The 144,179-nt window shown below is 41.3% G+C and overlaps 3 protein-coding genes across 14 annotated transcripts; 1 reads left to right on the forward strand and 2 right to left on the reverse strand.

The window, feature by feature from the left end:
• Nucleotides 1–9,889: 9,889 nt before the first annotated feature.
• ZNF239 (zinc finger protein 239) lies at nt 9,890–23,450 on the reverse strand. Of its 5 annotated transcripts, none has more exons than XM_041743820.1 (4): nt 23,362–23,450; nt 22,468–22,508; nt 21,675–21,730; nt 9,890–11,740 (listed from the first exon to the last, which is right to left on the reverse strand). In XM_041743820.1, exon 4 carries the CDS (start codon nt 11,475–11,477, stop codon nt 10,257–10,259), a length of 1,221 nt encoding a protein of 406 aa, XP_041599754.1. In that variant the 5' UTR covers nt 11,478–11,740; nt 21,675–21,730; nt 22,468–22,508; nt 23,362–23,450; the 3' UTR covers nt 9,890–10,256. The 5 variants fall into 5 exon arrangements, with proteins under 5 accessions (XP_041599754.1, XP_041599757.1, XP_041599753.1 ...); XM_041743823.1 differs by lacking the exon at nt 23,362–23,450 and adding an exon at nt 22,773–22,968; XM_041743819.1 differs by lacking the exon at nt 21,675–21,730.
• A 43-nt stretch (nt 23,451–23,493) lies between these two features.
• ZNF485 (zinc finger protein 485) lies at nt 23,494–49,555 on the forward strand. Of its 6 annotated transcripts, XM_041743813.1 has the most exons (8): nt 23,499–23,576; nt 30,589–30,668; nt 34,218–34,523; nt 36,696–36,967; nt 37,538–37,624; nt 39,941–40,067; nt 40,429–40,524; nt 48,045–49,555. In XM_041743813.1, exons 3-8 carry the CDS (start codon nt 34,502–34,504, stop codon nt 49,124–49,126), a joined length of 1,686 nt encoding a protein of 561 aa, XP_041599747.1. In that variant the 5' UTR covers nt 23,499–23,576; nt 30,589–30,668; nt 34,218–34,501; the 3' UTR covers nt 49,127–49,555. The 6 variants fall into 6 exon arrangements, with proteins under 6 accessions (XP_041599748.1, XP_041599747.1, XP_041599750.1 ...); XM_041743814.1 differs by lacking the exon at nt 30,589–30,668 and having other exon boundaries at nt 23,494–23,576; XM_041743816.1 differs by lacking the exon at nt 36,696–36,967.
• A 13,658-nt stretch (nt 49,556–63,213) lies between these two features.
• ZNF32 (zinc finger protein 32) lies at nt 63,214–67,995 on the reverse strand. Of its 3 annotated transcripts, none has more exons than XM_041743825.1 (3): nt 67,870–67,995; nt 65,441–65,580; nt 63,214–64,151 (listed from the first exon to the last, which is right to left on the reverse strand). In XM_041743825.1, the coding sequence occupies exons 2-3, from the start codon at nt 65,508–65,510 to the stop codon at nt 63,400–63,402; spliced, it is 822 nt and encodes a 273-aa protein (XP_041599759.1). In that variant the 5' UTR covers nt 65,511–65,580; nt 67,870–67,995; the 3' UTR covers nt 63,214–63,399. The 3 variants fall into 3 exon arrangements, with proteins under 3 accessions (XP_041599759.1, XP_041599758.1, XP_041599760.1); XM_041743824.1 differs by having other exon boundaries at nt 63,214–64,193; XM_041743826.1 differs by lacking the exon at nt 67,870–67,995 and having other exon boundaries at nt 65,437–65,572.
• Between the last annotated feature and the right edge of the window lie 76,184 nt (nt 67,996–144,179).

Genomic DNA, 144,179 nt, shown 5'->3' on the forward strand with positions numbered 1-144,179 from the left:
AAATAAATAAAAATCTTAAAAAAAAAAAGAAAAAGACTAGACTCTCTAGATCATAGGAGATGAAGCCTCTGGTCACCCAACTGACTATAATAAGATGACAAATAGGTGCAAGGCAGTCAAGGGAAGATTGGGCGTGAACAGCCTGTGAACAGGCTTGATGGACACAGAAATGGGGAGACTGGTCTTTTAAAAAAGTAAATCTTTTGGGGCATCTGGGTGGCTCAGTTGGTTAAGCGTCTGCCTTTGGCTCAGGTTGTGATCTCAGGATCCTGGGGTCAAGCCCTGCATTGGGCACCCTGCTCAGGGCAAGTCTACTTTCCTCTCTTCCTCTCCCTCTGTGATCTCTCTCACTCTCACTCTCTCTCAAATAAATAAAACTTTAAAAAAAATTAAACTTTTTATTGAAAGTATTAGAGAAAAGTGCCCAGATTATAAGTATACAGCTCAAATCATATAAAATAAACAACCTGTTGGTTCAAGAAATTCAGTATTATCAACACTACAGTCCCTTACCCCTCTAGTGTTGACTAGTCTCCTGACTTCTAACTCCATGCGTTATTTTTTCCTGCTTTTGCTATACTTTTTAATGCCAACCAGGAGTACCAAGGGCAACAATTTAGTCCAAGTGTAGGCTTATTGGCTTGCTGCAACAAGGGAGGGCACCTCAGCAACTTAAGTGCATCTTGGTTAGAAGAGGGAGTAGGAAAAGCCTGGGCTTGGGTTGAATAATTCTGAGTGGGATCTAGGGGAAGTGGGGATCAGCTCTAAATTGGTAGCTGCCATAAGGCAGCTTAGCAATTAAATATCTCCGTAATGTTGGGTCAGAAGATGGGAACAGCGAGGCGGAACTGGTGCATCATTAGCAAAAGAGGCAGGAGTAACTTGAAGAAAGGAGTCATTATGGCACTTTACAGCTGTGACATGACCTTGGGAGAAATATTTTTTGTTAACTTTGCAGCTGGCTTGATGTCTGTTATCAGATAATAGCTATCTTAGGCAACAGCTGATTTCTTACTTTCCATCTTGGACTAATTCTACTCATTTGGTATAAATAAAATCACACAATATACCTATTTCATGTCTGGCTTCTTCCATTTGATAATGTGTTTGTGAGATTCATCCCTGTAGTTGTACGTAATTGTGGTCTGCTCATTGTTAGTGTGGTGTGATATTCCTCGGGTCAGCTCACACATGTTACCTGTTCTGTTACAAGCACTGGAGAATTTGTAGTTCTTGGCTCTGACGAAGACAGTGCATGCCTTTAGATGACATTAGGGCCCATTTCTGTTGAACATAGACCAAAAGTAAAATTGCTGGGTCATTTGGTACGCATAGAGTCTGCCATCGTTTTCCAAACCTGTTGCTTCAATTTAGACTCTCACCAGTAGTGTAGGAGAGTTGCAGTTTGCTCCACATCCTCATTAATGCAGATATTACTTGCCTTTTCATTTGTCATTAGGATGAATGCGGAGTTCTGCCTTGTGAGGCTTTTGTTTCGTTTTATTAAAGTCAGCTCTATGCCCAATGTGGACTTGATCTCACAACACTGGGATCAGGAGTTGCATGATCTACCCACTGAGCCAGCCAGCCAGCCAGCCAGGTGCCCCTGCCTTGTGATTTTAAGTGCATTTCCTTGATGGTTATTGAAACAGAGTATTTTACTACGTGTTTATTGGCTATTTGGTTAGGCTTTTTTTGTGAAGTGCTTAAGTCTTTTGTTCATTTTTCTGTTGTGTTGTCAGCCTTTGTCTTATTTATAGGTTATATATATATTTCGGTGAGGGGGTGGGCAGAGAGAGGGAGAGAGAGAGAATCATAAGCAGGCTCCATGCCCAGCTCGGAGCCCATTGCAGGGCTCCATCTCACGAACTTGACAGCATGACCTCAGCTGAAATCAAGGGTCAGACACTTAACTGATTGAGCTCCCCAAGGTGTTCCACTTTTATTTATATATTCTTGATATAAGGTCTTTGTCAGATATAAGTATTGCAGATTTCATCTACCGTGGCTTGCCTTTTTACTTTTTTTTTTCTGTGAGATTTTATTTTAAGTAATTTCTATACCCTATATGGGGCTGGGACTCAAAACCCCAAGATCAAAGTTACATGTCTACCAACTGAGCCAGCCAGGTGCCCTGCCTTTTTAATTTCTTAATAGTATTTGTTTGCACAGAAAAATCTTAATGTGTTCCAATTTTATTTATATGAGAGAGAGAGAGAGAGAGCACAAGGAGGGGGAGCAACAGGTAGAGGGACAAGAAGAAGCAGGCTCCCTACGGAGCAGGGAGCCTGATATGGGACTTGATCCCAGGACCCCAGGATCATGACCTGAGCTTAAGGCAGGCACTTAGCCAACTGAGTTACCCAGGTGCCCCTAATGTGTTCCAATTTACCAGGTTTTTTTCCTTTGTGGTTAGAGTTTATTTACTGATGTGTCCTCAACTTCTAAGCATAATATAGAGTGAATGGATGATTTAATGAAATAATGAAATTAAATATTAAAAATAGGGTGTTCAGGGAAGAATATGCTTAAGGAGGTGTCACTTGAACAAAGGCCAGAATAAAATGGGGGTGAAAAAAGACTAAAAGAAGATGAAGATAAATGAAACCTTATTGAGTAAAAGGAGGAGTATCTCATCAGATTCCCCCAAAAGAGGGTTGAGTGGTGGACATTTAAGAAGAAGCATCAAAGGACTTTTACAAATCAAGATACTGATTCTTGCAAAGTCCTGAGACTCATGCAGAACTCTGGGAAGAAAACTCCTATAAATGAGTGTCAGTGTTCACAGGAAAATAGGGAACAGTTGGTGGCTGTTCAGAGGAAAACTGAACAAAAATTATGTGGGGAAAGTGTTTCCCTAAGTTCAAAGAAACCCATGGTTAACATCAATTGGATAGCATAGTACTCAACCCCAGTTTTCAACAGTAAAGCAATTTGCCAAATGCTGCCAATTAAGAGATCCTGTGAAAACAAAGCAGTTTTAATATTCCAAAATGATGTGCATTAGTGCTTCATATAACAGACAAACTCATAAAACAAAAGGAGAATGTGTGTTGCTAGAGGCTTCAGGGAGGGGAAATAGCTGCATTTCAACATGTATAAAGCTTCAGTTATGCGAGATGAATAAGTTTTAGAGATCTACTGACATTGTGCCTAGAGTTAACAATACTATATTGTGCACTTACAAATTTGTTAAGAGGGCAGATCTCATGTGAAATGTTATCATCCCACAATACAAAAAATGATGTGCACTGGTGAACGTATATGCATGTGTATATTTCAACTAGTTTTACTGATTTAGATTTATATGCCATGTAAATTTTATATATGATAAAACCTACCCATTTTATATAAATAGTTCAATGCACTCATGTCATTGCCACCACAGCTGAGTGAACCTTTTCCATCCATTATGCTGCTTTGCAGTCAGTTAATTCTCTCCCATGTAGCGAACTACTTTCTTGCATAAATTTGTCTTTTCTAGAATTTTCTATACATTATATAGCTTTTTATGTCTGATTTCTTTCATACAGCATAATGCTCTGGAGATTCATTCTGTTGTATCAGGAGGCTTTTTTTAAATTTGTGTGTGTGTGTGTGTTTTTTTTTTTTTTTTTTTTTGGGCAGCCCGGTGGCGCGGCGGTTTAGCGCCGCCTGCAGCCCAGGGCTTGATCCTGGAGACCCTGGATCGAGTCCCACGTCAGGCTCCCTGCATGGAGCCTGCTTCTCCCTCTGTCTGTGTCTCTGCCTCTCTCTCTCTCTCTGCATCTCTATGAATAAATAAATAAAATCTTTAAAAAAAATATTTTTTTTTCATTGCTGAAAAAAACCTTCCATTGTGTGGGTATTCCAAAACTTGTTTACTCATTCATCTGTTGATTGTTAGGTTAACAACTAACAACTGCCTAACAACTGTTAGGTTGTTTCCATGATGAATAATATGCTTATTATGAGTAAACCTGCTATGAACATTCATATAAAGGCTTTGGATGAGAATGTTTTCACTACTCCATGTAAATATCTACGAGTGCCAGGCCCTGTGATAAGTGTATATCTCATTTTATAAGAATAGCAGAATTGTTTTCCAAATGGCTATTTTGTATTTCTGTCAGAAATCTGCTCCATGTTCTTGCCAATACTTGGTGTTTTTATACCTTTAAAATTTTAGCTATTCTAGGTGTGCAATGGTATTTCATTGTGGTTTGAATTTGCACTTCTCTGATTAGTGATGTTAAACATCCTTTCATGAGCTTACTGGCCGTTTGTATATCTTCTTTAATGAAATACCCATTCAAATCTTTTGTTCACTTTTTAAGCAGATTGTCTATTACTGGGTTGTAAGAGTTCTTTATAGATTTCGCATACAAGTCCTCCTTTATTAGATATATAATATTTCCTCCTTTCTACAAATATTTTCTCCTAGTCCATGTTATTTTCTTCCTTTGAAATTTTAAAATTGAAGTCCAATTTACGAATTTTTCCTGTTTATGGTTTGTGCTTTTTTTCTTCTAGGCACTTTATGGTTTTTGTGTTTGTTTACATTGTTCATTTCTCTTAGCTTCTGGTAGTGGCTGTCTATCCTCGTTGTCTTGGCTTGCAGCTGCATAACTCCAATGTCTCTGCTGTCACATGGCCTTCCCCCTTCACGTGCCTGGGTTTCTGTGTCTCTTCTATTTGCCCTTAATGGTGTGCTCTGTCCTAATCCTCAGGCCCAGCTCAGTTACCCCAAACCCAGTGCAGGCTGGTACATGGTGCTTGCTGAGACTTATGGTAGCCCTCCTCCTTTTTTATTTTTACTGCCTTGTTGCACTGGTTACATCTAGGACAATGCTGACTAGAAGAGGGAAGTAGACATCTTAGCCTTCTTCCCAGTTTTAGGGGGAAACTGCTTTTTATTTCACGATTAAGTATGTCAGGTGCAGGTTCTTCCACAGATGCCCTTTAGAAGATTGAGGGTGATCCCTTTAATTTCTTATCAAATCTGAGTGTCTAATTACAAATGAGTATCAATTTTTTTTTCAAATACTTTTCTACATTTTAAAAAAGGTAGGGTTTTCTTTTTTAGTATGTCAGTATGATTAAATACATTGATTCCAAATGTTAACACAAACTTGCATTTCTAGAATAAACTCTATGACGTATTACCACCTTTTATAGACAGCAGTTTCAATTTATTATTTTTTAGAAATACATTTTGCATCTGTTTATGAGAGATGTTGATGTATGATTTTTGCTTGTGAGGTCTTTTTTTGGCTTTGGTATGTGGGCAATGTTGGCTCATAAATGAGTTGCAAAGTGTTTCTTTCTAGAAGGGTTTATGTAGAATTGTTAATATGTCTCCCTTAAATGTTTGGTAGAATTCATTTGTGCCATCTAGGCCTGTACTTTTTTGTATGTGGAAAGGTTTGTCAGCTACAAATTCAACGTATTAGGGATATTCATGCTTTCTTTTGCTTAAAATTTTTTATTATTTATTTATGTATTTGTTTTATTTATTTATTTATCTATCTATCTATTTATTTATTTAAAAATATATTTAAAAGATTTTATTTATTCGTGAGAGACACACACACACACACACACACAGAGGCAGAGACACAGGCAGAGAGAGAAGCAGGCTCCATGCACGGAGCCTGACGTGGGCCTCGATCTCGGGTCTCCAGGATCATGCCCTGGGCCTGGGCCGAAGGTGGCACCAAACAGCTGAGCCACATGGGCTGCCCTATGTATTTGTTTTAAAGATTTTCTTTGAGGGAGAGAAAGAGAGAGAGAAAGCACGAGCAGCAGGTGGTGGTAGGGGGCGGGGCAGCAAGGAGATGGAGAAGACTCCCCACTGAGGACCCACAGGGACCTTGATCCCCCTGGATCCCAATGACCTGAGCTGAAGGCAGATGCTTAACAACTGAGCCACTTAGGTGCCTCTTCTTTTTCTTTTTTGAGGGAACTTTGGTAGTTTGTGCCTTTCAAGGACTTTTTACATTTCACTTAAGTTGCTGAATTTGACAAAAAGTTAAATTCACACTGCTTTAGCTAGGTCCAACAATTTCAATATATTCATTCAGTTCAAAATATTTTCACAAGATTTCAGACATGTTCAGGGTGGTATGAGTGTAGACTAGTTCAAAGTATTTTCAAATTTTCCTTTTTACCTCTTCAATTCAGGGCTCATTTGGGAAAGGTGTTTTAATTTCCAAGTATTTAGGGATTCTTCAGATATCTTTGTTAGTTGATTTCTAATTTAATTGTGTTATGTGTTATGGTCACAGAACAAACTTTACATAGTTTCCATTCTTTTAAGTAACTTGAAACTTGTTTTATAGCCCATAATATGTACACGTGAAAAGAATACATATACTGTTGTTGGGTGGTGGTATATAAATGTCATTTAATTTAGTTGATAGTCATATACTCTTAACTGATTTTCTCTTTGTGATATCACTTAAGTATTGAAATATCTATACTCGAAAATTTGCCTATATTTATTTCAATTTTATTGGTTTTTTTTTTTTTTTTTTTTTTTTTTTTTTTTTTTAGGTAGGCTCCGTGCCCAACATAGAGCTTGAACTCACAACCTCAAGATCAAGAGTTGCATGCTCACCAATTGAGCCCAGGTACCCCTTAATTTTCAGTTTTTATCTCATACATTTTGAAGCTTTAAGAGTATTGGAACTAGAAGACAACTGCTTTATTTTCGGATTCTCAAATGCTAGAAATACAGAGATCTCTCCCTTGGGGCTATTTGATTTCTGCAGAGAAGAAACGTCCCACCTCTTGCTGAGGGTAAATCTCTGGTTGGCAAGTGCACAGGAGTTGGGAAGGAAGGCATGTATGGGATTAGGTGAATGTTCCATATACAACTGACCATTAATTTCACTGCTTTCCTTTCATGTCTCACTCCTGTCTCCTACAGTATTAAGCATTTCTTAGCCTGGAGCTAAATTGGCTCTTCTAGTCCTTATCTTTATGTGCAAGCACTATAAATGGTGCTTGCTTCTGCTCTGATACACTAGCCATCCTTCTTCCATCTTTCGAATTTTTGATGAGATTTCTTGTTTGTTGTGGTCTTTCTCCTGACTCTCTTTATTGCTGTGGTTTTATAAATGCCATTTTTAAAAGCATTTTAATGCTGTCCAGAGAGATGTTTAACAAAAAGCACATTTTCTAGTCATTTTACTTAGCTGACCAAACACTGACATTTTTGTAGCCCTTGCTGATCAGTTGCCACATGCTCCTATGTATTAGCTTTTCCCAGAGCTACCTCTTGAATCTACTTGTTCTCACCTGCTCTCAGGTACCAATCCAGTGCCAATTTTACTCTCACAACTACTTAGAGCATGTTGCTTTGAACTTTGCTTTATCTAGAGTTCAGCCTTGCATCCTATGACCAATTATGATCCTTTCTTATCAATGGATGTACAATGAGGAAGGCATGGGAACTTCCATATTTCCTTCTATCCCCTAATTCTGGCTGTCGGGGTAGAGGGCGGGAGGAAACAAAGATTAGAGGTGCCTAGCTGGCTCAGTTGATAGAACATGCAACTCTTGATTCCAGGGTTGTGAGTTCAAGCCCCACATTGGGTGTACAGATTACTACAAATAAAATCTTAAAAGGATTAAAAAGCTTATAATTTAGAACTATGATTACAAGTACGGATCACATATCCACTAGTAAACAATTCATATACAAAGGAAATAGCACCCACTGAATAGCTATGAATTTTAAGAATTGTAAAGTATCGCAAGTAATAATCTGTAAACTGTATCTTTTGTTAAATTAGTGATAGAATTATCAGTTGAATACAATTGATGATTAGTGAGAATATCCAAAGCTTTTTGTTCAACTAAGTACTTATCAAGTATTAAGGGCAACCCTTGACCTCTGAAAAAATTTTTTTTCAACAACCTCAAAGCTCTTTCTTTCAGTGAAATAGTCCTAAGGACTCTGACCATATTTTAATTGTATTAAGCAAGGTGATGTTTAAAAGAAAACAGTAAAAGCTAAACATAGTTAAAAACATAGATACCAGGATCCCTGGGTGGCGCAGCGGTTTGGCGCCTGCCTTTGGCCCAGAGCGCGATCCTGAAGACCCAGGATCGAATCCCATGTCAGGCTCCCGGTGCATGGAGCCTTCTTCTCCCTCTGCCCGTGTCTCTGCCTCTCTCTCTCTCTCTGTGACTATCATAAAACAAAACAAAACAAAAAACAAACAAAAAAAAACATAGATACCGTAAGGGGCACCTGTGTGGCCCAGTGGTTGAGTGTCTGCCTTTGGTTCAGGTTGTATGTCAGGGTCCGGGGATGGAGTCTCACAAGAGGCTCCCTGTGGGGAGCCTGCTTCACCCTCTGCCTATGTCTCTGCCTCTGTGTGTCTCTCATAATAAATAAAATCTTTTAAAAAATTGATACTGTAAGTTATGTATAAAAGGAAATTTGGAAAAACGGTATTTTAAAATCATCTGAGATCGGAACTTCAGACTTTCCCCCAGCCTCATTACATGCGGGTTCTTGTGATCTTGGCTCCAAATCCGTTAGATTCTATACGTCAGGCAATTAGAAGACATAGGTGCCAAACAAGTGGAATCCAGAATAGATACTCAGGTATGATCCATGAGGGCAGGAGGAATTGAGAGGCGTTCATTACTCTAGAAATGGTGAAACAGAATCGCATTTGTGATGTTGCCTTAGGGTATCAAAACAACTGAAGGATATTATGGAATGCTAAAGGGTAGATGCTCAATCACCACCCTAACCATATATGGAATGTTTGCCTAAGGCAAATGTCTTAATCTCTCTCCTTCATTCCTTGAGATTAGCTGTTTCTCAAATAATGTATACTTTCCCTGTTATCTATGTCCAGGTAACTGCTTCAGGTTACCTTGGTCAAGATATATGTTATCACCCCACATCCCAACTAATAAAGGCATCCATATTTTCTCTATCACTTTTCATATACAGAAACTAGTTATTGGTGAAAAACTGGAATACTGAACACTAGGTAGTCTCCTAAGAAATGCTTGAGGAATCATTAACCGTTAGTTAGAAAATGAGGGTTGCTATCAGGAGCTCCTCATTGTAAATTCCAACTTAGTTACATATGCAATCACTTTTCTACTTGCTTGAGCTTCTTGTATTAACTTCTAGGGGATGAATGTCTAACTTGGTGAAGTGTCCTAAGCATCACACTCCAAGTGAATTGCATGTGACAGTTCGTATTTTAAGCCTGATCATCCCAAACATGATCTCCAAATATGGTTTAAAATGTTTTTATATAGCTATTATATAAATTATATTCAGCCAAGTATAAAAATAATTTTATAAATAAATACTATATCTACAGTGAAGCCTATAGAGGCTAGGGATGCTGTGAAAACAAATGGTTTTGGGGGTACATCAAATATTAAAACAAGAGATAAGCCCAAAGAGAAAAATATTAGAAACTTTCTCTCTTGACTTCGTTTTGTATCATATAGAACACGAATGCTGAAGAAAATTAAAGAAATGAGATAGTGAGGAATTATATACATTTAAATATATTTTAACTTCATTTGCTACATTTCAACATGGTGTATGTATCCTATTTGGCTTTAGTTTGGCAGGCGGTCATCTGAAGTGGTGAGATCTGGAAGAATTCCAATAGACCAGCTACATCCAGGGAAAAAAGAACTACTGATGTTCCTGAACAGCTGCCTTGGGGAGGGAGAGGGTTCAACATCCTATAATATATGGGGTTTACCACATAGGTAGCCCTTTACCTTCTTGTGTGCCACACACTGTTGTGTATTTTGCAAACACAACAGATTTCATATCCATAATATCTCTAACCACTCCCTTGACCTAGAGAGGGCTAATCAGGGCTGGAAGGAAATATGAAAAACACAAGGCACCAAATTTGAAGAGAAACCAGAGAGTTTCAATTTCTCAGAGAATACGAACAAAGGGAAACATGTTCCACTTACATAAATATAAAGTTTTTGTACTTAAAAAGGCTGGGTAGGGCATCTAGTTCTAGTAACATTGGCTGAACTGCAAAGTACAGACATTTCACTGTACCCATATGAGGAACCAGAACAATCAACTTGTTGTATAGTCTAACAAAGAGCTTAAATACTTTAAATGAATGAATGATTTTCAGTGAGGGAACATAAGTGAGTAACTCTTATTATCTCTCTCCTGAGAATATAAAGGGAAGCACAATGTTAAAAATATTTAAGTCAAAAAAATAAGTCCTTATCGTATAAGCATATGACTGAAGACCTTATTTAATGGGATCTTTCCTATGAACCCGCTGGTGGATGTGGAGGTTGGAGCTCTGGCTGAAACCCTTCCCACACTTGCTGCATTCGTAAGGCTTCTCTCCAGTATGCACTCTCTGGTGGATTAGGAGTTTTGAGCTCTGGCTAAATCCCTTTCCACACTTGCCACAGTGATAGGGCTTCTCTCCAGTGTGGACTCTGAGATGGATGCGGAGATCAGAGCTCTGGCTGAAGCCCTTCCCACACTCATAGCACTGGAAAGGCTTTTCACCTGTGTGTATGCAGCGGTGAATGTGAAGGTTCGAACTCTGACTGAAGCCCTTCCCACATTCCCCACACTTGTAGGGCCTCTCCCCAGTGTGAACTCGCTGGTGGATGTGCAGGTTGGAGCGCTGACTGAAACTCATACCACACTCCCCACACTCATAGGGCTTCTCACCAGTGTGCACTCGCTGGTGGATATGCAGTTTGGAGCTCTGACTAAAGCCCTTTCCACACTTGTCACATTTATAAGGCTTCTCGCCTGTATGAACTGCATGATGAATGAGCAGACTTGAACTCCTTGTGAAGCCTTTCCCACACTTGTCACACTTATAGGGTTTCTCATCTGTGTGGGCTGCTCTATGGATCAGAAGACTGGAGCTCCTTGTAAAGCCCTTCCCACACTGCTCACATTTGTAGGGCTTTTCTTCTGTGTGGTGTCTTTGATGAAGTAGTAGTTCTGAGTGCTCACTGAAGTCCTTACCACACTGACTACATCTGTGTAATTTCTCTGCAGTGTGGATTTTCTCACATGGATGACCATCTGAGCTGTTGTTACTTCTCTTTCCAAGGTTGTAATGGTTACAAGCTTTCTCTGTATGAGCTCCCCGATGACTACGACCGACCACTTGTGATTTCCAACCACAAATGTCTTTGTAGTTACAGTCAAAGAGATCCAAAGAGTCTTTCACTTGGCCATTCTGGCAATTTGTCTCACCACTGACCAATGGTGCGACCAGGTCTATTACGTCAGACATAAGTTTAATTTGAAGGTTCTCTGAACAGTGGTCCATGGAAGGACTTTCTCCCCGCAAGACTTTTTTCTCAGTGCTTTCTTCAGTTACAAACAGACTTTTGCTTTTCTGAGGATCCTGAGACTCATTTTCACAGAATGTCACTGAGGAGGCCTGTGTGGCCATTTGGCTTGGGACTTTCAAAGGCAAATATTCTTCACTTGCCATGTTTTTGTAATCATCACTTTGAAGAGTTACCACACTGCTCTTATTTCTGGAAATATAGAAGATGTTTCTCCCTACTTCTGATAAGGGGGAAAATCTAATTCAGGATTCCTGTACACTTCTCCTGGAAGAATTCACAATATAATTCCGACTCTGTTATTGTACTGGTCATATCTTCTAAAATTAGCTGGCAGAAAAGCCCCCATGTAATAGATCCCTAAGTCCTTTGTCTTGAAGATTCTCCATAGAATTTTCATTCAAGTCTCCTAGGGAACAAAGAGAATTCAGTGATAAGAACATACAAAGAGTAGATTTCAAGATTTTAGAACTGGATTGCCTAATGCCTAAAGATTTAATATCTAGGAAAAAGTTGAGTCTTGTCCTTATAGTTATGTCCATATTGGGTTCATATTAGAGAAAGCTCAGCTGTATGAGACAGAAATCTTGTCTTGGCTTTTAGGCATAGCCAATAAAAGTGTTTTTCCCCTATCCTGCAGAGGCTATGAATCCCATGTCCTTGTCACAAATATTTCATTTCACTTTACTCAATTAAATTTGCATTTAATTGGTAACCCACTTTAATAGGTGCTGAGGATACAAAAAGAAAACAGAAATTCTTTTGCTTAGCAAGCTAGAGCCTATTGGGGAAAAAAAATACAAAAAAATCAACAGTGATAACACTAAGTGCAACAACAGATGCATGCACAACCAGTCATGGGAGCACAAAGTAGGGGCATTCAACCTCAACCTGTGGGAAGATTTCTGGGAGTAAATGTAAGGGAGAAAAAAAAGTGAAAATGTAGAGAAAATATATGCTCAGAAAAACTATATGCAACTTCTTGTGGAGGATATAAAACAGGTGACAGTGGTAAAGAATATGCCCTGGAGAGGAAGGCAGGAATCAGAACGAAGGGCTCAGCATGTAGAACTAAGGAGTCAGGGCTACAACCCTCAGGCATTTAAAATTTAAGGACTTCAGTAGGGAGTAAAATGTCTGACTTTGTGCTTATAAACATCATCAGAAATAAGCAAGACTTCAGGCAGAGAAACAACTGCTGCAGCAAATCAGAAGCAAAATGATAAGGATGGTTATGAAGAAAAAGGGAGAGATTCATTCTATATCATGTGATGACTGACTGAACTTGGAAGGAGGCATCCAGCATGATCCTCAAGTTCCTTGCTTGAGTGATCAGGTATGAGGGTATAAATGGTAAGACAGGCTGGAGTTGTGAAGTAGGAACCAATAAAACAAACTTTGAGTTATTTCATTTGTGGTGCTAGTGGAACATTCTTGAACCGTTCAGTAATATGAGTCTGGAACTCTGAGAGAGAACTGTGCTAGGAATGCAGATTTTAAACTTACTAGTCTGTATGTCAGTCAAAACAATTAGAGTGAATATCTTAATATTATACTGAGATGACAAAAAAGAAGTCCACAATAATCTTGGAAAAATAGAAAGATCGCAATCAGCATAAAATGTTGAGGAACTAGATGATAAAGAGCAGATGGATGAGAAATGATGGAGAAACTAGGAAAAAAAACCCAAATGCATAGCTCAAATCATGTACAGAAAGCTTCTAAAAGACTAGGAGATCTTCTCAACAAATCCTAGAAATTCAAATTCCAAACTCAGAACCAACAATTATAAAAAGAGGTTGATCCTGGGAACAGGTTTATTAATTCACATTAGGCCTTTCTTTCTCTTTCCCTCCCTTCCTTTCCTTTCTTTCTTTCCCACTCATTCATTCATTCCAGTAATCTCTACACTCAATGTGGGGCTTGAACTCATGACCCCAAGATCAAGAGTTGCATGCTCTTCCAACTGAGCTAGCCAGGCACTCCTCAAGTTAGGCATTTCCAATGGCTGGACTTTTACTGGGCGATTATCAGTGATATAATTTCACTTTACACTTTTGTGTTTGAGATTTTTATATCTTACTTGCATAAAAAAATGGATAACCATGTTCAATTTTTATCAATTAAAAATGAAAACCTAGGACCAAGCTTAAAATTGGAAGCACATTCCCTATTCATTTTTTGCCCCTCTGCAAACCACTTTCTACACTGAGTTCCACCAACACTACGTAAATTGGATCATACCACCCTGTTGTACACTGGCTTCCCACTGAACTTAGCACGTATCCACACTTTTTACCAGTGCCTTCAAAGCCACAAATGAGCCAGGCCCGGCCCACCATGTCTTCCCTCTCTATTCTTCCCAGATGCTCCTTGTATTATTGCCACGCTGCTTCCAGGTATCAGATCTTCCCTTGTACTATTCTCTCTGCTTGGAATATTCTTATCCTAATCAGTCACCTGTTACATGTTTATTAAGCCTTTAGATCTTTCTTAGTTGAAAGATGTCAGAGGCTTTCCCTGAAACTTTCAGCAATACATATATTATCAGTCTTGACCCATCCCATGCCTTTATTCTCTCAGGGCACACTATTCTATCCTTCCCAGGATGTAGCAATTTATTAAAATATGTTGTGTTTATTTAATGCCTCTTTGACAAGACTGTTAAGAAATATATATATTTTAAAAGATTTTATTTATTCATGAGAGACAGAGAGAGAGAGAGAGAGAGAGAGAGAGAGGCAGAGACACAGGCAGAGGGTGAGGCAGGCTCCATGCAGGGAGCCCGACATGGAACTCGATCCGGGGTATCCAGGATCACGCCCTGGGCTGAAGGTGGTGCTAAACCGCTGAGCCACCTGGGCTGCCCGAAATATTTCTTCTTTGCTAAACTCCATAGTAGTCAATTTTATTTATTTATTTTTTAAAAATTATTTATTTATTTATTTATTCATTGAGACACAGAGAGAAAGAGAGAGAGAGAGGGGCAGAGACAGGCAGAGGGAGAAGCAGGCTCCATGCGGGGAGCCCAACGTGGGACTCAATCCAGGGTCTCCAGGATCATGCCCTGGGCTGCAGGCGGCGCTAAACCACTGCGCCACCGGGGCTGCCCCATAGTAGTCAATTTTAAAATCTTGACCATGTATACCCAGCACAAGAAATATTAAATACATTGCTTTACCTACGGGAAATTGACTGGAAACAAGGAAAATAAATCAGACTTGCAGACCTAATATAAAAGCACACACAAAAAATATCCAATCCAGTCTGATGAGACTGTGAGCTATAAATTGAAAGTTCTGAGAACGGAGTCAAGGCAGGGAGTAGTCAAAGGTTTCACACTGGACTTTGAATAAAATCTTAAAGGACAAAATTAATCAGGAACCAGAGCATGATACTCATCAAAGGTTCCAGAGAATGCCAGGAAGGGAGTTTTGAGGCTCTAAACCAGCAATTAAAGGTAATTCCAGGTTTTCCTGCAAAAAGTGACATGATAAATACGTTAGGGGAGACAGGTCTACTTGTCACATCTAATTTGAGCCTGATGAATGATGTCAACAATTTGGCTTATTGTTACCATTGTTAGCATTCAGTGGACTCATTTTAGAGCTATCTGTGGGACTGAGTGTTATTTACAAGAACTGAAAGTCAATGGGATACCTGGGTGACTCAGCAATTGAGCATCTGCCTTTGGCTCAGGGTGTGATCCTGGGGTCCTGGGATTGAGTCCTGCAGCAGGCTCCCTGCAGGGAACCTGCTTCTCCCTCAGCCTATGTCTCTACCTCTCTCTTTGTGTCTCTCATGAATAAATAAATAAAATCTTAAAAAAAAAAAAAAAGAACTGAAAGTCAAAAAAGAATTGGTGAGAGAGTTACAGATGCTGGGGATGGTGAGGGATAAACTTAATAATGGCTTATTTCTAATCTAGGCTGCGGGAAGAATGTGGATACTACAAAAGTGGGAATACAAGAACTTAAATAATTTAGGAAATCCTCAATATATTGAATGTGAAGTGACACTGGATATTCAAGTGTACATAGTCCACAGCCAAGAAAGTCATAAGAACAGAGTCTCATATGAGGATAGGAAATGAAGACACTACAGTTATTACAGTAGAAAGGATAGTTGAGGCCATTTATGTGTGCTAGCTCTTTTTTTTTTTTTTAATTTTTTTATTTATTTATGATAGAGAGAGAGAGAGAGAGAGAGGCGCAGAGACACAGGCAGAGGGAGAAGCAGGCTCCATGCACCGGGAGCCCGACGTGGGATTCGATCCCGGGTCTCCAGGATCGCGCCCTGGGCCAAAGGCAGGCGCTAAACCGCTGCGCCACCCAGGGATCCCTGTGCTAGCTCTTTGAGGGAGGCAGACGAGTGTACAGATACAGTGTGCATCCTCAACAGGGGCACCTTGACACCAAGGGATGAAAACAAAACAAAACAACACACACGAAAAAAGGTTGAGAAACACTGATAGATGGTGATCTGAAGGCAAAGAGCCTTTTAAGATTTCTAAAGTTAGAGGAAAGAAAGAGAAGCCAGTGAACATACAGAGAAAAGAAATAGGAGGAAGGCCAGAGGAAATAGGAAAACTATGACTTCATATATGTCAGGAAATTTGAAGATTAAGATGAACACTATCGAAGGCATTAGAAGAATTGGTAACAGTAAATTTGAAAGAAAAGTTTAAAAAGGAAAAGCTCTGAAAGGAACAAAAGTTTAATTTGCGACCTCCAGGTGAGCAATTCTGGTACACAAAAAGAGCACAGGCATTTGGTTTACAGAAAGAAAATGGAAACACAGGGCTCTTACTACTTATAGGGACCAATTTACTCTGTGGTGTTTTCCTTACTCCCCAGGTTTAGTTGAAAATAATAGTTTGAGAGCTACAGTTATAAGGGAAGAGAGTCGGGGATCCCTGGGTGGCTCAGTGGTTTGGCACCTGCCTTTGGCCAATGCATGATCCTGGGGTCCCAGGATGGAGTCCTACATTGGGGGACTCCTTGCATGGAGCCTGCTTCTCCCTCTGTCTGTGTCTCCGCCTCTCTTTCTCTCTGTGTCTCTCATGAATAAATAAAACCTTAAAAAAAAAAAAAAAAAGGAGAATCATGTGGACAGAGGCAGGAAAAAGCCCCGAAAGCCACCATGACAGGCTACTTTGTTTCAGTGGTTTTTGTGCAATGTCTGTTTTTACTACAAAATGGCAATTTCACAGGTTTTAACCTAGTAGGTATATATGTATCTTACATGTAATTAAAAATTCTTTATCATTAATCACTTATAAATCATTAATGTGGCAGCCCCACTCTTCCTCAGACAAGCCCGAGACTGTTATCCTGAAAACTTCAAGACACTCAAAAAAAAAAAAAAAAAGACTCAAGAGAACAATTTGCTGAATGCTCTAACCTCACATTTCTTAATGTCCTTAGAGTAGTGCTAATGATCTCCATCTCATTTCTTCACACTCAAAAACCATAACCAGGGCTATTTCACTATGTGGACCACTCTGCTTTTGAAATATTAATCTCTTAATATCTTAATCCTTAAAAACATTTTTTTAAAAAGATTTTATTTATTTATTCATGAGAGAGAGAGAGAGAGAGAGAGGCAGAGGGAGAAGCAGGCTCCATCGCAGGGAGCCCCATGTGGGACTCGATCCCAGGACTCCAGGATCACGCCCTAAGCCAAAGGAAGACCTTAACCGCTGAGCCACCCAGGCATCCCTCCTTAAAAACATCTTCATGATGTTTTTGCTCATCTTCCTCTATCACACGTGCTTTATCAATATCACCACACTCAACTCTTCCTCTTTTTTTCCTCCCAGCCAAAATATACTTCTGATCTCAAGTCTTTCCCAAGTCTCATTAATCATATGTTCTTTCTTGTTCTAAACTAAGCAGTTGAACATTCATGGAAAAAAAAATAGCACACATACACAAACTATAAAATACTCTCCTTAGGTATTCCAAAGTATTTACCTCCAGCCCTGTTTCCCCTCACCTCTAAGCTCCAAATCTATCATCTGCACTTGGATGTCTAGGGGGCACTTAATATTTAATAGACCCCAACGGAACTCTTGCTCCCAACGATCTCCATCAATATCTGCTCTTCCCTAGGGATCCCCTTTTTAGTAAATGGTCACACAATCCACTCAATTGCTGAAGCCGAAGTCCAGAAGTCATTTTGATTCTCTCTTTTCTTCCTCACATTTTATCCATCACCAAGTCCTACCTATAAAATGTATCAGAATCTATCCACGTCTCCCCACTTTGCCCAGTTATGGTTACAAGCCCCAGCTATCATGAAGTCCTAACTGTACCAACCTCCCAATTTGTCTATCTGCTTCCACACTTGCTCCCCAACACAATGATTTTCTATATAGTAGCCAGGGTGATCTTTTAAAACATACAGCACTCAGGTATGAAACCCTCCAAAGGCTTTGCAATGGGCATCAAGTAAGATCCAGACTCTTCATCTTGGTCTGCAAGGCTTTACAGACTGAGATCCTGTCACTTCTCCAAAGTCAGCCCGAATCACTTCTCCCTAGGTGTCACACTCAGCCCTAGTGACCTTGTAGGTCCTTGACAACACCAAACTTATCCCAACTTAGGGCCTTTGCATTGGCTGTCCCCTCTGCCCAGAATGTTTTTTTCCTACATCTTCACATGCCTGGTTCCTTATTATTCAGGGCGAGCCAAACTGCCACTCCTCAGAGAAGCATTTCCTTGATTGCTTAATCCACAGTGGCACCCAGAAACTGTCACTTCTTGTTTTAATTTCTTTGTACTACTTATGTCTTATCCCATTTTCTTGTTTACTCATTTGCTTTCTTATTTAATAAACTCTCCCCACTAAGATATTTATTCCTTAAGAACAGAGAGACAGTTGATCCTTGCATCCCCAAGGTCTCAAGGAATGCCTGGCATCTAATAGGAGTCCATAAGTTAATTTAGTTAACTTCACAGTGACTCTGGTTCCTTCCAGGGTTCTGCTGATGGAGCAACACTTCTCAAACTACCCCTGGTGAAGGACTAGTTTATTTTAAAATGTTTCTAATATGACAGACTTTTGTCATAGGTATTTTTGAAAAATACAATAAAAAAAGAGTTACTAGAAAATAAAAACCTAAATGTATAAAATACTAACACCATTTTTAAAATACATTTTTAAACACTCTTAGTTTCTCTCCTTATGTCTTTGCAGACTGGTAACAAGCAGTCTGTGGGCTGGCAAGAGGCCACGGGCAACACCCTGAAAAGCAGAATGACAGAATACACACAAAATGACTGGGAACCAAGTGAAGCCAAAGATGCAGTTCAACTCTGGGCCAGGGAAATGCCTCATAACCTTCAGAACTCCGACCCCGCAGGCCTGAGGCTGAAGCGGCACTACCTACTCGCTCCTCAGGGAACTGAAGACAACTAGGCTGCTTACAGGAGTGACACGACTACCCTACTTATTACCCGTGGAGAAGGTGATAATGAGGGAAGGTGGCAGTTCCCTTTTCAAGGCCATGGGTCTCCACTGTGTCTGAGGTGAAAGGGATGAGACTGGGCTCAAGAAGCCTGCAAATCCAGAGGTACCTGGGTGGCTTAGTCAGTTGAGTGTTTAACCCTACCTTGATTGGGATTGAGCCTCGTGTTGGGCTCCACACTCAGTGGGGAGTTTGCTTGAGGATCTCCCTTCCTTCCCCCTACACGTGCTCCTCCCAAATAAATAAATCTTAAAGAAAAAGAAGTCTGCAAGTCCCTGCGCAAGAGTGGGACAGAGAAGGGGTACAAGTGGAGCTTACACCTCAGGGAGCCATACATACACTCATTAGGACAACAGGGCCTAAAGTACATCAAGCAGTAGTAGTATTAGCCACTCATGACCAGATGTTCTTTTCTTTCTTTTTTTTTTTTTTAAATTTTTATTTATGATAGTCACACACACACACACACACACACACACACACACACAGAGGCAGAGACACAGGCAGAGGGAGAAGCAGGCTCCATGCACTGGGAGCCCGACGTGGGATTCGATCCCGGGTCTCCAGGATCGCGCCCTGGGCCAAAGGCAGGCGCCAAACCGCTGTGCCACCCAGGGATCCCCAGATGTTCTTTTCAACCTCAGAGAACAAGGTTTCTTTCCGTCCAAGGCTAACCCCTCCCAATGCATTCTAGATCCAATCCTTTTCTTCCTTCTGAAATTCAAGTCCATCAATTATCTTTTTTCCCTTTCATTTCTTATCCATCTTCTACTCAGTCATCTGGATGGTCTAAGACTCCTATCCTATCTCAATAATATTCAAACCACTTTAGATCTTGTCAACTCATCTCCCAAATCTCCCTCCAAACTGTTACCTCTTCTTTATTGTCACTGCCACTGTCCTCAGTAAGGCCATTGTTTCTTACCTCGATCACAATAACTCCTTATCAAGTCTTTAAAATACAAGTTTTGTCACCTTTCAATCCACAAACTGAAAGACAAAGTTACTAATTTTTTTGAGATCTCATAAATAGAGTGGTGAGGGCAATTCCATGCCAAGAATGGAAAGGGCATAGATATATATTACACATATTTATTTATTTATATAATATGTAATAACATATATTATATTATACATATATATTTATTTTTTAAAGGATATATTGATGGACTACTAACTGCAGTAGATCGAAGATTCCAGAAGAAGAAATGGTAGGACAGTGGGCTAAATACGGAAAGGAATCAGTATGACAAAGGAAAAGGGAAAGAAAATAGTGGTTCTGCTAAAGACAAAGTTGGGAATGAAGGAATTTGAGTAATGAAGTTTCCCCCACTATCATCTGGAGCTAATAAATTACATCCAAGGTGGACTCAATAACTTGAAAGCTAACCAAAGGGGTCCGGTCATGGGACTAGTAGTTTTCTGTTCCCACCCAACAAATGTCAAGCTCCTTAAAACTACTTATTTCATGTGGCTTTCCACTTCCTTCCCAGAGTCCATCCTTGCTGAATCCAACAACTTACTTAGATGCAGGAAATAGTAATGCAAGTCAGGAGGTGGACAAGAGCTATTGTCACACTGGATTACCCTCAGTCAACCAAATGTCATGTTGTAGTCTAGAATAGCCCTTTACATGCTGCTTCTGCCTTGACTTATATTTCTCCCATCCATCTTACAACTCCTTTCATTTTAGGACAATCAACAACTGCCTTTCTGAAGCATAGGATAAGTTAAATGCCTCCTCCTCCTCCAATTTCTCATAGTATTTTCACATAGCTCTATTAAAGCTATAAAATCTGTCTTCCATATTGGCTACAGGATTCTAAAGGATAATAGGGGCCATGTTCAGCTAATTTTTAAATCCCCAGCAATGAGCACAACTGACCAGGAATCTAAATGATATTTATAAATTCACATTCAATTTAAATGAATAATGAAAAGATACAACTAAAACTGAACTTTGAGATCATCAAAGAAAACACTCTTAATTTTAAAATGAGAAAGCCAAGGCTCATGACACTGAAGTGACTTACTCAAGTTCACAGAGGGAGGGGTTAAATTGGGACTCCTGACTTTCAGCAGACTCAAGGACAGTCTGGTACATAAGACAACACTCAGTAAGTATCCAAGGAAGGAAATCCTTTCTTTAAATTCAAGTTATTAACATATATCAGAATCTCAAAATTTCACTATATTAGCAATCCCTAACTTTGTGATAAATAGTCTTCATCAGGGACCAGGTAGAGGAAAAGGAAAATACAGAAAGCACAGGGGCTTATTCACATTAATTTCCATTCATGTCCTCTGGTCCTTTTCAAGCCACAGAGATGGCATGCTTTCAGGACCTTGAGGGAGCTTACTGCCTTCTAAACGAATTTTTATAAGAGTTCATGGTCTCTTCCTATGCACATAGGAACTGTGTTTGCCAACCAAAAAGATGGTCTTGCGGTGATAGTATTAAGAGCTAATTATTTCTTCCTTAAAATCCAGCCTGATATTTGATTCAAGTAACTTCTGGTGTAATTGACCTATTTAGTTATGGAGAGGGAATAGCATGGAGTTAGAAGACATGCGGTTTCCTTCTGATTCTACTACTCTGCAACAAAGAACAGTGCTTCCCGTTAGCTCTCTCAGAATTAGAGCTCTCCTCTGCAAAACGCCAGCACCAAGGCTGATCCTTCCCATTTCAAACATTCTATGACCATAAGTGACCATCTTGAGGCATGGTTTTATAGAGATAAGTAAGAAATCAGATTCCTAAAAAGTGCTACTTGGTAATTTAACAATTTATTGTACCAATTAAACATGCAGATATGTTGGTAAAGGGACAAAGCAACCAGAGCACAAAAGATGAATAACCCATCTTACCTACCTTAACGATGCTTATATCAGTATGTAGAGAAATATCTCACAATAAATCCAACAAATCTTTGGATGTACAAAGGCCAATGGGATTTAAGAAAAAAAGTGAAATTCTCCTGTTAGTAGGTTGAATGGAGAGAGTGTCTAGGACTCTTAATTCTTAAAAAACACCACATATAGCTAATGAACAGCCTGGCTAAAAAGCTATTCTGGGAATGATGTGATAACTACTATGCCAGCATTTAACAAATTTTTAAATGTCTAATAAATGGTTATTGTTAATATGCAGAATCTGCTCATGGAGAGAAGCACCAAAATTTATACTTCTATTTGTTTTCCTGAGACCACTTAACACTGGCTGGAGCATGTGATAATTCTGAGTAACTTTCAATGTGTGTGAAATGTCTTGGCAGGAAAAGGGAGACTTTGAGAGAGGACCAAGCAAAGATGCTGTGTCAAGTCTTTCAAAGAATAGTTGTGTGCTCTGGGGAATGGGCCAAGTTCATGGAGGGAGGGTGGTTCAATGGAAAATGGTGTGGAATTTAAACCAAGCAGCCACCTGTGCAGACTCTGGAGGCATCATTCGATAGCTACATGTTCTCAGTGTATTAATGTTCTTACACCCATATTTATAAAATGTATGCCTCACATACATGGCAATAAAAAGAACGTAAAGAACAAAGACAGGACCTGACAACAGACAGGCACTCGATTAATGCTGACGTTCTTCCTTTGTTCAAGCAAAGGAAGGTTATGTTCATTCTCAGACATGGCATTTTCCGAGAGAAGAAACCCCAACTCACCTGGAACCTGGTCATTTCCTCCTCTCAGGAGGGACAGAGTCCTGGAAAGGCAGTTAAGGAAAGAGAAATGCCATGAAAATCAAGTTCACCTTGTAGGATACACACTAGTCGGTCCAGCAAGACTGTAGGAAAAAAGTTACTCTGCTCTTGCGGATCACCCCTTTCGGTCAGCCCCTCACACACTCTCCGGAGATGCCTTCCGAGCCTCCCCAGGCTGCACCCCCCTCCCCGGTCTCCACCCAGGCCGAGCCTCCCCGCCAAACCCCCGAGGGTGAATAAATTCCGCTACCCCCCGCAACACTGACTGAGATGTGTCCATTTCTTCAGGGTTTCTGATTTCTGCCCTAAAGTTCGAGAAAGAGGAGGAGCTCTTGGCTTAGACGCGGTGCCTCAGAAGGGATTTTGCCTCCCTGAGGTGCTTTCCCCGACCTGCCACATCTCTGGGATGTGAGGACAGTGCTATGGGGACAGAGACCTCGGTCCCTCCAAGGGGCCCCTCGTGGTCGTCTAACGTCCGCCGGAAACCTTGGAATAAGGCCAGTCGCCACACAGAAATGGCCGGGGCGGCCAACTACGAAGCCTCCAGGCCGGCCAAAGCCAGAGCTCAGGCGAGCGGAAGATGGGCCCCTCCGCGCCGTGCCGCAGCCGCTTCTGCGCCGGAGGCCGCTCAGTCTCAGGGATCAAAGTCAGGTCCGGCGGACGCAGCGGCTGTCGCGACGCCCGGGCGCACGTGCGGCCCCTGCCGCACCTCCTCCAGGTCGCGTGCCCTCCCACAGCTGCCCAGCCAGGGTTCCGGGTTTCAGCGGCCCTGCGCCTCCCCCGAGGCACTCCCACATCCCAGCCACCAGACGCCTCTCTGCCGGGGCGCTGGCTGTCCAGTCCAGAGCGTCTCACCTCCCACGTGGAATCCGACACCTGGAAGAGCAGGACTCCAGACACTGACCCGCGCCCTCGCCTAATGGCTCTGAACTACAAGTCCCAGAAAGCCGCGGGATGGCCACGCCCGCTTCCGGCGCACGCTTCCAGCGCGGGTCCGGGAGACACCGACCGCGACGCCGAGGGCGCGTTCTCGGCTCTGGGTTCTGCGGGTTTGTTGGCTGTTCTTTGAGGTTAGAGTCTAATTTGTTCAAGATACTTACTTATTTAAAAATTTTTTTAGTTACAGACGCGTAAGGGTTATTTAGGAATACCCATTAAAGGATGTTTTATTTTGCCAAAGTGTTACTGGCGTGAAAAGAACGCAAATATCACCTGTAATTTTTGTCTTTGTTTTTAAAAATATTCTGAAACGAATATATGCTACTCAGCAGCAGCATCTAGAGTTCATTCATTTGGCAAACATGAGGGCCTACCACGTTCCAGGAATTTAAAAATCACTGTGGATGTTAGACTTTAGTGGGACAAAAAAGCAATTAATTATAAATGGTATGGAATTTATTATAAAGTGATATGTGTAATGGAAAAAATAGAGCTGAGTTGGAGGATTAAGGGGTACTGGTGTGTGGGTGTGTGGGTCAGGATGTGCTTTGCAATCCTGCTGTTACTGTATATGGTTATTGGAGCAAAGATACGGAGATGAGGCAATCAGTCCTGCAACATTCAGAACTCTTTGCTATGTGTATATGCATATACATATACGTTTTAAACAACATGGGGTCGTGCCACATATATGGGCCTATAGTTTGCTTTTAAAAATTCTATAGTATGGGCAGCCGGGTGGCTCAGCGGTTTGGCGCCGCCTTCAGCCCAGGGCCTGATCCTGGGGACCCGCGGTCGGTCCCGCGTTGGGCTCCGTGCAGGGAGCCTGCAACTCCTGCTTGTGTCTCTGCCCCCACACCCCCCGCCTCTGTCTCTCATGAATAAATAAAATATTTAAAAAAATAAAAAATAAAAATTCTATAGTATTTACTGTGTATCATAAATTTACCAGGGACACAAACCCTGCCCTCTTGAGATGCTTTTAATTGTTATAGCCTTCAAGGGGAGGGCGCCAAAATTCTTCCATGCAGCACCACTCCAGTTCTCCCCAGTACCTTCCCTTCAGGTTTATTCTGGGAGTCAAATGTTGCCTGGACTTCTCTGTATCTTCCCCCTTCATTTGTGTATTAGCTTCCAATTGTTGCTGTAATATATTACCACAAACCTAGGGACATACAACAAACACAAATTTATTTATTTTATTTTTATTTTTACCCCACATTAATTTTTATTTTTATTTTTTTTAAAAGGGCAAATTTACATTTATTTTTTTAAATAATAAATTTATTTTTTATTGGTGTTCAATTTGCCAACATACAGAATAACACCCAGTGCTCATCCCGTCATGTGCCCTCCACAGTGCCCGTCACCCACTCACCCCCACCCCCTGCCCTCCTCCCCTTCCACCACCCCTAGTTCGTTTCCCAGAGTTAGGAGTCTTTATGTTCTGTCTCCCTTTCTGATATTTCCCACACATCTCTTCTCCCTTCCCTTATATTCTCTTTCACTATTATTTATATTCCCCAAATGAATGAGAACATAAAATGTTTGTCCTTCTCCAATAGACTTACTTCATTCAGCATAATAACCTCCAGTTCCATCCACGTTGAAGCAAATGGTGGGTATTTGTCATTTCTAATGGCTGAGGAATATTCCATTGTATACATAGACCACATCTTCTTTATCCATTCATCTTTCGGTGGACACCGAGGCTCCTTCCACAGTTTGGCTATTGTGGACATTGCTGCTAGAAACATCAGGGTGCAGGTGTCCCGGCGTTTCATTGCATCTGCATCTTTGGGGTAAATCCCGAGTCGTAGGGCAGGTCTATTTTTAACTCTTTGAGGAACCTCCACACGTTTTCCAGAGTGGCTGCACCAGTTCACATTCCCACCAACAGTGCAAGAGGGTTCCCTTTTCTCCACATCCTCTCCAACATTTGTGGTTTCCTGCCTTGTTAATTTTCCCCATTCTCACTGGTGTGAGGTGGTATCTCATTGTGGTTTTGATTTGTATTTCCCTGATGGCAAGTGATGCGGAGCATTTTCTCATGTGCTTGTTGGCCATGTCTATGTCTTCCTCTGTGAGATTTCTCTTCATGTCTTTGCCCATTTCATGATTGGATTGTTTGTTTCTTTGGTGTTGAGTTTAATAAGTTCTTTATAGATCTTGGATACTAGCCCTTTATCTGATAGGTCATTTGCAAATATCTTCTCCCATTCTGTAGGTTGTCTTTTAGTTTTGTTGACTGTATCCTTTGTTGTGCAAAAGCTTCTTATCTTGATGAAGTCCCAATAGTTCATTTTTGCTTTTGTTTCTTTTGCCTTTGTGGATGTATCTTGCAAGAAGTTACTGTGGCCACGTTCAAAAAGGGTGTTGCCTGTGTTCTCTTCTATGATTTTGATGGACTCTTGTCTCACATTTAGATCTCTCATCCATTTTGAGTTTATCTTTGTGTATGGTGAAAGAGAGTGGTCCAGTTTCATTCTTCTGCATGTGGATGTCCAATTTTCCCAGCACCATTTATTGAAGAGACTGTCTTTCTTCCAGTGGATAGTCTTTCCTCCTTTATGGAATATTAGTTGACCATAAAGTTGAGGGTCCACTTCTGGATTCTCTATTCTGTTCCATTGATCTATGTGTCTGTTTTTGTGCCAGTACCACACTGTCTTGATGACCACAGCTTTGTAGTACAACCTGAAATCTGGTATTGTGATGCCCCCAGCTATGATTTTCTTTTTTAAAATTCCCCTGGCTATTCGGGGTCTTTTCTGATTCCACACAAATCTTAAAATAATTTGTTCCAACTCTCTGAAGCAAGTCCATGGTATTTTGATAGGGATTGCATTAAACGATAAGGATTGCATTAAACGCAAACACAAATTTATTTTCCTATTTCTGGGGGTCAGAAGTCTGAAGTCAGTTTCATTGGGCTCCATCAAGGTATCAGCATAGCTGGTTCCTTCTGGAGGCTTAGAGGAGGATCTGTTTCCTTGTCTTTTTCTTTTTTTTTAAAATATTTTATTTATTTATTCACGAGAGACACAGAGAGAGGCAGAGACATAAGCAGAGGGATGAGCAGGCTCCCAGCAGGGAGCCCAATGCTGGACTCATTTCAGGACCCCGGGATCACCCAGGTGCCCATTTCCTTGTCTTTTTCAAAGTACATTTATTTGACAGCTTCTATTCCTTGGCTTATGGCCTCTACTTCCATCTTCAAAGTGCTTGACTCCATCCAACCTCTGCTTCTGTCATCACATTACCTTCTCTTGCACTGACTCTTCTTGTGTTCTTCTTCTAAGGACTCATATAAGTATCAGGCCTACCTGAATAATCCAGGATAATTTCCCTATTTTGCGATCTTTAATTTAGTCACATTTACAAAATCCATTTTGCTGTATCAGGTAACATTTGGTTTCTTGGGATTAGGACAGTGACACATTTGGGTGACCTACCATGTTTGGACAATCTCCTCCTCTGAGTTACTTTCTTACCTTTTGTCTGTGGAACACAAATTATCTTCCTAGGAGATACCAGATTGGAAAGTAGAGCCTACAGATTCCAGTAGAGAAAAGTAGAGAAAGGTAGGCAAATGTACTTTTCTCATAGAAAGCAATGTCATCAGCTGTGAGTGAAATGGGAGGAGTTGTCAGAGCCTTGGAGAGGAGAAGCTGTGAAGTTGTCATTTAAGAAAATGGTTGGACTAAGCAAATGTAGTAGGATAGCTGGGCAGCATTAAGGGCCCCTTGACCTTAGTGGTCATAAATTGAAAATGAGACTAATCATCATGACTATAAGTTTTTTCTCAGTCTACATCTACTACACAAGTGCAAGCACAGAACAGGCAGGGAATTGGATTCAACCAGGTTTGGTATTTTATCAGGAGAGTATAACTAGTGAGACACACACAAAAGAGTTGTCCATATATACAAAGGACTGGTAACCATAGTGATGAGCTGTGGCCTCTAAATTGGATGAGAGGTAAATGAGAACATCAGAGAGTGAGAGTCAGGGCAAGGGTGACAGAATCAATGGATCAGGGAATATTTAGGAGAGCAGTTAGGTTCTACAATCCTGGTTCTATGTCTTTTAACAAATTAAGCAAGTAATTAACCTATATATATATATATACCAAATACCATACCTTTATCTTATGTAACTTTTCCATACACTTTACTGAGAGGGTAGGTTTGTGTGACCCCATTTTACAGCTTTTACATTTTAAAAGTTTCAAAAAGCATATTCAGTGTCTCATAATAAGGGTGGAAAATGGATTCAAATCTAGAGTTTTTTTTTTTAATATTCCAAAGCACGAGTTCTTCAGAGTTGACTCCCTTTATAATTACCCTGTGTTTCCATGTAATTTTCCCTTTCAGGACTTGGTTTTCTTTATTTATGAAAGGGACCCAGTAATCACAGACCTTTTCAAGGAAACCCCCAGGAAGGCAAAGGGAGTGAAAGTATTTCAGTAACTTTCTAGCATTCTGTATGGTTGAAGATAATTACCACTGAAATGTGGTGCATTGTACTTAGAAAATGTCAGGAAGTGTTGGTAGGGATGAGTTGAGGGCCCTCATCAGGGGTTGTTATGGGGACAAAGATAATCACATTGTGTTCTGCACAGTTTAGAATCCCTGGAGAATGATCCCTGGAGAATTTCCTCCCAGGATGGTGCTGGGATCTTGGGATGTATGCTGACTGGCATTCTGCTGACAGTGATCAACTTGCCTACAAACAGATCCTGTACTCATTCACACAAACTGTATACATAAATACAATCTGTACCCCTTCACAGCATGTTCCCACAGGACCATATTCATACACAGCATGTGCTTAACACCCATTATTGTCTGTGAGAGAATACATTATTATTCCCAATTTTTTTCAGTTATGTATTTTTATTTATTTTTATTTTTTATTATTTTTAAAAGATTTTATTTATTCTTGAGAGACACGCAGAGAAAGAGAGAGGCAGAGACACAGGTAGAGGGAGAAGTAGGCTCCATGCAGGGAACCCAATGGGGATCTCGATCCTGGGACTCCAGGATCATGCCCCAGGCTGAAGGCAGGTGCTAGACTGCTGAGCCACCGGGCTGCCTAGTTCATGTATTTTTAAAACTTCTTATTTTGAAATAATTATAGATTCACAGGAAGTTGGGAAAATATACAGGGAGGTCCCTGTATCCTTCACCTACTTTGTTCTAATGGCAATATCTTACATAACTGAATTTTATAATTTTCAGGATACAGATTCTGTACATGTTTTGTTAAGTTTATACTTCAGTATTTAATTTTCTTAGGAAAGATAATTATTTAAAAAAAGATTTATTTATTTATTTATTTATTTATTTATTTATTTATTTATTTATTTATGATAGACATAGAGAGACAGAGGCAGAGACACAGGAGGAGGGAGAAGCAGGCTCCATGCTGGGAGCCCCAAGTGGGACTCGATCCCAGGACTCCAGGACCACGCCCTGAGCCGAAGGCGGGTGCTAAACCACTGCCCCACCCAGGAATCCCCAGGAAAGATAATTTTAAAAAAATCATTTTTTTAGGAAAGATAATTTTTAATTTCAGTTTTCACATTTATTTTTAGTATACAGAAAAGTGATTAATTTTTGTGTGTTGATCTTGGACACAGTGATGTTCCTAAACTTGGTGGTTACAGAGGGTTTTCTTTTTTAAATGCTTTTTTGACATTGCTCCCATAGAGAATTATGTCATCTATAATTAAAGCTCATTTTCCTTCTTTATTTCCATTCTGTATCCCTTTGTTTTTTGTGACCTATTGCACTAACTAGAATTTCCAGCACTATGATGCATAAGATGAGAGCAGACATCCTTGTTTGTTACTATCTTAGGGAGAAGGCGTTTGATCATAACATTTAAGTTTGTTTGTTTGTTTATTTATTTATTTTTTTTAGTTTATTTATTTATTTAACATTTAAGTTTAGTGTTAACTTTAGGCCTTTTTCAATTTTTTAAAAAAGATTTTATTTATTTATTCATGAGAGAGGCAGAGACCTAGGCAGAGGGAGAAGCAGGCCTTGATCCCAGATGCCCCGAGCCCCAAGGCAAATGCTCAACCGTGTAGCCACCCAGGCATTCCTGAGCCGTGTAGGCATCCCAGATCTTTGTCAGTTTGAGGAATTACCTTTCTATGCATAATTTGCTGGGTATTGTCATGAGTAGTTGTTGGATTTTATGAAATTGCTTTTTCTTTTCTTTTTAAGATTTTCTTTATTTGAGAGAGAGAAAATGTGCTTACACATGAGTGGGGGGAGGGACAGAGGGACAGGGTGAGGGAGAAGCGGAATTCCCGCTGGGCAGGGAACCTGGACAGATGGGGGGCTCAATCTCAGGACTCCAGGATCATGACCTGAGCCAAAGGCAGACACTTAACCAACTGAGCCACCCAGGCGCCCTGAAATGCTTTTTCTTATATCAGTTGAATGATCTTAATGTTTTTTTTCTTTAGTATTGATATGGTAGATTATATTAGGTTTTCAGATACTGAACCTATCTTGCATATGTGGAATAAATTCCCCTTGACTGTGGTATATAATCCTTTTTTATATTACTGGATTTGATTTGATAATATTTTATTGAGGAATTTTACATCTCAATTAATGAGATATTGGTCTGTACTTGTTTTGTTGTTTTGATAACCCTGCTTTGGGTTATCAGGATAATAATGGCCTCATAAAATGAGGTGGGGAAATATTTCCTCTTATTTTTTGGAATAGGTCACATAAAATTTGTGTTAGGTCCTCTTTGAATGTTTGATAGAATTCTTCAGTGAAACAATGTAAGCCTGGAGATTTCTTTTTATTTTAAATTACAATTTCAGTTTCTTTAATAGTTAATATGACTATTTAGATTATCTATTTTTGGTGGGTGGGGTAGTTTCTGGATTTCAGGGAATAGGTTCATTGCTTCCAAGTGGTCACATTTAACGAATGTAGACTTGTTAGTAGTATTCCTTCTGGAGTACTGTTTGGGGGACTCACAATATCAGAAGGAAATTTTTGCCTAAATATTGGGACTGAGGCTTATGGGAATGTTTGTATCTGTTTTCCACGGCAATTGATCTGCCGTGTGGATGATCTAACCGTGCTTTATTTTTCTGTCTTATTTTAGTCTGTCCTACTCCTATCCAGTACCCTTTTGGCATCTCTCCTTAGCTGATTCAACCCTGATCCCAGAGAAGGGCAGTAATGGTATGTCTCCCGAGGCCATCGAGGCCCTGCTAAGCCCCCGTTTCCAGGATGTTCTCTATGTTGCCAGGGCCAGGTGCACTGGGAGGAAGCTTGAGAAGTCTTCATTTGAGGTCTGCATCTTCTGCCTGTGGGGTCTTGGGACCTGGAGTAGCACTGGCCAGGGAGCATCTCAGTCTTGGTGCCTTGGCTGGAGAGCTCTTGGGAGACACACAACTTCCATTTACTGATTTCCTCCTGGATGCTCTGCACTGGGATCATGGCCCAATGTTCATCCTTGCCTGTTAACAGCACTGCAAAATAGGGGTTACTCCTCACTTATCTTAAGCTGAAGGCACAGAGGATGAGAGAGAAAGGGGGCCATGACTTGCACAAGCTCCTGCTATTGGTAAATGGCAGAGCCAGGATTGAAATTCAGCACCTTGGAATTGGAAGCACTTTCACTATAGAGCATTTGTCTGTCATCTCATGTTTTCAAGGGATCTCAGATGAAACAGGCCAGAAGAGAGATGAAGAAAAGAACTTCTGTGGGACCCCTTGGACTCTGCCTCCCAGTCCAGCCTCCTGGGGGATCAAGCCAATATAGAAATGCCAGGCCATCTAGGGTGGTGGCAAATGCAGGTCTGGTCACAGCAGACTCCTAGGAAAGCTGGAGAAATCACTGTTGGACCTAGAAAAGGGAGGTCAGGGCTCCATTGTGGATGTGAGCCCTTTCCTTGGCCAGCTTGGCTTCTGGTTGGAGCAGGGGAGCGCAGAACTTTCTCTGTCCAGAGCCTTGAACAGTCTAAGAATGTCTCCTGCTCTGTTTCCCAAACTGTCCCCAGGATGTGCTCCAATGCTGTATAACCATAGAAATGAAGAGGGTAATAAGGGGCCTCATCCAGTCCTCTTCACTCTTCAGACTGGGAATTGAGGCCCAGAGAAAAGAAGAAAATTGGTCGAGTGCCCCCAGGCAAGTAGTGAGGGGAGAGGAAGGAAGTTAGTCCTGGGCAATAATGAAGAGCTCTTGGTGCTGCCTGCTGGCGGGGGGGGGGGGGGGGGGGGGGGGGGGGGGGGGGGGGGGGGGGGGGGGGGGGGGGGGCAGGTAGACAGCCCCAGGGCTATGAAAACTCAAAGTTATATTATACACATTACCAGATGCACCTAAGCATTATTCCTGCACTTACTCATTCACTTGCATTTTGGCAGAGACTCAAAGGGCAGTGGAGTGGTAAAGTTTTAAAGTGGAAAAAAGGGAAGGCTTCAGGTATGCCCCGATTGCAGGCTGTTGGCAAGGGGAAAAGGGATAGCTACATAGAAGAGGGCATCCTGTATGATTGGAGTATATTTGGCTGCCTGGGCTAATTGCTAGAGATGACGTTCTGATTTCTTACAAGTCAGTCTGCAAGCAGGTTGACTTCTGGACTAGTTATTGTAGATTGTGGGTTGGTTTCCTGGGATAGTTCCTACAGGCCATTTTTTTTTTTTTTTTTTTCTACAGGCCATTTTTATGTGATCTTGCCATTGTCAATTTGCATATCAGTCTCGAATTATTTTTTTAAGTGTGACAATGGTATAATGTAAAAAAATAAGGTGCCCATAGGTAAGATATATACCTGATTATTTGTAGATTAAATAGGTCAGTAAGAGAGGAAGGGTGATTGATAGATAAAACAGGCATGCTCTTGATGTTTGTGAACCTGGGTTATGGATGCATGGAGACTATTTATATTATTCTATGTTGTGCATATTTTGAAATTTCTGTAACAAAAACTTTTTGCTAGTGAGAATAGTAATTGTAGTTGCTTTAAGTATTAAATGAGATAATTCAAGTAGAAAGTTTAGCATGGGACTTGGCATAAGATTGAGTCATATCTTGTAGTAGACCCTTGCTGAGCATGTTTCTGGCATTATCATATTACTATGTGAGATACTACATGGGATTATACTACACAGGCTGTTTTAGAAACTAATTTTTTTTAGGTCAACAATGTTTTGTCAATAAGTCATGAGGATAAAAGGTACAACACAGAATACAACACAGAATATAGTCAGTGGTATTATAATAGTTGTATGGTAAAAGATGGTAGCTACACTTGTGAGCATAGCATAATGTATAGACTTGTTGAATCACTCTATTGTACACCTAAAACTAGACGTACAATGTAACATTGTGTGCTGAGCCCTGTGCTTCTGAAAAGCAGCACGGGTTAAGAAATCTCTCAAACTTTTGTTCGAGAGACAGTATAGTGTGGCATAAGATAACGATGGCATTTCATTTACTGGAAGAAAGAATAGACCTTTCAATGAATGGTGCTGGAAAGATTATCCAATCATTTGAGACAAATTTAGATCCTTTCTTTTATAAGATGTGAACTTTATTAAGAATAAATTAGAGAGTATTAAAGGTAAAACATTAAGAAACAAAACATAAAACACAAAACTAAATGTTGTGGGTTGAATTGTGTCCTCCCCCTCCCCCTTCATACTTGAGACCCTGATGCCCAGTAACTCCAGAATGTAACCTTTTTTGGAAATGGGATTGTAGATATAATCAAGTTAAGATGAGGTCATTAGGGTGGGTTCTAATCCAATAAATCTAGCTGTTCCAAGAGGAAATACCATATGAAGACAGATACACAGGAGAATTCAAGCCAAGAAATTGGATTGACAGCAACCAAAGGAAGCTAGGGAGAGTCAAGGAAGGATTCTACCCAAAGTCTCAGAAGGAACCAGCCTCTCTTGATAATGAACTTCTAGCCTCCAGATGGAGAAAATTAACTTCTATTTCTTACGTTTGTGTTACTTTGTTATGATAGCCCTAGGAAACGAATGTAATTTCTGTCTTAAACATTTTATCATCTGCCATCACTTCATACTTATTAACAGTCACTCCACATTCCTTCCTCCCTCCATTTACTGGCAGGATATATTTTAATATGTTTAATACATGTTCTGTTTCTGTGAAGTGTCTTTTTTTGGACATTTCGTATAAATGGAATTATATTGTATTTTATAGCTCTTTTTTTTTTTACTTAGTATTGCTTCAGAGCTTATCAGTTATGTAGCATATATCAACACATCATTCCTTTTATTGCCAGATATTCCACTATTTGGATATACTATACTTTTTTTATCCATTGCAGTAGACCCTTGCTGTAGTGCAGTGGATAAAATGGACAGTTGATGGATATTTGTGCCTTTCCCACTTTTGGCTCTTATGAATAACACTGCTATGAACACTTGTGTACAAGTTTTTGTGTAGATGTATATTTTCATTTCTCTTTGATAGGCATCTGGGAATGGTATCACTGAGTGATATAGTAGCTCCATGTTTAAAGTTTTGAGGAGCTACCAAACTGTTTTCCAAAGTGACCACACCATTTTATGAGCCTACCAACAATGCATGAGGATTCCAATTCCCCACATTCTGATGGCTTCTTGTCTTATTCAAAGTAAGAGCCAATGTTCTTCCTTGTACTAAATGGACCAATATTGTATTAGGTCTTCCAGAGAAACAATGATAGGATATGTGTAATTAATTAATTAATTAGTTGGCTCATTTGGTTATAGAGGCTGAGAAGTCCCATGATCTGCCATCTGCAAGTTGGAGAACTGGTAAGGCTGGCAGTATAATTCAGTTCTACATGTGAAGGCCCAAGAGCCATGGGAGCCAATGGCTGAAAGCCTGAGAAGGGAGGAGTGATATGCTGGAGGAAGTCCTAAAGTCTGAAGACCTATGAACCAGAAGCTTAGATGTCTGAGGACAAGAGAAATTGGATGTCTCAGCTCAAGAAGAAAGAGAATTCATACTCCCTCCACTTTTTTGTTCAACTGAGCTTTCAGTGGATTGGATTATGTCTGCCCATGTTGGTAAAGGTAGATCTTCTTTACTCAGTCTATTGATTCAAATGCTAATCTTTCTTTTCTGGAAACATTCTCACAGGCATACCCAGAATTAATGTTTTACCAGTTGTCTGGGCATCCCTTAGCCCAATCAAGTTGACATGTAAAATTAGTCATCACAAACATGATCTAGCCTTTACCTGTCTTTAGTGTTTTAACTACATTGACCTTTTGCTGTTCCTCAAATAAATGAAGCACACTCTGTAGTTGCTTTGTATCTGGTATTTTACCTGCCAGAAACTAACTTCCCACAGATATACTCCTTGTTACTTCACTTCCTTCTGACTTCTGCACAAATGATCTCTTATCAAAGGGGCTGGTCCTTACAGCTCTATTTTTTTAATTTAAATTTAATTTGCCAACATATAGTATAATACCCAGTGCTCATCACATCATGTGCTCTTCTTAATGCCCATCACCCAGTTACCCTATCCTTCCATCCACCTCCACTTCTGTAACCCTTTGTTTGTTTCTCAGAGTCAGGAGTCTCTCATGATTTGTTTTCTTCTCTAATTTTTCCCTCCTCAGTTCCCCACCTTCCCTTATGGTCCCTTTCACTATTTCTTATAGTCCACATATGAGTGAAACCATATGATAATTGTCTTTCTCCAGTTGACTTATTCACTCAAAATAATACCCCCCAGTTCCATCCTGGTTGATGTAAATAGTAAATAGTAGGTATTCATCCTTTCTGATAGCTGAGTAATATTTCAGTGTGTGTGTGTGTGTGTGTGTGTGTGTGTGTGTGTGTGTATACCACATCTTCTATATCCATTCATCTATCAAAGGAGATCTTGGCTCCTACCACAGTTTGGCTATTGTGGATATTTTTTTTTTAAAGATTTTATTTATTTATTCATGACACACACACACACAGCAGCAGCAGAGACACAGGCAGAGGGAGAAGCAGGCTCCCTGCAGAGAGCCTGATGTGGGACTTGATCCAGGGACTCCACGCCCTGGGCTGAAGGTGGACGCTCAATTGCTGAGCCACCCAGGCGTCCCTATTGTGGACATTTTTAAAGCTCTATATTAAATAAGAATCCTTTTCTCTCCTTTTTATCCTGATTTTGTTGAATCTCTCTTTTTCAGATGTCCATTTGAATGTAAGATCTTTGAGGGGAGGGACATTATTTGTTTTGTTCACTGCCTTAAAGAGAAATAATATGACACCTTTTGAAACTTGCAAAGAAGACTTTATTCAATACTTTATTGCACTGCAATATGGAAGAGAACTTGGATTTAACTCCCAATACAACAGGGACAAGTGGGTATTTATAGCCAGCTGACAGGGTGAGGGAGTAAATGGAAAATGACTATGAAGAAATTGGTTAGATATCAAGGTGGGGGGAGGGAGAGTGTAATATCAAGGGTGGGGAAAGAAGAGCTTGATTGGATTCCAAGGGTTGGGGAATTCTTGAACTGGCTTAGTAGGATTCTTTGCTAAAATTGGGCTCACTAAAGAAAAGACAAGGCCTTCTAGAAGAGGATTCAGAGGATCCTGGCCTAAGTTTGGTTAAGGAGGGAGTCCTTGTCAAGTGCTCTAGCCTTACCATCTAGAATAGTCAGTGGCATTTAGAAGGGCACTGGTTAATCACTGTTAATCTGGTGAATAAGTGTCCCCTTCTGAGGGATAGTCTTTTAAATAAAAAGTCCTAATTGAACAAAAGAGATACATTTTCCTTCCTTAGTTGTCCAATTCCTGGAGCTTATAAGTAGGAATTTTTTTCGAGATATTTTCACATTTTTCAAAAATGGATTTAATCTTATTGCATCTTCTATGTCAACAAACAAAATCTATAGTGTTTTGGGTGCTCTATTTTTTTTTTTTTAACGATTTTATTTATTTATTTGACAGCACAAGCAGGGGGGAATGGCAGGCAGAGGGAGACGGCAAAGCAGGCTCCCCACTGAACAAGGAACCAGATGCGTGCTCCATGCCAGGGCCTTGGGATCAGGACCTGAGTGGAAGGCACACACTTAACCCGACAGCCACCTAGGCATCCTGGGTGCTCTGCTTTTCTAATATGCATTTTCTTTGCTTAAAATAAAAATGAGATAACTTGGAAACAAGCGAACAAATCAATCATAAACAGCTGCCCCAAAGAAACATAAACCATATCTCACAGATTTGCATGTTTCTAGCGTTGGATGCCGCCAATCTTGGCTGCACACTAGCATCACCTGGGAGCTTCAAAAAAAATCCCGATGCCAGGACTACACCCAGAGCATTAATCCAGAATCTCTGGAGCTGTGACCGCGGCCCAATTACTTTTCAAAGCTCCCCCCCGCCCCCGCCACGAGTGATAAGCGTAGGATGGAGACCCCAGGCCCTGAGACCGCCTGGCCAGCACCGCAGACTACATTTCCCAGAGGCGCCGGCAGCCGCTTCCGTTTCCGGCCCTGCTGGCCTCCGTGTGAGTAAAGCGAGGCTCCTGCGAGCTCGTGGGTCTCGGCGGCCAGTACCTTGGGTGGTCGCAGTTCTGCGGCGCGCGCAGCCTCGCCGCGCAGCCCGCCCAGCTCGGTTCTGAGGTTGCCGCCCCCGAGCTGGGGCGCTGAGACCTGGCGCGCCCCTGTGCTCCCCAGGGGTCCGGCCGAGGAAGGAGCGGCGTAGGAGGTTCAGGAGGGGACGGGCAGATGTGGCTGGGGCCCCACCCGAGGAGCCGTGCCCTAGCGGGTGACCGCCCGAATCTGGCGCCTGACAAAGTTTAAAGGCCTCCACGGAGGCCCGGAGATGGAGTCACTGACGAGACTTTCCACCTGTGTTGGCGAGGTGCCAGACTGACTGGCGGACAGAGCTTGGCCTGGAGCTTCCCGCGGGGCCAGACTGCAGACCCCCGGCCCTGACCTGAGCCACCTTCGTGTCCGCCCTCCTTCGTGCGGAGCAGGGAGGGTGGAGGACTGCGCTTGTCCAGCCTGCAGAGAGCAAGTGGTAGCTAGTTTAGGACGTGGAGGGACTTCCTCATGTTTCCTTTCTTCTTTCCCAGATTGGCTTATTCAGGATTCTTTGCCCTTGCCTGGGAGAACAGTTCAGGAGACAGATGGCCCCAAGACTACCAAGAGCCCAGATCCAGGCAAGTTTGATTTCAACTTTCCCCGAGAAATTGCCACCGTTTCAAAGTGAAGTTGGGTTTATACTTCTTGCCTGGAAGATACTCTGCCCTGTGTTTGGACCAAGTTAAGTTGCCTAAGCCAGTCCTGGATTATGCAGCTTTACAGAGAAAGGACATCTCTCCCCACTGTTGTCCCTTCGTGTCCTCTTTGCCCCCCCCCTTTTTTTTTTTGGTTTTTATTTTTGTTTTTTAAGGCTTTTATTTATTTATTCATGAGAGACACAGAGAGAGGCAGACATAGGCAGAGGGAGACACAGGCATACCCAGGACCCGGACATCAGGACCTGAGCCAAAGGCCAGGTGTCCCCACATTTTTTGTTTTTAAAGATTTTATTTATTTGAGAGAAAGAAACAGAGATAGTGACTGAAATCGCACAAGTGTGGAGAAGAGGGAGATGCAGGCTCCCGGTACCCACTGAGCAGGGAGTCCTATATGGGGCTCAATCCCAGGGTCCTGGAACCATGACCTGAGCCAAAGGCAGACGCTTAACCAGCTTAAACCACCCAGGTGCCCCAAGTCCTCTCTACCCATTACAGTTGTTCACTGAATAGACTTTTGCTACCCATGATTTATAGAGTGCTAGAAACTGAAGAATACTTTGTAGGTAAAGTATAGCGCTCGCCTCAAAGGGGTCGCCAACTCAAAGAAGATGAGAAACAGGCTCATTTATCATATAAGGAGAGGCCCTAGTGTCTGAGTGATAACACACGGCGCAGTGGTAATAGTGCTCTTGATGTTCAGGGTGAGGGGAGGGTGGTAGTAGTGGTGGTAATAATCCTCTTAGTTCTTCCCAAGGATTAGATGAAGCTTGCATAATTGCAGAGGATGGGGTGACTAGGTGAAGGCTACAGCATGAGTGAAGCTATTACATCTGAAACAACAAACTGGGCCCAGGAAATTGGGAAACATTCAGAGTTTAGAATGCCAAGCTAGAGTTCGCCTTTATCCTGCAGAAAACTGGGTTTTGAAGGATTTTGAGAAGTTAACAGGAGTAATATGTATTTGAGTATTATAAAAATTAAGAGTAACAGTTTAAAAAATTAAAGATTACCCATATTCCTATCACACAAATTATTTCATTTGAAACACTTCTGTGTATGTATTTTTTAGTTTTATCCATTTTCTTCCTTTTGATATGTCATAGCCATGTCTTCCAAATTGCTCTAGTCTCATTACCATTTTTTATAGCTTCTTTTCATGCTGTAGTCAAGCAGCTCAGTGACTCTGAACAAGTTTTTGAACTCTGAGCCTGAGTCTCTTTAGCTATAAAATAGGTTTACTTTATGGATAGTCCTGGTGAAAGTTCAGATAAATGTTATATATAATGGGGCTTAGCACTGTGCCTGGTACATATTAAGTTGCTATTGCTATGAAAGGCAATTGACAAATATGTATTGTTTCCCAGTAAATTCTAGGATAAAGCTAATGTTACTTTGCATGTCTTGGAGTTTCATTTTATTTGTTGAATGACAGATCCTTGAACACTTCCAAAATGCGCCAGGCATAATTTTAGGCTGGTGAGACAGCAATGACACTGGTGGTCCCTAACCTCTTGGAGCTCGTATTATAGATAATACTGACAATAGATCTGATTCTGCCAGGTAGTGAGAAATCCTGTGAAGAAAGTGAAGTGGGGGACTCCTAGGTGGCTTAGCGGTTGAGCGTCTACCTCTGGCTCAGGTCATGATCCTGGGATCTGGGATCGAGTTCCAGATTGGGCTCCCTGCATGGAGCCTGCTTCTCCCTCTGCCTGTGTCTCTGTGTCTCTCTGTCTCTCATGAATAAATAAATACAATCCTAAAAAAAAGAAAAAAGAAAGTGAAGTGGGTCATGAGATAGAGAGTGGTAGAGAATGGGAGAAGAGAAAAAAGAACTTTCTGATGAGGTAACATTTATGCAAAGACCTACAAAGTGAGAGATGAGCAAATGCCAGGCCCAGAGGAGGGAGCATGATTGGTGTGTTGGAAGAGCATAAGGAGGGCAGTGTGGTTGAAATGAGGGGCCATGACCTCCCCTTATTCCTAGCTTCATTTTCTAGCTTCTTTTAATGTTTTGTTCCTGTGTGGCAAGTCTGCTTTCTTAGCATGTTGTATATTTTATTCCTTGAGCCTTTCATTAATTGTGTTCCACTTCCCTCTGCATAAACAATCTGAAATATCAGAAGCTGGCCTTGAATATGTTGCTTTCCTTTTCCAGTGAGGACTTCTTGGTTCCTTACTTCAGGGTCAAGGGTGTAAACAGTTCCCGGATGAGCAGAATTGGATTTGATTTTGCAGGGATCACTGACATTTGGGGATGTGGCTGTGGCCTTTACCCAGTTTGAATGGAAATACTTGGATGCCACTCAGCGGGCCCTGTACAAAGATGTGATGCTGGAAAACTATGGGAATCTGCTGTCTGTGGGTAAGGATGTCTTTTTAACTCAAGATTGATTTCCTGGGCAACTGTGGGTTTTCACAGGATATATGGGGTATTTGAAAATTGTAAATGGGAGATTTTGTTTGTTTTTAGTGTAGGCTTAGAGGCTGGAGTTACTGCTCATTCTGTCCCTCAGAAAGTCAGAGCCTTACAGAGTTTAGGATGGCTGCTTTGTGTGCAGTCTAGCCCAGTTCTCTAAATTTTCCCTGTATATATCTCTAACTACATGATTTGGACATCCTGATACCACTCTCTAGGCCTTCCTGACATGGAGATCTCTCTGAGGTTTGGAATAACTCTTGTGTTCACCAGCACAATCACATTTCTTTTTCTTTATCTACAATAGGATTTCTCTCTTACAAACCCAAACTAATCACCCAGTTGGAGCAAGGGGCAGAGCCATGGATGGAAGTACAACAGATACCATCAGATAATTATTCAGGTGAGTGAGGTGGGAACCATTTCAAGCAGCAGCCGAGCACAGTGAATGTTGAGGGATTCTTGGTCAGAAGGCTCATCTTAGAGGGCCCATGTCTGGGCAAGCAGGGCTGGGGCACTTGATACCAGTTTCCTCTTTTTAATGTCATTGTTTTGTCAAATGACTTACAGTTTTTCTCTTCATTCCTATGGAGAGCTGCTCCCTTCTTTTTTTTTTTATTTTTTAAAAATTTTTTATTTATTTATGAGAGAGAGAGAGAGAGAGAGGCAGAGACACAGGCAGAGGGAGAAGCAGACTCCATGCACCGGGAGCCTGACGTGGAATTCGATCCCGGGTCTCGAGGATCGCGCCCTGGGCCAAAAGCAGGCGCCAAACCGCTGTGCCACCCAGGGATCCCCTGCTCCCTTCTTGAGGGCCTTAGGCCCATGACATCTCACTCTGAAAATCCTCAGTCTCCTTGTGTGCTTTTGCCCCTTCCTGTTTTCAGGCACTTGTCAGGCCATATACTTTATTTCTATCCATTCTCGATTCCTTTCAAATTCTCTCCTCGTTAGCTTAATAGATGACTACATAGGGATGTCTGGGTGGCTCAGTGGTTGAGCATCTATCTGCCTTCGGCTCAGGGTGTGATCCTGGAGTCTTAGGATCAAGTCCTGCATCAGGCTCCCTGCATGGAGCCCACTTCTCCCTCTGTGTATGTTTCTGCCTCTCTCTCTGGGTCTCACATGAATAAATAAATGAATTTTTTTTTTAATAAATAAAATATTTAAAAAAATAAATGACTCATATCCCTTTCTAGCTTTAATATCCATTATCTCTAATCATATTGTAACAGTGGCAGATTCCAAGGGTAAGCATAGTTTCCTGACTATCAGATAATTACTATTTTTGGCTAACAAACTGAAGAGGAAGCATTTACTTCCCTTTTCTTGTGGTCTTTTTAAATTTCTCTTCTCTGTAATTCTTTGCACTTGGCTCTCATTTTTTTTCTATATATACTTTTGCATGAATTTTCTGTATGTCTCTTTCTTTGTGTCATAGTTTATTTCAAAATCTTTAAACATGGGTGTTTTTCTCACCTAAAAGATTTATCCTACCAGTATTCCTTTCTTAAAAAACTGTTATTTTGCTTATATCATCCTCAGAGAAACTTTTATAACTGTATTTCATGGAAGATACCAATAATACATAATTTGTTTAAACTAGGTTTTTGGTTTTATTTTGCTTTTAATACTTTTCAGTAATTCTTTTTGTTCTTACTATGTTTAACTTTTCCCCCCTAAATTTTTGTGTAGATTCTTTTTTTTTTTTTAAGATTCTATTTATTCATTTGAGAGAGAGAGAGAGAGGGAGCGAGAGAGAGCATGAGCAGGGAAGGGTAGAAGGAGAGGGACAAGCAGAAGGGCAGAAGGGAAGGGCAGAGGGAGAGGGACAAGCAGACTCCCTCCGGAGCAGGGAGCCTGATTCCTGGCTGATCCCAGGACCCTGAGATCATGACCTGAGCCGAAGGCAGACGCTTAACCCACTGAACCACCAGGTGCCCCTATGTAGATTCTTTTTTTTTTTTTTTTTAAAGATTTTATTTATTTATTCATGATAGTCACACAGAGAGAGAGAGAGAGAGAGAGAGAGAGAGGCAGAGATACAGGCAGAGGGAGAAGCAGGCTCCATGCAGGGAGCCCGACGTGGGATTCGATCCCAGGTCTCCAGGATCACGCCCTGGGCCAAAGGCAGGCGCCAAACCGCTGCGCCACCCAGGGATCCCTGTAGATTCTTTATAGAGTAACAGTAGTAACTCATTCTTGTTTTTTGTTCTTTCTGTTTTAATTTTGGTATTTTTTGATAGAAGGTGTTTAGAATTTAGACATAGTAAAAGCTAACAATGTTTCCTTTGACATTTCTTCCATCCATTTGGAAGACTAATAAATCTTAGATTTACAATCATTCCATGTTTTACACTTCCCACTCCTTTTTTGCATATTCAAAAATCCAATTAGTTTTTAGAAGTGCATATGGTACAAAATTCAGATGGTTCAAATGGTATGTACCCTTCTTCACATACCAGTTCCTCTTCCTAGAGGCATCTTTGTGTAAATTTATTGTGGAAATTTCCAGATATAATGTATGCTTTGCAAGAATATACATGTATTCCTTTTTTTTTTTTTTTTAAGTACATGGTAGTACATTATTCTAAATCTTGCTCTTGTCTTATCTTGGAAATCATTTCAAATACCTACATCATTTAGAGCACTGTTTTACTTTTTTTTGTGTGTGTGCTGTTTTACTTTTTAATGGCTATATAATGTTCCATTTTATGGATGTACTGTAACTTATGTAATTAGTTCCCTATTAATGGACACAATAACTATGAATAATGATGCAATGATTATTGATACACATATCAATTCTCTGAAGTACCAGTATATCTATAGGATAAATTCTAGAAAAATAATTTTAGGTGAAAGGGTAAATATATTTTTGAAAATAGTGGATAATACCAGTATCCATACATTTATACTTCTATTGACAATGTATGAATGCCAGTCCGATCATACGTTGTCAACAATGTCTTATACTTTTTGATAATTGCCAATCTGATAGTTAAAAACTTTTATTTTATTGTAGTTTTAATTTGGCTTTTTAAAAAAATTTTTTTTTTATTATTATTATTTATGATAGTCATACAGAGAGAGAGAGAGAGGCAGAGACACAGGCAGAGGGAGAAGCAGGCTCCATACACCGGGAGCCTGACGTGGGACTCGATCCCAGGTCTCCAGGATCGCGCCTTGGGCCAAAGGCAGGCGCCAAACCGCTGCGCCACCCAGGGATCCCCAATTTGGATTTTTTTTTAATCAGGAGTATACTTCATGTATTTTTTTAAAGTTTGTTTTATTTTTTATTTATTTTACTTATTTATTTATTTTTAAAGATTTATTTTTTTATTTATGATAGACACACAGAGAGAGAGAGAGGCAGAGACACAGGAGGAGGGAGAAGCAGGCCCATGCCGGGAGCCCGACGCGGGACTTGATCCCGGGACCCCAGGATCGCGCCCCAGGCCAAAGGCAGACGCCAAACTGCCGAGCCACCCAGGGATCCCCTTGTTTTATTTTTTAAAGAATTTATTTATTCATGAGAGACACAGAGAGAGACAGAGACATAGGCAGAGGGAGAAACAGGCTTTCTAAATGGAGCCCGATGCAGGACTCAATCCTTGGGACCCTAGGATCATGACCTAAGGCAAAGGCAGATGCTCAACCACTGAGCCACCAAGGTGTCCCTAAAGTTTCTTTTATATTGACTTTTTTTGGGTTATCAACAGTAATGATAATGATGGATATGATTGTCTTTTTGTGTCTTTAATGGCATTGTATGTAGGATTCTCCCTTTTAGCTGGGATACATAAATGTTATTATGTAAAGAAAGTATTTAATTCACTTATTTCATTAAGAAATTATTTTTTAAAAAGTAACCATGGGTATTGGATTTTATCAAATGCTTTTCCAGCCTGTATGGAGATATCTTTCTTTTCCCTTTTGATCTGTTAGGATGGTAAATTTTATCCTCAATTATCTTAATGACTTTGCATTCTTAATAGAACCCTCTTGGTTATGACATCATTACATTATTTTTTTAATATGCCAGTAGATGATTCTGTTTGCTAATCGTTTGTGTAAATTTTTGTACTGATACTTATAAAAATTTACTTAAATTTTTCTTTTTTGTAGGGCCATTTTCATTAGGTTTTGATTTCAGTTTTGTAATACCTCTTAAAATTATTTTTTAGACCTTTCCTATTTTTATCCTCTGGTATGGTTTAATTCACATGATAGCTGGTTCCCTGAAAGTTTGGCACTTGTTTTGTTTTTACTTGTTTATTTTTAATGTCAGGGAGCAGGGGAGAGGCACTGGGGAATAGTTATTTGGTAATATTCTCTCTTTCATAGTAACTTGTCCAAATAGATTTTTGCTCCCGCTCAAAACCATTATAAATGTTTTTGATAATTTACCATTTCCTAAAAATAACCAGTAATTCCATTTCTCAAATTTATCTGTATAGTTTTGAACAAAATCGCCTTTATGATTCTTTTTGATTTTTATGTATTTTTAAAAAGTTTACTTAATTTATTTTTTAAAATAACCTCTACACGCCGTGCAAGGTTCAAACTCATGAACCGGAGATCAAGATTTGTGTGTTATTCCAACTGAGCCAGCAGGCACCCCTATGATTCTTTTTGTAATATCCTCTATATTTATAATTACTTTCTGCTGATTTCTTACATTATTTATTTATCTTTTTAAAATTTATTAACTCTTTTGCTTTTTAAAAAAGTTCTTAGATGTATTTATGTGTTATGTTCTGTTTTTTAATCTTTAATTTCTTTTTTCTTTTGTTTTCTTAGGTTTATTTACTTTTTCTAATCTTCTTAATTATTTACTTAGTTCACTGATTTTCATTATTGGTCATAAAATATAAATATTCAAAGCTTTAAACTTTTGCGCAGTGTTTTGGTTGTATTCAAGAGTTTCTTTTTTCAACTATCATCTTTCTTAAAATTAAGAAAAAATTCTTTTAATTTTTAAAATTCAGTTAGCCAACATACATAGTACATACTTAATTTCTGGTATAGTGTTCAATAATTCATCAGTTGTGTGTAGCGCCCTAGTCTCATTACAATAAGTTCTAATATGTTTTTCATGACTATTAGATATTTTACAATTTGTGTTTTGATTTCTCTGATCAAAGTATTAAGAGACTCATAAGCTAGCCTTCCTTTTTCTTTCTTAAAGCCTTTAAAAAATTTAATACATATATAGAAAAATTGATAAAAATTGATATATACACATATATACACAGTCTGAATTAGTATTTTTTTAAAAGACTTTATTTATTCATGAGAGACACAGAGAGAGAGAGAGGCAGAGGCAGAGACATAGGCAGAGAGAGAAGCAGGCTCCATGCAGGGAGCCCAATGTGGGACTCGATCCCAAGACTCCAGGATCACGCCCTGGGCCGAAGGCAGACACAACCACTGAGCCACCCAGGCATCCTTTAATTCGTATTTTTAAATTGAATACTATGTAGCCAGCACTCAGGTCAAGGAAGAGAACACTGGCAATACTACTAAATCACATGTTGATCCTTCCCTGTGATTAGCCATCCTCCCCTCCCTCCCTCAATCTAACACTAAAGTTTATTTGACCACTGTAATTCATTGTCTTTGCTGTGGATCAATGATTCTTAAAACTTTAGCATGCATCAGAATGCATACTTAAGTACAATTAGAAGGCCCTTCCCTCAGGGTTTTTTATTCAGTAGGTTTGGAGTGTGAACTGAAAATCCCCAGATGGGGATCACGCCCTGAGTGAAAGGCAGATGCTCAACCACTGAGCCACTCAGGTGCCCCTGTGTGGATACATTTCTTTTGGGCATATACCCAGGAATAGAATTTTTATTTTATGGGAAAAGCACATATTAGTACATAATGCCAAATGGTTTTTCAAAAGTTTGTGCCATTTATATTTCTACCATCAGTGTGTGAGACTACTCATTTTTCCATATTTAGCAATGTTTAGTAATGCCAGTCTTTGGAGCTAGGCATTCTTTGGGTGTGTTGTATATCTCATTGTGGTTTTAATATACTTATCCCTTATATCTAATGAGGTTGAGGACATTTAAAAATGTTTATTGAACATTATATATCATCTTTCATGAAATATCTGTTCAGAGAACACTTTGTTGGTTATATATGCAGTCTCACCCTTCTTTCTGTGCTTTGCTTTTCACTATTAGTGGTCTTTTGATGAATAGAAATTCTTAATTTTAATGATTGCTAGTTAATCTTTTTCCCTTTCTTGTCAGTGCTTTTTGTATCCTTTTTAATAAATCCTTTCCTCAAGTTCCTAAAAACATTCTTTTGTGTTAACTTCTAGACATTTTATTGTTTGTTTTTTACTTTTAGATTTTTGAAAAAAATATTTTATTTATTTGAGAGTGAGAGCAAGTGAGAGAGAGCATGAGCAAGGTAGGGAGAGGGAGAAACAGACTGTCCTGCTGAACAGGGAGCTTGACATGGAGTTTGATCCCAGGACCCTGGGATCATGACCTGAGCTGAAGGCAGGTAGGTGCTCAACTGACTGAGCCACCCAGGCACCCCTATTATTAGATTTATCATCCTCTTAAAGTTGATTTTTGTGTATGGCAAGAGGTAGGGTTCATGTTTAACCACCCCCCACATCTTACAAGTGCTAATGTCGTCTTCTTTTCCTTATTGCTCTGTAAGCTACCTTTGTCATAGTACAAGTGTCCATATGCCTGCATTTCTCTTCATATGGCTAGGCAGATGCTCAACCACTGCCTAGCACCTACCTTAACAATCAGTATCTTGAAATTTTCTCTATTTTAACCGTTATGCACTAAATGTATATCCCATCAATGGCCATTTGAAAGATCTGGGCTGTTTCTCACCCAGCTTCACTTGAATTGTTCTAAAAAAATAAGTCTTAGCTCTAGTATCTGATATATGGAATCTCTCCCCAGGCTAATAAATATAAATAATAAAAGATATAAATATATGTATATATAAGAAAAAATTCATTCAGTAAAAGAATTGGGGAATGTTTGTTTTATCACAGATTTGGCTCCATTAGTTTTTCAGAATCTACTTGTCAGAATCATCTTACCTATCATATTTTCTCTTGGGTCTCATGTGTGTACTTTGTAAAAAAAAATTGCCATTTGATTGGTATGTTCTTTTTAAGATATGTTTAAAAAATGTAGATTACAGTAAAATCTTTTGGCCTGAGAACTGTTTTGGTTCCTTAAATATTTTGTCTGTTTTTTCTCTGAGACATTAAATATTGGTTCTCTGTTAAATTCTCAGAGAGGGGCATCTAGGTGGCTCAGTTAGTTAGGCATCTGCCTTTGGCTCAGGTCATGATCCCAGGGTGCTGGAATCCAGCCTCACGTCAGGGTCCCTGCTCTGCGGGGAGCCTGCTTCTCCCTCTCCCTCTGCCTGATGCTCCCTCTCCTTGTACTCTTTCTCTTTCTCAAATAAATAAAATTTAAAAAAATAATTCTCAGAAAAAGCTAATCATAAATTTTTGAATATGTTAAAATGTTCTCAAATGTACCACCCTGTAAGAATCTGCACTAGCAATCATGACTTGCTTTGGGATACGTGGTTTTCTCTCTAGATATGTGTTTATTTTCATATTCTCATTTATTTTGGGGGATGTGTGTTTTCTGTGTTACCTGCCTAACTTGCCAACTTCTTAGATGCTCCTTGCATTCTTTAAATACAGTGTTTATTATATAATTCCTTCTATTTCTTTAGACTCTTACTTATTTTTATCTTTAGTGTTGCTATCTTTTCTTAGCAAGAATCAAAGTGGGGTGAATTAATTTTACACAATCCTTAGTTGTGTAGAATAGAAACTTATTTTTATCCTGTGCACCTCTCACTTTTAGTATTTCAACATAGAAAATGTTTGAATTAATTTTTTTTTTTTTTTTTTTTTAGTTCAGGAGTACTGGTTTCAAACAAAGATGTCCACCATAAAGCAATGTACTTCTGAAGGATCTGGTCTGGGAGAGCAAACAAAAAGTGTCATGATGGAAAGAGGCCTGGACTGGGAGGGCAGAAGTTCCACAGAGAAGATACATTATAAATGTGAGGAATGTGGGAAAGTCTTCAAATATAATTCCTCTTTTATTAGCCACCAGAGAAATCATACTGGTGAGAAACCCCATAAATGTAATGAATGTGGAATAGCCTTTATGAGCAGCTCATCTCTTTTAAATCATCATAAAATTCACACAGGCAAGCAACCTTATAGATGTATTGAATGTGGGAAATTCCTTAAGAAGCACTCAACATTTGTTAATCATCAGAAAATTCATTCTAAAGAGAAACCTCATAAATGTAATGAATGTGGAAAAGCTTTTGGAAAGAACTCTATCCTTTTACGTCATCAGAGAATTCATACTGGTCAGAAACCTTACAAATGTAATGACTGTGGGAAAGCCTTCACTCAGAATGTAGCCCTTACTCGTCATGAGAGAATACATAGTGGAGCAAAGCCTTTTAAGTGTAATGAATGTGGGAAAGCTTTTAGGGATAACTCAACTGTGTTGGAACATCTAAAAATCCATACTGGTGAGAAACCATATCAGTGTAATGAATGTGGAAAAACCTTTAGGAAGAGCTCAACTCTTGTTAGTCATCAAAGAATGCATACAGGGGAGAAACCCTATCACTGCAGTAAATGTGGAAAATCTTTCAGGTATAGCTCATCCTTTGCTGGACATCAGAAAACTCATAGTGGAAATAAGCCCTATCAATGTAATGATTGTGGGAAAGTCTTTACAAAGAGCTCAACCCTTATCGGACATCAGAGAATTCATACTGGAGAAAAGCCCTATCGCTGTAAGAAATGTGGGAAATCTTTCAGGCATAGCTCTGGCCTTGTTGAACATCAGAGGATCCATACTGGAGAAAAACCTTATGAATGTAATGTATGTGGGAAGGCTTTTCCCCAGAGTTCAGCCCTTAAACAACATAAGAAAATGCATAACAAAGAAAAAGCCATCAAATGTAATTAGTGTGGTAAATCATGCAGAAGTAGTTTATTCTTTTTGATACTCAAAGAAGAGACATTCAACAAATCACACATTTAAGAAAAATAGTCTGTGTACCTGTATCCTGGAGAACTTCCCACTTGTGAGGATGTTCACTGTAGTATGGTTTGTACTAGTGAAATATTTGAAGAACCTAAATGTCTATCAATTTGGAAATAGTTACTATAGAACATGATATAGGAAGTAAAAAGAATGAGGTAGAGCTTCTTATAGAGCCATAGAAATATCCTCATGATACCTTGTTCAAGTTAAAAAACCAAGTTGCAGAAAATCTACATATTGTAGATTTATACATATTGTAGAATAATTTATATTTAAAAAAATAAGGCTATTTTTATTTGTTCATATATATCCTGTGTATTAAAAAACATCTGGTAAAATAAAGTCCAAAAGCTGTTATCTTTGAGAAGAATGTTTTTATTGGTATGATGAAATTTTGACTTTGGCTTTGTTTTTTGAAATATTTAAACATATATATTAATGAATCTTCTATAATTTAACATAGTTGTCTTAATGAATAAGAAAATTCAGGGGCATGTGGGTGGCTCAGTGATTGAGTGCGCTTGGCTCAGGTTGTGATCCTGGGGTCCTGGGATCCAGTCCCACATCAGGCTCCCCAGAGGGAGCCTGCTTCTTCCTCTGCGTCTCTCCCTGTGTCTCTCATGAATAAATAAATAAAATCTTAAAAAAAAAATCAGAAGCCATAAAAATAAAAAACAAAGCAAAACAAAAAACACATAAAAACTAAAAACCTTTGTAGGACCAGAGTCTTCACAGTGTTAAAATACAAAGAACGAGACTTGGATAGAATTAGTATTCACCATCATATATAGCAAATAATACTTAGAATATCTGAAGAGTGGGGCAGCCTTGGTGGCTCCACAGTTTAGTGCCACCTTCAGCCCAGGGCCTGATCCTGGAGACCCGGGATCGAGTCCCATGTCGGGCTCCCTGCATGGAGCCTCTTCTCCCTCTGCCTGTGTCTCTGCCTCTTTCTTTCTCTCTCTCTCTTTCTCTCTCTCAGGAATAAATAAATAAAATCTTTAAAAAAAGAATATCTGAAGAGTTCATAAACATACATAAGAATAATATAAAAACCTGAGGGGCGGGATCCCTGGGTGGCGCAGCGGTTTGGCGCCTGCCTTTGGCCCAGGGCGCGATCCTGGAGACCCGGGATCGAATCCCACGTCGGGCTCCCGGTGCATGGAGCCTGCTCCTCCCTCTGCCTGTGTCTCTGCCTCTCTCTCTCTTTCTGTATGACTATCATAAATAAATTTAAAAAAATTTAAAAAAAATTAAAAAAAAAACCTGAGGGGCACCTTGGTGGGTCAGGTTGTGATCTGACACTTCATACTCAGTGGGGAGTTTGCTTTAGATTCTCTCTCCTCTCCCTCTTTGCCTTCCCCCTATGCACTTACTCTCTCTAAAATAAATAAATCTTTTTTTTAAAATTTAATTATGATAGTCACAGAGAGAGAGAGAGAGAGAGGCAGAGACAAAGGCAGAAGGAGAAGCAGGCTCCATGCACCGGGAGCCTGATGTGGGATTCGATCCTGGGTCTCCAGGATCGCGCCCTGGGCCAAAGGCAGGCGCCAAACCGCTGCGCCACCCAGGGATCCCAATAAATCTTTTAATAAAAGAATAATATAAATATCCCAGTGGATAAATGGTTTGAATATGAATATACAATATAATATCTGAATATACAATTGTCAGAAAAAAAGGCACAGCCTGGTGGCTCAACAGTTTAGTGCCACCTTTGGGCTCCCTGCATGGAGCAGTTTGATAACATGAATGTAAATCTAAATGGGCGCTCCATTTAACCCAGAAAAGCCACTCTCAAGGAAATATGAGCTTACAGAGATTGTATTACTCACTATAGAATTGTTTATAATAAAGCCCTGGAAAGAAGTGAGAAAAACACCTGAGATAGTAAAATGTTTAAATAAATTATAGAACTTTCATAGACTGTTACCCCAGTTACTACTGGTAGATAATATGCCACCCAAACTTAGTTACCATTTTGTTATGCTCAGAGATTTTTTTAAATAGATTTTATTTGTTCATGAAAGACACACACACACACACACACACACACACACACAGAGGCAGAGGGAGAAGCAAGCTCAATGCAGGGAACCCCATGTGGGAATCGATTCTGGGACTCCAGGATCAAGCCCTGGGCTGAAGGCAGCGGTATATGGCTGAGCTGCCCAGGCTGCCCCTGCTAACAGATTTTGTATCAAGAATTCAGAAAGGGCACAGCAGGAACAACTTTTTAACTGTATGATGTTGCTTGGGTCTCAGCTGGGAAAACTCAAGGCTGGAATTGACTTAACAGTTGCATGGTTGAATCATTTGAGGCTGTCACAGTACAATAGCCATAAATGGCTAATGAACAGTTAAAAAGAGGCTGGTCTGAATTTTGAAGACACGGTATGAAGAAACTAAAATATCCCCCAATTTTTTTTACATTATTACATGTCAAAATGATATTTTGGATATATAGGTTAGGTTAAATATATTAAAATGATTTAGAATGATTTTAATGTGTCTGCTATAAAATTTAGTTACATACATGACTCACATTTTGGGGTTCAAATTATATTTCTTTTGGTTACTACTGATCTGAAAGCCTGCTCACAAGTTTGGTGGTTGTTGCTTTTGGCTAGGATCTTAGGTAGGGCCTTCTGTATGGAGGGCACTCTGGCAAGGCAGATGAAGCTGAAGTAGGTGTGGACCAAAGCAGTCCTAGGGTTCTCTGTGCAGAGTATCCTGGCAGGACAGCTGAAGGTGAAGAGAATATAAGCTGGGGTGTCTTGGGGTGCTCAGCACAGGGGACACCTTGGTAGGGTAGCTGGAGCCAAGGCAGAATATGAGCCTAGGGTTCATGGGGTGCTACTTAGAGGGGGTACACTGGCATGGGTGGATGCCAGTGGATGGGACTGAAGTGGGTCTCTGGTTGGAGGTTTCCAGAGTACTCTGTGAAGGGAGTGCCTTAGCAGGGTGACTTATAAGTGGGAGTTTGTATCTTTTGACACCTATCACCCATTTAATCCCCCTTGTCATAGATTAATTTATTGTGGGTTTATTTTTTTTAATTAATTAATTAATTTATTTATGATAGTCACAGAGAGAGAGAGAGAGAGAGAGAGAGAGAGAGAGAGAGAGGCAGAGACACAGGCAGAGGGAGAAGCAGGCTCCATGCACCGGGAGCCTGACGTGGGATTCGATCCCGGGTCTCCAGGATCGCGCCCTGGGCCAAAGGCAGGCGCCAAACCACTGCGCCACCCAGGGATCCCTATTGTGGGTTTATTTCTGGGTTGTCATTTCTGTTCCATTGATCTGTGTGTCTCTTTTATGTCAATATATACTGTTGATTATGATAGCTTGTATTATAGTTTGAAATCAGGGAGTATGTTGCCTCCAGCTTTGTTTTTATCAAGATTTCCTTGGCTCTTTGGGGTCTCTTTTGTGGTTCAGTACAAATTTTAGGATTGTTCTATTTCTGTGAAAAATGCCATCAGAGTTTTGACAGGGATTTCATTGAACATGTAGATTGCTTTGAGTAGTGTGTACATTTTAACAATTTTAATTCTAACTATAAATTAACAATATTAATTCTTCCATCTATGAGCATGGAATATCTTTCTTTTATTTTTCTTATTTGATTTCTTTCATCAATGTCTTACAGTTTTTATTGTACACATTTTCCACCCCCTTTTTAAAGTTTATTTCTAGATATTTTATTATTATTATTATTATTTTTTATTTTATTATTTTTGATGCAATTGTAAATGGGATTGTTTTCTTAATTTTTCTTTCTGATAGTTTGTTTTTAGTGTACAGAAATGCAACAGATTTTGTATATTTTCTATCCTCAACTTGACTGAATTCATTTGTTTTAACAGTTTTTTGGTAATTCTTTGGGTTTTCTTTTTTTAGAGAGAGAGAGAGAGAGAGAGAATGTGTGCATGGTGGGGAAGGGGCAGAGGGAGAGAGAGAGAAAGTTTTAAGCAGGCTCCATGCCCAATGCAGAGCCCAACATAGGGCTGGATCTCACAACCCTAATATCATGACCTCACCTGAAATCAAGAATTGTATGTTTTGTTTTTGAAGAATTTTTAAAAAAATTTAAAAAAATTTAAAAAAATTTAAAAAAATTTAAAAAAATTTAAAAAAATTTAAAAAAATTTAAAAAAATTTAAAAAAATTTAAAAAAATTTAAAAAAATTTAAAAAAATTTAAAAAAATTTAAAAAAATTTAAAAAAATTTAAAAAAATTTAAAAAAATTTAAAAAAATTTAAAAAAATTTAAAAAAATTTAAAAAAATTTAAAAAAATTTAAAAAAATTTAAAAAAATTTAAAAAAATTTAAAAAAATTTAAAAAAATTTAAAAAAATTTAAAAAAATTTAAAAAAATTTAAAAAAATTTAAAAAAAATTAAAAAAAAAAACCTGAGGGGCACCTTGGTGGGTCAGGTTGTGATCTGACACTTCATACTCAGTGGGGAGTTTGCTTTAGATTCTCTCTCCTCTCCCTCTTTGCCTTCCCCTATGCACTTACTCTCTCTAAAATAAATAAATCTTTTTTTTAAAATTTAATTATGATAGTCACAGAGAGAGAGAGAGAGAGAGGAGAGAGAGAGAGAGAGAGGCAGAGACACAGGCAGAGGGAGAGAAGCAGGCTCCATGCACCGGGAGCCTGACGTGGGATTCGATCCCGGGTCTCCAGGATCGCGCCCTGGGCCAAAGGCAGGCGCCAAACCACTGCGCCACCCAGGGATCCCTATTGTGGGTTTATTTCTGGGTTGTCATTTCTGTTCCATTGATCTGTGTGTCTCTTTTATGTCAATATATACTGTTGATTATGATAGCTTGTATTATAGTTTGAAATCAGGGAGTATGTTGCCTCCAGCTTTGTTTTTATCAAGATTTCCTTGGCTCTTTGGGGTCTCTTTTGTGGTTCAGTACAAATTTTAGGATTGTTCTATTTCTGTGAAAAATGCCATCAGAGTTTTGACAGGGATTTCATTGAACATGTAGATTGCTTTGAGTAGTGTGTACATTTTAACAATATTAATTCTTCCATCTATGAGCATGGAATATCTTTCTTTTATTTTTCTTATTTGATTTCTTTCATCAATGTCTTACAGTTTTTATTGTACACATTTTCCACCCCCTTTTTAAAGTTTATTTCTAGATATTTTATTATTATTATTATTATTTTTTATTTTATTATTTTTGATGCAATTGTAAATGGGATTGTTTTCTTAATTTTTCTTTCTGATAGTTTGTTTTTAGTGTACAGAAATGCAACAGATTTTGTATATTTTCTATCCTCAACTTGACTGAATTCATTTGTTTTAACAGTTTTTTGGTAATTCTTTGGGTTTTCTTTTTTTAGAGAGAGAGAGAGAGAGAGAGAGAGAATGTGTGCATGGTGGGGAAGGGGCAGAGGGAGAGAGAGAGAAAGTTTTAAGCAGGCTCCATGCCCAATGCAGAGCCCAACATAGGGCTGGATCTCACAACCCTAATATCATGACCTCACCTGAAATCAAGAATTGTATGTTTTGTTTTTGAAGAATTTATTTATCCATGAGAGACACAGAGAGAGGGGCAGAGACATAGGCAGAGGGAGAAGCAGGCTCCCTGAGGGGAGCCTGATGTGGGACTTGATCCCAGAACCTCAGGATCATGATCTGAGCCAAAGGCAGATAGATGGTCAACCACTGAGCCACCCAGGTGTCCCAAGAGCTATATGTTTAACTGACTGAACCACCTGGGTACTCCTGGGTCTTCTATATATAAAGATCATGTCATCTGCAAATAGTGACAGTTTTGCTTTTTCCTTTCTAATTTGAAATAAAATGCCTTTTATTTCTTTGTCTTGCCTAATTGCTCTGGCTGGGATTTTCATTACTACATTGAATAAAAGTGGGGATGGTGGGCATCCTTGTCTTATTTCTGATCTTAGAGGAAAGGCTTTCATCTTTTTACCCTTGAGTATGATACTGGCCATGGACTTGTCATATATGGTCTTTATTATGTTGAGGTGTGTTTCCTCTTATCTACTTTGTTGAGAATTTTTATTATGAACAGATATTGAATTTTGTCAAATGTTTTTCTGTATTGAGATGATCATAGGATTTTTATCTTTCCTTTGGTTAATGTGGTGTGTCACACTGATAATTTGTGGGTGTCGAACCATCCTTGCATCCCTGGAATAAATCCCCTCCGTCATGGTGTATGATCTTTTAATGTATTGGTGAATTCAGTTTATGAATATATTGTTGAGGATTTTTGTATCTTTGTTCAGCAGGTATATTGACCTATAGTTTAGTTTTCTTGTGGTTTCCTTATCTGATTTGGTATCAAGGTAATGCTTACTTCATAAAATGAGTTTGGAAGTGTTCCTTTTTTAATTTTTGAAAAGTTTAAGAAAGGCTTGTAGTTATCCTTTAAATGCTTGGTAAAATTCACCAGTGTACCATCTAATCCTGGACTTTTGTTTGTCAAGAGGTTTTTGATTACTGATTTAATCTCTAGTAATCAGTTTGTTCAGATTTTCTGTTTCTTTTTTAAAAATTTTTATTTATTTATGATAGTCACAGAGAGAGAGAGAGAGAGAGAGAGAGAGAGAGAGAGAGAGAGAGGCAGAGACACAGGCAGAGGGAGAAGCAGGCTCCATGCACTGGGAGCCCGACGTGGGATTCGATCCCGGGTCTCCAGGATTGCGCCCTGGGCCAAAGGCAGGTGCCAAACCGCTGCGCCACCCAGGGATCCCTGATTTTCTGTTTCTTCACGATTCAGCCTTGGTGATTGTGTATTTCTAGAAATTTATCCATTCTTCTAAGCTGTCCAATTTGTTGGCCTATAATTATTCATAGTAGATCTCTGTGATCCTTTGCATTTTTGTGGTATCAGTTATAATGTCTCCTCCTTCATTTCTGATTTTGAATCCTCTTATCTTTTTCTCTTGGTGAGTTTTGCTCACCAAGGTTTGTCAGTTTTGTTTATCTTTTTAAAGAACAAACTTTTAGTTTCCTTTATCTTTTCTATTATCTTTTTAGTCTCAATGTTATTTATTTCTCCTCTGATGTTTATTATGTCCTTTCTTCTACTGACTTTGGGCTTTGTTTGTTCTTTTTCTAGTTCCTTCATGTGTAAAGTTAGATTGTTTATTTGAGATCATTTTTTCCCTGATGTAGACATTTGTTGCTATGAGCTTCTCTCATAGAACTGCTTTGGCTGCACCCCATAAGTTTTGGTATGTTCTATTTTCATTTATATTTGCCATAAGGTATTTTTAAAATTTCCCTTCTGACTTCTTCTTTGACTAATTGGTTGTTCAGTTTCATCTTCACATATTTGTGAATTTTCTTTTTGTAATTGATTTCTAGTTTCATGCCATTGTGATTGGAAAAGATCTTGATATGATTTCAGTCTTAAACTTATTAAGGTTTGCTTTGTGACCGAATATATGATCTATTCTAAAGAATGTTCCACATGTGAGACGAATGTGTTCTATTGCTTTTAGATGGAATGCTCTGTATATATCTGTCATAGTCTTATATATGTTATATATCTGTTAAATCCATCTGGTCTAACATGTTTAAAGCCATATTTCCTTACTGATTTTGTCTGTATCATCTAAGTGGGATATTAAAGTCCCCTATTATTGCATTGTTGTCTGTTTCTCCCTTTATTTCTGTTAACACTGCTTTATATATTTATTTAGGCACTCCTATATTGGATGCATAAATATTTACAGATGTTTTACCCTCTTGTTGGATTGACCCCTTTATCATTATTTATCACCCCTTTCTTTGTTTCTGATTTTAGTATTTGTTTTAAAGTTTATTTTGTCTAAGTATAGCTACTCCAGCTTTCATTTGATTTTCATTTGCATGAAATATTTTTTCCATCTTCTCATTTTCAGTTTGTGTTTGTCCTTACATCTGGAGTATCTTGTAGGCAGTATAGATATGGGTCTTTTTTTTTTCAAGATTGGTTGATTGATTTATAGAGAGAGGGTGTGTGTATGCAGGTGTGTGAGCTGAGGGGAGGGGCAGAGGAAGAGACTCTCAAGCAGACTCCTCATTAAGTGTGAAGTCTGACATGGGCTGGATCCCATGACCCATGATATGACCTAAGCTGAAACCAAGAGTCGGACATTCAACTGACTGAGCCACCCAGGCACCCTGGGTCTTTTTTTTTTTTTTTTTAAGATTTTATTTATTTATTTATGAGAGACACACAGAAGGAGACATATAGGCAGAGGGAGAAGCAGGCTCCCCTAAGGGAGCCTGATGTGGGACTTGATCCTAGACCCTGGTATCACGTCCTGAGCCAAAGGCAGATGCTCAACCACTGAGCCACCCAGGCATCCCTAGGTCTTGTTTTTTAACCATTCAGCCTCTCTATATCTTTTGGTTAGATAATTTAGTCCATTTATACCTAAAGTAATTTGATAGGGATGTACATACTGCTATTTTGTTAATTGTTTTCTGCTGTTTTGTAGTTCCTCTATTCCTATCTTCCATTGCTTTCTTCTTTATGATTTATTTTCTTCGGTGGTATGTTAGATTTCTTTTTCTGAAGCTTGCATGTAACAATTTGTAATAGTCTTTTAAGTTGGTAAGTTAAATTTGAATATATTCTAAAACTCTGGATTTTACTCATTCCCCACGTTTTATTTTTGATGTCTCATTTTATACTTTTTTGTGTATCCCTTAACTAATTATTATAGTTATAATTATTATAGTTATTCTTACTACTTTTGTCTATTAACCTTCATAATTGCTTCATAATTGATTAATCTACCACATTTACAACATTAGATTTTTCTAGATTTTACTATGTGTTTATTTACCTTATCAGTGAGATTTATAATTTCATATGTTTTCCTGCTACTAATTAGTGTCCCTTTTTTTTCAGCTTAAAGAAGTCCCTTTAACATTTCTTGTAAGGCTGGTCTAGTAATAATGAACTCCTTTAGCTTTTGCTTGTCTGGAAAACTCTTTTTTTTTTTTTTTTTTTGGTCTGAAAAACTATCCTGCAGGATAAAGAAGGACTTTTTTTTTCTTTTGCTGGTACCATAGTCTTGGTTGGCAGTTTTTTTTTCTTTCAGCACTTTGAATATATAAGCCACTTTCTTTGACATACAAAGTTTCTGCTGATACCTTTATGGGGGGGGGGGTTCCCTGCACGTAAGATGTTGTTTTTGTCTTTTTGCTTTTAGGATTCTTTCCTTGTCTTTTATTTTTGACCCTTTAATTATAAAGCATTTTGTTGTCTTTTGGGGTTCATTTTATTTGGAACTCTGGGATTCCTGGATATGTTCTGGATATGTTACCTTCCCTAGATTAAGGAAGTTTCTAGACATTTCTTCTTCCAGTAAATTGCCTATTTTTGTTCTCCTTGTAGAACCCCTATAATGTGAATGTTGGTCCACATGATGTTGTCCCATAAGTCCCTTAAGGTACTTTCACTGTTTTTTATTCTTCTTTTTTTGATGCTTTGACTGGGTAAGTTCTACTGCCCTGTTTTCAAGTTCACTGAGTCTTTCTTCTGCTTCATTATTTAACCCCTCTACAATATTTTTCTTTTTAAAAAAGATTTTATTTATTTATGAGAGAGAGAGAGAGAGAGAGAGAAATTGAGAGAGGCAGAGACACAGGCAGAGGGAGAAGCAGGCTCCTTGCAGGGAGTCTGATACAGGACTTGATCCCAGAACCCTGGGATCATGCCCTGAGCCAAAGGTAGACACTCAACTGCTGAGCCACCCAGTCGTCCTTCTACAATATTTCTCGATTCACTTCTTGTATTCTTCATCTCTATGACTTCTATTTGGTTCCTTCTTATATTATCTGTACCTTTTTTGAAGTTCTCACTGTGTTCATGCGTTCTCCCAAGTTCAGTGAGTATCTGTATGGCCATTATTTTGAACTCCCTATCAGGTAACTCACTTATCACCATTTCATTAAGGACTTTTCCCCCGAAGGGAAAAAGAATACTGCCCTTCAGGCCACATCTATGAAGTATTTATCTTGTTCTTTCATTTGGAACATATTCCCCTATTTCTTCATTTTCCTTCTTTATGTGTTGGTTTTTATGTGCTGGATAAAATAGTCACCTTTACCAGTCTTGATGAAGTAGACTTGTGTAGTAGATGAGCCTTATGCAAACCTTGCCCTAACTCTTGGTTACCTCTCAAGCCTTCATGATTGGCCAAGCAGCTTATTTTATTTTAGTGCCTCCTACTAGCAGAGGATGTGCTAAGACCTGTCAGTGTCCCAAAGGGTAGGATATCAAGCAGCACTTAGGTTCAGCTCAGGCAGTAGCTTCTAACTTTTGCAAATATACATAGTCCTATGGGACCACAAGTGTAAGTCCCACTGGTCACCAAAGCTAGATGTTCTAGAAGTGTCCCCTGGGTTTCAGGCAGTCACTTATATTTAGGTGCCAGGTGAGTATACAAGTTTCCTTCTGGGAGATACCAGGGATCTGGAGTGAGGCAGAGAGCATGAACATGGCATCCACTAGCACCCATCTCTTAGTGTATCTCAGTAGGCACTTAGTTGTGTGCAAAACCAAAAGCCTGCCCCTCAGGCTGATGTTCCAGGACAAGCAAATAGATCTCTTTCCCAGAAAGACTAGGGGGGTGTTTCAATTTCCTCTCTGCACAGTGCCTTAGGGTTGGTGGCCAGCCAAGAACTGTCTCTTTGTTTGTAACAATCCCCTGGGTTACAAGAATACAAGCCCTATTGGCCACTAGAGAAAGACAATTCAAGGGGTGTCCTCTGGGTTGTACCCATAAAACCCAGCATACCAGAGACATGCTTTCTCTGGGAAATACTGGTGCTATGGAGCACAGCAGAGGGAGAATGAAGATAATGACTGCCCTCTGAGGTCTCTGGAGAGAATTATAGTGTGCCCTTACCTATATGTTTAATTAGAATACTGCCCTTCAGGCCACATCTATGAAGATAAGCTAATAGGGCTCTTTCATAGAGAGACTGAGTGCCTTGGTCTGTTGTCTCTTGTTGTGCCCTGAGGGTGGGAGCCAGTGAACTTATTTCTCCATTGGTTACAGTCCTTTGGACCCATGAGCATAAGCCCCACTGGCTACCAGAGCCAGGCAACTAGAGTTGTCCACCTGGGCCACAGCTGCAATAATTGGTATGCCAGAGGAAGCTATAAGCTCTTTTCTGGGAGACACCAGTGGGCTGAAGTGAGGCAGAGGGAGAATGGAAAGATGGTGCCAGCCACTTTCCATACCTGGAAATGCAAGGCCCCTAGGTGTGTGTTAAATTAGATGCCTGTGCCTCAGGCCATCACTTTAAGAAAATAAGGTTCTTTCACCGGAAATCTGAATGCTTCTGGATTGGCTGCTTCCATGCTGGTCCCGGGGAAAAGTCTAAACGTGAGAGCCCTTTAAGAGCTGTTTTTCAGTTCACTCTAGTCTTGCCTTGTGGGTCTCCTGAATGTGAGTCCTGTTGGTTTTCAAAGCCAGATGTTTTGGGGACACATGTCTCAAGTCTTAAAAGTTGGAGTACCCAGTTTGGGGCTCAAAGTCTTTGCTCCTCAGAAAGAAGCTGCGGTTGTGGGTTCCCTCCTGAATGTGGGTTGCTGCACCAAGGGTAGGATTTACGGCAATTGTCTCCACTTCTCCTACCAGCTTCAGTGTGTTTTTTCTTATTTGTGTTATCTGTTGGAGTCACTCAGTGAGTTTCTAGTTGTTTTTTTTTTTTTCCCCCCCAGAGGAAATTGTTTCATAGGTAGCTGTAGATTAGGTTTATGTGTGAAGAGGTAAATCCAGGATCTTCCTACATTGTCCTCTTAATCTGGTATTCTCTTTTGTTATTACTGTAATAGAAGCAGCCAGCAATCTTTAAAGAAATTTAATAACATATGTATAAAGAGAACATTTTAGGGGCACCTGGGTGGCTCAGTGGTTGAATGTCTGCCTTTGGCTCAGAGTGTGATCCTGGGGTCCTGGGATTGAGTCCCACATCAGGATCTCCACAGGGAGCCTGCTTTTCCCTCTGCCTGCATCTGCTTCTCTGTGTCTCTCATGAATAAATAAAATCTTAAAAAAAGAACATTATAAAAGATCTTTTATATTTTCTAATCTATTTACTCTTTATTTACTCATTTCTTTTCTGCAGAACCAGGATTCTAAGATGTCTATATATAGATATGTGTGTACTTAATGCAGAAACTTTTCACACCTTTAGAGCTCTTCAGATCTATTCTTGGAAGTCATGTGCCATTAGTTGTTTTTTTTTTTTTGTGTGTGTGTGTGTGTGTGTGTGTGTGTCTGAAGCAGTCACAAGCTTACCCAGATTCAAGTAGAGGTGAAAAAGACCTCCATCTCTTCATGAGATTAGTGTTGAAGAATTTATGGGAAATGTTTTTAAACTGCCTCATTGTTACTGAGTATCTATCTATCCAATAAATTTCTTACAGTGCAGGATTGCTGGAGACCAGCATTTACTTTTTCATATTGTAACTTGTATCTGGGTTAATTAATCTATACTTTGCCTTCTGTTTTGTCAAAAGAAATGTTTACTTTTAAATCTTGTTTTCTGATGAATTATGAATCATAATTTCCTGTTTTGGTTTAATCAGTAAGTAAATCTCAAGTTGTTCTTCCAGATTTTTCCTTTTCTTTTCACAGTATCTTATCCTTTTAGAAAATGTTCTATTATTGCTGTATAATAAATAATCTAAATATTTAGTGGTATAAAACCATAACTTTTGATTTCTCTAATGATTTTGTCTGTTAGGAATTTGGGAAGGCTTACTTAGGGCTCTCATACAGTTTTGGTCAGATGTCATATGGGGCTCCAGTCACCTGAAGGTTGCACTTGGCTGGACATCTACAATAACTCACTCACATGGCTAGTAGTTGATGCTGCCTGTCTGTGGGGAGCTCAGCTGAAGTTGTCAACTGGAGCATGTATATGCAGCTTGTCCATCATAGTGGCCTTAAGATAGACTTTTTACATGGCAGCTGGTTTTCTTCAGAGTATGTGTCTCAAGAGAATCATGCAGAAACTTTCACACCTTTAAAGAGCTCTTCAGACCTATTCTTGGAAATCATGTAGCATCAGTTGTTTTTTGTGCTTGAAGCAGTCACAACCCTACCCAAACTCAAGGGGAGGTGACAGACCCCCCATCTCTTCATGAGTTAAGTGTTAAAGAACTTGTGTGCAGTATTTTTAAGCTGCCTTATTGTTACTGAAGTATGCTTTACAGAAAAAAAAAAGTGCAGACTGTAGATATTGAGCTTAGTGAATCTTGATAATTGTACAGACCCAAGCATCCACCACCTGAAATAAGGTATAGAGAATGTTTTCACTCTATAAAGTTGCTTTGTGCCATTCTCAAGTCCTTACCCAGTTTCTTCCTCCCATAGTTGGCCACTAGCTGAATCTATTAGTTCTATTCTATTAATTAGTTTTTCCTGGTGTGTGTATTTGTGTTCTTTCATTCAACATAAAGCTTTGAGATTCTCCCATATTATTTCATGTATCATTTGTTATTTTTTTACTGTTGAGTCCTATTTCATTATATGAACATACTATAATATACTACTTTATGTATTGTTGGATATTGGGTTTTGTCCAGTTTATGACTATTATGAATTGGGATGATATGAACATTCTTGTATACATCTTCAAATGGTATCAGGGTATCTTCGGGGCCAATATTATATTACTATTCAAAGCCATAGTATTTCTAAAGCATTTCTGTGTCCAAAGACCTTTGATATAATTTACCTCTCTAGATGATAAAGATTTGCTATCAAGTGTTTTGGGATGAATATCTTCCCAGAGGTCTTGAATCCAATACAAGATTGATTTGGATATGTAAAGAGAAGACTTTGGATTCATAAGAGCTGATCTATTTAATGGTGTCAACTTACAAATTTAAAATTTATATGTTATACACAGAACAATCTCCCAAGTATGCACTAGATTAATGGAGGTACTTTGGGAACTTAGGTCAAAATAAACTGACAAATTATGAAACATATGTGATAATGATAATAAACAAGACATTTATTTTTCATACTTATTTGGGGGGAAAGGGAAAAGTCAGTTTGCCCTACCCAATCATGGTCTTTGTGAAAGAGTCTCCATTCATTCCATAGAATTGGATAGGTTGCTTGATCTGAGGATTTTGTACTTTTAATTCATAAAGAAAACTTCCTTTGAAGAGAGTGGTCAAAGGGTGAGTCTTTGTGAGCAGCTTCGCTGGTGCACGGCCAGACTCCCTCTTTGAGTGAAGCTTTTCCCACACTGGCCACACAGATAGGGTGTCTCTCCTGTGTGGATTTTGCCATGCAGGATACAATTGCCCCTGGTGTGGAAACTCTTCCTGCACTGTGTGCAGGCATAGGGTTTCAGGCCTGTGTGGACTCTGATGTGAACAATTAAGCTTCCTTTCTGACTGAAGGCTTTTCCACACTGATCACATCTATAGGGCTTTTCACCACTGTGAACTCTTCTATGAACAGCAAGGTTACTTTGATTTCTGAAGCTTCTCTGACAAATAGCACATTCATAGGGTTTCTGTCCAGTGTGGAGTCTTTCATGAACGGCCAGACTACCTCGTTGACTAAAGCTTTTCCCACACTCCTTGCACTGATAGGGCTTTTCTCCTGTGTGTATTCGCTGATGTGTAACAAGATTGCCTTTGGCCCTGAAGCTTTTTCCACAATGGGTACACTCAAAGGGTTTTTGACCAGTGTGGATTCTCTCATGCAAGGTTAGACTACCTTTTTGCCTGAAGGATTTTCCACATTCCTGACACTCATAGACCCTCTGTCTCACTCCAGGTGAATCTTCCTGTAGTGTCTTAGAATCTGGGGATTTTTGTTCCAGCTTCTCTCTTCTGAAAGAATTCTGGAAATCCCAGCTTGAGGATCCTGTGGCCTCAGAGTGATCATATTTGTGGTGGGCTTCTGTCATCACATCTGGTAAAATGAGAGGGAAGTCATGTAAGATGCACCAATATGCTGAGAAGAATAGGGAAAAAAGAAACAATGCTTTGAATGCTTATTATGTGCCAGACATTATACTATGAATTTTGCATAGATAATTTAATCCTGAAAACAATCCTATGAGAGTGCTACAGCTAAAGAAATGAAAGCATAGGGAGGTTGTCACAGATCTTGCAACTAGTTAAGTGTAGAGTTGATATTCAAATGCAGGCATGATCCACAGTAGTATTCTGCCTCTAAATTTAGTTTAATTTAGCCTCCCAAAGAATCTGGTAAGGTAGACATGATTATCTCCATTTTGTAGATAAGAAAACAGGCTCAGAAAAATTAAGAAAACTACATAGGATCAATTAGAGCCCCATACTCAAGTTTTATCTGACTCCAAAACAGGTATGGATCCAGGTTGTGTAGGGCTGAAAGCTTTAAAATTTTGGAGGCATTATATTAAGAAAAACTGTAAAATTAGATACTGGGGCCTGAAGAGACCAATACATGAGAAATCTATCTCTGCACCAATCTGTTGTCCTGACAAGTAAGCACCATGACATCAGAAAATATGTATCAGAATCTTTGATACATTACATCTATTATCTCTAGTCCCAGTAACCCTGCAAGGTTACTTCGCTGTGTGGACTCTGATGTGAACCATCAGTTTATTGTCCCATTTTACAGATGAAGAGCCTGGAGCTAAAGGAAGTTAAATAATTTGTCTGATATCTTAGATCAAAGTAGGAAAATTATAGAATCTGATCCAAGGAAATGTCCCCCTTAATATCCATGCTATTTCAGTCTACTAAGCTACAGTGGAACTGAAATCAATTTTGGCTTGGAAGTTATTCTCAAATATTTCCTATGCAGATGCCGACAGTGTTTTCCATACTGCTCTACATCTAAGTCTCTTACTGCACTTTATTATGGGTCCATTTATCACTATTAACAGTTTTCTTGGAGTCATCTTAGGAAGATTTTCTCCTTGTTCTCTTGCCTTACCCCTTATTCAGTGATTGTGCGGAGATATAAAGCTGCTTATTCATTTTTTCAGAGACTACCTCAAAACTACCTCCATATCAAGATCATTTTCTTGCTATTTCTAATGTTATTTCTAATTCTGGCTTGCAGGCCTTCCCTGTAGCCCCCAGGAATAGTTAACTCCTCTAAAGGAATGTCTCCTCTACTTCCTCAGCCTGCTGACCAGTGCTTGAGTACAGGAACACTGAATATTGTCATTTGAGGTCATCTCAGCAATCAACCGACTCACTCACTGAAAAATGCTACATTCTGAGCATATCTTCCATGACAATCCAGCAGGGTAGCTGTTGGAAATCCAAACATGTCCACGCCTGCTGTATGACCTTGATCACCACCTCTTCATATGGTTCTTCCATGGGCTATTCTTGAACACCTGAAAAGGAAAAAACAAACAAAAAACAGAACAACAAAAATAACAGATAAGGGCAGGAGAATTAATAGGTGAGAAGCATAAAGTCAACAGGAGCTGCAGTTTGGGGTAGGAGTAAATGGAGGAAATCTGGATTGGCGTGATGTAATCACTTATAATGTAACTGCAAAGTTGGCCAAAAAGTACCATGACCACACATAAATGAGTCACAGTGGAAACATGAGGTGGGGAAGCAGAAAACATATATATCTCTTCCTGCCAATCCCAAGATAATGGTCACTCTTGTTTGTACTTTAGCCTTGGCATGTGATTGGGATTTCCCACTTTCTTCCCCCACCTAACCACCTACTCTTTCATCCTTCAAGCCTTGAAAGGGATTCAGCATCTAAAAAAAAACATTTCAGCCTTCATGATTTGTTCTAAGATGAAAATGGCTCTAGCTCTCCCCTCCAGTTCCCCCTAAGTTATAAGGACAAAGCAAGAGATCTCATATGTTTACCTTTTAACATTATTTAGGAGATTCCAGATCCAGATCCACCCCTCTTCTATTCTTCAAGATATGAGAATACCAATTCTAAGTGTAAATACTTGTCAATTCTTGGAAGAGGAAGACCTACTTTAGACTCTCAAAACCAAGCCCAAGGCACTCCAACTAGGATAAATAACCTGCCCAAATTCTCAGAGCCAATAAGGAGTCCAGGGTGGACAAAGGATCAAATTCAAGACTTTCGAGATCCAAAGTCTACGCCTTTACACTAGACAGGTCTCTAGTTTCACTAAAGAGCTGGTGAGAACTTTTATAAAATGGAACAGAATATAACAGTGCTTGACCAGATTTTACTACTCTTCAAGATCCTAGGAATCCTCTTGCTCCATATTATCTATCTTTTTTTTCCCCCTTACTTTATGACCCAAATTACTAAATCTGTACTTTATGCAGTGGTTCACTGCATATTCCCTCCAATATATCTCGTCAAAATGCCGGCCTCCTGATTTACTGAAATAGTAAATAATTACAAATAATTACAATTCTTGTTTTGTTAACCTGAGCACCTGGTCTTGACAACTATATATTATGCTACATTTGTTTTGACTGGAGAAGCATTTTAAAGTTGTATTTGGAGGCCTCAGCTCCAATTTGGAGTAGAAACTAAAAAGGAATCTTTTATGAGGGTACCAGAATGCTATAGGACATTCATTTGCTAGTTCAGGGTGTTACAGCTCAACAACTGCATATCCATCAAGAGTCCCTGGAAAGTGCACAAAACCTGGTGCCTCAGGTTGGACTCTGTCCCTGGGAAATCCAGCAACTAGTTTGGTCAGAACTAGTGGGTAGAATTTATAGCTCTGCCTCTCCACATGCTATGAGATCTTCCAACAAGTAAAAGCTCAGCTGTGTCTCAGGAACTGCCTTGGTTAATAAAGGGAGATTATTTTATTTTTCTCCCTAGGTCACAAATCTGAGGAAATAATCTCCTGAAGATTTTGGAGAAGTGGCTTTATTAATAGAAAATTGCTTTTCCTACCAGAAAGGTTATTTATCCTTTGTAAAGATTCAGAATTAGGCCGTAAGAGCCTTGGATTCTTGTCTTGACTTCTCCCCTACCCCCATACAGCCTTGGACAAGTAACCAAACAGCCCTGGCTCTATTTCCTCAGGAACTAAACAGGTTAACAACACTGTCATATCAGGTAACTCTTGGGAGAATCAAAGAACCAAATGTGAAGGATCTCTGATAGGACCTACAGACTGAAGGCCTAAAGCTGAGTGTCCTCAGGAGAGCCCTAGCAGAGGAGGTAAACTTTGCTGTCTCTGGAACCTCTTGGGCGACAGTCTCAGGTTTAGGAGATGAGGGTAGGGGTGATTCACATCTGAATCCATTCTCCACCCTGACAAATGTCTTCTCTCCCATCCCCGTCCCTGGAGAGGCAGCATTTTCCCCAGGCCGTGAGGTCAAATCCTCACTGCAGGCCCCTGCGCACACCTGCCTGTGGCCTCCCCCTCCCGCGTCTCCAGGGTGCGGGGCCTTCACCCATGCTCTGTCCTGCGGAGCGGCGGTCGGGTGGCCCCTGCTCCCGCGGGCACACCCTCCCCTCCCGCCTCAGGACCCCCGGCCCGCCCTGCGTGCTGGACCCTTCTCCGCGGGCCGCACGCCTCTCCCCTCGCGGGTGGCCTCCCTCGGGGTTCAGGCCGCCCGGCCTGCTCGGGGCCGCGTAGGGCCCGGGGGCGACGGCCCGCCCACGCGGCCCCGCCTTGCCGGGGCGCACTGACCCGGCCCGCGGCCTCACTCACCGCAGCGGCGCGCGCCCGCAGACAGACAAAGGCCAGCGCCGAGCCCACCGCAGCGCCGGCGCGAGCGGACCGAACTACAACTCCCAGGAGGCTGCGCGCGAGCCCGCCCGCCGGGTCCCGGGCCTTGGGCGTCCCGGCGTCTCGGAGCACTGTGGGAAACGTAGTCCGGCGGCGCGCCCTGCCGCTGGGGCTCGGAAGGTCGCGACGGGGCGGGGCCCTCAGGCAGGTCCCCTTGGGCCTCTGGGCAGAGGCGTCTGATCTACCTACCTAGTTCCGAGAGTGAGGGCGCTACGCAGCGGCTCAGTTTAGCTATGCCTGGCTTAGCAGTCTAGGAAAGCAGTCAGCTGGGCTAGGAAATCGGGAATTCGGGGTTCTTGCAGTGTTTCGTGGAAGGAAACAAAGTCTTGTGGAGAGAAAAGCCTTGGGTGCTTAAGGGCTTTGTACTGAGCTGCTGCATGAGCAAAGACTAAATGTTTTGCAGTTTGGGCTCTGAAGCTAGGAGCAGATCTTTCAAGCAGAGACTGTGGGGGAAGAATTTGACACAACCGGAGAATTTCGAGGGTCTGGGAGGAGGATACTTTTGTCCGGTGTAGAGTTACTCCTTTCAGATCTCTTTAGTAAGATACTTGGCAGCTCCACCATGGACTAGCTGCAGGGCTCTGGATAGGCTTCTTACCCCGGTGGGGAGGCCAGGCTATGCTTAAGTGGCAGAACAGGCACCAGGTGAGTTTCTCGGGAGAGCCAGGGTTCAGGCCAGGCAACCCTCATTCTGTTCCTTCAGAGCAAAGGCAGGTACGTGAGTGAACCCAGAAAAACCGTTCTTCATGTACTCTATGAATTATGGAGAGAAAACAGTATTTTCTAGGGTAGCAAATTAGATTTCTTAACTGGAGATGTGATTGAAACGTGGAGGAATTGTGAGCTCTGATAATCACTCAGCACGTGGTGCCAGAGCTCTTTTTTTTATGGGGCGTCTCTGAAGTGCCACTCAAACACAGGCAGTGAAGTCCTTAGTCTCCGTTGTGTGATACTTCTAGGGGTAAGATTGCTTTTGAGCATCTGTGAGATAAAGGTTCTCTAAAGACGCCCTAAGCCTCTTCAAATGTACTTTTATAAGATCCTGACCTCTCCTCAAGAGAAAATTTTGGACGCAGAAGAATGGCTTTAAAGTTCCTGGGTGGCGCAGCGGTTTGGCGCTTGCCTTTGGCCCAGGGTGCGATCCTGGAGACCCGGGATCGAATCCCACGTCGGGCTCGCGGTGCATGGAGCCTGCTTCTCCCTCTGCCTGTGTCTCTGCCTCTCTTTCTCTCTGTCTCTGTGACTATCATAAATAAATAAAACTTAAAAAAAAAAAAAAAAAAAAGTTCCTGATGACTGAGGCTGCTGTTGCCTGGGGCTCCCTCCTCCTTAGAATCGCCATTCCTTTTCCTTTTCCCTGGAGCTCTCTTGCTCACTGTGCTCTTCAGGCTCCCTGCTCCAGAACTCCCATTTGGACACTGGTTTGCCCTCTTGAATGGAGGGCTTCATACACCAAACTTACCTCTTGCTATATCCTTGTCCTCTACCCCACAGCCACTTATCTGTTAAGCAAAACAGAACAAAAAATTAATTTCACAGAGTATACAGAGTGTAATAAGTTGGTTCTTAAATGGTAGTCATTACTATGACTGATACCCCTCTCCTAAAAGTCCCCTTAGCACCACTGAGGAGTTCTCTGTGATGCCTCCTCTGTTGTTTGTTTGTTAGGGAGAGTCAGGGAGAGAAAGGGATAGGGCACCAGGGGATGGGGCACAATCACTCCTCTCTCTCTCTTTCCTTGCTGAACATCCAGACACTTTTATCATTTCAAAGCTCAGGAAGCACATAGTAAAGGCCAATCCTTGTGTTTGCTGTATGAGTGTCTCTGCTTGCTTCTCTCCCAAGGCTGTGTCAGTAGGGCTGTGTGTATCACCTCCCAAAAACCCAGGAGTCATTTCTCCAGCTGATAAGCAGCACCAGGCTCCTAGAAATCACTCTGGGCATATTGGTTCTGTTGAGGTCAGGATCAGCTGTGGATGTTAGGACAAGTTTTAGATCACACGGTGAAAGTAGATGACAAAGCTTTGGTGGAAAACAGTGGCTGTAAAAGGGGACTTGTAGTTATTTTTCTCACACAAATCTGCATAAATTCTCTTAAGGAGTCTCAGGAAAGTGGGCATATTGAATGGAAATGGGGGAGAAAGCAGTTAGGCCTGGAGTTGATGAGACCTATTGCTCCCTAGACAGACACCTAGCAGTCTTCACCCCAATCCTAAATGGGACCCAGTCTTCAACTACTACGAGCAGCTTAAGGCCCACACTCAACAGGAGGTGGGGAAGCAGGGTGATGGTATCAGTAGGATAGATTTGAAAAATTGCTGAAGAACTATTCCCCCAACTTGCCTGCATTTCAAAACACTAGGCAAGGACAGATAATGCAATAAATGGTGTTATGACAAAAGGCTAACAACCATTTGGGAAAGAAATAAAGTTAAATGTTTACCTTACTATAGCCAAACTAGCCTCCAAATGGATTAAATGTAAAATGTAAAACCCAGATCTACAAAAGGCCCGGAAGAATGTATGCCTTAATATTTTTATAATCTTAGCATAGGAAAGGCTTTCCTAACCATGGTAACAAAGGTAGAAACAGTAAAGAATAAGATTGCTGGATTTTAGTGTATTAAAATCCAACACTTATGTGTGTCAACACCATTTACGAGGTTAACATATGATAAGCTGGGAAAATATTAGTAACTTTCATATTTAAAGATAACATATAAAAACATTTCAATAGAAGTTTGGCAACGTACAGCAACTCACAAAAGAAAAAATAGGATTAAAGAAAAAATACTCAGATTTGCTATTAATCTTTTTAAAATGCCAGGTGAAACAGGACATTTTTTCCCCTCTAACTATTGAATGGCAAAAATTGTGAAAGGGACTAAGGTAATGGACATTTTCATCCATGTGTAAATAGAACAGCCATTCTGATTAGACATTTGGTAATATGTATCAAAAAGTCCTAAAAATGTATATATTATGTCTAGAATATTTTCCCCAGGGGGAGAAAATCAGATAAATGTATTATAAATGTGGAACGAAAGCTGCAGCATCCACGTTTGTAAAGTGAATAATTGACTTGGAAAGGACTTGACTGGTTTCTTTGAAGGGATTTTCTGCCCTGGAAGTTTCCATGAGATGGCGAGATGCTGCAGGAGAGCTCCACTCTTTCGCTTGCTGCCATCGTTCTGAACAGTCTTTGGGTCTAGAGTGGTAAAGAATCTGCCCTCCTGGAAGAGTTTATCAGAACAATTTCCATTATGTTTTGAGTCTGTATTTATTCTAGTCCATGTCAGAAATGCAAGCCCCTTTATTCATTTTTTTTTAATTTTTTTTAAAAATTTTATTTATTTATGATAGGCACACAGTGAGAGAGAGAGAAGCAGAGACATAGGCAGAGGGAGAAGCAGGCTCCATGCACTGGGAGCCCAACGTGGGATTCGATCCCGGGTCTCCAGGATCGCGCCCCGGGCCAAAGGCAGGCGCCAAACCACTGCGCCACCCAGGGATCCCCCTTTATTCATTTTCAACAACTGTGTTTTATGTCTTCTGTACCACTATTCTGTACATTCACTGAACTAACCAGCCTTCCCATCCCCCCAAAGCTATCCCACTATGTCTGTCATGCAGGCCAGTGCCTGGCAGAAAGCTGGCTGTCTCTCAGGTCCTTTTTGCCCAGTGGCCAGGCTTGAGGAACTGAACCTACCAGAAAGAAAGGGATCTCCGTGTTAGTGCAATTCTTTGGAAAGGTTAAATTCTCAGCTAGAGCCATCCAAGTGCCTCTTGACTTGCTAGGTCTTTCTTAGGGCTGGAAGTCATCCTGGCCTCTTCTTGGACAAGCCATTCCTGTTCTCTGCAGCTGCTTCTGTTCCTTTGAGGAAATATGTCTTGTCTTTCTTCTCACTCTTCTTACCTGATGCTAACAGTTTGGCATTAATGATGCCTAGAATGTGCATCTTAGCTTTTGTAACTTTGTAACTCTCACAGCTATTCCAATATAAATCATTCATCTTTGTGGAAAACTATTTGTGCAGGGTTCAGACAGATTTTTATTCTTGCCATTTATTTCTACTATGTAACTACGCCTTTTTTCATTCAGTTTTTTGATGGAGTTGTTTATAAAGCAGAAGATGGAAGGGGAAGCTTGGGGTGGCGATTGATGTCCCACACTTAGTTTATATTTGCATCTATTTCCAGTGCTAGGGGTTAGACCATAGTTTCCTGCCGAGGCTCTAATGCCCAGAGCTAACTTTTTTGGTCACACTTAGTGGGGCTGCCTGTAGGAATCCTTTTAGGGTATATTTATGGTGCTGCTTGGCTCAGAAAGAGGAGGTGCCCTTTGTTGTGTGGATAAGTGTGTCCTTTCATAATGACCTTTCTAAGGAAATGTCAAGGGGGAGCATGAAGTGCTATGATTCTTCAGCCCATTTTTTAAAAAAAGATTTTATTTATTTATTCATGAGAGACACAGAGAGAGACAGAGAGAGAGAGAGAGAGAGAGGCAGAGACACAGGCAGAGGGAGAAGCAGGCTCCATTCAGGGAGCCTGATGTGGGACTCCATCTCGGGACTCCAGGATTATGCCCTGGACCGAAGGCAGGCGCTAAACTGCTGAGCCACCAGGGATCCCCATCTTCAGCGCATTTTGTAGAACGGCCTCCTAAGCAGCCAGACAATGAAGGCATGAATGGGACTGTAGGTAAGGGCTAAAAGTTGTTCCTGCTCAGATTATCTGTTGGATGTCACTTCCTGCTACACTGAAGCCATAGTTACATCCCTTGGAGCCAGGGTTCTTCACTGGGGGCCCACATTTGGGCCCCATGTGGATCTGTGAACTTGCAAAATGGCATAAGTGAACTTTTGGAGCAGTTAGTATTTCTCATCAAATAATTGGTTGACCTCCAAAAAGATGAAAACGATTATTTCAGAGAATCCTTGAATAAACATAGATCATTTTAAACTTTTTTTCTGTTGACTTTTTCTAAGTAGGCTACATGCCCAGCGTGGAGCCCAACACAGGGCTTGAACTCACGACCCTGAAACCAAGACCTAAGCTGAGATCAAGAGTCAGACACTTAACTGAGGTGCCTAGGCACTCTGACTTTTTATCTTGAAATAATTTTAGACTTATAGAAAAGTTGCAAGAACAGGGGTGCCTGGGTGGCTCAGTCGGTTAAATGTCTGCCTTTGGATTAGTTCATGATGCCAGGGTCCTGGGATCAAGCTGCGCTGAGCTCCTGCTCAGCAGGGAGCCTGGCTTCTCCCTCCCTTCCCACTAGCACTCTCTCGCCATCTCTGTTGCTATCTCTGTCGCTTTCAAATAAATAAATAAATAAATAATCTTAAAAGAAGTTGCAAGAACAATACAGGAGTTCTCACATTCATCTTTCACCCAGCTGGATTAACACTGATATAAGACCCAAGGGTAATGCTTAACAGTAAATAACTGACCTTACTGATAATTTTACCCATTTTACTTTAAAGAAGAAAATAAAATCTGTTAGTAGTGATGACATTAAAATGCAAGATAAATGTAAGGACAAACAAATGATCTGCTGCCTTCTTTTTTCCTTTTTACTCATTTTTCTTTCTAAGGAAAACTTAAAAATTAGATTTATTTTTTATTTCATTTTTTAAAAAGATTATATTTATTTGAGAGAGAGTGAAAGCAAGAAAGAGAGAACAAAAGCATGAGCACACTGAGGGAGAGGGAGAAGCAGACTTACTGAGCAGGGAGCCCCATGTAGACCTCCATCCCAGGATCCTGGGATCATGGCCTGAGCTAAAGGCAGACACTTAACCAACTGAGCCACCCAGATGCCCCCAAATTATTTTTCTTTGCTAACTGAAGTAACTTATTTATTTTAAAGTAAGTAAAAAAAATGCAACTGATGGTTTTATTAATTTAATTAATTAAGAGTGCTAGTGGGGAGAGGGGCGGAGGAAGAGGGAAAGTGAATCTCACGCTTGATAGGAATGTCTTCAACTGCTTGGAGGTTTTAGATTATGCTGAGTAGTCTAAAAATGTGATTTAGGGTGTGGGCTGCCACACTAGATAGTCTTAGGATGGAACCGGGACACTCCAGGTAGTAATAGTATGACACAGCATGGGAACTTTGGGTCACATGGAGATTAAGATCAGCCACCTGGGCAGTTAATCATATCTATGTGATAGACCCCAAATAAACACTCCAGAGACATCAAGGTTCATGTGAACCTCCTTGGCTGGCAATACTCTGTTGTACTTTCACATTAGTGCTGGGAAAGCAATCCTGTCCTGACTCCTTGGGGAGAGGACAATAGAAAGCTCCATGCTTGCTACTTTTCCTGGACTCTGCCTTATGCACTTCTCCCCTTGGCTGATTTTAATCTCTGTTCTTTCCTGGTAATAAACCACAATCAAGAGTGCAACAACTTTCAGTGAGTTCCTTGAATCTTTTTAGCAAATTATAAAAACTAAGGGTGCTTTTGGGAACCCCACAAAGTTGAAATTGATGTCGGAAGTGAGGTGATCTTGTAGACTGTTCCCCCACCTTTGCAACTGGCCTAAACTTTTGCAATGACTTGTAGAGTTGAATCTGAAACTTTGTACTTGAAGATAAAAATAATTATTCTCCTGAGACAAATGAGATATTGTTACTGGTTAAGTGTCATTTTATGTTTAGTAGATCCACTTCAACTGAAGTTTCCTTCCTCATTTCAACACATTTTATTTGTAAGAATACAGTAGAACTGAGCTGGTCACTTTCAGACCTGAAGTTACCTTACTTGCCCTAGGGGTTTCTAACAAACGTAATAGTTCTTTTAAATATGGTGGGGATTAAACTCAACATAGAGCCACTGTCTTTTTTTTTTTTTTTTTTTTAAGATTTTATTTATTTATTTGAGAGAGAAAGAGAGCTTCAGTGGGGGGAGAGGGAGAAGCACATTGCCTGCTGGGCAGAGAGCCTCATGCAGGGCTTGATTCCAAAGACCCTGAGATCATGACTTAAGCTGAAGTCAGATGCTTAGCGACTGAGACACCAGATGCCCCTAGAACCACTGTCTTGAAAGACCCTGATCATGATCTGTGGTAGTCTTTATTGGTAGGTCGCACAGATGTCTAGATTCTAGAGTTTTAAAAAATATCTTGAATGTTTTGTTGAGATCTAAGTTCTTTAGGCCTAAAGAACAGCTTTGTAGTCTTGTTTTGTTTTGTTTTTAGAAACTTCCATCTTAGTGCTAAATATATGTGATTCCAGTAGAGGTGGTGGTTGTGCATAGTATGGTAATGGGAGTATCTTTCCAAATGTTCAAGTCTGATAAAATTACTATGAGTTGAGTGCATCTCTTCATTATGGAAACCAGGCACCCTCAAGTACAGAGTATTTTTCAGACATTCAGGCTTACTTTGATGGTTAGTCAGGTTCTGAAAATAGAAGTCTCAGTGTTTACTTAAAAAGAGAAAGTGGGGGCACTGGACGGGATGAGCACTGGGTGTTATGCTATATGTTGGCAAATTGAACTCCAATTAAAAAAAAAAGAGAGAAAAGATAAATTGTAGGGTGATTGCTAAATTTATGCTTCACATTGTCAAAGACTGCTGTTTTCAGAGCACTATGGAAATGGACCCTAATTGAGAAAATGGTTTATGCTATAGCATTTTGGAGCATATTTTTCATTAAAAAATTTAAATATGTGGCAAAATACACCAATGGGCACATATGAACACATTTGTGTTTTTGTCCTTTTTTATTTTTGAAATCCTTTCAACTATTTAAAAATTTCAGCCATTAAAAAGTAATATAGTCTGTTGGCATTTCAAATGTTCATAAACTATTTTTGGTTTCAGTTTCAGTGTGGTTGATGTGTAGTGTTACATTACTTTCAGGTATACAACATGGTGATTCAACAGCTCTATATGTTGTGCTATGCTTACCACAAGTGTAACTACTATGTGTCACCACACAATACTGCTATAATACCATTGACTATATTCCTTATGTTGTACCTTTTATTCCCATGAGTTATCCAATCCAAACTGGAAGCCTGTTAGCTCTAACTTCCCTTTACTCATTTTCCCCCGTACCTACTTTCCCCCTTTCTTCTGGCAACCATCAGTTTGTTCTTTTTTTTTTTTTTTTTAAAGATTTTATTTATTTATTCATGAGAGACATATAAAGAAGGCAGAGACAGAGGCAGAGGGAGAAGCAGGCTCCTCGAAGGAAGCCTGACATAGCATCTAATCCAGGACCCTGGGATCACACCCTGAGCCAAAGGCAGATGCTCAACCACTAAGCCACCCAGGTACCCCCATCAGTTTGTTTTTTTGTACTTATATATTTGATTTTATTTTTTGATTATTTATTCATTTGTTTTGTTTTTTTAAGATTCCACATATAAGTGAAACCATATTCTCTTTCTGATCGATTTTACTTAGCATAATACCCTTTAGGGCCATCCAAGTTATTGCAAATGACAGAGCTCATTCTTTTTTATGGTTCAGTAATATTCCATTGTATGATATATAACTGTTGGTAAATGTTTATGACTTTTCCAGCATTTGATTCTGAACTCGCCAATTTGCTAAAGAGGATGTCTTTAAAGTAAAATTTGTTGCACAAAGTGTTGAAATGAGGTATTTCCAACTCATAAAACAAGCTGCTGGAAAGTATTTTCCTACATTTTTCTGAATAATATTTTCAGAAATGCCTTCAGTGATAAAAATTTAAAACATTTAATTGGAAAATATTTAACATTTAAAAGTGCTTACTAATGAAATAAGAGATGTAAAATTTTTTTCTGTAATCTTTCTACAACTAAAGGAGAAGTTGCTATAATTTTTGGAATCTGTTCTTGTTCACATGCCTTGAGGTCTGAATGGAAAGGCATTCTCATGGCACAGACTCCAAAAATAGCTGTGAAGCAGCACTGTAATGCAATTACTGTCAAATACGTCCAGTTGGTATGGCCTCTGATGCTCTTTGTGGGACTTTATAAAATACCACCATTAGTAGATGCTGTTGGTGCCTCTCTTCTATCTCCTGAGTTCTCTTTTTTTTTTTTTTAATTTTTTATTTATTTATGATAGTCACACAGAGAGAGAGAGAGGCAGAGACACAGGCAGAGGAAGAAGCAGGCTCCATGCACCGGGAGCCCGACGTGGGATTCAATCCAGGGTCTTCCAGATCGCGCCCTGGGCCAAAGGCAGGCGCCAAACCGCTGCGCCACCCAGGGATCCCCTCCTGAGTTCTCTTTAAGCTTCATTGAACAATGTTTCCATATGTGGAGGACTCCTTACCTCAAGAACCTGAGTTCCTTGCCTGAGGACTTTCTTTGGCCATAGGAATTTGCTTGGCAGGCCTCAAGTAATGGGGATTTAGTGCTTTCAGGAGTCCCCTTCAACCAATCAGGAATAGGAGTTCATGGAGAAATGTTCCAGCTTGCTCCCCTCTCAGTTGGACAATTCTGGAGTAAGTCCTATATTTTCTCAGAGGGCCTCAGCAGGCTTGTACCTCATTTGCCCACATTTACTCCACTCTTTCATGCACACTTGATTGATTTTCTTTCCCTTCCTGGCTCATGTTCCCACTACGTACCTGTGTTTCTCAAATTACTTGCTTCTAAGTCTTTGTCTTGGGTCTACTTTCTGGGGAACCCAACAGGAGATACCATATGAACTAAATAACACAACAGAACTATCAGTCTTATTGAGAGGTGAAAAGCTCTTGGTGGGCCTCAAAACGACTTGAAGTTTGGGGCACCTGGATGGCTCATTCAGTTAAGCCTAGGGCTCTTCATTTTGGCTCAGATCTTGATCTCAGCGGTGTGAGTTCAAGCCCTGTGTCTGGCTCCACACTGGGCATGGAGTCTGCTTAAAATTCTCTCTCTCTCCCTTTGCTTCCACCCCTGTGCCTGTGTGTGCGCTTGCTATCTCTCAAAAACAAAACAAAACAAAACAAAAAACAAACAACAGAAAACCCCCGAAACAAATAAAAAAACTACATGAAGGAATTGGAGATTAAAGAAGATCACTGGGCAGCCCGGGTGGCTCAGCGGTTTAGTGCCGCCTTCATCCCAGGGCTTGATCCTGGAGGCCCAGGATCGAGTCCTCCATCAGGCTCCCTGCATGGAGCCTGCTTCTCCCTCTGCCTGTGTCTCTGCCGCCCACCCCCCATGTCTCTCATTAATAAATAAATAAAATCTTAAAAAAAAGAAATAAAATCACCAAATTCCAATAGATAAGGGCATATTATTAAGAAATCTGATGGACCAACAGAAGCAGATGCAACAGCAACATACACACGTATTGGGAGAAAAAATAGTATCATTTTATTTATTTATTTATTTATTAAAAAAAATTTTTTTTTTATTATTTATTTATGATAGTCACACAGAGAGAGAGAGAGAGGGAGAGACACAGGCAGAGGGAGAAGCAGGCTCCATGCACCGGGAGCCCGATGTGGGATTCGATCCCAGGTCTCCAGGATCGCTCCCTGGGCCAAAGGCACGCGCCGAACCGCTGCGCCACCCAGGGATCCCCATTTATTATTTATTTATTTAAAATAAATTTATTTTTTATTGGTGTTCAATTTACATTTTATTTTATTTTAAAACATATAAAAATTTTTAAATTTGAAACATTTTAAATTCAAGAACAGTTATCATATAGTGTTATATGAATTTCAGGTGTATGGTATAGTGGTTCAATACTTCCATACAATAGCCAGAACTCATTGTGACCAAGTGGCCTCCTTAACCTCCATCACCTATTTCACCCATCTCCTGACTCACCTCCAAGACAGTATGATTTTAAACCAGCACTTAAGATCATAGACTAAATAATAAAAGAATAGGAAGGAATGGGAAAGTAGATTGAGAGAAGCCAAAACTCATTAGAATCTTTTATCTGAAAGGCAAATAGAGGGGCTCTTGGGTGACTCAGTTAGTTAAATGTCTGCCTTCAGCTCAGATTGTGATCCCAGCTTCCTGGGTTCCTGCTTAGTGGGGAGCCTGCTTCTTCCTCTCCTGCTTCCCCTGCTTGTGCTCTCTCTCTGTGTCAAATAAATAAATAAAATAAAGGCAAGTAAATAGAGCTTTGTAAGTTTATTGTTATTTTAAGATATTTTAAATGAGACTGATACGGTTATAGGATAACAATCATGGGATCAAAACTGGGCTGTTTCCCTGCTTCACCTTAGTAAAAGATGGAAGCAAATGGGAATACGTTCACTTATCTGAAGATAAAAAATAGACAAGTGTGAAAAATTGGGCTTGGATGGGGAATGTTCACAATATGCATCTTCTGATGGTAAAGAGGCTCCCCTCTCACCTCCCACATTCCATCAAACTCTGTCCCAGTTTTACTCCTATTTATTGGATCTGCCACCTCCACTCTTGCCTCTCTGCCAGTCCACAATGTGTGACCTGGATTTCCAGCCCCGGATTTCCAGGATAGGTTCCTAAATGTTGATTTGCCTAAAATTCACAATTCATTGTACATATTAGGTCCCCAGTAGCTACTAAGCCATAGTGACTACACAAAAGCTCCCAAGAATGGACTTGGGAACAGCCCAAGTCTGATGCTCTTGGAAACAGTGTCTCAGTGGACAGTTATGTATGTTACATATAATTTGGTTCTCACAACAATCCTAGTTAGCAGAGAGATGTCTGTTACGTATCCAGGGTCTCCCAACCATTAAGTGGCCAGTTTGGGATTCTGCCCAGTTCTTATTCCAAGCATGTGGCTTCCTCCATCCCACTGGGTTGTCTGGACAGGAGGTGCCCTGCACTGCAGTGGGGCCCCTGAAACAAGACAACCCAGAAGGGCTTTATCAGACATGAACACAGAGCTGACATTAACATCAATATTAAAGAAAGCAGTGTTTAGTCAACAGAAATTGGCTATATATATATGTATATACATATATAGCATTTAACAAAAATTATGATTATATTAAAGAATATATATATTTTTAAAGATTTTATTTATTCATGAGATACACACACACACACACACACAGATAGAGAGAGAGAGAGAGAGAGAGAGAGAGGAGGCAGAGACACAGGCAGAGGGAGAAGCAGGCTTCATGCAGAGAGCCCGACATGGGACTTGATCCCGGGTATCCAGGATCACACCCCGGGCTGAGGGCAGTGCTAAACCACTAAGCCACCGGGGCTGCCCTTAAAGAATATTTTTAAAAGTTTATGAACTTTGTTACTTTTTGACCTAAAGATGTAACATTTAGAGTTAAGGAGTATTTGACAAAATATGTTACTTAGAAACCTGATTTTACTGTTACCAGTTAATATTAAGCCAAGCTGGCAAAATGTAGGTATGTATTACAAAACAATAAAATGGAATTCATTAATAGAATCTAAGTCTTAAGAACTTTCCACTGTCTGAAATTTTTATAAAGTATTATAATTCATTACAACAGAAAGAAAACCAATACATTACAAAAAAAATCTTACAGGCTTTAAAATCTTCCCACAATATAGCAAAACTAGTAATAATAAATGTTTCAATAGGAATTACAAAATTGTGCCATTTAAAATATGCTCAATTGTCTCTCAAACAATAATTGGCTACAGTGGGAAATTAAAGAGTATAGCAACATGCTGTTTATTAAATAACACTACATGCAAAAATCTGTGATTTTTATCAAAACAATATTCAAGAGAAAATTCATATAGAGTGTTTTTTTAAAATTTTTATTTATTTATGATAGTCACAGAGAGAGAGAGAGAGAGAGAGAGAGAGAGGCAGAGACACAGGCAGAGGGAGAAGCAGGCTCCATGCACAGGGAGCCCGACGTGGGATTCGATCCCGGGTCTCCAGGATCGCGCCCTGGGCCAAAGGCAGGTGCCAAACCGCTGCGCCACCCAGGGATCCCCATATAGAGTGTTTTTATCATCACTAAAGTAAAAAAGCAAAAGAAAGCATTCAATATGCATTTCTTGGAAAGAGGGATACAAAGAAGTAAAAGACAAAAATAACAGTAATAAAAGAAAAAATTAGAAAATAAAAACTGAAAATTATGAACCTCAAAAAGACAACTCACTAAAAAATATGATCAAAAAAAACAGATCAATATGTACAAACAGTACTATAATTAAGAAGGAGTAGGGTCACCTGGGTGGCTTAGTCGGTTACACATCTGACTCTTGATCTCAGCTCAGGTCTTGATTTCAGGATTGTGAGTTCAAGCCCTGTACAACTGGGTGTGAAGCCTATTTATAAAAAAAAAAAAAAGAGTAGTAGTAGATACAATTCATTACTAAACTATAGATATAATTTATTCTGTAAAGATATAATTTGTGGTAAAGATATAATTTATTTGATAAAGTTATAAACAGATATTATTAATTGTAACTTAAATACTTTTGGGAAATTTGATGTTTTGGTGTTTTGGGTCTCTCTCATGACCACCAGAGGGCATAGTAGTTTTTAATTTCTTTTTCCCTCTCTTTCCTGAGAAGTCCAGGATGAGTTCTGGGCTATTCATTTTGTTGACAGACCCCAGGGAGCAGGATTGCTCCTGGCTTAAATGCTAGAGTTTAGAAGGGATCAAGAAGATTCCGGTTTGCTCAACCTCCTTTGGAGTGAACATCAAAACGAGAATCCTAAAGTCCTGATGGAGAAAGAAAAAAACATGGAATTTATAGCATGAATTGGCAAGTTAGTATAGTTTCCAGGAAAAAAGTAGTAGATTTCTGAACAGGAAATAGATGCTAGGTCAGACTGTTGTTAAAGCCCAGTTGAGGAGGGTCGGAGAGGGAGGGACTTAGCTTCTCTTCTGTGTGTTGAAAGGGCTTCAGGAATCCAGAGGCATAATTAACTGGCTCTGATTATGTCTATTCCTCAAGAGGGCAAACAATCCTTCTAGAATAGCAGTGCTAAATTAGAAAAGAGGTTCATCAAAGTTCCTTTCCAGCTTAAGGGTTTTTAGCATTAAATAACTTCCAAGGACCATTTTTGGCCAATGGTGGGAAGTGTACAAATATAAAAATCACACCCCCAGCATAGATCCATCATTCTGTAACTTTGGGCAGACCTTTTTAAGTGCCTCAAAAATGACAACAACCTTACCTGTGTTATGGACCTGTGAAGGTTAATTCTGGTAGTTAGATTTCACTTTGTGAAAAACATAAAGCTGGTTGTGAATCTAATGGTTTCATGTTACCCAGTGGTCCTAGAACTCTTAGACATCCTACAGTACTTTGTTAGTCTGTATTTTATGACCTTTGCACCTTCCTATGCAGCTTTAGTAGTAGTTATGTACATCTCCTTCTGACTATAACAATAAGATCTTGACCAAGTGTGTCTGTGAGCCCCTTTCATTACTGAGTTGTGTCATACATGTAGCTTGTAGTCAATGAATAGTAAGTGAGTAAACATTTGTTCAATAATCCCAAAGATTGGAACACCTGGGTGGCTCAGTGATTGACTGCCTTTGGCTCAGGTTGTGATCCTGGGGTCCTGGGATCGAGTCCCATGCTGGGCTCCCCACAGGGAGCCCACTTCCCTCTTTGCCTATGTCTCTGCCTCTCTCTCTGTGTCTCACATGAATAAATAAAATCTTAAGAAAAAATAATCCAAAAGATGATTCCCATCTTTATTCTAGCCCCAGAGTAGCCAAAGCATACAGATTGGAAAAGAAGTGGTGAAACTGTCATTGGTTCCTGATATTGCTGTGTGTGTAGAAAACCCTTTGGAATATAAAAATAAAGCTACTAGGACAATACTTGAATTTGATAAAATTACAGGACACAAAGTCAATAAATGGTTAATTGTATTCATACATAAAGGCAACAAATAACTAGAAAATGAAATAAAAGTATTTTTTTACAGTAGCATCAAAACACTGATGTTCAAATATCTAGGAAGAAGTCTAACAAAATACATACAAAAACTCTATACTATGCTAAAAAAAATTAAGGCAGACCGAAATAGCCAGGGGAGCCATGATAAAGAGCCTGCCCATTGCCCTGAAGCCAGGGAAGTGGGGATGCCAGCCTCTGCCACCCAGCCCCATGTTTGCACCTGTGACCACTAGACTCCCGTCCCTTCTATGTCCCCTTTTAGCTCTCTTGGCCACTCCTCAGGCTCCACTTTAAGATCTTTGCTGTCCTCTTCTCAGCCAGCAGCTCTTTCCTCAGCAGACAGCATCCTGTTATGCTTCAGAGGAAGTGAGAACCATCAGGCCTGAGCCCCTAGCTCTTCTGTACCACTGCTCCCAGAGTGGGCATCACGGAGGCCACCTGCTGCCACTTTGGAAGCAGATGGAGTTGGCCAACTTAGTCCTTCATGTATCCTTTCTTATTTCCAAATGTTCTTATTAAAAGTAAAAATGTTTTTAGGATTATAAGAACAATATAACTTGCAAAGAAAAGCAATTTGCTACTAATTCTATCAAATAGAAAATCACCATGAATATTTCTATTTTTTGGATGCATTTTGATTTTTAAAATGTTTTATTTATTTATTTGAGAGAGAGCAGGAGGAGGGGCTGAGGAAGAGGGAGAAGCAGGCTTCCTGATAAGCAGGGAGCCTGAACCCAACCGGAGCTCAATCCCTAGCCTCCCTGAGATCCTAACCTGAGCCAAAGGCAGCCGCTTAACTGACTGAGCCACCCAGGTGCCCCATTGGATGCATGTAAAGGCACAATGTGATCATACTAGTAAATAAAATTTGTTGCTTCAGTTAAATAAATGGCTATTTCTAATTATAACATAACACAACCATTTCCCACGTTGTTGGACATTTAGGAAATTTCAAATGTAATTTTTAATGTTGGGTAGCTTTCTGAAGGTTTGTTTGTATTTTTCTGATTATGACATTTTTACACTACTCTCTCTCTGATATTGTGACTTCTGCTGCTGCCCCCCTGCCTTAGGAGGTACTCTTGCCCAATTAGAGATTTTGGGTCCTCTCTGTAAACTGGGCCCAGTGATTTCCTAGGCTCAGAAGCCTTGTCATATAGGGGTCTCCTTCCCTGCCATGGGAAGGTGCTTCTTCAGATGTGCCAGCAGCTGGCAGAGGGGACAGCACAGGGGACTGCAATGGCAGCAAACTGCATGTCCTGGTATGGAGACAAATATCAGCTCCTTGAACCTCCCCATGGCCCAGGCCTGGCACCCAAAGTCAGGGGGCTGGTCTGGATTCTGTGGTCCACGGGCCCGGCTGGGGATCCCAGAGCAGCTCGTTGCGCCCAAGTCAGAGTCTGGATGCAGCGAAATCCGAGAATTAAGAATGGCGCTACTTGGACGGCCGCTTAGGGAGTGTTCTGTGAGGGTAGACGAATTAATGCGGGGAAGTGCAGATGCCTGCACGGCTCTGGCCAGGGCGCGTTGGTGCGGGGCGCTTCCAGCAGGGGGCAGTGCAGGCCAGCTTGGGAGCTTTCCCCGACGGCGCTGGACTTGACTTTGCAAAATCTTGGAAAAGCTGGGAGCGGCTTGGTCTCCGTTTTATGGTCTAAAGTTTATTGACTTTCGCTCCACACGAATCATTCCAGCCTGAGGGAATTGTTTAAAAGCAGCAGCAGCATAGATTACAATCACGTGGAGCTGATGGAACTTGCTCTTTCTCCTTTGCTTGGACATTTGTCAGGCTGCGTGACACCCCACAACGGGGCCGGGGACAGGCCTTCCCGGAGGGCAGGGAGGTGGGTTCAGCCTGGGGCAGCCTCTCAGCGGGGACTTACGCAGGGTGCTGGGGAGGCCGACTTGCAGACTGGAAATGCCTTTGCTGTGGTCCAAAGCTCTCATTCAGACACGGGTGTAAAAGACATGTCACTGCCATTATTTCCCGTAATTCCAGCCTGTTTTTTTTTTTTTTTTCTCTTTTATGCCTGATACGGATGAATCAAACACTTTCTGGTTAACTCCGCCGATTTAGAGATTGCTCGACTATTTTTAGATTTAAAACACACTGGTTCCCTCTCACTGTATCCTTGAACTGATTTTGCCTAGGGAGCACACAACCACCCACCTCGCAGCACAGGTGACCAGCCTCTTCTAAGGCTTCAGTCCCTCTGGGGCCTCTGCTGATCCCTGCCTATCTCCAGGTAATGCTTTGTGTTCTCTTGGGCCCCCACAGAAGGGCTAGGAGGCTCTGGGAATGATGTCTATGGTCCCTTGGCTCCTCGGGAGAGAGAGATCTGCTGAGGTTAGCCGAATCTCCCTGGGTCCAAGTGGGTTCTTCTTTTTTTTTTTTTTTTGCTCATATTCTCCTTTTTATTTTTTGGAATTAAAAAAACAGTCCTTATAACTGGAAAGATGTCAGATTCTAAGATTTGGGGTGATGCTAGATGACCCTCCCCTTTCTTTCTCTTTTTTTTTGCTATTTATTTATTTATTTATTTATTTATTTATTTATTTATTTTTGTTTTTTAAAATTTTTTAATTTTTTTTTAAATTAATTTTTATTGGTGTTCAATTTACCAACATACAGAAAAACACCCAGTGCTCATCCCGTCAAGTGTCCACCTCAGTGCCCATCACCCATTCCCCTCCAACACCCGCCCTCCTCCCCTTCCACCACCCCTAGTTTGTTTCCCAGGGTTAGGAGTCTTTATGTTCTGTCTCCCTTCCTGATATTTCCCAACATTTCTTCTCCCTTCCTTTATATTCCCTTTCACTATTATTTATATTCCCCAAATGAATGAGAACATACACTGTTTGTCCTTCTCCGATTGAGTTATTTCTCACATTCCAGTTTCAAAACTCTGAATAGGTTATCTAACCTCCATGTCCCACTTGGTCCCCTGTGGACTTAGGGATGGCCTCTCATGCCTTTCAGGTGGGCTAGGAGGGGCTATTAGGATTCCTCCAATGCCTTGACCCACCCAGAACTGCTACTCCCCTGAGGCCAGATGACACAGGTGTCTCTTAAGAGGCTTGCTGCTGCTGTTCTCGGTTTCTGTTCTAGATCAGACTCTCAGACTTCAAGTACAGTTGGCTGTGTGTCTATCACCCATCTGCCCTGTAGTCAGCCCATGGAGGGAAGAGGAGAGAGTATGGGCTTGGCTCTGGGCCTGAGCCTCATGCTTCCTCTCCCTTCCATTACCGAGCTTGGAGGGTGCATACGCAGTCACGTGTGCACACATGCACACACAGATACGAAGACACAGAGACACACACAGACACATACAGAGACACACATAGACATAATGCGTGCTCTGACACACACAGACACACGACACATATAATACGTTATATATAAAGAAGAAACATCCTTGCTTCTCATTTCACATATATGAGTGCATTGTAGATGAAGATGGTAGTGGTGGTGGATAACAAACCTCTGTATCTTTCTATTTCATTGCCTTTCAAATCTTTGGTTTCATACTTGGATGATACCTTTTAAAGTGAGAAGCTAAGTTTGTATCATCTTAATTTTTTGATTCCACAGTTGGCTCTCTTTCTCCAAAGCATTGGGCAAGTCTGTGTCCACCTATTTGGGGAAGGAAAGGCCCTTGGGCCACAGGGAGCACTTCTGTCCAAGCATCATCATCATCATCATCTATACTCCATCCTTTGTGTCTCTTGGGAGATTGTCAGGTTAAGGCTCTAAGGCTCAACCTTGAGTGGGGTTTCTCTGAAAGAGAATGGGCCTTTATTGTCAATCATCCTGGGAAGTGGTAGATTCTAGGGTAGGATGTGGGACTTGGGAGAAGTTGGGGTCCCTGAGCAGATGACCCAGGTATCCCCAATGTCTGAATTCTGAACACATTGCTTCCAGATTTTTCAAATTTCCCGAAACCTACTAGCTGGGCTCAGATTATGGTAGGGTCTTGGGAATGGGGAGGAGGCCAAGGGCAGTTGTGCCCTAACTCATGGCTGCTGGTGATGAAGGGTGGTGAAAGATGAAAGCAACGAAAGATGAAGAGAGGAGGAGAGGTTGGGTCTGGCCCTTAGGTCTCCTGAGATCATTGTAGAAGGCAGTGGTTAGTGAGCCCATGGGGCTCCCACCTTCCTAATTTGGGTCAAAGTGGAATTGGACATTGCCTATGTAAAAAAGTGCCTTTTTGGGCTCTGAGGAGGCAGTCTCTACGACACACCAGGCCCAGAGAAACATCATGTTTCCAGACAGAAGCTTCAACATGCAAGTATAGTCATGGTATGTGGATGAGGAGATGGAAGCTGGTTTTTAAAGCTGGTCAAGGGCCTGTCAGTTCATAGCAGACACGGGGTCTGGTAAACTGTAATACTCAGCCCTTCCCATGTACCATTCCCTTCTCAGGGTCCCAGAGAGCACTGAAGGGGCTCCCTGGCCCCCTTTTACTGCCCCCACCCCCTGCCTTGTACCCACAAAGGACCCATTGTTTCCACACAGGCATCCTCAGTGCTGAGCTGCCCCTGTGCAGCTGTCACAACACTGGGATCTGTTGGCTCTTCCTCGGACAGTTTTGTTACCAGATCTGGGTCTGATGTTTGCACTTTATACTTGCCCCCCACCCCAGGCCTGACATGGGGCTCTCTGCATCCCAGGCCCCTGGGTTCTATCTGACGTGCTCCTTAGGTTTCCTGAGCCTTCACTGTGCCCACACCTGTTTTGCTGTGGGAACTCTTGACCTGGATTCTCTCCCTGCCTGAGAGTGCTGGAAACATCAGGAGTCTCAGGGGCAGGGTGAAACAGATCACCCCCTGTTTCTTTCTTCCCTGCTTCCCTAGGGTAAATAGTAAAGGTTTTAGTTCTAAATTAGAGATGGTGGATCTTATAGTCTTTGCAAATAAGTCTTGGTCTCAGTCTTTGACCTTTTTCCTTTTTCATTTGGACACCTGGGGGTTTCTTGCTAGGTCCTGAAAACCTGGAGTCATGTTATCTCCTATCTTGCAGTGTTTCCTGGTTTTTCGATTACATTTTATGTAAGTAGAACCAGACCTTTTCCATTCACTTCCTGTCCTCACTCCAGCCTTTTGGTCACAGGATTGTGCATTCTAATTATAATGCTGTGCAAAGGGTGTGCATATACCACTGTCACATGACCTCTGTGAGAGCATTATTAGTAGTGTTATTCTTATCTGAAGGACCAAGAAACTGAGGCAGGAGGAGGCCAGATACTCACTCAAGGTCACAGAGGCGGTAGAAAGGCTTAGCCTTACTCAGGTTCTCCTGGCCCTCAGCTCAGAGTCCTTTCAATAGAACCTCAGTGCTGTGTGGACTACTGCTCCTTAGAAGCATGCTCAAATCAGCAGGTGCTGATGGTCTGTTCTCTCTGTCTCTCCAGAGTCTGATACAGGTTTGTGGGACTCTCATTAACCTGAGAAAGGCTTTCTGTTTGCAGAATGCTTTCAGTGTAGGGCAGATTTCCAGCCTAATCTGCGGAGATTGGATAAGAACAGCAATGAGATCTCTGTCTTCCCTTCTTCCTTTTGCCTCCCCTCCCACAAGTTCGAGAAAGTTGTGGAAGAGAGATCTTTTCGTTATTTCTATGATATCTTCTGGAACTCCTACGAGTTAATTGCTTCCCCTTCTGTATTTCTTGAACTCAGGGCCACTGGCCCTGAGTTAAATAGAGCAAAGGGAGCTCTACTCAAATTCATAGTTGGTGTGGATCTGTTCATTATTACAACAATTTTCCAATAGATGGCAGAAAAGTGTTGTGAAGAGCAGGTGCCTTGTTCTGATTCGTGCAGTATCTCTGTGAGTTAGCAGTGGGCCCACACTTGGCACATCTGACTGTTAGAACAGTCATTGCTAAGCTAGGGGCACAGTAGAAAGATGACCACAGTGAGCATGACCTCAAAATTCTGTGCCCAGGGATGCCTGGGTGGCTGAGCAGTTAAGCGCATCTGCCTTTGGCTCAGGGCGTGATCCTGGAGTCCCGGGATCAAGTCCCACATTGGGCTTCCTGCATGGAGCCTGCCTCTCCTTCTGCCTATGTTCCTGCCTCTCTCTGTGTGTCTCTTATGAATAAATAAATAAAATTTCAAAAAAAAAAAAAGTTCTGTGCCCAGCCTGGCTACAGCTGAGGAGGCAGTGCAGGCAGTTGGAGTGCTGGAAAGTGTGACCTTGCCCTTGACACAGCAATGGTGGCCCATGAGAGCTCTTCCAAGACACATGGTTTAGTCCAAGGGTTTAGTCCATGGCTGGCAGGCCAGATCCAGCCACGACCTGTCTTTGTTTGGCCAGCAAGGTAAGAATGGTTTTTATATTTTTAAAGGCTTTAAAAAAAATCAAAAGAAAAAAGTTTGTGACATGTGACATGTTGCCACAAAGCTTAAAATATTTGCTATCTGGCCTTTTACGGAAAAATGTTGTCAGTTCCTGGATTAGTCCTTTGTGACTTCCATTGGCTTCAAACTATCGTGATATTTTTGGGTATACATACATACGCAGAAGGTGAGCTAGAGCCAAGATAGAGTAGCCCAGGGGACTGCTGATGCTCTGTGGGTCCTTGAGAACCCTGGGAGGTGGTGGTTGTGGTTCTCCTTTTCCAGGTCATATCCAGAGGGTGCAGTGCTTTGGGGACAGCCAGTCTTCCTTTCCCCAGGCCTGGCTTAAGTCACTGCAGCTCTAATTGCTAGGATGTAGTTTTGCTTAAATATCCCTTAGCTGTCCATGCACCAACTATGACTCCTGAACCCAACAGAATGCTTCCATCTTTTCAAACTCCTTGGTGACAATTCCAACAATGTGTACGGGAAATATTTTATGACCTTTAGTATAATAGGACAATGTACTTAGACAGGAGATTGCTATCCTTGAAAACCTGAACATGCAGCCCCTTGTCCAGTAGTCCTGGGTTCTCTACAGAAACATCTCCAATAGACCAGTTCCACAGAAGTAATGTCCGCAGTCTAATGGTTGACTTCTGGGCCACATTTTACATTTTGTTCAAAAAAGTTATGCTTATGATATCTAATCAAATATCCATCATTTGTCAGGAAGTCTGGCTGTCTCTACCTTCAAAGTATGTACAAGTTTCCACTTTACAAAATGAAGAGTTATGGGATGGGTGATGGTGATGGTTGTACAACAATGTGAATATATTTAATACTGTTGAACCATACGCTCAAAAATGGTTAAGATGATAAGTTTTATGTTATGCCATTTTGCCACAAAAGGAGAAAAAAGAAAGATGTCTAGAATCTAATCACTTACTCCTCCTCTGGTCCTTTGGTCAAAGACACAGCCTGCTTGTAACTACAGATTATTATGGGACCTTCTTAACAGAAGGTACTTCAGTCTTAACTTTGTTACAGTCTACTGTCAACAGAACCATTGGAATGATCCTTTAAAATATCAGAGCACTCATGGCCCTCTTCTGTTTAAAATCCTACAGTGCCTCTTAATTCACTGAGAGCAGAGGCTAAAATGCTTCCCGTTGTCCACAAGTTCCTCCACAGCCTGGCCCCCATATCTCTCTGACCTATCTTCTTCTCATTTCAATATGTCCTCCATGGCCTCCTTGCTATTCTTCTGGGGCACTAGGCATGCATCCATTGAGAACATTTGTATTGGTAAGTACCTCTGTAATATTCCCCTCCCTGTTATTCTCCTTCTAGTCTTTACTCAGATGTCATTTTCTTCATGAGGTCTAGCTTGACTGTCCTTAATATTGCAACTTGTCTTCTCACTCTCTTTGTGCTGCTCTTACACTATAGTACTTACTTATCCTTTCTGACAAACTATATGATTTGCCCACTTGAAATCTACTGCTTATTTTTATAGGATATAAACTCCATGAAGTCAGGCATTTTTTGTTCATGGATGTAGTCCAAGTGCTAAGAATAATATCTGGCACATAGCAGGTGTTCAGCATGTGTTTTTTGAATAAATAAATAAACATACAAATCTTTGAGAAGCAAGCCTTCCCAAGTACTGAAGACTGTGTTAGAACTATAGGTACCTCCTCCACTAACAAATGATCTCAAAAAAGTTGATTGTGGTTTTAACAGGGCTTCTGGCCAGGATCCATACATAGCTTCTTTAAGTGAGGTAGGTGCTCCTACTATCATTGTTAAGCGAAGGAGGAAATCAAAGCAGTCCTAGAAATTGAATCAAGGACTGTTGGCTCCAGAGTCCATGCTTCTAATTCTTTTTTTTTTTTTTGAAGATTTTATTTATTTATTTATGAGAGAGAGAGAGAGAGAGGGAGAGAGAGAGAGAAAGAGAGAGGCAGAGACACAGGCAGCGGGAGAAGCAGGCTCCATGCTGGGAGCCTGATGCAGGACTTGATCCCAGGACTCCAGAATCATGTCCTGGGCCAAAGGCAGGCGCTGAACTGCTGAGCCACCCAGGGATCCCCCATGCTTCTAATTCTACATTATACCATATTTCCTGTAGTACACCAGAACCTGAACTTGTCTTTTCTCCAGACAAGGCCACTTCTTATTTCTGCCTGATTTGGTTTTTTCCTTAGTTGCCCCATTCCTGTACCCATTCTTATACCTCCATTTCTGTACCTCTTTACTCTGGGAGGGAGTAAAGATAATTGTCCTTTTACAAGTGGGGAAACTGAGACCCAGCCACTTTTATTAACTTGACCCTATCATAGTATTCATAGATAGCAGAATTGACTCTGGAACCTAGGATTTCCAGACTCCACAGCTCCATACCCATAGTGTGCTGCCTTTTGTTTTGTTCCTCATTCTTGTTGATAAATTTGATAATGGAGTGAATGCTAATTAGGTCAATAATAGTAACAACCAGGGTGGGGGTGTATGGTGGGTGGGGAATGGTCACCAGAAGGTAACTAGGATAGAGAAAGGATTCAGAATCATGGGGAGTGGTGGAAGGAGCAGAGTGTTTAGCCTTGAGGGAATTCAGGGTAAGGGTAGAGATATATGGAAACTCCTGATATATGTTTTTAAAGATTTATTTATTTATTCACGATAGACACAGACTGAGAGAGAGAGAGAGGCAGAGACACAGGCAGAGGGAGAAGAAGCAGGCTCCTCACAGGGAGTCCGATGCAGGACTCAATCCCGCATCCTGGGATCAGACCTGAACTGAAGGCAGGTGCCCAACCGCTGAGCCACCCAGGCATCCCAACTCCTGATATTTGAATGTCTATGTGGAGGTGTTAAGAAGTGGCCTGAGGTCCTGGAGAGAATATGGGATCTGGAGAGATGCCATTCTAGGTGGGGGATGAGGTCTGTGAATTTGAGTTTTCCTATAGTGCAATGAGGGCCCACTAAGATCCACTTTGCAGAGTTGTGTTAGAAAAGTGAGTGTGAAGGCACGCAGCATGGCTCCTCACACCCCATGAATGCCATCCATCATGAATATGGTCATGAGCAAGACTGGAAAGCCACTTTGACAACTTGATGGGGATGGTTTCAAGGACTAGGTTAGAGGACGTGTACCACCATTCCATTCTCGGCTGTTTTATTTTGTTAAAACCAGTTTAGTTTAGCATGACAACCATGGTACCTGCAAAAGTTTGAACAATTCCGTTTAACTTGGTGCATAGAATGGAAATAATATTGTCTTCTATTTGACAGAAGATGTAGCAAGGATGATTGGAAGTGAAACATTTATCATGCATCGGGCTGGTTATTTTTCTTGTGATGTGCCTACACTGTATGCATATTTTATGGCTTACATATATATATAATCAGCAAATATTCTATTCCTTCTTCCTCTTCAGAAACATGTGGATAGATGAACAAAGAAGAGCCCCAACATTACAGTGTGACAGAGTCAGGGAATTTCAGAAATGGAAAGGACATTAGAAATGGGTTTATAGTGAAATTCAACATCTAGAGGAAGGATTGAGAAATCTCCCCAGAGCACCTTCTGGCAGTCTGCAGCAGTCTCCCATCTTGCTAACGTGTCACATTTGGCACACACTCCTGGAGAACTAGCAGATTTTCCAGTCTTTTTCAATTAAATTCCATGATGCTGTCCCTCTTGCCAACCTGATGTTAATTTGCCTCCCGTTGCTGCACCTTTAGTGGTTTCCCATTTCCTTTAGGGTACACTCCAGAGAAATTCACAATCTGGCACCAAAAGACCTAAGGCTATTACTTCCCTTCACATGTCCTCCGTTCCAGTCTTGTCTCAGCATGAGCTCAGGTTTCTGGGACAGGTGGCCACAGTGTTCCGGGGCTCCGGAGCCCAGGGGCCAGATGTATCAGTGGAGGCACTGCCTTATCTGCGGTGCTCTGGGGTTCTACTCTTACCTCTTCACGCTGCAGTGCAGGGAGGTTTTGACAAGCAGGGAGGAATGGTCAGTGTTACCATGTGACCATGAGTTTCTGAAGATTATGGATTAAAGATTAAAGAACCTTTCACATTTAGGCATTTAGGAACCAGCAAGTCCCATGACCGGACCTTCCTTTGTGGTGAGAGGCACCTCGTATGTGCTGGTCTATTTAATCTTCATGGGAACCCTTCTTGTAGCTAAAACACAGCTCACAAGTCCTCCCATTTCCCTGCCTGTCAGTCTAAGCACACCTGCCTCCACTGTCCCTCACGTGACCACACCTTCTCTCTTCCTTGAAGTTCAGGCTGGCACAATGTGCTTCTAGTGTGGTTCTTTTTGCTACCTTTCTTAATGCTCTTATTTTTTTGTCACAAGGAGGTTACTGATTCACATCAGAAGGAAGAAACACAAAACAATTCATTTTGGAGTCAAATAGGACTAGCATGGTCCAGCAGAAATTTAATGTGAGCTACATATATAATTTAAAAATTTCTAGTGGCAGGTAAAATTAATTTAAAAAATAATTTGTATACCTCAATATATCCATAATATTATTTTAGCACATGATATTAAAAAAGATCAGATAAGGAAGATGTGGTATATGTATACAATGAACTACTGCTCAGCCATCAAAAAATACGGTATCTTGCCATTTGCAATGTCGTGTATGGAACTAGAGGGTACTATGCTAAGTGAAATAAGTCAATCAGAGAAAGACAATTATTATATGATGTCACTCGTGTGGAATTCAAGAAACAAAGCAGAGGATCCTAGGGGAAGGGAGGGAAAAATAAAACAAGATGAAATCAGAGAGGGAGACAAACCATAAGAGACTCTTAGTATAGTAAACAAACTGAGGGTTGCTGGAGGGGAGGGGGGCAAGGGGATGGGGTAACTGCATGATGGGCGTTAAGGAGGGTGTGTGATGTAATGCGCACTGGGTGTTATATAAGACCAATGAATCACTGACCTCTATCTTTGAAATCAATAATACACTATATGTTAATCAATTAAATTTAAATAAAATTAAAAAAATGAAAAAATGATCATAACGATCCTTCTTTTTCCTCTGTTCCAACTCTTGGGAATCTGGTGTGTCTTTGATACTCAGAACACAGCCCAGTGAAGACTTATTCCATTTCAAGTGCTTGGCAGCCACTTGTAGCTAGTGGTCACTATATTGACACAGCAGGTCTGCAGAGTCTGCAGGCTGAAGGGTGTTAGCTCTAGAGTCACATGGAGCTGAGTTTGTATCCTGGCTCTGCCACTGATAGGCTGTTTAGATTTAGGAAAATCCAGGATCCCTGGGTGGCGCAGCGGTTTGGCGCCTGCCTTTGGCCCAGGGTGCGATCCTGGAGACCTGGGATCGAATCCCATGTCAGGCTCCCGGTGCATGGAGCCTGCTTCTCCCTCTGCCTGTGTCTCTGCCTCTCTCTCTGCGTGACTATCATAAATTAAAAAAAAAAAAAATTAGATTTAGGAAAATCCCTTCACTTATATGAGCCCCAGTTTTCTCACCTATAAAATGGTGATATTAGTTACTACCACAAAGAGCTGTTGTGCAGATAAAATGAGATAATACAAAAAAAAATGAGATAATACATATTCTGGTACACAATAAACAATGAGTGAGTGTTAATTGCTGTTATTATTCTAGCTAGATTTTTAATTTCAGCATTTATGCTCAAGACCAGTGATGCTATATTATTTTGCATCAACTTCAGTCATAAATGTCTGTGGATAATGAAGACAAGTTAACTTGTTTTGGGGACTATAGTTGGAGGACATTCTTAAAGCACACATCACTGACATTGGTTTTAAAAATATGTTTCTTAGGCAGCCCAGTGGCTCAGTGGTTTAGCACCGCCTTCAGCTCAGGGCGTGATCCTGGAGGCCCCGGATTGAGTCCCACATCAGGCTCCCTGCATGGAGCCTGCTTCTCCCTCTGCCTCTCTCTCTTGATCTGTGCCTCTCATGATTAAATAAATAAAAAATTGTAAAAAATGTGTTTTTTTTGAACATTTTATTATGAAAATATTCAAGCAGAAAAGTGGAAATAATTATACAGTGAATATCTTTATACACACCGTCTAGAACCTACAGTCAATATTTTGCTCTTTCCTTTAATAAAATCTACTTTTCTATATTTTTGTCCATTTATAAATCCATCTTATTTTTTTTCAAAATTTGTAATTATTGGGGTCAGTGTTCATATTGCAAAAGTTAAAAAGCCCATTAAGATGTGTTAATCATGTATGTTTTTGCACATCTTTCAGAAAGTTGCCAGAATAGTTACAACAAATCTGAATAATACAATTAACATAATTGATTGATGTACTATAATAAGCAAGATATATGTTCTTTCCCAACACCCATGGGAGTTTTATGACTATTACTATAAAAATAAGAAACATACATGCTGTATCTTCTGAAAGTAATAACTACAAAAGGAGTACCTCTAAACTGATCCACCTTGCAAATAAAAACAAAACCAAAGAGACTAAATCAGTGTTTTAAAGAACTCTTGACTGTAGAGAATATCAATTAGAAAGTATAGACTATTTAGAAATGAATACCATCACCAGCATGACATATGGTGTTCAAATGCAATTCAGAGGAGTGTTTCTGCTTTTAAGTGTATTTTAGGAAGGAGTCATTAAACAGCAAAAAAATCACAAATTAATGAAGCTTGACAAGTGCAAAAAATTAAAAGTAGCATATTTGATCAACAATCAAGAGGAAAAAGAGACGATATTGGGAGTAAAGAGTGAGCAGCTCAGTGTGGTTCATGAGAAGTAAGACATTTAAAAAAGAAATCCTTTTAAAATTTATTTAAATTATCTAAAGGGAAAGAACAAATTCTGGGAAATTAAATTTCTACATTTGATTCAAGAAGGGTCCAAAAGATCCCAGTAACTGGAAGAAATTGAAGAGGCAGTCCAAAAACTACTATGAAAATAGTCACTATCCTACCAGGAACTGATACTTTCTGTTATTTAAATTGTTCCAGAATACAGGAAAAGATGAAATAGTCCTCATGTTTTTCTAGACTGTGAACATGGAAGAAAGAACAGCATGAGAAGGAAAATGTATAGGTTAATTTGGCTTATAAACAGAGATGCAAAATGTCAGTTAAAATGTTAGCAAATTGGGATGCCTGGGTGGCTCAGGGATCCTGAAGTCCCAGGATCGAGTCCCACATCAGGCTCCCTGCATGGAGCCTACTTCTCCCTCTGCCTATGTCTTTGCTTCTCTATCTTTCTGTGTCTCTTGTGAATAAATAAATAAAATCTTAAAAAAATATTAACAAATCTGTTTTTTTTTTAAGATTTTATGTATTTATTTGACAGAGAGCACAAGCAGGGGGAGCAGCAAAGGAAGAGGGAGAAGCAGGCTCCCCGCTGAGCAGGAAGCCCACTGTGGGGCTCCATCCCAGGACCCTGAGATCATGACCTGAGCCAAAGGCAGATGCTTATCCAACTGAGCCACCCAGGCAGAAAGTAGTGTGTCTTGACCAAAAATGGTTTGTCCAAGCCATGCAAGATAGTTCAACAAAAGGAAATGTGTTAACATTATTAACCCTGTCTAAAATGGAGACAAAGGAACTTTGTGATCCTCTGAATGGATGCCCCAAAACACATTTGAGAAGCTCTTCCCAAGGGCCACTGTTGAGTGAAATGCTTGAAAAGACAAACAGATGCCACTAAACATGTGGCAATGGACCTTCATTGTTCCCAAGAGAGTCATGCTTATAGGGTTAAAGTCCTGATTCTCTGAGTGACTCTGCCTAAGGTGGTTAACAATTATCTCACTCTTTCTTTGGTTCTTTGTTTCTATCTTAGGGGTATTTGTATTGTTTTAGTGAATTTTAAACAAAAAGGTACAGAGCCCACATCTATTTTCACTCCAAGCTAGAAGTGGTATTACAGGTTCTGGGGATTCCAGGAGGTACATGCTTTTGTGCGAATGGCATAGAGCCTCCAGGTGAAGTCAGGAGAGTTCTCATTCCAAATGGAAGAATGTGAGCAGGGCCCCAAACCATATAGCATACATAGTTATACTTTGACCTTCCCCATTATGTGGGGGTAACTGGAGGATTCATATAAATGGTGTTTTAATCATAGCATAAGTTATTAATTTAAACCAGACAAATGCCCTTGGGGATTCTTCATTTTGTGTAGGGTTTTTTTTTTTTATAAACTTCCATGATTTTTCACCTAATTCTCCCTTGTTTACTTTTGTTGAGACATTGCAGTATTTTAGATTTTAGACTTTTTCACCTTTGGAAATAAACCAGACTTTGAAAAAAAATCTTTTGTCAGGATTTTGGATGAGTTTAGAAAGCTGTGTAATTTAGCTGTGTAATCAAGACTGCTAATTTGAGGAAGTACAATAGATTGGGGCATGGCCTGGGTCTGGGTCAGCCCTGGGGTTTCTGACCTGGTCTCTGGCATAGTGAATCTATGGCCATCTGGGCCACATCTTCATTTTGAGCCCAGTGGAACCATCAACCTATATTTTCATGGTACCCAACATAGAAACACTTGGCTGAAAGGGACCACATGAGAAGCCTGTTAATCTCTTTGGATATTTAATTAGATCAGCAAATGGTTTCTGACAGAGAAACTCACTGACCACCCTTCAGGCAGAACTGGCTTGCTCACGCATGGCAAATTTGTCTCAAAGGATCAAAGGATGTGTATAGTAGGCATAGTTAATTAACCATCCAGTGTTTGCATCCTGAAGAACTCACTCAGGGATGCAGCAGACCCAGTGGTTAGCTACTCAGCATTTATTACTGCCCACATCATCTCTTGAATTTCTCCCCTGAGCACCCATCACAGTTTTTGCCATGGATGGGCACCAGCTCTTACCCTGGCCCCACTCTCTGGGGACAGGGGTGCAGAAATTTATGTTGAAATAGTGGGACCTCCTCTAGGCAAGAATGAAGAGGCATATTGTCTGATTTTTATAGGCAACCAAACTGCAGTCATGAGAAGATGGAGCTAGCACTGTGGGAGAAAGACAGAAGCTTAGAGCTTCGTGACAGTGGAGAGTCCGTGGATCAACTGGTTTTAAAGCTGTATTAGTTTGGATCTCAAGTTGCATCTTTTATATTTTTAAGCCAGGCTGAATTGGGTTTTCTCTTATGTGCACATTTAAAACTCCTGAGTAATATGGAGTGAGAATTATTCTCTGTAATTTTCTGAGTGTAAGACTTCTATTTGCTTTCTTGGATGCCCCCACACTTACAGCCTCGGAGTTAGTAATCTCTCCAACTAATCATTTATTCCTTTGCTTTGCTTCTTTTTAGTAGTGTTTTTAAAGTCCTCAAAGATGTAGTAGTAATACTACTACTACTAATACCTAATACTTACTGTATATTTCTTGTTTTTTGGGGCACTCTCGAAGCATTCTATGTGTACAGCATTTCCTATTGTAAACTGGCGTGAATTTAGAAGGAATACATTTGCCTTTTACCTATAACATTTTCTCCCAAGGGAATAAATATTTCAGTGATTCCTAGTGTGGGATAGATTTAAATTCTATGTGTGTATTTAATAACTAACACCTAATTCTAACTTCTTTTCAGTTGGCCCCATAGTACCCTGAGACCTGGATTGTCATTTCCCCATTTATTATTATTATTATTATTATTATTATTATTATTATTATTATTTTAGAGAGTAGGGGATGGGCAGAGGGAGAGGGAGAGAGAGAAACTTAGGCAAGCTCCATGCCCAGCACAGAGCCCAATGCAGGGCTCACTCTCACAACCCTGAGATCAAGGCCTGAGCCAAAATCAAGTTGGATGCTTGACTAACTGAGCCACTCAGGTGACCCTTTTTTCCTTATTCAAAGAAGAAAAAGTGTAGAAAGGTGCCTAAGGTCACACTGTGAGTGACAGGGCTAGACGCAGGTACAGTCAGTTTGATCCCAGGGAGTATGCGCTTCACTGCCTCTCTGTATGGATTTTATAGGACATGACTGGGCTATTGGTCTTTCTCCAGATGTCACAGGCAGGCTGAGCAGAGAAGTGTGTGTTATAGCGAAGATCGGAATTAACATTTAATTTTCTCTTTGTAATTGAAAACATGATTAATTGTTACAAGTCCCCTGAAGGCACTTTTCTGAAATAAACAGCAAAAAGTAATATGTATGCTTCTGAACCAAGGACCAATTCTATATTATCTAGATTCTTTATAGTTTCATTTTTATGAATTTGAACTGTTAAAATTGTGTATTAAAATAGATATATGTTAAAAACTCCTTAGGACACTGGTTTATTCTATTTCGTCCTTCTAATTCCGTAGGAGTTATTATATGTGTTGACCTGTGATGTTATTTGGGCCTGAAATCACAGTAGGGATTGATGATCTTTTTGACTGTGCTTCCCAACATCATAAAGTGATCCTCTTTGTGCCTTTGCATATCTTTTCTCCCCCTAGAATTCTACATGTATGTGTTGGGTAAACATTAAAAAAACAAAAACAAAACAAACTACTGAGGATTCTTAATTACATCTTCAGTAATAGACTGAAAACAAAAGCACAACTTAGCTTCTTTCTTTCTTTTATTATTTATTGATAAGAGACTCAGAGAGAGAGAGAAGGCAGGGACACAGGCAGAGGGAGAAGCAGGCGCCATGCAAGGAGCCCTATGTGGGACTCGATCCCAGGTCCCCAGGATCACGCCCTGGGCTGCAGGCTCCAGGTGGCGCTAAACCGCTGCGCCACCGGGGCTGCCCTCTTTCTCTCTCTCTCTTTCTTTCTTTCTTTCTTTCTTTTTTTCTTTCTTTCTTTCTTCTTCTTTCTTTTTCTTTCGATTTTATTTATTCATGAGAGACATGAGAGAGAGGCAGAGACAGAGGCAGAGGGAGAAACAGGTTGCCTGCAGGGAGACTGATGGGGGACTTGAACCTAGGTCCCCGGGGTTCACGAGCTGAGCCAAAGGCAGACGCTCAACCATTGAGCCACCCAGGTGTTCCAACAACTTGGTTTCTTTAAGAGGTCATTTCTTCTTTATTCTTTATTTGCCAGCAACAAACAAGCAAATAAACAAACAAAAAAATGAAGACATAGGAAGCCAAAGAGAAGGTAGAACCTTAGGTATCTCATAGATGCGACGGTAATGTGAGTGTTTTGGGGGCACTCAGAAGAAGAGGAGGAGAAAGTAAGAGTGGCGCTTGGGAAGTCCAAGGTGAAGGGGTCCATTCTTGGTTGCTGGCATGAGATTTTCATCTTCTGGATGAAAAGCTGTCACTCGCAGCTGTCGTTGGGGGCATGGAGTGATGTCCAAGAGTCTGGGCCACCACACCCCCTGACTGAGGCAGGGGGCAGGTATGTGCCCTCCTAGATGTTTGTGGGGCCTCCTGCCATGTTGTCTACCTGCAAAGTTCTCCCTGTCGTGTGCTCCTCTGGCCCCACCATGCTCTGCATACTGTATTCTCCTGCTCAGGCCCCTGAACCTTGAAGACAGTCCTTCTCAGGGTTAACATGTCTCTTCACTCTTTCTTCCCTGAATCTCCTCAGGCCACAATCTGTTCTTAACACTTAACAAATACTCTTTCAAAGAAATGAATTTATCCTACTTACTTATTTTGATGGATGGAAATAGTTGTCTACATTATGATCTGGATTTACCATAACCTATATTTTAGACTACTCTTGATCCAAGGGGGCAATCCAAACAAAGTGTGGTGAATAGAAATGGAGGTAAAATGAATCAAGAATTTCCCAAAAAAACACTCTCTTGCACAGGGTGATATCAATATCATGACCTCTGCTTTCCTTTAATTTGCATTTGTCTCTCCTCTGATTTACAGATTTTCTGAGATTTCATTTTAGAGATTTCTGTTACAGTTGGACATAGTTTTTTTTTTTTTTTGGCCATAGTATTCATGACTCTGTGCTTCAAAATGATTTTTCCTGGTATGTCAAAATGTGATCTTTTTAGTTGCTGTTTTTGTTTAAAGCCATGGTAACGTAGTTGAATTACTGTTGGGAGTAGCCATTTCATAGAACATTTAGAAATATTGAGCCAAATCTGTTTGACATAGCACTTTACAACAGTAGGATTAAATCCTCTTTGACAAATGTTTTAATTGCTGAAAAATGAAACTTGAGGAGGGGTCTGGAGGAGTTTTGGCGGGTGTCCCTGTGCCTGCTGTCAGGCGTGCACATGGCCATGAGGAGTTTTGCTAAGCAGGAGGTTTCTGGCAATCAGAGCTGCCGACTTAGTGTGTGACTTCTGTGGGTTCCTGAATCTTCCTGGGCCTCTCTTCCCTCAGCCTGTTGAACAAGGCAGGACTCACTGCAGCTCTACTTCCAAGTCAGGTCAGAAAAAACTGAGTGAGTCCTTGGTGAGGGGTTGAGGAGCATGAGACAGAATGTCGCCCCTCTCTTCCCCAGCACACACATCCCCTCCATTACTGATAAGTCTCTTATTCAGAATTGTTTCAGTGACCATGCATTCAGCCCAGAATAAGTAATTGTCAGTTGATTCTAAGTTGTTTTATTTTTAAAATTAACATACCAGTAAGAGCGACACTTTTGGGGAATGTACACAGTTCAATGAGTTTAACACAAGTGGACACTCACCACCATCAGGATATGTAACCATTCCATACTCCAAAAACTCCTTGATGCTTTTCCTTTATAGTCACCCCATCAGCCCCTGGCACCTACTAAACTGTTCTTCATAATTATCATTTGGTCATTTTGAGAATGTTACATAAATGCAATGACAGATTATATAAACTTTGAGATTGGCTTCTTTCACTCAGCATGGTATTATTGAGTTTCAACCAAGTTATTGCATGTATCAATAATGTGTGTTTTTTTATTGCTGAGTAGTAGGCCATTATATGGGTGTACCACAGTTTATTTACCCATCCAACCACCGAAGGACACTTGGATGATTTCGTTGCTGGTGACTGTGAATAGAGCTGCTGTAAGCATTCATGTATAGGTCAAATTCTTTATTCTTTTTTTTAAAAAATATTTTATTTATTTATTTGACAGAAGGGGAGAGAGAGAGAGAACAAGAGAGAGCAAGAGATAGAGCAAGCACATAAGCAGGGGGAGCAGGAGAGGGAGAAGCAGGCTCCCCACTGAGCAAGGAGCCTGATGTGGGGCTCCATCCCAGGACCCTGGGATCATGACCTGAGCTGAAGGCAGACGCTTAACTCACCGAGCCACCTAGGTGCCCCTAGGTTAGGTTGTTTTTAAAAAGTTCCTTTTTAAGAGCTTTATTTTAAAGAGGCCCATTTTTAAATATTATTGCTTCCTGTGGAGATTTTAAAACACAGCTGCAAATTCTTTGACACTCTTCCACTGAGAGGTGGTATCTATGTCCCTTTCCTTGAATCTGAGTGGGCTGGTATGAAAAATAATATATAACAGAAGTGATGCTACTGTTGACTCTGAGACCCGGTCTTAAGAGGCCATGCACTTTCTGCCTCACTTACCAAAATACCCAGTCTTGGGATCCTGAGGCACCATTTGAGATGTCCACTTACTCTGAGATCACCATGCTGGAGAGGGCTTGCTTAGGATCTCTGGCTGACATTCCCAGCTGAGCCATCCCCCTATCTTTTCCAAGTTACTAGACATGTGAGTGAAACCAGCTTGATCCTTCCCAAAGAGTCCACCTGCCAGCTTAAAACCACCAAGTGACCTCTGCAATGCCACATGGGACAGCAAAATCACCTAGCCAAACTGCCAAATTTCTTGAGCCAAGAAATTGGGAGATATGATAAAGTGGTTGTTGTTTTTACCCACTAAGTTTGGGTTTGTTTGGTTCACAGCTGTGGAAAATTGGAACACTCTCCAATGAGTACTTAAGCGCAGGAACAAGGATTATGTCCTTTGACAAACCTGAAGTTTCGGATGCAACAGTGCTCAATTAAGCATCATTTCTATTTTTTTTTTTTAAACCATGATCTCCATACCATGCTTAGCAAGGCACCTTGTGAATACTGTGTATGGTAATAATGAGGAAGTGGAACTACCTTCCTAATTACCTTGTTGATAAGAAAATTATCTATCACATGCTATTAAGCTATTGCTATTATCACATGCTTATTATTAAGTATGTTACTCATAGACTCACCAACTGCAGAATCTGGAAAAGAGGTTAAAAGACCATCTGTTTTACCCCTGCATCGGGCAGGTGGGCAGTGAGGCCTGAGTGGAGAAGCAGCAGCAGGAGCAAGGACTTGGAGCCTGATGTCTGGTTTCTGACTCCCAAGTGGATTAGTTAAGGCTTCTGTTCACAAGCATGGATGGGCAGGAAAGAACCCCTGGGTGGCTCTGTGAGCGCTGCATAAGGAGTGGTCTAGCTCAGCAAAGACCCTGATTCAAATAGTTAAGGCCGAAAACAGAAGCATCTTTACACAATTCTGGTCTCAGCATTTAGGAGCTATTGCTCTGATTAAACTTAAGCATAGGCAATTATGAAAAAGAAGCAGTAGGAGAACAAGACAGTGTTCTGGGAAATAAAAAAAAGTCCACAATGGCCTGCATTAAATCAAAACTCACTAGAGGTAATGAATGTCAAACGGACTCTAAAATCTAAGGCAGAGAAAGAGAAGAACTTGAGGAATTCTCACAGATCGGATAAAAAACAAAAAAATGATGGAAATTATTGGGAGGAGAGAATGTGAAGAGATCTGATTTTTCATGCATTTATTGACAAATGTCTATTGAGGTCCTCCTCCTGGTCTTAGCTGTGGGCATCAAGAAGTAAATAGAGAAAAAAAAAATCCCAGCTTGCTTGGAGCTTATGTTCAGTGATGGATGGAATGGGGTAGAAGAAAGAAAATAAGCAAATAAGTTAAACTATATCAAATGAGAGAAAGTAATCAGTGCAGAAAGTAATCCAGAGAGCAGAGAGGAAGAAAGGGAATGGGGTGGGGAGGAGGGAAGATGATGACAATTAAAAAAATTTTTTTTTAAATTCTTTTTTTAAAAAAGATTTTCTTTCTTTCTTTATTTGGGAGGGGTAAGAGCAAGGGGGAAGGGCAGAGGGAGAGGGAAAAGCAGACTCCCCACTGAGCACGGAGCCCAGTGTAGGGCTCCATCCCAGGACTCTGGGATCATGACTTGAGCCAAAGGCAAACACTTAACCGACTGAGCCACTCAGGTGTCCACTGTTGATGATTTTAAATAAAGTGGTCTGGAGAAGCCTAGATCTGAAGAAGTAAGGGGGCAAGCCAGGAGGAGACCTGGGGGAGCACATTCCAAGCAGAGGGGACAGCCCGTGAAGACTGACATGGGAGCCCAAGACCAGTGTAGTGGGGAAAGCCAGCATAAGCCTGACAGAGGAGTCCTTGGGGGTGGTGATGATGAGGGACTTCAGGCCATGGTAATTATTTGGGCCATTTTAAGGACTTTGAGAGGGAAAGGCATTGAGGGATTTTCAACAAAGGAGAGACATGATTTCACTTAAGCTTTAAATTTATTCTAGCTGTCGCCTTGTGAGTAGATTGGGGGGATGGGTGAGTGGCAGACGCAGGGGGAAGAGGGAGGAGTCTCATGTAATGATTCAGGCCGAGATGGTGGTGGTTGGTGGTGGTTTGGACTGGCCTGCTAGTGATGGAGATGATGAGAAGTTGGCTACATTTTGGATTTACTTCAAAGGCAGGTCCAATAGAATTTGTCAACAGATCAATATGGAATTGAGGAGAAGCAGATAGATGCAATTTGAGACTAAGAGACTGAAAGAAGTTGACATTTACTGAGGAAATAAAGATCCAGGGGGAGCTGGGTTTTTCGGGGGATATGTGTGGAAATCAGGAGTTTTCTTTTTGCTTTTCCAGTTTAAGTTTCAATATTTGAGAGCAGCTGTCTGGTAGAGTATTGGAAATGCAAGAGGGGAATTGAGGTGAGAAGTTGTTAGCATTTGAACTACGAGAGGGAGGGAATCCACATCAGGGAGTATAGGCAGAGACAAGGACTGTCTGACACTGTGCTGGCCTCTGCCAATGGGCGGCTGTGTTGGGGGGCATATAGCACAGGAGGTGGAGAGGTAAGGCCAGGTGGGGTAGGGAGAAACCCTTAGGGCCTGCAGAGAGCATTGAGTGGGTGGGGATATCAACTGTATCAAATACTGCCAAGTCTGGCAAGATGAGGAAGGAAAAGTGACCATCACTGGCCTTGGCCTTGTCAGACTGATTTTGGTCCAGTGATGGGATGGATACAAGGCAAATGTGACTGAGCGTCAGGAGAGGAAGTGGAGGAAGATGTGGGGTCATGACTGGGTTTCTTTTTTTTATTTTCAATTTTTAAAATCACTTTCAATTGTGGTAAAATATACAGAACATGGAATTGACCATCTCAACCATTTCTACATGTACAGTTCAGCAGTATTAACTATAGTCACATTGATGTGCACCCCTCACTACCACTCATCTCCACTCTGTTCCCATTAAATATTAACTCCCCATTCCCTCCTCCCTTCAACCCCTGGCAACTACCATTCTATTTCTGTTTGTGTGCATTTGACTTGCATTGCATTCTATTTGTTTTTGTTTTGTTTTGTTTTTAAGATTTATTTATTTATTTATTCATGATAGACATAGAGAGAGAGAGAGGCAGAGACACAGGCAGAGGAAGAAGCAGGCTCCACGCCGGGAGCCTCACGCGGGACTCGATCCCGGGACTCTAGGATCGCGCCCTGGGCCAAAGGCAGGCGCCAAACCGCTGAGCCACCCAGGGATGCCCTGCATTCTATTTGTAATGCTTGTCCCACTTGTGTAATGTATAGCATTTGTCCCTCTGTGACTGTCCTCAAGGTTCATCCATGTTGTAGCATATATTAGATTTCCTTCCTTTTTAAGGCTGGATAATATTCCATTGTACACACCCACCATGTTTTGTTTACCCATTCATCTGTTGATGGACATTTGGGCTGTTTACCACCTTTTGGCTATTGTGAATAGTGCTGCTGCAAACACGGGGATATAAATATCTGCTTGAATCCCTACTTCTGGGATTCTTATGGGTATATGCACAGAAGTGGAATGCTGAGTCATGTGGTAATTCTTTGTCTAATACTTTGAGGATTCACCATATTATTTTTTTGTAGTGTCAGTTGAACGATTTTTTGGAAGATAGCATTTTGGGCCAAATGATTATTAAGACTCTGGTGAAGAGACACAAGACTGTGTGAAGATGGTTAAACAGTGGTGTATTCTTTTTCATCCTGGCTTCCTGTCTGGCCCAGGCCCAGGCCTCTGATGTCAGCGTGGCATCCATGTGGAAGCTGGAAAGAAGCCCCGGGCGAGCACTCTGGATGCCCTTTCCTATAACGTCCACTCACTTTTTCTTTTCTTCTAAGAGAACTATCATTTCCATGGCCATGTCTCTCACTCTCTGAATAGCTCTCATATTGGGTTGAATGTTTCTCGCTTCGCTTTGGGAGCAAGGGGTTCTTAGGAGGGTGCAGAAAAGATGGCTTATAGACTGGCCACTCAACCAGAAGGAAGGGCCACGAACTGCTAGAGTTTTGGAGGCATTAAGCTCCTCAAGGTCCTCTACCCTATTTTAAAGATAAAGGGAGAAATAGTACTGCAAGGAGAAGAATGTAGAAGAAGACAGCTCCCAGGAGACTGAGCTCCGAAGGACGTGCTTACCAACTCCGGAGGAGAACAGTACTGGCAGTCCTGATCCCTGGGTCCCGGGCCACTCGTGAGAACTGCCTGTGTGTAGACCCTTCACATTTTCCTCTGTGCATTTTAGATGACCCCAGAGCTTTGCTTTCAGGGTCACTCTGGTCCTGTGTGATCCTTCTCCCCCTCGACCTTCTGTCAGTGCCCAACCATGAATCAGTAGAGCTGTCTGCTTTCCCCTTCTTGCTCACCTGCAGCTGAGGGCTGGTCAAGGAGACAGGAGGCTTATATTCTCCATTCAGCAACCAGTGTGTGGTCTTTAACGCTCCACCGCACGTGGGATTCTGGCTGGCAGCTGCTCTCCTACACGATGGCCATTCCTCCCGTCACCTTGCTCCTCATCTCCCCTGTCTCAGCGGCTGCTCACACCTCTTGCTTGACGTTTGATGAGGGTTCCTTCAGCCTCCTGCCTCCAAAGCCACAGATCCACTTCCCCACTGTTCTTCCCTTTCTTAGGTCTCTAAGCAAAGGTGCCCCCCAGCCAGGAATAATTCCTTCATCTCTGACAGTTGACACCTTACCTTCTTTCTCTTAGATACTTCATTGCTTCCTGTATTTAACCCCTTGCTTTCCTGAGTCAAGTTTTTCCTTCTTTGACTCCTTCTCCAAAGACTATGAGCATATACAAGCCTCAAACACCAATAGCAGCATAAAGGGGAAGAAACAAAAAGGGTCTTGCTCCGAAGCCTGTGTGAAAGCAGCTGCATCTTCTCAGTGAAGCTCTGACAGGAGACCCTGGCATGCATCGCTCCCCTTCCAATCTCTCCTTCAATCCTTTGGTCCGGCTTCTAACCCCACGGGAACCAGGCAATCATTCATGCCTCAGTTATCCAAGTGGTCAGGAGATTTTCAATCCATCTCCCACCTGCTGTCTTTTCAGGGTCTGAAGGTGTGGCTTCGCCATTCTCCTGTGGTCCTGGTACTGCTTGGCATAGTGGAAAGAACTCATGCTTTGCAGTAATTTGAATTACAGCCCTGCCATGTTACAGCTGTGTGATTAAGGACTAGTCACTTAACATCTCTGATACACTTACTTTGCTTACCTACAAAATGCGGACGGTAACAATGATGGACACTCTATGGGAAGAACGATGAGGCATTAGAGAAAAAGCTCGTGGCACACAGAAGGTAGCCCACTGCTCATAGCTCTAATGTTTACTAGTCCCCTCTGTCTCTTTCTGGATCGGAGGATGTTTGTTCTTCAGGAACTACATCTTCTCTGCACCTGACTTATACGTATCTTAATTCTACAACCTTTGTGGGAAAATGTGCTCTGGGTAGCTCTGCTCTCTGCTAATTTATCAGATGCTCTTTCTGAGTAACTCAGATGTCCTGTATTTTTTCCTACCATAGACCCTATTCCCTGACTGTCACTGGAGCAAAGGCCAGTAGAGACCTGCATTGGATTGTCTCACAGGCACAGTCAAGACTGAACTCATTTCCTTTCCTGAAATCTGCTTTTTCCCATTCCCAGTTTCAATCAGACACCAACCGTGGCTCCGGCTCCTCAGCCCTAACATTTGTCAGGCTCAGTGCTTCCATTCATTCACCCTTATTATGGAAGATCTTTGGAATTCACTCTTTAATAGGTCTTGTATTATTCTCCTTTCTCTATTTATATTTTTACTTCCTTAGTTTAATTCTTTGAGATCTTGGCTTTTGCACGAGGCATTTCCTCTTTTTGAACTGCTCTTCTCTTTTTCTGTGCCCAGCAAATTCCCACCTGTCCCCACCTTCCCTCCCTGCTCAGTGCCCTTCCCAGGCTCACTGGTCACCCCCCTGGGCTCAATGTCTCTCTTGGCTCTACATCACGGTCAGTCAGTCTTCAAGCAGCAGGAGCCAAGCCGTTCAGGTCTCCAGTGACTTCTGTTCCTATCACACATACGGCATCTTCAAGGGTTCATGGAATGAATGAATGTTTAGGAAAATACGCCCTGAGTAGTGCATCTACCTCAAATAGTATTCAATAAAACAAAAATTCAATTCACTAAGATAAAGGCAATCTCTATGGACTTTGACCTGTGACATTAATATACATGATAACATGTCTGTCAAGGCTGAAATGAAAGCATAAAGGAATCTGAGAAGCTTTTGATAAGCTTCTCAGACCTCCAGTGATATATTTGCCCAAACAGTTTGAATAATTGACACTCATGTACTGAAGCCCAATTCTTTTTTGTTGGGAGATAATTTCATGCAGCCAAAGGCCCTTTCTGGTGGGATCATATACAGTCAATGGCAAAGTTGTGATCTGGACACTATACTGTGATAGGGAAGTGGGTCCCTGACTGCTTAGAGCATATGATGTGAATGTCAGGGCCCTTCATCAAGTCTTATCAAAGGCAGGTTTTATTTAATCTTGGGCCTTTTCGGGGTTTCCTCCTGCCATGTACATTCTCAGATCAACCCTTCCCCCTCTAATGGATCCCTTCTCCCAACCCCAGTCCGCTTTGGCCTCCATGCTCTTGAGACGTCCTCTTCTTTCTCAAGGATGCTTTCAACTAGTGGGATTCTTTCTGCCAGCTGACTGGTTAATGTGAGTGATGGTTTTGGAACAGTCAGCCCTCTGATGATAAACAGAGGGCCTGAGAAGAGGGGGGTGGGGAGCATGCATGGCTGACTCTGACCTGGGACTGATACTCCTGGGTTCCCAAGATTTGTCCTTCACCTTCTCTCCTCCTATTAGCTCCCCTCAGCCACTCTGGGTTTTACCCATGGCTCCTCTTTAGTCATTTTAAACAGTAAAAAAAAGCACGGACAGGAGGATTATTGTAAAGAAAGTGTAATAAATACTCTGACTATGGTCCCATTGAAATCCTTCATTCCTCAAAGGAAATAATTTGATCATGATATGAGGATATGGTTACTGCTAAATGCCAATGGAGTTCCAGAGAAATCAGCATGGCAGTAAGCATGTGTATGAAGAACTCCCAGTGATTAAAATCCAAGCAGGAAGCAAGGAGATTAGCAAGAGGTTTGCTACAAGTAAAGGCATAGTCCTGCTGAAGCAGAACCACCCACTCTGCTATTTGAAACAAAGAGTTGAAACCAGAGTAGGTTTTGGTTTCTCCAAACCCACATGCATATACTAGAATAGCTCACACATGCATTCTGGATTCTGGATATCCACAGCATGCTGTCTTCCTCACTTTGGGTTTAAATTTTTTTTTCTGGGTTTAATGGTTCTTTAGCTGAGAATAGAAGGGTGGTAAAGGAGAATTGCAGTCTTCTATTTTTTTTTTTTCCTCCTGGTAAGACTTTCCCACTCTTTATCTCTCTGGAACTAATTTCTTGGGGGAGATACCTAGGCTTTTTCTCTCTTCTATTTCTTTTTTTGTTTTAAATTTATTTATTTATTCATGACACACACACACACACACACACACACACACACACACACACAGAGGCAGAGACACAGGCAGAGGGAGAAGCAAGCTCCACGCAGGAAGCCTGATGTGAGACTCAATCCCGGAACCCCAGGATCATGCCCTGGGTCAAAGGCAGACGCTAAACCACTGAGCCACCCAGGGATCCCCTCTCTCTTCTATTTCTCTAAGTTGTGTTGTCTTGGAAGACTCTTTGACCCCTCCTTGCAGTCACTCTGACAGTCTGAGAGGAACTCTAATCCTGTCTGTGGGCCTCACTTTTGCGGCTCAATGGCTTCAACCACACTCTCAGATGTCTCCAGTTTCACTCAGGTCAGAACACTTTCCACACCATCACTGGAACACCCTCTGTAAGACACATACCTGGGGGTACCATTCACCAGTTCTTGTCTTTCATGACTTTCTTTTGCTTATGAAGTGGTGTTCAGACTTCTGAGCATGGAATTCAAGGACCTTCCCCATCTGTTACAAACTACCTACACTTCAGTCCCCACCTCTGAGAATGTTCTTGTCTTCCTGCCTCCACATCTGAAGTCATTCCATCCTCAAGTCCCTCTTCCTCTATAAAACACTCCGACCTCCTCAGACTGGCTTGTTCTAGAATTATTTATGGGTATGCTTTAGCTTTTCCAGCAGTGGGAGGCTTCAATAGCAGGTTCTGCTGCATCTTATTAATTTTTAATTTCCCCATGGCAGCTAGCACGGGCCATGTGTGTGTGAGTGTGAGTGAGTGTATGGGTGTGAGGGTGTGAGGGTCTGTGAGTGGGTGAATATGTGTGTATGTGCAGACATTGATTCTCTAGGCTTCGTCTTTAAAGTTTTGAAGAAAATTAGTTCTGACTCCTCAGGTTATTCCAAAGAAATTGAAAGGACCTCAACATGCTTTTCTACAATCCAGGAAATATTTCCAAAAGAAAAACAATATCATTCACACTTAAACTCTTGCCATTTATAATAGAGGGGAGGTTTCCGATAAAGTTTAATGATAATTGACTTGAGGAAAGGAATCTATTATGTGGATAAAATTACATTAAGCTGAGAAAATTTTGTTTTGATTTATTTTGAATTTAAACATCTAGAAATAAAGATGTACAAAAAATGTCATGCTAATTCTGCGTTAAGGAGTGGGTATCTTCCATGATTTCATTGATCTATTATTATTTAGTTAAAAAGCACATCTTTTAGAATGTGAATCTTATCATGTGTCATGTTCTAAAATAGAAAGGGAGAAATGTTCCCACACAGGCAAGTCCCCCATAGGCCAAGTGGGAGGCTCTCCTTGCCTGCCTGTGTGGTGCCTGTGGTCTCCCAGATGGGCACCCCTACCCTTCTCTGCAGGCCCTGTGGCTGCAGCATGACCCGGCTGTGGAGACCCTTGCTGGTGTGACCAGCCAACCTCTGAAGGGACCAACTGTCACTCTTCAGGAGAAGCACTTTGTATTCTATTTCAGGGCTCTAAGGAGCCAGACCTCCTTTTTAGCATCTGCCCTTTTGCCTTCAACGGGTTGGTTTCTCCTGTCAAAAGAATTTCTCCAATGGCTGAAAACCCCCAATTTCACCTCCGGCACACATAGTGGCTGCCATCTGAGAGGTTTTAATGTCCCTGTGAAATGTGATAATAAGATTTGAGTCTAATGGAGTCAGTCTTCTATATGTGACTTTATCTATGTTAATCAGCACTCAAGCTAGCTGCCCTCAGGATTCCAGCAAAGTCACGCCTCTTCTCCCCAGCTCTTGGCCCACTTCTCTGCTCTACTCTCTTTTTAAGGTGACTTACCCTCCCCCTGAAGTGGGGAAGGGAGAGCATGGCCACACATGACCAGGCTCACGCCACCCACCTTAGCAAATTTGGTGGAAAAAGCATCTCTCTCCTGAATCCCCACACAAAGATTCAAAGCAAGACTTGGGTTGGCCAGGCTGGGGCCCCCTACCCAGTGGGCCACTGACCCCTGGGCCCTGAGGAGGAGAGTTTAGTCGCATACCCCATGTGGCTCTTCCTCAAGGAATGCAGGTGTCCTTATCAAACAGGAAGAGAGTAGGGCTGTGGTGCAGAGAAAGAAAACAAATGCACCCCTTACCCACTACATGTTACAAAACATGGTTCTCAAAATCATGACACTCAGTTTTTAAATGAACCTTTTGTAAAATTATTAACTTTAAAATGGGGACACTGGAGATTACCAAACAATGTTTCTCCACCTGGACAGGGGTGGGCCACCTCAGGCTCACTCTGCACATTTTAATGTAATGGGTACTTTTCGGGGAAGGGTCAGCATGTGGCCCTCCATGGAGACCCCGAGATAGTGTTCAGCACTAAGCATTCTTCAGAGTTGGGTGAGTAAGAGCAGGTGGAACTCTCCAAGGCCTCATTTGCTGTGGTGCTCAACAATCCCTCTGGGCATTGTTATTTTGCTACCTTGGGCCGAAGGATGATGTAAAAGACTCTGCCCAGAAAGATCTCTGTGAGATTTTGTTGAGACTCTGGCCCTTCCCCCACCACCATATGCCACTCAACAGAGTTCTGCAAAGCCTCAGCACCAGAGGTCAGCCTCGAAGTCAGTGGAGAAGCACCGGTGCATTTACTTCCAAGTGTGGTACATCTGTTGTTTCTGTAGTGCATTTGTGTGTGCAAGAACAGAGGTTTTGCGTCAGGATGGATTGCATGCGAGTCTCTGCATTTGTGTTTTTTGGGGGTCTGCATTTGTGTGTCTGTGTGTCTGTGGTGCTTGTGTGTATGAGTGGATGTACGAGTGGAATTAGTTTATGTTTAGACTGTATTTGTGAATGTATCTGAACAGTTAGAGAAACATTCTTATACTTACATACTAATTTTGTCCTTAATGTGCTTCATTTATGACTCTGCCAGCTGCTGTCCTTCCTGCTCCCCCCAGCATGCGGGAGGCAATTTGGTCCAGCTGTCTTGCTGGAATGCATTCTGCTCTTCTTGAGCATGCTTTATTATTTTTATTATTAGAGCTTTTGGAAGGTCTTGTGAGAGAGGTGCTGAGGTTCATTGCAGATTATTTTTAATAACAGAATTCTAGAGGGAAACCGAGAACTGTGTTTTATTGGCAAGCTGTCTTCTTTATCTTTAAAGTAAATAAGACTCCCCTCTACATTATTTAATGTGTCATCTTTTCCTCTCCTTTTTAATCATTTTCCAGATGGACTCATGATGTCTGAACCGACAGGCAGAGAGCCCTTTCTGTGAGCACGTGTGTCTGGGGTCCCCGTGGGACAGGGTGCATCCAGCCCAGCACCTCTAGATTCTGAATCTGCCAAGATTCAGGGCCTCTGTGGTCTCCATTTAGAGCAGCCAGCACTACAAAGTCCTTGCCTCTGGCCTGAGTTGGTTATGTGTAAAGCGTGGGAAGAATCAGAACCTGGGTCATGGAGGGCACCCAGCTTCTGCTGTGCTCTGGTGGTGGTATCCTGTTCCAAATTGCCACTTGGAGTGTCCGCTAAGGGGCACAAGCTTGGTTGCAGGCATCGTACTAAACCTCTGTGTGTGCGTGAGCATGAGTGGAAATGAATCGAAGCTGAGATCCCTTCCTGTCCCTTGAAAATGTTGATGGGTTGATGTAATTGGCCCAAATCTCAACTCTTCAGACTGCAGTAGAGACCTGGCTCCATCTGTGAGACTTGCTGCCCTCTGGAGACACAGTCCTGCATCTGTGACAGCTTTTCTGTTTTGCCAAGGGCATGGGCAGGGAAGCCCATTTGCCACTGGTTTCTGCAGGGCCATGTGCAGCAAGCGCCTGGTGATTTCTGTGCCCTTGTACTGAGGGCATGGAGCCACCTGCTGGACGCTGGCCCCTCAGGTTTTCTGCTCCCCCTTCCACCCCTACTTCCCGCTCCCATCCCTACCCAACTCGCTTTCCAAATCTCACACACCTGCCCTCCAAACCCAGACACTCAGCTTTTACCCTTCATGGGTTTAATATGAAGTTTTTCTCAATGAATAGAGAGGAATTTTGAGTAACGTGTTGTTCAGCCTAACTGCCTATATAAAGCTCTCAGCCACGGAGGAGTTTGTTTTCAAGTTATTTTTGTAGGATGCATGACTCTGAAGAGAAAGCTTATGGTCAATCCTTCCAGGAAACTCTTCTCTCAATAATTCCGGGAATCCAGGAGCTGCCAGTGAGGAGTTCAATATACATGTTTCTCCAAAGCGTCTCTTTCCATCCTTCCCCTTCCTCATCTTTCCTTTTCTCTCCTTATCATAATAAACACCAAAGCATGTTCCCTGTGCCCTGATGAACTCATGAGACCAGATCACACAGAGGGAGAGATTGTAAACCACTCACACTTCACCCACACTCAAAATTCTCCAGTGTTCTGGTACCAGGAACAGTGCAAAGTGCCCAAGGACTGAGGTGGCCCTCTAGGGGGTGGTGGGTCTCTATGGGAGGGACAGTGTGTGCACAAATGATTATAAGGGAAAATATGGGATGTACCAGGAAACAAGAGGTTGGAGGAGATCCCTCCCAGTTGAGGCTCAGGCATGGCTCTCTGGAGAAGTTGGAATCTAAGCTGTCCTTGAAGGTAGGTGGGATTTTGAAGGAAGTTTGGGGAAAGAGAAGGATGGCTGATGGTGGTACAGCAGGCAGTGGTGCAGGCCATGTGCTAATGGGAAAAGTAATACACCACTTTTACAGTAACTGGAGGGTGGCAGGGAGAGAATCCTGAGCAGCCACTGGAAAGGTGCTGTGTTTGCAATGCCTGTGGCTATGCCCAGGAGTGTGCTCAGTTCAGTGACTTACTCAATATTAAATATTTCTAGTAATATTAATATCAGGGACATTATCTAATCCTATTCATATTTTTTTCTAATATTCACACTTTAAGCTTCCTTCCCCTCATTTCTCTTTCTAACAAAAATGATTGTGATAGATGGGACAAATCTATGGTTTAAAAAAAAGTAAGATGAGAGGCTTTCTTCCTTTTTTTTTATTATGGGTCTGGACCTCTGTCTCGGAGCTTCTGTGGTGCCTTACGCTGTAGGAAGTTCTGGTGTTTATCTGGTGTGTGTCTATGGCATGTGGACGGGCAGATCAGAGGCGTGGAGTGTAGAGTATAGAAGGCATGTGTTTGCAGGTGAACCCACCTCCACCTCCCTACCACATCTTCACCTTTCACCCATTTCTTGAGCTGGGGATGATCAGAGCTCCTAGAAGTCTTTTTGGCTACTTCAGGCCTGATATTTAATCTCCCTTTAATGTGTATGTGGCATGTGCTATAAAATAACTAGTTGCAGTTGCAAATGCTTTAAGGAAAGAATTATTCTTTCTTGGAGCATTTGCAGAATCCCACTGTTCTGACTGCTACAGGAGATGGAATGAGGGGGCAGGGGGAACAGATTTGGGAACCCTCTGAACTCTGATAGTCACTGTCACCTGTGGGCCAGGGTCCTGGAGAGTGCTGGCTGCCCTCAGTGGGTGGCATTTTTGCTTGCATCTTTCTAGGAGTAGAATGTGGGGGTGGGGACAGTTTTTATTTCAAGGACTCATTCTCCAGGGCAGAGGTGGTTGGACAGATCAGGAGTGACTGGGCATTTGTGGTGGGACCTGAAAGGCTGTTTCAGAGTGCTTTGATGGCACCCTTGCTTTGGGCCCTTCCTCAGCTTTCCTTGTCTGTTTTCCCTAGTGACTGGGGCAAGGGCAATGGAGAAACTTATTCTTGCCCTCCTCTGACCCTGTTGACTTCAGCTGTACTGAGTAGAGGAGGAAGGTAGGGTCTTCAGAATCCTCTTCTCTCCTGCAGTGGCTGCCCATGCCACACACTGCCCTGTGCTCTCAATGGCTTGCACTTGCTCAGTAAATACATGTGGGTTTGTGTGTGTATGCTGACCTGGGGCATGGACCTCTGGAAGCCATGTTTTCTGAAAACATGGGGCCCAGAGAAGGGGAATATTAGGGTTCACATGGCCCTAGTCTGAAAGTCTTTAGGTGGAAGGAGGAAGAGCCTTGTTGAGAACAAGGACCAGTGGCTGGAACAGGCTTGATGGAAGCAAGGCTTGAGGTCCTGTTGAGAATGGGAGCCTCAGGTCCCTGTTTTCTAAGAAGTTCCATCAGGGATGGCACCTCAGATGTGGAGATATTGCAGAGGCGTAGGGGCTGGGTCTCACATCTCATGGCCCTGGGGTCCACACAGCAGGTCAGTAGCACCCCCAAGTTCAGCCTTTGCCAACACTCTCCTGAAGGAAGATGCAAGACCTCAGAATCCCTGGTGGCCCAATATCAGCTCCATGGAGAGTTCCAGGCCCCTGACTCCCTCAGCAGAACCTTCCTGGGCAGCCTCCTATCCACACTGGACTTGTCTCCTGCCTTCTGTCAGCATGGTGTCTATACTTTTGGTCACTTTTGACCACTCCTCCTCTCTTGTGACCCATTACATCCCAACCCCTGACCTAAAGCCTAGCCTGGTTCAGGTCAGCTTCTGGTCCCAAATGTCTCAGCCCAAATTGAATTTACTGAGAAACTCTTCTCATTGGGTACCTTCTGTGTGCCAGCTTCTGGGCTCTCTGTCTTGGGGGAGTCAAAGAGAAGGAGGCTAGTTGTGACCTGAGGCTAGCTGTGACCCACTAATCTCACTTTCAACTTGTCCTTAAAATACACATAAAAGTACAGAAATGACCAAAAAACAGAACAAAAAAAAAAGCCACAGGAACACTGTCAACAATTGTTAGCCTTGGGAGGGGTTTCTATTATCTTCAGCAACAATGAGACAGATTCAAAAGTACAATTGATGACATTTTCATTGTTAGTGGCTCAGTTGGCCAGAGGTAGGTGAGAAGGGGCCTTGATGGTCCCCTTCCCCCAAGATCTAAAGAAGCTGTGAACCCAGCAGAGTATTGAATAGCACCCTCCCTCACTCCTGCCTCCCTGCCCACTGCAATCTGGGGGAGATAAGAGGGAAGGCATGAGCATGTCCCAACAAATCCTGTAAGGTGTGGTCCCCAAAGGATCAATGCTTGCCCAATGCTGGCCAAGGCTGAGGGAGGAAGAGCGCTGTTATGTTTCTGTGTGTTGTATCTGGTACAAGAAAACCAAGCCCCTCTTCACCTTTATGAGAGCCTAAATTTCTCCTAAGTGTGTCAGAGAACCTGACCATCATCAGTTTACCAAATGAATGCCAGCCACCTGACCAGTGACATTGGGACAGGGGCATGAATCAGCTTTGCTTTCAGACGTTAGCTCTGCAGGAGGCATTCTCCAGGGACCCAGGGCATCAGGAGATGGGCAAAAATGGGAAAATTGTGATAAATATCTTCTGTCAAGAAGATATTTATGGAGGATGAATATACAAAAAAATTGAACCACTGGAGAACCAATGAAAAAGTTTTCCACTGAATTACACAGACGACATTTGAAAAACACAACTTTGGAAAAACTTCATTTTAGAAGGAAATAAAAAATAATTTGAAGATCAATATTTAGTGATCTTAGTGAACTTCAAGAATGTATGAGATTATTAAAAGAGATCAGGAGGATGAAAAAGCAACAGACTGAGATATGAGCTCAGATTAGGAAAAGAATTCAAAGAAGCATACATGTGACAGCAGATCTAAAATCTCTCAGTGGCAAAAAAAAAAAAATCTCTCAGTGGCAGTAAAGGGAGGAACTGAATTAGCAGAAAAATGCTGTGATATTGAGGGCAAACTTGAATTGCTCCCCTAGAATTCACTGAAAAAGGACATGAAAAAAGGGATGAAACTAATAGTATGGAATATAATAGTAATAGAGCCCGATAAAAGGAGAGTCTTTGAATTATAGGGCTATTGTGATGAAGAAGTGAAAACAAGTAGAAAGAAGCTATATCCAAAGACACAATGTTTGAAAACTTCTCTGTAGACTTAAATAGTGATATTTAAGGAAAATCTGCTACAGAAAACCAAAACCCAACCAAACATAGATACATCCTAGTAATTTAAAAGCAGGTATGCAAGTGTTTAATCCAGAGTATGTGTTACTCAGAAAGGAACAAAACACCCTTCAAGGGATGCCTGGATGGCTGAGCGGTTGAGCACATGCCTCTGGCCCAGGGCGTGATCCTGGAGTGCCAGGATCAAGTTCCACATTGGGCTCCGTGCATGGAGTCTGCTTCCTTCTCTGCCTATGCCTCTCTTTCTTTGTCTCTCACGAATAAATAAATACAATCTTAAAAAAAAAAATCTTTCAGGATATGTAGGATTATTCATTCACAGCAGAATTTTGGAAGACAGTGGGGCAACATCTAAGTTTTCAGAGAAATTGTGTTGATTACCCCCAATTTGATTTTATATATGAAGACGAGAACATTTTTAGATGCAAGGGTTCTGAAAGTATGCTAAACTTTCTGTTATTAGAACTGAGAAAAGAATCAAACATAAGAACTATGAGATGGAGAGGTCAATTGATAAATGTCTGCAGGGTGTCAACTTGAACGGAAGAGCCAGAGATCAGAAGGAAGGCTAAAGATACATAATAAACAAAAGCTGTCCCTTGATAACGATGGAATGGCCCTTGACTTCTCCATGGATGCTTGTGGACTGAGAAGTCTCTTGGAGCCAGCATGGTTTAGAAGCCAGAATGAGGACAAACAGAATTCTTGCTTTTATGAGGTACATATTCTAAATAATGCACTAGAAAGCAAAGACATTGATAAGACCATTTTCAGGTAGTAATGAAGTCACAAAGAAACTAGCACAAGGTAAATTGATTGGGAGGAGTGGAGCCAGTGAAAGGCTCCTTGGACATGGTGGCTGGTGGCCGAGATCTCAAGGAGGTGGTAATTGCACTGCAGTGTGAGAGTCAAATGTACCATTCCTGTCATGATCCTAGTGAGAGACATTTAGGTGGCTAGGACAGCGAGTGTAAAGGCTGAATGGTGAATGAGGCCGGCAGTTCCTAGAAGGGGAGAGGAGGAAGCCAGTGTGGCTAGAAGATGGTAGATGTGGGCAGAAGGTGGAGGTGAGGGAGATCATAGAGCCATGTGTGCCATGGTGAGGTGTGTGGATTGTATTCCTAGGGCCACAGGACACCACTGAAAGGTGTGCATGGAAGAGGGACTCTCTGACACCATGTGCAGGGCAGGCATCCAGGGGCTGCACAGATTTGGGGAGCCCGAGGGAGGGAATTAGTTAGTCAGGGGATGGGGAAATGTGGGCTGATGTGTGTTAGGCTCTGAAGAGACAGACAGATCTTGATGATGGCTTGAAGGAGAGACAGAAATCCAAAAGTTTTTTAGCCTTTAGGCCCGAGCAACTGTGGGGCCCTTTTCTGAGATAGGGATGGGCTGGGGAGAGAAATGTATTTGTGAGGGGTGAGGAATATTAAGGTTCTCTTTTGGACATGCTAATTTGGAGATGCCAGCTGGGCAGTTGGATATGAGTCTGGGGGAGAGGTCTGAGCTAGTAATGTCACTTTGGATGTCACTGGCTTGTGGATGATATTGTACGCTGTGGGATTTGAGGAAGGCCTGGGCCCGAGGCCTACATCAATCCAGTATTTAGAGAAGAAAGAGGAACAGAGCCCAGCAAAGGAGGCTGAGAATGGACAGGCAGTTTGGGAGGAGCAAAATCAACAGATGTATATGTCACAGAATATTTTCAAGTAAAAGTGTATTTGGCTTTTAGTAATAGAGACCAAACATAATAATGTTGGGAATCAGATAGAAGGGTATTTCCCCTCTGCCATGTAAAAAGTGAGATGTGTGTCCAGAGACAACATGGCGGCCCCACATATATCAGAGACACAGATATCTTCTATCTAAATTTTGTCTCCCTTAGTCTACAACTTCTTCTTCAAGGTCAACTCGGAGATTCTAATGGCTGCTAGAACTCCAGCTATCGCATCTGTGTCCTCACACCCAGAGAGGGGAGACCAGGAGAGCCAGGAAGATTCATGCCACTTGTCAGTCTCCCTTTTAATGTGCTTTCCTTGAAGTTTTACTCCTTCCACTTACATCTCCTTGGCCCCCTCTGTCTTAGGGAGGCTACATTACATAGTTTTTCTGACTCTTGATATCTTCATCCACAAAAATAGGGAGTTTTTTTTTTACTCATTTGTGTTTCATCATTCATGCGTGCACCAATTTATCCCTGAACTGTATCAAGCATTAGGAAGATACTGCTTAATGCACTGGGGTCTGGTGATGGGAGCAGTAACCTAATTCCTGACCCCTGCTGAGCACTGTGTTTAGTACTTCACTTGATGCTCACCACCACCCTGTGTGCTGCTTTGGCTCTCATTTGCTGCAGGAACACAGCAGGTCCACAGGGGGTGAGCCTGGTGGCATGCACCTTGGTGTCATCAGCACCTGTGGGGCCAACGTACTGGGATTGCCTCCTCCCACAGGTCCTGTCACAGGCAAGCCCTGCAGACTTGCTGACGACGGGACAGCTCTGAACAGGGAGCAGGAAGTGTCAGAACAATGAATTGCTATAGCCCAGAGGTCTGGGCACGCCCACAGAGATTTCCCCTGTGTGTTCTGGAATGTTTAGTAAGGTTGACCTTGCCAGTGATTTATGAAATACCTTAAAAATAGTTTTTACCTAGAGATAAAATATGGCCCTGATTCTTGTATGTACAATGACCATTGTGCTTGTTGATGACTTCAGCCATGGTTGTTTGAAATCAGTATTATATTCACCCAGAATACTTAATAGTTTCCCCAGCAAGCACCAGGTTTCTAAGGAGAATTTCCTCTGGTTGTACAAGGAAACCAGTCATGTCTTACCCTTAAGAGGTGATGGATAAAATTATCCTGATTATGAAGAAATTATTTGTTCAGTAAATAAAGTCTGCTGACTCTATTGTGTTGATACCCATGTCTTTCTGAGTGTGACCTCATGCAGCTCTAGCACTTGCTCTGCCCTGATATGGTCAATAAGAGGGTTACCCCCACCAGGTCAGGTCTAATCTGGCTCTGCCCTGGACCTTGATCTTCCGAACTCTATTCCTCAACAGATGGAAGGTACCTGTTTCAATTTTTACAATACCAACAGACAGAAAGGCAGGGGCCTCCCAGGGGGTTCCTTCTTATTCATCAGATGGGCACTCTGAGGGCCGTCACCTCTTGCTTTCCACACAGAATCAGCCTAGAGACTGGGAAAAGGAAACTGCCTGTGGTACAGAAGTCCATGCAAGGCCAATCCTCATAGGCAAAGCTAAATCAGGGATCACTTTGTTTTCATGGACTCATTAGAAGGAATGGGTGAGGGAGCCAGACAAGATGGAACTTGGGATTTTAACATGGTTGGTCACTGGCACGTGACTTTGGGCAGGCCACCAAAGGTTACCTAACCTCCCCAAGTGTCACTTTTTAATAGATTTAACTTTTTAGAGAAGTTTTAGGTTCATAGCAAAATTGAGAGGAAGTACAGAGATTTCCCACATATCCACTACCTCCATGTGCATAGCCTAATCCACCGCCAACATCCCCACCAGAGTGCTACATTGTTACAAGTGGTGAACCTACACTGACATATCATAACCAAGAGCACAATGTGCATTAGGGATCACCTCTGATGTACATTCTGTGGGTTTGGACAAATGTATAATGACAGGTATACACCATCATGGTATCATATGAAATAGCCTTACCGCTCTAAAAGTCTTCTGTGCCTATTCATCCTTCCTTCTTCCCTAAGCCTGGCAGCCACTGATCTTTTACTATCTCTGTAGTTTTACCTTTTCCAGAATGTTATATAGCTGGAATCCAAAGATTGGATCCTTTCACTTAGTAATATGCACTTAAGGATCCTTCATGTCAGGATGTCTGGAGGCTCAGGGTGTTATCTTGGGGTCCGAGGATCGAGTCCCGCATCAGAATTCTTGCTTTTATGAGAAGCAGGCTCATGTGTGGAGCCTGCTTCTCCCTCTGCCTATGTCTTGGCATCTCTCTTTCTGTGTCTCTCATGAATAAATAAAAAAAATCTTAAAAAAAAAGGTTCCTTCATGTCTTTTCATCTCTTGATAGCTCATTTTTTTTGTAGGGATGAATACTATTCCATCATCTGGATGTGCCACTGTTTATTTGTCCATTTATCCATTGAAGGGCATCTTGATTGCTTCCAGATTTTGGTGATTACAAATAAAGCTGCTATAAACATCTTATGTGCAGATTTTCAAGTGTCGCTTTCTTCATCAGCAACAACCTGGGGATTTAGGAAGCATTAAACCAGATAAGACACCAACGGGATCTGACAGATGCTTGGGACCTTGCCCGCTCCTAGTTTCGGCAACAGAAACTACTATTGTTGCTCCCTCTCCTGTGCTAATGACAAGCAGACTGATGAAGACGTGGGACACAGCCTTCAAGGTTTCATTTACTGGGAAGGGAAGAGAGTGTGGACTTTCCAAAAGAAAAAGAACATAGCAGACTTGTTACTCAGGGAAGAACAATGCGCCTCAGGAACTTTCAAGGGTTGTAAGAGTATGAAAGGAAGGAGGACAGATCACATACAAATTTCCTTCATGGACCTAAGGGAGGACAAGAAGGGTATCCACCACTGGGACACGTGTGTACCATTGACTCTCAGAATTCGAAGCACAAGTTCTATAGTCAAAGAAAAATGACAGTTAAAAGAAACAGCACAGCATGGAAAAAGGATATGGGGAGCCCTGAGGCTTTGTGCTGGGGGCATCTTTAAAATGGCCTGAACAGCAGATAGCCTTCTCTGCCCCCTGCACATCCATGAGGAAGGGAGCCTGGTGGAGAAGGCCTGGGCTTTCTAGTTAGGCAGATGTGAGTTCTAGTCCTACTCTGCTGTGTGGCCTTGGTGGAGTTACTCAACCTCTCTGATCCTCAGCTGAGAGATGGCACTATAAGACCTATCATGTGGGGTAGTGGCAGGAGTTAAGTCAAGTAATATTTATGAAGTATACAGTCATGTTAGATATTGGTTGTTTTTGCTGCCAGCCATTTGGAAAGGCAGAATTGGCATGGGCATCGCTCAGTGTGGGAACCACCATCCACGGTCACCATTCCCACTGCTATAAATGTGTCCTTAATCCAAGCTGAACTAAACCTTCTGGTAGCTGAGCTAAACTTGATTCTCTTGTACACATAGAACATGAAATTAGAACAGGTCTAACTCCTGTTGTGTGAAATAGTTTGAGATGTTTGACAGTGATGACAGGTTCTCTCTCTACCATTCCCTCTCTTGGTGAAAGAGCCCTCAGTGCCTATGAGCATCCTTTATACGAGAGGAGATGGTTATATCACTTCTGGAGCCTGAGATCAAGGGCTGGAATTTGACAAATGAAAGCATAGTCACTTATCTGAAGCAACCAATATGATAATGGAAATAATTATATCTTATCATTATAGAAGATTTTCAGCACCATTTTCCCAACACACGTTATCTCATGTGATTCTCATTAGAGCCTTATGAAATAACCACAGGAGTCACTGTCATCCTGTTTGAAAAAAATTAAGTGATGTTCAGAGAGTGATCTTATTTGCCTGGGAAGTAGAAGGGTATAGGACTAGTCCCAGGTCTTTCTTCTGGCTCCCCGCCCAGTGGTCAGACTGTACCCATTCTGTACCACGTGCTGTAGGCACGTGGGCTATCGCCTGCCCTGGGAGAGAGCAACAGCGCCCGAACAGCAGGCAGCAGCTCCGCTAGTGACAGCGGGGCAGGCAGCCCTGCAGGCTCTCCACTCTGTAGCCACACACAGCAAATAGGGCAGAATATTCTTCAGACCATTTTCAGAGCTGAAAATGCACATGCACAAGTTGCCGTGGAAGCTTGAGGGTGCCAGATTTACACAGAAGGCCTGACTGGTCCATTTGGGGAAATGACTGTTGTCACACAGGGTCAGGTCAAGTCATGTGTACTCAGAGCTGAATCTTAAACAGGGCTGACAGCACTGAGACCTGTGGTGATAGGATGGAGAAGGCATGAGCGGACTGGGGCATGTGGGAGGACTTGGGATGAAAACGGGAGTGGTGAGTGGATGGGGTGACACAAAGGCCATATAGCCACACATCCTCTTCTAAAGTATGTTGGCAAGGGACCCCTATTAAGCAACCCAAGAGCAAGCAAACAGACAAACAAACATCACAAGAGGCTACATAGCAGTGTCTGAGCTGCTTCCAACTGCAGTCTGCTAGCTAAACACGTGGAGGGAAACGTGCAAGTCTCCTCTCCAATCTACTGAAGATCTAAAGTGCCAGAAGATCCAAAGTCAATAAACGGATGCCGTCAGGGTGAGAGCAGGCAGGGGAAATGGAGGAAACAAGTGAAAGTGGAAGTATGATTTAGTAATTCTGGAAAGAACAATGCTGAACATGACAAAGTTATTTTGGTGGGCGGTGAAAAGAAAACAAAAATCTTAAAATCAGAAAGGGAGGCTAATGATGGGGAAATGAGGGAAGAAATGAAAGTGGAGTGATTTAAGGAGTCTGGGAAGAAAGTGCAGAGCTGATGGGATGGGTTTTGGAAGGAAAACAGAATCTTTAGAGAAGTTGGGAATGTCTGAAATGGTTCCTGATTCATCAGTTTCGAAATAAAATTTTGTATGTAAAATTAAGTTATATTTAGCCATTGCTGACAGGATGTGCAACATCTCTGTTGGTACTGTTTGCTGGTGCATGGGTTTACAAGGAGGCTAGAATTCAGAGCAAGTTGCCATCTACCCGCCACTCCCTCCACCTCCCAGAGGGGAAGCCTGAAAGTGATTAGGAAGGACTTTTCTTTGGTTGCTCCAGGTCACAGCTAAGACAAGAAAAGAACTAGGAAATAGGAAAATAAGTGTGTGCTTCCTATGGGCTGGAATCTGGGTGGTTAACTGGGTCTTCAGAGGCAAGGCTTCACGCGTGGAAGGTGGCATGGGTAATAGAGGGGACAACTGACAAAGAAAGCAAAAGAGTGAGGGTGAGGCCTGAGGTTTGAGGGTGACTAATCTCGGCCAAGGGGTTGAAAGGTGACAAACTGTTATCTGGCATGGAAAGTTACCAGCTCTAAGGTACCTACACTGGAGCCAGCTTGTACAAGGATGTCAATGTCAGACCAGGCTTTTGAGCATTACTCCAAGAGGCAGGAAACATTAGCGGCATTGTAGCCAAGAGGAGTCTGGATTAGGGTTACCTTTAACAATGATCACTGTGTGACGGTATGATCAGGGTTCTCCAGAGGAACAGAACATGTGAGATTTATTATAGGAATTGGCTCTTATGGCCTAAAGAGGCTAAGAAGTCCCATAGCCTATCTGCCATCTGCAAGCTGGAGAACCAGGAGAGCCAGTGGTGTGATTCAGCCTGTGAATTTGGGGGAAGAGGCTGATGATGTAAGTCCCAATCTGAGTCTGAAAACCTGATAACCAGTAGCACTGATATTCAAGGGCAGGAGGAGATGGATGTCCTCAGCTCAAGCAGAGAGAGCAAATTCTTCCTTCCTCTGCCTTTTTGTTCCATCCAGGTTCTCAATGGATGGATTGGATGATGTCCACCCACACTGGGGAGGGCAATCTGCTTTACTCAGTTCACCAACTCAAATGATAATCTCTTCTGGAAACACCCTCACAGACACATCAAGAAATAATATTTTACCAGCTATCTGGGCATCCTTTTGTCCAGTCAAGTTGACATATATAATTAATCATTACAACCACTCTAGAAATACTGATTCCTCTCTCCTCCTATCCCTTTAAAAATCTATGTGGAATCATAGTTCCTTAGTATCCCTGAGAGCCTAGTCACAAGATAGCTCATTTTTACCTATGCCCATGTGGGGGTGGGGAGTAGGTGATGTCTGGAGGTACCACTGAAGAGGTGGTAGTGTGTCTCCACTGAAGTGGGGGTAGGAGGGCAGAGGAGTGGAAATATCCAAAAGGGCATCAGCTGATCCACAGCCACACATTTACAAGTGACAAGGGTTATGCTGTATCAATTGAGTATCCTACACAAGAGCAGTGTGGGCCCACTTCAGATATTTGGTCTGGTGACTTAGTGACTGAGCTTGGGGTGGGGATTTTTATTTTTATTTTTTTTTCAAAGTTTGCCAGGCTGCAGGTGATTCTACCTGGGGAGTGGGCGGGCCCTCGCTGTCCTGCAGGAAGACTTTTTTTTTTTTTTTAATTTAAGGATTTAAGGATTCTATTTATTTATTCATGAGAGACACACACACACACACACACACACAGAGGCAGAGACACAGGCAGAGGGAGAAGAGGCTCCATGCAGGGAACCTGACGTGGGACTCGATCCCGGGTCTCCAGGATCAGGCCCTGGGCCTAAGGTAGCACTAAATTGCTGCACCACCGGGGCTGCCCCGGGGTGGGGATTTTTTTTAAAAAAATTTTATTTGGAAATAATTTTAGATTTACAGAAAAATTGCAAAAATAGTACAGAGATCTCCTGTATACCCAGATTTCACCAATCTTGTCATCTTAAAGAACCACAACACAATGATCAAAACTAAGAGAATAACAATGGTGCAATATTATTAAGGAAATGACAATAAAAAAAAAAAGAAATGACAGACTTTATTTGTTTTCACCAGCTTTTCCACTGATGTCTTATTTCTGTCCTAGGATCCTATCCAGGACACCACATGTAGTCATTATGTCTCCTTAGTCTCCTGAAATCTGGAAGTTTCTCTATTTTTCCTTTCTCTTTCATGACCTTGACCCTGTGAAGAATACTTGCCAGTTATTTGGTAGAACATCTCTCAATTTGGATTTGTCCAAAGTTTTCTCATGATTAATTAACTTCATTTCAAACATAATGATATAGGCAGTTGAAAGCAATAGACTAGCAAAAAATAGGCCATACAAACAATCAAAAGAAAGTGAGAGTGGCTATAATTAATATCAGATAGAGTAGATTTCAGAGCAGAGAAAATTACCAGTGACACAGATGAACATGATATAATGATGATGGGTCAATTAACCAAGAAGGCAAGGTAATCTTAAAAGAGCTACAAAACATGTGAAGCAAAAACTGATAGATAAATAGATAAAATCCACAATTATTGTTGGAGACTTCAATGCTCCTCTCACATTAATTACTAAGACACCTAGACAGAAAATCAGTAAGGATATAGAACTTGGCAACTCCATCAATCAACTATAATTGGTACTTACAGAATATTCCACCCAACAATAGCAGAATACATATTCTTTTCAAGGCCCACAAAATATATACCAAGAGAATCCATATTCTAAGTCAGAAAACAAGCTTCAACAGATTTAAAAGAATTGAAATCACACAGAAAACATTCTCTGACATAGTGGAATCAAACTAGACATCACTACAGAAAAATGGCAGGAAAATTTCCAAATACTTGGAAACTCAATTGCATACTTGCAAAAATCTTCTGTGTCAAAGAGAAAGTCCTAAGAGAACTTAAAACATACAGTGAATTGAGTGAAAATGAAAATACAACATTTCAAAATGGGTGGGGGCACAGCATGACTGAGAGGGAGGTTTATATCACAAAATGAATGCATTAGAGAAAGAAAAAGTCACAAGTTGATAATCTAAGTTCCCACATCAAGCTTTGAAAACTTCAGAAAGCAAGCAGAAGAAAGGAATAAATAAAGATAGGAACAGAGTTAATGACATTGAAGACAGAAAAGCAATAAAGAAAATCAATGAAATAAAAACCCGTTTCTTTGAAGAGATCAATAAAATTGATGAAACTCTAAAAAGACTGACAGAGAGAAAGAATGGACACACCAATTACTAATATTAGGAGTGAGATCTGGCATGTCACCACAGGCCTGCTGACCTGGGAAAACTACAAACAATTCCACACACATGAATTTGATATCTTAGATGAAATGGAAAAGCACAAACTTCTACAACTCACCCCAAATAAAATAGTTTAGGTGATTATCCCCACAAATTTAAGAAGATTGAACGTGTGATAAAAAGTCTCCTAAAAAAGAAATATCCAAGCCCAGCTGGTTTTACTAGGTGTTTCTGCCAAATTTTAAAAGATGAATTAGTACCAATTCTACATAGTCTCTTCCAGAAAACATAAGGGATATAATATATAAGAGAGGGGTACCCTTTACAATTTGTTTGTATGAGGCTACTAATACCCTGATATCAAAGACCAGACTGTAAAAAAAAACCAATCAAAACCCAAAAAACCCACAATAAAACAAAACAAAAAACAAAAACTATACACTAATATTCTATATCTATGAATATAGACTCAAATTTAACAAAATATTAGCAAATAAAATCAGTACTTTATAAAAAGAATTATACATTGTGACCAAGCAGGCTTTATCCCAGGGATATAACACTGGTTCAATATTAAAAAAATCAATCAGTGTAATCAGTGTAATAGACTAAAGAAGAAAAACACACGATCAGATCAATTGAGGCAGAAAAAGCATTTGCCAAAATCTAAATTCCATTAATGGTAACAACTCTTCAAAAAGTAGGACTAGAAGGGAACTTCTTCAACTCGATAAAGAGTGTTTACGAGAAAAATCTTTAGTTAACATTATATACTTCATGGTACTTTCATTCTGTGACAGGGAAAAAGACCCTTAAGGATGTCTGTTCTGATTACTCCTATTAAACAAATACTAGAAGTTCTAGCCAGGGCAATAAGGCAAGAAAAGTATATAAAAGGTTCACAGATCTGAAAGGAAAGAATAAAACTGTTTCTATTTGCAGATAACATGATTATCTATATAGAAAATCCTAAAGAAAGTGCGGAAAAAGCTCCTAGAAACCAGTAAGTGAGTTTCAGCAGTGTGCAGGAGAACTCCGTAAAGGAGGTGGTTGGTTGTGTGGGCTCTGTTTCGGTTGTTTTGCATATGAAAGACCCACTCAGGTTAAGTTGTTTACCATCTCTAGGAATTGGCAAATGAGTGGGGGAGAGGGAGCAGGGGGAGAGCAGGAGAGGCTGACCCCCCCCAGGGTCAGCAAGGACTCAGAATTCAAAGCATCAGTGTACTGAAAAGAAAAGCCACGGTTGTGCACCTAGGCCCAATAGCTTACATTGGTTCTGATGTCTGGAATGGGCTTCCCTCACTCCTTGTTTAGCTGGCTTCTCTTCATCCTGCAGATGGCAGCTTATGTCATCTTTTCAGAGACAGTGTTTGGGACCATCAAGTCCAGATGCCCCCACCCACATCATGCTCCAGTGCAGTGCTCTGTTTATGTCATTCACAGCATTCGTATTTTTAGTTTCTTGTCTTTTATATGTTTGTGTCCTCCATAAATGCAGGACCGCACCTGCTTCATTTATTGTTGTATTCCCAGGGCCTGGCAGAGGAACCTGCCCAGAAAGGGCACTCAATAAATATTTCTTGAATGAAAAAAAATAAATGAATGAGGATCACAGAACTTAAGTGGTTTTCCAAGGTGGTAAGGCTGGAAAAACAGATAATGTAGAAATAAATACAGTTTTTAAATTTCAAATAATTTTTTTTTCTTTTTTCTTTTTTTTTTTTTTTTGCCATAGGGAAGGGATACGGGAGGATGGGCAAAATAAGAGAAGATGGGAGATACAGGCTTCCAGTTATGGAATGAATAGGTCATGGGAATAAAAGGCACAGCATAGGGAAGATAGTTAATGGTATTGTAATAGCGTTATATGGTGACACATGGTAGCTACACTTGTTGAATCACTGTGTTTACACCCAAAACTAATGTGTATCAATTATACTTCGGTAAGAAATTTTTTTGTTTGTTTGTTTATTTGGATATACCACGGTCCCTTCTCAAAGCCACAAAGTGATCACTGAACCAGCTTTGCCTGCATGGAGGCACCATAAGAAGCTTCAGCAATGCTAATGGGTATGATGTACTGAGTCCCCCTGAATTTGAGGGGGTGTTGTGCAGCTCTGGCGGGAGTTTGGAAAAGCACTCTTCACTGGGGTCCTGCAGTGATCAGAACTGATCACCAGAATTATATGAGGATTAGTTTGAAATTTTAGATTATTAAGCCTCAGGGGCTCTAGAAAGACTTAATTCTGTAGGCCTGTTAGCTTTGCCAGATTTGGCAAATAAACGTACACGATGCTCAGCTAAATTAAATTTTAAATAAACAATGTTTAAAAAATATGTCTCTCAAATATTACATGAGACATACAATAAAAATTATTCATTGCCTATCTGAAATTCAAATTTAAATGAGTGTCCTGCATTTTATCCGGCGGCCTTATGTGGGTATCTTCCAGGAGACTGTATTGTTTAAATAGGCCCTTCAGTTGGTTCTTCTCATCACATAAGTAATTTACTAGATTCCATTTTTGCTTCAATTATTGGTAAGTTTCTACATTATTATTTAATTTTTGAATCTGGAGACCTTGTCACTGAGGTTATCTCTCATTGGCACATGAGACTAGAGAAAGCATTATTTTCCAGGATTTATAATTTATAGAGGAAATTCATCATAGACAGATGCCATCAATTTGCCTTGAGGGCAGGCAAAAGGATTTACTGGCAGCGATTTTGTATGTGTATGTCTGCTCCTGCTGGAAGGTTAATGGGATTGTCAGCCAACGGAAGGAGAATGTCAGCAACGTTGGAGAATGACATCTAGGATGATCCTCTGTTTTTATTGGGGTGGCTGGCTGGATGATGGCTCCAATGGCCAGAACTGAAAAACCAAAGAAATGGGTTTGGGGGAAAGAAACATAGATCATTTTTGAAGATATTTGTATTTCTTTGGTACATTCAAGTAGAGGAGTTTGCCAGGCAGTTCAGTGTTTGGGTCTGACATTTGGGATTGAGGTTTGGGCTGGATCAGTGGTCCAGGCTGGATGTTTGGGGGTCATCAGTGTGTAGATCATAGAGGAGACTGGGGCTCCTGCATGCCATCAGAGTAAAAAGCAAGGCATACAGAAATCGAGAGAACAGCCTGCTGCCTTCCTGTTTGTGTTGCTCTTTCTCTCCTCCTCAGCACATTCCATCTAATTAACTTTCCTCCCTACACACAGAGTTCCACCCAGGCCTGCCATGGAAGAGCATGTCCTTGTGCCCACCCACACTCTTTAACCCCAGGGGTTTACCTGTGGTGGTCATTAAGCTGGTGCTGTGGTAACTGTGATCCATTAGTGCTATTCATGCTGAAATGCTGCCCTGATCTCCTGCAGAGTTAACCGAGCCCATAAATAGAAGCTTTATGTTATTTATATACATAGAAAGATGATCACATTTATGGGGGCACTCAAGGACTCCTCTCTAGCTCTAGAGTGGGCAAAGTGCAAGTGCTCAAACGACATACAGGAAGGATAAATGAACTAGAAGCTAAAGTTTCATTTAACTTACCAGAATGTTGGGCAAATTAACATCTCTGTATTCTGCTTCCTCATCCATAATGTAAATTCCACAAAGGATTCTTCTGAGAGTTAGATGAATATATGTGCATGCATTTATGTGTATAAATGTATGTATGTATGTAGTACACATAATATGTATGCACATGTACACATATATGTTTACACACACAGCACTTAGAACGAGCTCTGACACATGCAAGTGCTCTCTAAATATTAGCTGCTTATAGGTTGAATTCTATTAAATAGAGCATAACTATTCAATTTCCTTTCAGCAAGACTGTGGGCTCTTCTGTGGGCCTATTTAGATCAGAATGGAGGCAGGGAGACAGATTGAAAGATACTTCTACTGGATTAGGATTGGAGCCTCCCACCATCTGGTCTTCATTTGTTTTTATTAAGTCTAGAGCAGTATAAACTCTTCAACCTCTCCTTTCCCTCAGTGGAAAGAACCTTGGGCTGGGAAAAGGAAATACTGGTAAGGCTTTATCCACTCCCACTTGTAAAAAGGTAGCAAAACAACTGGTTTTCCTTAACTCACAGGGTTATGGTGAGGGTAGCAGATGCTGTTGTGTGCCACCCAGATCCCCCTCCAGGAGTGAGGCATTCCATGTTGGCAGCTGAAAGTTCTCAGCTGGATTCCTCTTTGGGCATTGCCCTCTGTCTTGCTCCAGGCTTGCCCACTTCCTGTGGGTTGCCTGCATCCAATGACTGGTTGATTAGGAGAAGTGGATCAAGGCTCAGGCCTCTGGCCTCAAAAGAGGAACACCAAAGGGCCATTCCAGCTCCAAAGAGTCCCACAGAATTAGCTGAGCTTTTTGCTGCAACCAACTTGTGTTCAAATTCTTCCTCTGCTCAGTTTTGCTTCCTTCACTTCTAATAGATGTAACTCCCAACTTTTGCATTAAATCTTGAGTACTAGAAATGGTCCTAAGAAACACAATGTAAGATTTTGAAGATGGACTCTACCGACACTGCCTCTCTACCTTAGGTGTCAGGCATTTATTGTGGGTGCTCATCCCATCAGATTCTTTGACTAGGTTCCCAGTTCCTAAAAAGTTGTGAACTTCTTTCTTGCCTTTTTTAAAAAAGATTTTATTTATTTATTCATCATAGACACAGAGAGAGAGAGAGGCAGAGACATAGGCAGACGGAGAAGCAGGCTCCCTGTGGGGAGCCCGATGGGGGACTCAATCCCAGGACCCCGGGTTCACACGTTGACCCGAAGGCAGACTCTCAACCACTGAGCCACCCAGGCATGCCTCCTTCTTGCTTTTGAAGTCACAGGAGAGAACTAGAGAAATCTCTTTTGATCCTTGCTCTGTGAATAAGTTTTTACTGGCATTTCTGGGGGTGAGAATACTAGAGGATGAGAAGCAAGTGGAAGTATAATCAGAGACCTGTCATTCGAAAGTGGATTTCCCACTTTCCAGAGGGGAGCCTGAGCCCCAGTCCTTGGGTTCATTTCTGTCCTCCAGCTTTTCATTCCCTATCCAGCAGCAGCATAGAGTGGCACTGTGGTCCCAGTCATGGGATGACCTGCTGACCCACTGGTGGCAGTTTAGGGAAATCACTGAGGTGGTCAGACTGCCATGCCCGACAGAAGGGCCGGGTAGGAGGTCCCAAGTGAAGCAAAGGAAAGCGATTGGTTGGGTTGGTGGCAGAGTTGGTGGTAATGCCATTTTGAAGTGGGTAGAGTGGGAACTTGGATAGTAGCCTCTGGGGAGGGGAATCTGGCAACTGAGTATTTTTCTACTCCCCTCAGTATTCCTCTAACTTACAAAATGAAGAATTGGTGCAATGGATAACAGTTCCCAGGAGACTTTATGTTTCTTTGCAGCTGCCTTTTTAAATCACAAAAGTAATATGTGCTCATTGGGATAATAAAATGCAGAAGCTCATAAAAGTAAAAACTGTAAGGCCTTCTAACAGAACATATATAGGGTTTTTTATAAACAAAAAATTAGATAGATTATATATATTGTCTGAAATAATCTTCACATATATCATGGAGACACACTTGTGTTAGTGCATGTTTCTCTACCTCATTTTTTTTTTAAAGAGAGGGTGGAGGGTGGGGGTGGGGCAGAGGGAAAAGGAGAGAGAGAAGCCCAAGCAGACCCCACACCCAGCACAGAGCCCGACTTGGGGCTCAATCTCACAACTCTGAGATCATGGTTGAACTGAAACCATGAGTCAGACGCTTGACCAACTGAGCCACCCAGGCATTCCGTACCTCTTTCTACTCACTGGTTATATGGTATTACACTGGATGGACTTCTTAGTATGTATTTAAATCATTTTCCTCTTGATAGACAATGAGGCTCTTTTCTTTCTTTCTGGCTCAAATAGCATTGCAATGAACATTCTTTTGTATGTATCTCTGTGCATGTATCTAAGTGTGTCTGTAGTAAAATCCTAGAAGACAATTTTCTGAATGGTATGAGTTTTTAAAATAATAATAGATATTGGGACGCCTGGGTGGCTCAGAGATTGAGTGTCTGCCTTTGGCTCAGGGCATGATCCTGGGGTCTAGGATCGAGTCCCACATCGGGCTCCTTTTTTTTTTTTTTAAATTTTTAAAAATTTATTTATGATAGTCACAGAGAGAGAGAGAGAGAGAGAGAGGCAGAGACACAAGCAGGCTCCATGCACCGGGAGCCCGACGTGGGATTCGATCCTGGGTCTCCAGGATCGCGCCCTGGGCCAAAGGCAAGCACCAAACCGCTGCGCCACCCAGGGATCCCCCACGTCAGGCTCCTTGTGGGAAGCCTGCTTTTCTTTCTGCCTATGCATCTGCCTCTCTCTCTCTCTCTCTCTCTCTCTCTCTCTCTGTGTCTCTCATGAATAAATAAATAAAATCTTTAAAAAATATAAAAATATCATTATAAATATAAATATAAATATTCTTCAAAATGTTTTGCAAAATTTTTCACTCTAATCAGCTCTGAATCCTCCTATTTTTTGGGCATACTAATCTATGCCCATTTGTATCTCTAAGCCAGCACTGTCAAAAGAAATACAAATGCAAGCCACATACATAATTTTATTTTATTTTTTATTTATTTATTTTTTGTATACTTTTTATTGGAGCTTGATTTGACAACATATAGTATAACACCCAGTGCTCATCCCATCAAGTGCCCCCCTCAGTGCCCATCACCCAGTCACCCCCACCCCCTGCCCACCTCCTTTTCTACCACCCCTTGTTCGTTTCCCAGAGTTAGGAGTCTGTCATGCTTTGTCACCCTCTCTGATTTTTCCCACTCATTTTCTCTCCTTTCCCCTATAATCCCTTTCACTATTTTTTATATTCCCTGTATGAATGAAACCATATAATGTTTGTCTTCCTCCGATTAACTTACCTCACTCAGCATAATACCCTCAGTTCTATCCACATCAAAGCAAATGGTGGATATTTGTCGTTTCTAACGGGTAATATTCCATTGTATACATAGACCACATCTTCTTTATCCATTCATCTTTCGATGGACACCGAGGCTCCTTCCACAGTTTGGCTATTGTGGACATTGTTGCTATAAACATCGGGGTGCAAGTGTCATTGCATTTGTATCTTTGGGGTAAATCCCCAGCAGTGCAATTGCTGGGTCATAGGGCAGGTCTATTTTTAACTCTTTGAGGAACCTCCACACAGTTTTCCAGAGTGGCTGCACCAGTTCACATTCCCACCAACAGTGTAAGAGGGTTCCCTTTTCTCCGCATCCTCTCCAACATTTGTGGTTTCCTGCCTTGTTAATTTTCCCCATTCTCACTGGTGTAAGGTGGTATCTCATTGTGGTTTTGATTTGTATTTCCCTGATTGTTTTGCCCATTTTTCAATTGGGCTGCTTTTCTTTGCTTATTGATTTCTAAGAACTTACTGTATTTTGGCCCTTTGCTCATTATGTGTATAGCAATTGTTTTTTTCTCAATTTGACTTTCACTTTTGAAAAAAAAATTATTTATTTGAGAGAGAGAGAGAGAGAGAGAATGTGTGGGGAGGGGCAGAGGGAGACAATCTTCAGGCAGACTCCCCGCTGAGCACAGAGTCTGGTATGGGCTTGATCCCATGACCCGTGAGATCATATGCTGAGCTGAAACCAAGAGTCAGGTGCTCAACCTACTGAGCCACCCAGGCACCCCTTGACCTTCACTTTTGATCTTATTTACTGTTGGGTAATATCAGTAGATTGATTAATGAATGATTTTAACTTGTATGTAGAGAAATGTATTCTTTTTAGCTTCCGGTTTTGCTTTAACACTCTCAAAGTGTCAAAACTGTGTTTATGGTTTCATGTTTTTTTCTTTGAATTCTTTGCTTCTCCTATTATTATTACTATTATTGTTTTGGAGGTCACATCACCTTTATTACTAATAAAAACCTCGTTAGAGAATTTGGCTTTAAGGCTGTTAGCCAAGACAGCTTTTAATCCTGAAGGTCAGAATTGAACAGATTTCCCCATTAGTCCTGGGTAGCACTGAAATGGGCTTCCCAAACTTGAGTGACCATCAGAATCACCAGGAGGGCTTGTTAGGACAAGGATTGTTGGGCCTCCGCTCCAGAATTTTTTATTGAGTGGGTGTGGGATAAGGCCCTAGAATTTACATTTCCAACAAGTTCCTAAATGATACAGATGCTGTTGGTTTGGAGGCCACACTTTGAGAACCACTGGCTCAAGGAAGAGAGGAATACAGGTGAAATATGTGTTCTCTGTGGGGAGTATCACTCCAAAGATAGAAAAAGGCAGAGCTGAACTGAACTGTTTTAGTTTTTCTTGCCAAGTTTCAGTTACCTGGATGGTATGAGTAAGAATGGGGAAAGACTCCGTCATTTCATAGAGGAAGGAGACATTGGATGCTGGGAAGAAAGGTTCTTCAAACTTTGTCTCCTTATCTGTGTCTCAGCATCAGCAGTCCTGCAGTGTGGCTGCACATTAGAACCAGTTGGGGAACTCCAAAAATACCATATCTGGTCCAACCCCTAGAGATTCTATTCATGGTCTAGAGAGGGCCCCTAGACAGTGACATTTAAAAAAGCTCCCCATAGTGCAACATGCAGCCAAAGCTAAGAATCACAGCTCTACAGTCTGGCAATGCCAGACTTTTTTTTTTTTTTTTTTAAATTTTTATTTATTTATGATAGTCACAGAGAGAGAGAGAGAGAGGCAGAGGCACAGGCAGAGGGAGAAGCAGGCTCCATGCACCGGAAGCCCGACGTGGGATTCGATTCCGGATCTCCAGGATCGCGCCCTGGGCCAAAGGCAGGCGCCAAACCGCTGCGCCACCCAGGGATCCCTAGAATCCACTTTATTGATTTAACATTACTAGTCATACATCCTAATACCATTGGTTGAATAGTCCATACTTTCATCCGTCGTTTTTTTTTTTTTTTAAACATTTTACTTATTCATTAGAGATGCAGAGAGAGAGGCAGAGACATAGGCAGAGGGAGAAGCAGGCCCCATGCAGGGAGCCTGATGTGGGACTCGATCCTGGGACTCCAGGACCACACCCTGGGCCGAAGGCAGCCACTAAACCGCTGAGCCATCCAGGGATCCCTAATCCGTTGTTTTAAGTAGCAATTTGGTCATATATTAAATTCCTGTTTATATTTGGGTCTATTTCTGATTTCCAACTTTTTAACTACTATAACTTTAGAAAAAGTTTTATGGGGGCACCTGGCTGGCTCAGTGAGTAGGTCCTATGACTCTTGATTTCTGGGTAGTGAGTTGAAGCTTCATGTTGGATGCAGGGCTTACTTAAAAAAATAAAAGATAGAATAAATTTTATTAGTTGAAGTGTATAAAAGCCACCAATATTCAAGTACTTTTTGATATAAAAATGGTAATTTTATAAGGTTCAGCCTAATGTGATAGGGTCACTTCTGCATACCCCCTTTTTTCTACTCCAATACTTTTTAAAAATATAATTTTTCTGGCTATTCTCACATTTCCCCCCTGATAAATTTGGTGTCTCTTTGTCAAATTTCCCCTCTAAAGGACTGAATTTTATCCCCCCAGAATTCATATGTTGATGCCCTGACCCTTGATGTAACTATATTTGGAGATGAAGCCTTTAAGGATATGATTAAGTTAAATGACATCAGCTGGGTGAGGTCCTGATCCAATAAGAGAGTGTCCTTAAAAGAAGTAGAAACACTGGGACCACACATGCCAAGTGAACACGCAGCAAGAAAATGGCCATCTACAAGCTGGGGGAGAATGGTTTTACCAGAAACCAACCCTGCCAGCACCCCGATTTTGCATTTCTAGCCTCTAGACCTATAAGAAGTAAATTTCTGTTGCTTAAGCCACCCTGTCTGCACTACTTTGTTATGGTAGCCTGAGCAGACTAAGACACCTTTCCCCTCAATATTTTTCTTATTTTTATTGTGGCCATATGAATATCTAGATTAATTTAGGCAGAAATTAAATACTGACAATATTTCATTTTTCTATACATAAAGACAGTTTTCCATTTAATCAAGTTTTTTTTAAACACTACTCATTAGAGTTTTTTAAAGTTTTAAAATTTATTTAAGTGATCTCAACACCCAATGTAGGGCTCAAACTCATAACCCTGAGATAAAGATGCCCTACCAACTGAGCTAGGCAGGTGCCCCAAGACATTTAAAGATTTATATATTGAGGGTATGCATACTTGTTCTAACTTATTTCTAGGGTTTTTTAAAATAAAAATTTTATTTACTTACTCATGAGACACACACACACACACACACACACACACAGAGAGAAAGGCAGAGACCCAGGCAGTGGTAGAAGCAGACTGCATGCAGGAAGCCCGATGTGGGACTCGATCCCTGGACTCTGGGATCACACCCCGAGCCAAAGTTAGACATTCAACTGCTGAGCCACCCAGGTGTCCCTCTAGGATTTCTTTTTTGAGGACATACGTTATTGCTGTTATTTTAAATGGATTTTACTTCCTACTACATTTTATTTATTTCTAAAAATTAAGTTTAATACTTATTAAAGATACATCTGTGTATGTATGTATGTATGTATCTGTCTGGTTTAAAGAGTGAGATAGCTCAAAGGGTTTGTTACAAAGCCCAATAGCTCTGTACCTCTTCCCTGCTTCCTGGAGTGAACAACTTGCACCTCTTTTGGCTGATTGTTTCATATCTACCTCTGTATTTCTACAAAGCATACTGTATTGTAGTTCCTATCTTTTTAGTTTTTGGTATTATCCACTGACTTCTTTTTTTTTTTGCTCCCTTTTTATTTTTATTTTTATTTTTTTTAAATTAACTTTTATTGGTGTTTAATTTACCAACATACAGAAAAACACCCAGTGCTCATCCCGTCAAGTGTCCACCTCAGTGCCCGTCACCCATTCCCCTCCAACACCCGCCCTCCTCCCCTTCCACCACCCCTAGTTCGTTTCCCCGAGTTAGGAGTCTTTATGTTCTGTCTCCCTTCCTGATATTTCCCAACATTTCTTTTCCCTTCCTTTATATTCCCTTTCACTATTATTCATATTCCCCAAATGAATGAGAACATACACTGTTTGTCCTTCTCCGATTGACTTATTTCACTCAGCATAATACCCTCCAGTTCCATCCACGTTGAAGCAAATGGTGGGTATTTGTCATTTCTAATGGCTGAGTAATATTCCATTGTATACATAAACCACATCTTCTTTATCCATTCATCTTTCGATGGACACCGAGGCTCCTTCCACAGTTTGGCTATTGTATCCACTGACTTCTTGATATGAAGGCTTAGATTCTAGCCCTCTTTCTACTCCCCAACTTGGGTGAACTCATACATCCCTTCACATCTCCAACTAGAGTTATGGTCTATTATTTTTAGATTGATATTCAGTGTGTATATTATTTTGACCATGTAAACACTATTTGCAACTGAACCATTTCGTAAATTATGTAAATTAATTTTCCTTCTTGCACTGTTTTTTTTTGATCCTGTAATGAATAACTGTCTTCTTTTTTGTTTAGTCTTCCTTTGTAGTAATTACTAATGCACCACCACATTGCTTCAGATGTAAGTATCTCCTCTCAATATGCTCATACAAATTAATATTTTACAGAGTAGGTTTTCTCAAGGACGTCATTCCTGGGGCCTTCTGACTTGCTCCAATCTACAGAAGCTGCCTTGCAGCTTGCTGACACTACATCCTGGGAATTTCCATCCTCCTCCTCTAGCTTTGGGTCTCCTTGGTCCCTCCTCTTCCTCTCTTTTGGGTTGCTGCTTTATTTGGTAAAGCCTATCCTCTTGGAGCTTCCTGAAGAAGGTTGTGTGGGAGAAACATTGGAAAGTATTGAAGAGGGATGGTGCAAGGCAGGGAAAAGCATGCATGTAAAATAATACTATATGACAATAAAAGAAGAGGAGTGTGAGCTCTTTGCCCCTCTTTTTCCAGTGGTGTGGACTTGGACACATTCCTTGACATCTCCATGTCTCTTTCTCTACCTATAAAATGAGAACTGTAATACTGCTATAGTTTTTGGTACATGATACGTGCTGTATGAGCACTGACCACTATTCTTAACCGTGATTGTATGTACACAGCAAAGAATAGGGCAAAATGAGCTTATTAACACAGCAGCTTCATTGCAGGGTGACCTGGCTGGCCCATTTTGATGGCATTTTTTTAAGCGCTGATCAGATTGCCCAGAGAGGGCACTATGATCTCCTGCATGGTGTCAGAAAGACTGACTACCAGAAATATGAGGCCCAAAATGGGGAAGAAGACTGGATAGGGGGAGAATTTTAGCATTCAGTATATAAACTTTGACTTAATCTCCTTATTTTCAGTATATTAGTGTCACCCTAACCCCACATATTATGTCCTGGCCCAGACACTCCTTTCTTCTATTATATTATCCTAATGTCTTAGGGCTGAGAGTATTGGGATAGAAAAGGAAGCTAGCATCTCCTGAAGGTCCATGGTACACCAGATGCTACATATTAAAATGGCGATTTTACTTAATTTTTTGAATATTAATTTCATCAACTATAAAATGAGGGCAAAGTATCAATCTTGCAGAGTTCTTATGAAAAGAATTTTAAAAATATATCAAGTGTCTTGGGTAATATTTGGCATCATCTGTATTTCATAAATTGCATTTCTTATTATTATCTTCGTAAAAATCATCCACTGTCATTGGCAATATTCTTTCTGTTTGACTGATAGATAAAATGTTATTTGCATAAGACAACTGATGGAGCCAATATCAGACCTACAGTGGATGACAAGCCCATCCCTAAATGCCATTCACTCACTTATTCATCAGGGATTTACGAGGTCCTCTCACATTCTAGGCCTGGGGAATAGAGGTTTCTGCTCTCATGGAGCACAGGTATAGACAGTAAACTTATAAATGCAATAAAAGATCATAAGAGCATTGATAGAAATATGTGTGGAAGGGACTGATTTTTACATGGTTTTGGGAGAAAGGGGGTGTCACTTATGGTTCACTGGGGCTAAATCTTGAGACATGTTAGTGTTTGCCCACTGGAAAGATTGGGCTAAGTACATTCTGAGCAGAGGGACTAGCATGGATAAAGCCCAAGAAGCATAACATTGCCAGATCATCAGTATTTATGGAATGTAAAATGCCAGGAGGGCTTGAGAATTTGTCTGGACTAGGCAGTTCTTGATGCCAAGAAAGGAGTTGGAATTTTATCTTGTAAGCCTTGGGGAGCCATTGAAGGGTTTTAAACTGGAAAGTCCATAAACTAGTTTTGCAACAATATTTTAAGCCAAAATAATGTAACATATTCCCATGTTAACAAATCAAAAAGTACCTATTTGGGAATGAAGGATTCAATTGTGTAGTGCAGATAGTGGTAGTTTCTCTTAATGTTGTCTGTACAGGTGGCATTCTTTTCCTGAGGAGGACAGTCTGGCTGTAAGCTCTCAGTGTGTGACAGGATATTGTCAATGGATGAGTGTCACTTCAGGGTGTGAGGACAGAATGCCAGAATCTGGGTGTAGATTCCCTAAATTCCTGAAGGAGGGGAGGCTGAATCTGCCATCTCAACCCTGCTGCAGTGGTCTGAAATTCAATTTTTTTAAATAAACATTTTGGTCAACTCTTATTGAAAGACCCAGGGGCCAAAGCTTCTCCAAGGGTTGTACAATGGGGTGAATATTTCTTCATTCTGACTTATCTGTGAACCTGCTCTCATCCACTTTTTAATTCTCTAAAAATTGCTGACATGTCTTTTTCACTAATAGACTTTCTCTTCATTAGTATAGATTTATACCATTTTTATTTTCATGATACCTTAGTTTTTACTTAAGTTTCACCTTCTTGAACTTAGTCTGGTTTTACTTTTTCAGAAAGTTCATTTTTGTCTATAGTGGGGATAATTGTAAGAGTGTGGCCTGGAGATAGAAAGACCTTTTGGGAGAGTATTTATTGTGTGCTCCAGATGAAATGATTGGGCCCTATATCAAAGGGGACAGTGTATGTGGAAAGAAGGGAAGGACCCGGAGATGTCAGTAAGCTGATCTCAAAGGTCTGGCATAGGAGTCTTTTTTTTTTTAAATGATTTTATTTATTCACGAGAGACAGAAAGAGAGAGAGAGAGAAAGAGAGAGGCAGAGACACAGGCAGAAGGAGAAGCAGGCTCCATACAGGGAGCCTGACGTGGGACTCGATCCCGGGTCTCCAGGATCACACCCTGAGCCGAAGGTGGCGCTAAACCGCTGAGCCACCCAGGTGGCCCCCTTGGCATAGGAGTCAAGGGAGAGGTGGGAGTGTAAGGTATCTGCTAGATTTTAGAGATGGCTGACTGGGTTTGTAGCAAAACAGGAGGAGAAATGTGTTTAAAGCAGAATTTAAGGAGATAAATTTTGGACAATGAGAATTTGTAGCACTATTGAAACATTTGGTTGTAATGTCTGGTGCCCAGGAAGGATGAACAACAACAACAAAAATATGGATCCTTGAGTCATCAGCATATGACTTTTAGTGACATAGTGTATTGTGTCGGGCATCCCCAGGACTACCCTGAGGTTCAGTGACTCACTAGAAGGACTTGCAGAACTCAGAAAAGCTGTCATACTCATGGTTATGGTTTATTACAGTGAAAGGGGGAGATGAAAATCAGCAAAGGCAAGAGCTGTGAGGGCAGAGTTCAGGTACGAGCCTCAGTTCTTCCCTCTAGTGGATGTCCACAGTAATGTGCGACAATACAATATGTATGGAGGATTGCCAGCCAGAGAATCTCACCAGGGAATCTCACCTGTGTCCAGGGGTTTTTTTTAGGGGGGGGGGGGTTGGTCATGTAGGCATAGGGAGCCCATCTGATTGATCTTAGTTACTCTACTTTCAGCCTTTCCAGAGATGATATTACCCAAGACCCACACCATAGATCACATTGTTTGCATACCGATCTGGCATGGCCCAAGGCCCTGGAAAAACAGACACTTGTTAGGGAGGATATTCTAAGAGTATAGACATTATCTTCTAGGAGGCAGGCAAGGGTCTGACCTTTCTTTGAAAGTTGCAGGGCTTGAGGATCCCAGATCTCCCAAGTCAAGCCTTTCCTACACATATAGGATTGGATGAAGTCACTAGGACAGCTATATAGGATGAAAAGAGAAGAGGGCCCTGGGCAGACTGTAGAGCACCCCAACTTCTCAAGCAGAGTCAGAGAAACTGGATCTCACAAAGGGATTTGGGAAGAATTTCAAAGAGGTAGGAGGATAGCTTATTGTCCCAGAAGTGGAAGGAGAAGAAAATACCAAGGAAAACATAACAAATAGAAATTCAGGTAAGACAAGGAATTCAGGTAAGAGAATGACTACAAAAACAGATCCATTGGGTTTAGCAATCAGAGGGTGAGTGGCATTTTTAACAGACTGTTCCCATTGGGGTGGTTGGGTTGGGAAGCCTGACTCTCAGCCTGGAAATGCTGGGAGATGGAGGCAGGGAATGCAGACAAATATTTTGAGCTACTTGACTGTGAAGGGAAGGCAAGTGATAAGATGGCAGCTAGAAGGGAATAGCAGGTCAAGAACCACATTTATTTAACCGTGGGGCACATGGGAAGATGAGTGTGTTTATTGATTGTGGGAAAGAAGCTGGAAATAGGAGTGTGGTGTGAGAGAAAAGGGGGAGAGAGATGACTTGAACACAAGGCGATGGGGTGGGGTAGAGTGGCATGATGGGGAGGAAGTGCCTGAACATTGAGGGCAGGGCCACTTTAGGGAAAGGAGAAGTGAGGTGTGTACAGGAGTTATTAGCTGATCTATTATATCATCAAGTTCAGGCTGGGAAGTGAAGACCAGTGTTTGAATGCCATAGAGTGGGTGTGCAGGGATGAGGAAGAGAAGAGGGTAGAAGGGTAGCTGATTATGATAAAGGGGCTGTTGGGAGTTAGCTAAGCTCCTCCATGGGATTGCTGCCTTGGCATCCCTTCTGTTTGGCCAGGGGCCTGCAGAGACCTTACATTACATTGGCCCCCTTGTGCCAGCACATGCTCTCAATTGCAGCTTGATGAGTCATCAGCAAATGTAAACTCCTGATATGATTTTTCCCACAGTTCCCACATAATTCTCCTTTGCCTTCCAGGGTCTGCATACCTTATGTGTCCCTTAGATACCTAAACCCTGGGGCTTACTGAAACCCTGCTCTTTTGAACTGACCATTCCAGTCTTAATCCAGGAACTCCAAAGAACTACACTCATAGACCCCCAGTAAAAGCATGTGCCCCATGTCCTGCTGCTCTCTCTGCCTGCACTCTGCCTTGATCTCCTGATGGGGTCCTTCAAGTTGTGCTGTGTACTTCTTCTAGGACCTC

Source organism: Vulpes lagopus, chromosome 2 (assembly GCF_018345385.1).
Source record: "Vulpes lagopus strain Blue_001 chromosome 2, ASM1834538v1, whole genome shotgun sequence".
NCBI classification, from domain to species: Eukaryota; Metazoa; Chordata; class Mammalia; order Carnivora; family Canidae; genus Vulpes; species Vulpes lagopus.

What these genes read in the sequence shown, in the direction of transcription:
- ZNF239 (XM_041743819.1), bottom strand. Translation starts at nt 11,477, where the DNA reads ATGGCAAGTGAAGAATATTTGCCTTTGAAAGTCCCAAGCCAAATGGCC.
- ZNF485 (XM_041743812.1), top strand. Translation starts at nt 35,775, where the DNA reads ATGGAAGAGAACTTGGATTTAACTCCCAATACAACAGGGACAA. An exon ending in TCCCAATACAACAGGGACAA is followed by an intron (nt 35,818 to 36,695) that starts GTGGGTATTTAT and finishes GCATGTTTCTAG; the next exon opens with CGTTGGATGCCGCCAATCTT. An exon ending in CCGGCCCTGCTGGCCTCCGT is followed by an intron (nt 36,968 to 37,537) that starts GTGAGTAAAGCG and finishes CTTCTTTCCCAG; the next exon opens with ATTGGCTTATTCAGGATTCT.
- ZNF32 (XM_041743824.1), bottom strand. Translation starts at nt 65,510, where the DNA reads ATGTTTGGATTTCCAACAGCTACCCTGCTGGATTGTCATGGAAGATAT. An exon ending in TCAGAATGTAGCATTTTTCA is followed by an intron (nt 64,194 to 65,440) that starts GTGAGTGAGTCG and finishes TATTCTTCTCAG; the next exon opens with CATATTGGTGCATCTTACAT.